We start from the raw sequence: 144,179 nt of genomic DNA, 5'->3' as shown, positions 1-144,179 counted from the left end.
TGGAGGGACCGTCGTCCATCCAGGTATGTCCCCAGGGTCAGCTTCATTTTGATGCCAGTTTACCCAAGCCCTGTTTTCATGGCTGGGATTGTTAGCACACCTCCTTGATAGGTGTTTGTGCTGGGCAGCGCTGGGTCGAGCGCTAGACAGGTAAACAAGGGCTGCTGCCCGATGTAACATGGGAGCCCATATCCTGCAGAGGAATATTAGCTGGAGGGGAAAGGTGGGGGGTCAGAAGCCACAGAAATTCCCTTCAGGTCTGCTAACAAAGCCAGACTCAGTATTGGGTTTTTTTTCTTTCTGTAATTGTGAGATGCAACTGCTTGGCTCAGTGGACAGCCAGAAGAGGAATGCCATCCTACCGAAACTTTTGTGCCATGGGGAACAGAACTATTTTACATAAACTCATAGCTGTTGACACGAGGATGCTTCTGGGATGGAGCGACACAATCGTGCACTTGCATGCAGCCGGAACTCACCCAGCTGAGCGATCCCCTTATCCAAGCATTGTCTCCACAGTTAAACAGAAAACAAGATTTCCCGAAAGTATGAGATCAGCTTGTTTACAAGAGAGGAATGAAAGCTCAGGCTACACGGCTTTGTCCAGGTTCACAGGCAAACACATAGCAGATGAGTGAGCTGAGCCCGTATCGCACAAGGTCAACAGCAGCAGCCCAAACCATGGGTGACATTTCTCTTCTGAAAGCCAGTCTAGCTTGGGGCTGGAATGGTTCAGCCCTTTCACAGACTCTCACCAAACCTGTGAAACCTCCTGGCCTGGACATGATATCCTATCCAAGTGTCAAAACAGAGACTGTCATGTAAATGTATTCATCTTGGATCTGGCCAGAAGGCAAAATCAGTGAGCTCTCCACATTTGCTCATCAGACATTAAATGGCTAACTATGGATAATAATAGTCTTTCTTTAATACTTCATCAGAAAGAGTATTTCTCCTATCCTGGAGAAAACGGACACATTATTTCTTCAGAAAGCATGGATAGACAACTCACATCAGAGTCACGGAGTCATTATGCATTGCTATTCACAGCCTGTGTAAGGGGCAGGATGGCCAAATTCTCAGGAGTCCCAAGCTGCATTATTGCTCCCTTTCTACAAGTGCGGCAAGCGGTTAAAGATACCAGAATTGAATTTCCTGCTGTTTGCTAACCTCTGCTGAAGATACAAAGGTGGCTGGCAAAGGAGACCAGACCAAAGCCCAGAGGAGTTTGTGCTTCTAAGGGCAGTGGACAGGCTCTTCCCTGCCAGCTCCTACACACCCTGCTTCCTGTACAGGTTCTCCAGAAGCAATCAAAGAGAGGTGGTGTGTGGAGACTACAAGCACAGCACACGGATTACAGTTGTCTTTAGTAATCAGCAGTGTAGTTCTACCAGGCAATGTTTCTGCTTTCTAAATGCTTTGAAACACACCAAAAAAATGTTGTGTTTATAAGTTATTTAAAAAAAAACCCAACAACAAATAACGATCTGCAGGAGTTCCCCAGGAATTAAAAATTGCTCACAATTTGTAGCATACGCAGGATCTTACCGCAAATCCCATCAAAGCCCCAGTTCTGAGCAGCTCATAAAAACGGCCTGTTTATTTTCTCAAACGATCTGCATAAAAAGATTAAGCTTATTTATTGTAAAAATTAACGTCTTGCTGAAGCAGTAATGACTATATCATCGAGGAATGTTCTTCCCCTGAATGCCTCCCTCGGCGGTGCTGTGCAAGGAGACCCGCGTTTATCGCCGCCTAGAATAAAGTTAATGCTCGCAAGACTCTGCTCTTGTACGCCTACAGCTAAATCATGGTACCTAGCAGATGGTGTGTGTGTGTTTCCTAATGCAGTGTCTTGTATGTGTGTAGTTGTCATAATTAAATAATAACTCCCTACGCCGTCTCATGGAGCAGGAGAGCCGCAGCCGTATTTCCCATCAGAGGGAAGCCGGCAGACCCGGCCTGCGTGCGGATGGAGCGGGCTGTAAGGAGACGAGTACACAAAGCGCCCTGTCACCTCTTCCTGAGTTCCTCTGTGTGTGGATGGTCCTTTATTAAAAAAAAAAAAGTAAATAAAGCCATCTCTGCCCCAAACCCGTCGGATACGAGGGCCCCGACACATTTAAGTAATCTATTCTTGTGGGAAAGGAGTCTGGCCTTATATGTTTGGGATTTTCCCCACTCTTCATGGTCATCGTCGCGACAGAGGAATTATGGACATCTGCAGGAGAAGTGCCTGTGAGACAAGGCAATTTACAGCTATCATCTTCTTAAGATAAATGCAACAGCTGCTTTTTATATTCCTTTATGGATGGAAGACAGAATGATAGGTCTCTGCAGATATTCATTCTTTCCTTGGCTTAGGGAGAGAATTAAGTTGTTGATTACGCCCAGCAAGAAACATCTCTGTTCAAACTGAGGACAAATGTAACTTATTTTAAGGGATACGAGTTTTACGAGTTTAACAATTCCAGTATTATCCTTCACTCTGCTGTAAAAAATTCCTTTTGCTAAGGATACTATAAATGCCTCAAACAGATGAAAGGCATTTAGCCTTTATTTCATACTAAAAATTAGAATGTGAAATCAAGAAAAGCATCTTTCAAACCTGAGTGCGCAAGTTGAGCAGAAGGCAGTGGGAGCTATTTACCTCTTTTGTGTGGAAAAAATGCAGGGAGAAGCTTTGGCTCCCCATCTCCTTTGGCCAGTGATCTTCTCTGCCCACGGATCAGCCTCCTCCCTCTTCCAGCCCCAGCGGGCTGCACCCCCTCAGTTGGCTGGGTACTTCGGAGTGGGCAAGCAGTAAGTCACACCTCCCCGTGACTTTCTCTTCAAAAAGGTGGCACAGCAGTAGCCAACCATCTTCCCCCCCAACACACACACACTCTTCTTCAGCTTTGGAGAACTAAAAAATAAAATCAGGAGTCAGTTCTAAACTTTACAAAGAATCTCAACCTCTTAGTGAGCAAATCGCCCCTCCTCTATCTTCAGGACACTAATATCCTTTTTTTGACTTGAAAAATGGAAGATGTAATTGTCTGGAGCATATTAATGACCAACTCAATATTCTTATATCGTACCATGACCATTTTGCTTCACACTTGTGAGAAAAGGAGAAAAATTCCACCTTTACATTCCACATCACACACTCATCTCAAAAGTCAAGGCAAGCCGTTACCACAGGAAGCTCATAAAGAAAACAAACTCACTTTTAATCCCCCCCAAAGTTTACATTAGAATAAATATTCATGCCACAGTCCCATCACAACGTAACTGCTGGAGAACACACTGTAATCTGTTTAAGAAGAACATGAATCAGACTGATAAAAATAATTGGTTGAATTTTTCTTTTAAATTTTTTTAATGTTTTAAATAAAGCTGTCAAAGGTTCCTGTGGTAATGAAGAGCTTTGTTGTTATGACAACTGCTTATTCCTTTTCCTTTGAAGAAGTCTGCAATTTGATAGGCAAAAACATCAGGAATAATTAAAACAAATGGTAAGGGAAGAAAAACATCTGCTAGCAAAAATCCCCTCCCGAAATCTTAACAGTCATCTCATTTGTGAAGTGACAAACTTCAGATGGAGTGTCTTCACGTCAGCACAGGGGTGTTAAGCAGCTGCTAGGGGTTCGGGTAACCCCATGTCAGAAAACCCGTCTCTTCCTAAGGGGCGCATATATTTTTTTCATGCAGCTCTTTCTCTTCTCCAAAGTATATTGTTATCAACAAAGAGTCTTTTCAGAAGCTAATCCTACTGCTTCTAATAATTTGCTCTGCTCCTCCATTTGAAAAGAAGGCCTCTAAGCACTGGGCAAACCATGCTGGTGTCTCCTGGGACATGCCTCTTGCTGCGTGATGATGACTCATCCCAATGAAACTGGGGATGGCGACATCTTGACAAACTGGTAGGAAGCAATATATGTTGGCAGGAAGCAGAGTTTCCATTTAGAAGCAGAAGTGGAGGTTCCAGAAGAGTCCTTGAGTGAAGATGGAGCAATCATCAGAGCACCGGCCAGGGATGTACCGAGGGTCTTCATGCCTTTGATAAACCATCGTATAAGCAGCTAGGTCTGTCCACAGCTATGAGTGTAAGCGGACAGATTTGGTCTTGACAACCACATACAGATTCACAGAATTTTAGGAGCTGGAAGAGACCTCCAGAGATCATTGAGTCCAACCCCCTGCCAAAGCAGGTTCCCTAGGGCAGATCGCACAGGTAGGTGTCCAGACAGGTCTTGAATATCTCCAGAGAAGGAGACTCCACCATCTCCCTGGGCAGCCTGTCCCAGGGCTCTGTCACCCTCACTGTGAAGGGTTTTTTTGCATATTGGTGCAGAATTTCCTGTGCTCCAACTTGCAGCCATTGCCCATTGTCCTGTCCCCACAGACCACTGAAAAGGGCCTGGCCATTTCCCTCTGTGCCCCACACTTCAGATATTTATAAACATTGATCAGATTGTCTCTCAGTCTTTTCTCAAGGCTGAACAGCTCCAGTTCACTCAGCCTTTCCTCGTAGGGGAGAAAATTTGTCTTGAGTTGCATCGATCAAAAGTATTGCAGCTATCCGGGACTAACATTAGATGTGAGGGGGAAGCACACCATTGACAACTACCAAAAATTTGGGTAAATTTTTCCAAAAGCAGTATTTTCCTCCTCATTGTTATCTCATGGTCTGTCCTTCCCAGGAGACACATGACTGTCAGATTCTAGCTATTTCTCATGTATGATAATTAGTGTGCTCCACTGTACAGACTGCGAGACTTAACCCCGTAGATGTAATACGACAGAAGGGATACAAGTGCACGTCCCTGGCTCTATGAGGCTAATAGACTCGGCATTTGGCAATAAGCAGTGATGACACACTGGGAGACTGGAGTCAGGAGTGCCAACATTCCTGCTGTGCATCCGACTTCATGAGAAATAGGACACTTTGCGATGGCTTCTGTAGCCCTACACGCCTGCTTGCGCTGCCAGGCTCACCATGGTCTCATTCTTTGCAGCACGATCTGCTCCATCCACTTGGAATTAGTCCAACACTGTTAAGCAGCAGAATTTTAACCACTGTCTCTTGCCTTGCCACTGACATTTAAGAACTTGCATTTTTTATGAAATCTCCTCTTGGTACCTCAGTGCTCCTCTTTCATTCAGCCAACGTACTCCAAATGAAAGTGAGGATTCCAGCACCCCTGTAGAGAAAGTCCAGTCCCTGCTTGTTACCCTTTTCTATGCAGAGAGATTTCAGGCATACGCGAGAAGGCAACCTTGCTTAGAAGATGACAAGATTTGGAAATAAACCCAGCATTTCAGGTGTCACAACTCCAGATTTTTCTGGAGGTGCTCTAGTTTAAGAGAACAGAGTCTATGGTAGTTTAAGAAACCCAAACCTGAATTTTATTTTCCTCCGGCCCCACTGTATTCCTGTGCTAACAACGTCTGAATTGCCAGGTTGGGCACTAGATGGTGCTAGGACAGTGGTTTGTCAGGGAATTCAGTAGGAAAATTCTGGGTGGAAGAGCACAGGAGGTTGTAAATGGTTACTTGCCAGTAAAGCATTTGCTCTGGTACAGCTAATCCATTACTATCTGTCTTTGTTAGGCTCACCCACATGACTGGACACCATTAGCTGGCAGCAGGAACATTTAGCGCTGCCTTTTGCCAACCTTGTTTCCCCATACATCCATAAGCTGTCAGAGGTATAATGCTCCTCTTGCCAATCTGTCACTCTTCGCCTTCCCCTCCTGGGTGGACACCAGCCTGGCTGCCCTCTGAATGCAGAAAGGTGCCTGGGAAGTTTTCCTGAGCTAGCCTGGCTGCTCAGGTGGGAGGGAGGCAAGGGAGGAGAGAATGCTGTGCAGTCACTCCTTACTGCCTGCCTCACCGTGCCGTGCCTGGAACAGCTGCCTGCACGGTTGTGCCACTGGCCAGGTTAGGGAGTTGGTTTGGTTTTAAAATTACCATTTCCCACCACATCCCAAGGTTGTTTGATTTTGGGTTGGTTTTTTTTCAACTGGATCGGTCCCTCACCCACTGCATCACTGCCCAGAGACACTCACCCCCCCGACTGCCTCAGCGCTCCTGCTGACTGGGAGCCTGTGGCCTGGGTCAACACAGCCGGCCCTCCTGGGAACGGAGGTACCAACAAGCAAGCTTGGAGAGACAGCTGTCTGCTGGAAGCAGACCAGAGCTCCTGGCTCAGTTTCCTGCTCTCCTGAGCACCCCCCTCCCTGTCACACATGCTCCCCTGGGAGCAGTGGTTCACTCCTCGCAGACCTGGCGAGTGTCCTTCCGCAACCCGATGGAGGCTGATGGTGCTGCCAAGGTTACGGCAGCCGCCACGCACCACTGTCCGTGACGGTGTGTGAGGAAACGCAAACGGAGCCATATCCAGGCGCGTTGCAGCTTTCCACACTCCCAGGGGTGTGAGTCTGGTGACAGGAGGGATGAGTAACGCTTAGACACCAGTTAGTGGGGAAGGCTTGGTTCCTCTGATCTGGCTTTGACACCCAGTCGAAGTGTTTCTCCTCGCTTATGGGGTGTTACGCAGGCGAGAGCCCACTCATCACACCAACCGCTCACCCCTCTGCCCCCTCCTCCAGGCGAACTGCACCCCCATATTTACAGACAGCAAATTAGACTGATTCCCTGGGGGGCAGTTGGTTAACTGCAAACTGGACACGACTTGTCCTTTTTCACAAATACTTTCAGAGAAACAGAAGAGTTTGAAAGAACAAACCGCGTAGCCTCATGATGTGCCACACATAACAGATTGGCCAATTCATTCCTCATAGGTGCATTTACTTCCCAGCCACAACTATTAGGTTGTGTCTGCTTCGGCCTAGATCCTTTTACTGAAAACATTAGGAATAGCAAAGCAAACGGACGCCGGAGATCCTGTACTTGGCGCTTTCTATTGTCAGAGAAAATCAGGACCAGTTTAAGGCAGATAATTAAAAAAACCAACCCCAATCAATGAGCAAACAAACAAAACCTTAAAGGATAAAACACAATTTCAGAATAGGTAGCAGCACACAGCAAGTAAATAAGCATTCCCGCAAGAGGTGCGCTGAACCTGGAGATGATACCTGGCTTAACTGCATATGAGGCCTGTTCTCAGAAACAAGAAATTCATTACAATACACAACACACATTGCAAGGAACTGGTTCTTCTCTTTTTATATTTTTCTTTTATTCAGTAGTGACAAAGCACTGCTTCGTGGCAACCAGAAAAGTTTGTATAAGAATGCTCCAATTCCTACATTTATCTGGAATCATATACCTAGTCTGGGTCAGCCAAAGAGAGATTTGAAACTGCACTTCTAGGTAAGAGTCCAACAGGTCTAAACACAGGACCGTATACATCCGGACACATATCTGTGTCCCAGCTTTTCCTCAAAATGTTTTCTCAGTCGCTGGCAGATGTCTTGGCAGAGAGTGGAAAGAGGTCTGAAAGCTCAGAATTGCAGAGAAGAATAAGCATGCTCTCACTTAGGAAAGGCAGACAGTAAATTTAGCGTTTTGACCTTTTGGTGCTCATGTTATGCACGAGATGACACCCATCACATCCTCGTTCATCGGTTACCTGTGGCAAGACAAACATCCTTCAGCAGATAGGGCAGGAACCGGGACTTAACAGCAGACTGCATCCATCTATCCATCCATCCACCCTTTCACAGTTAACCAGTAACTAGAAGTGAAGCCTGGGAAGTTTTGAGGAACACACTGACGATTCACCTAGCAAAAAAAAATAAAAGTAAAAAGTAAAAAAGTTGGCTCTCCTTGCCCAGTCACACAGTGTCCTCTGCTCAGGCACTTGCATTTCCTCGTTGCCTAGATTAAACTAAGTAGGGAACTATTCTGAGTAGCAAAGATGACTATTTGCACATGGGAAAATCCGAGCTAGCTATCGTGATTTATATCTGTGTCTTCAGCAGTCAAATTAGCTTTTATGGGTAGATGACAAGCCTGTGATGGAGCCAGGGATAGTATCACATCAAATAGTTTTAAAAAGTCATTATTTACTAAAGGTCAGAACAATATCACATGAATTTTAAATTGTCCTTTAGTGGAATATCCTGTTTTCTCTACTACACCCTGACTGTGAGCAGCTTTCTACAGATTTCTTGCCTTTCCCTGCTCCACTCCTGCTACACATTTAGGGATCTTTCAAGACACGTAAAAAAAAAAAAGAATTAAAAAAAAAAGCCAATAGTAACTTATTTTATTATCTAAATGAGTAGTCTCAGATGACCATCTCATTAAAGCACACTATAAAATATATTGTCCCTGCTTAACGGATGTAAAACAAACACAGAGATTTGTGGCTTCTGGCAGTTGCTGCTTACTCAGTAACACTCATGCATCTTGTCACAAATATTAAATGTAGATTTTTATTTTTTTTTACTGTAGAAATATTTCCAGCTTGGCAAAGTGATTAAAGACAGAGTATATCCATCTTCAACTATGCAAAGGTATAAAAATGAACAGGGAAAATATTAGCAATAATTCACAAGAGGATGGGTTGGAAGACCCAGATGTGATTATGTGACTAAAGGGTAACTTTGACAAAAAAATGTGGCTAGCCTAACAAGCACTGGTCACCTGAGACTTTAGGAACATGTAGTAAGGACCCTGTCCTCTCTGGGCTGTGATCCCTGCCTCGCAGTTAAAGGACACAAAGACAGCCGTGACCCATGGAGCAGGCCTCTGCCGACCCCATCACGCAGCCCGGTTCTGAGGAGGTCCATCCCACCATCCCACAAAACAGTGCTTGCAAGACCACAGCTTGCATGTAGACACAGCCCGAGACAGCTCCCGGTACCCTCCGTGACGCTGTGTTGCAAAACATACGGAGCCACCGGTGCCTGATGGAGGAGGGCGGGCAAGCTACGCGCTCTGGGGAGAAATGGAACATGCAGCCAGGAGCTGGGTGCTGCTTCAGTGCTCCTGCGAGGCACATACTGCCATATACACCCCTCACAGCAGTGGTAGAGAGAGAACAAAGCATTAATAGAGTTCAGAAGTCCTTTATGGACTTTTTTGACCAGTGACATCATTGCAACCACAGCTGATACGAGCATCAGTGCAGAGCTGCTAAGCAGAACTTCAGGTGAGGATCCCCAAGCACAAAATGAGGCACTGAAAACTGATGCACTGACAACACCAAACCTGCCTTCTGCCTGTGCCTGCTGCAGGAGACCCTGGCATTGGCGGGGTGAGGTGGGCACGGAACAGTACCTACGACCATCTCCTTGTAGAATTGCCCTCAAACGCCTGGGATCCTCACTTGCTCTACTGCTGCCCTTTCAGTGGACACGTATAACCATGGTGTCATTCCAGGGGGATATTTATTAGGTATTAGTTAGACACCAGCCAGCAAAACACCTTCGTTACTGCAACCAAATGCAAAGTATGGACGGATGCAAGGATCTTTCAAGTTTGCTGGCAGTGCTTCCAGAGTAAGAGGAATGAAGCACGAATTAAGTTTTGTTCTGTGCCTGCTGTCATCCCTCAACATCCAAGAGCTTCGACTTGCTGCAGCCGGACTGTCGAGGACCCCCGCGGATTAACACGAAGCCAGGAGATGGTAAGGGATGATCAGACGGCAATCACAGAAGCAGACACTTAAAGGATCTTTTCATTTCACCGGGTGACAGACCCGGTATGCAAATGGAAACAACATCGGTGCCTGCTCGCGCTATTTCAAACCACTGCAGCTCTGGTTTTGACAGAGGCACGATAAAAATAAAGTCCTCTTCAAAAGAGTAGCGGTGACCTCATTCAGACACATTCGTTTTCATGAAAGGTAAGTATGGCAGACAAAGTAGCAATGTTAGCAGCTTGTTCTTGGGAAATAAGGGGGCTGAGGGAAAAAAAGCCCAAACCCATCACATAGTTTGTCTTTCCATGAGGCTGCTTTCCTTTAGCAGCCTGAACATGGAATTGGCTACTAGCCAGCTGCGGTGAATTTGTCCCGTGTTTGCAAGATCAGTCAGCGAGCAAAGCTGTTTTCAGTTAATAAATATTTGATTTACAAGGTACAGTAAGTAATAAAAAGGGAAGGGAGTTTAGCTGCTGGGAGATTTGTTTAGCACTTTAGTGGGGATAACTAACAACCAGCTTTGGTTGTTTTTCCTCCTTCGCGTGGCCAGTGGGCAACCAGCTTTATGAGTCTTGCTGCATTACACCTTGTAGTGAGCAGAACTAACACACTGAGCGAAACAGAGGTGGACTGGGACGTATGCTGTGCCTTGACAGAAACACAGCTGAAGGGAACACTCTTAGATTCTCCTTTCTTCTTCTCTGTAAGTAACCTGTGATAAATATTGCATTTCTCAGTATCATTGGGAAAAATCAAAACTGTTTGATCCTTTCCATATGATATAGGTAGCTATATATGGGGGGGGGGGGTGGGGGGGTGGAAGGTATAAAGTAGCAGGTACAGAACAGCCAGCAGCGTTTTATCAAAGGAGAAAAGACCCCAGAAGACACTAATCAGCCGACTACAGAGTCCTGGGTATTTTGGATAGAACTGGAAAACAAAGTGGGCACAGAAAAAAAAAAATAAAGTAAAGGCCTGTGTTTAAAAAAATAGAAGAAAGAAGTAACCCCAAACCAGCTATGATGGAAAAGGTAGCATTTTATTACATTTTAATTTCTTCCTAGAGTTCTGAGCCCCTAGGTGGGGATGTGGTGATGTGGGCAAGGCAGGGAGCAGAGCATCGGGAAACCTGAGAAGTGCAAGGCTACGCACAGGCGAGCACTCTCTGCACGCTGCAGGAGATGACACTCTCGTTCTCCATCTCCGGTGTGCAACAGCCCTTCCTCATGTGAGCATGGACACATCACCTAGTCTGTCAGATCTCCTGTTCCCTTGCTTGCAAAACCCCCCCCAAACCTCCGAGTAGCCTACCTGTGGCTCAGGCACATCAGGCAGTTTCATTCCAGCAGTGTGAAGGAGTTTTGAGTTGTGCAGCAGGTACTAAAAAAGACACAGAGTATTATTGTCAGAGCTGTGGCCATTCCCTGCTGGTCAGGGGCTCCAGCAGAAGAGTGATAGCCACTCTCTAGAGGCTTGGAACATCCATAAGGAAAGATGCCCATACAGCTTCACGTACGTGGTAGTACTGATTTCTAGGATGCTGTTGGTAGTTGCTTCCCAGTAACTACCAGTAGGACAGAACAAAGCTTTTTTCGCTGTCAAGTACAAACTAATTCTTTTGAGTCCTCTCTTCTCAACCCATGCACCTGTGCACTGTTTTACACCACTCTACGTCTGTCCCCCAAGTGCTCCCAGGCATTTGCATAGTGAGAGTACACCAAAATCCCTGGACAGCATGCAGGTGAGAACAGCTCATGGGACTTACAAAGCAGACTCTGGAAAACTCGTCCCTTCCCCACTCCCTGCCACACAGAGAGGTCACAGCCCACAGGAGCTGGGGAGGACAGAAAACCCCAATGTCCTGGTTCTGCCCAGGCGAGAGTCAACCTCCCCAAGCAGCCAGCGCAGCTGAGCTGAGTCAGACTCGGCTGTTCCCACACCGCCTGACATCACTCCCCCATAAAAGGGGCTGGTCGGGGAGGGGCACTCCTGGTGCCTACAGGGCAGCCTGAATGTGGCTGGGACATCAGGTTGGTCTTTGCATTATACAGCTCTCTGTGATGGTTGTGTGGGTAAGGTTCTCTGTGTTATCACTGAGTGTGAGTGTAATTGGCTGTTATTCTACTATCATGGTGCTTCTGTCAGTAACCTGTCCTTATCCCAACCTATTGAGGTTCTATATCTTTCTCCTCCAGGAGAAAGCCACTGGCTGGGATGAACCACCACGCCCAACCCTGGACAACATCATACACACAACAAGCCTTTTCTGGGCTGGCCCAGAGCTCCCCTCTGAAGGGCCACACCAGGGCTGGCTGGTCTCCTTGCTGGAGCAAGCAGCAAGCACTCATGAGAGCGGCCCTTGTGCAGCTCTGCTGTGAGGCACTAGCCTTCTTCAGAATTGCTGGGCACAATGTCATGGCAGTCCCAGAGGAGATAAATGGTCCAGAGGGGTGACCCAGGTGCCCTGCACAGCGACAGAGGAAGGTCTGTGTTCACTTTTCTACCAGCGCAGAAACCCTGTCTTTAAATTCTGTTCCAGACTTCAGGAAAACTTCATGCCAGGAGTTTCATCAAAGCATATGCTCCTGCAAAACAGCTTTAATGAATCAATGTTTCCTGACAAAAAATAGGTTTTGCCAGAAATCCTGTCCAGCTCCCCTATGCAGTTATCTATCTCTGAAGACCACAGCCTTCCATATGCAGAGCAAGGATAAAGAATTTTACCTTTCTTTTATGAAGCACGTTAAGATCTATGGGTGAACAGCTCACAATATAAAGATCTATTAAAACCTGGCAATTTCACGAATGGATCTGACAGCTGTCGGGCTAATATTAGACAATAGTTTTCAAATGGGCCAGACATAATAGTAATTTTGGCATGAACGATCCAGCATTACATTAGATTAAGATATCCAGTCATTCCCCTGGAATCAGAGTCCAGCAGTGATGCCAGACTCTTCGGGGAAAGGAGGGAGCAGGAGGAAGGTGCGTTCCTTTCATATGTGTTTTACTTTTTATTAGCTCTTGGGCTATCTGTTAAACTAAACTGCAATAGTCGGACCACAAATGTTTATTGTAATAACAGCAACATTCTAAAACTGATAAGCCCCATCCTTCAGAAACAGGCTCTGCCTCTGTTTGTTTTACTGCCGAGGGGGGATGTGTCCCAGAGGATCTCCCTTTGGGAACCCCTGTCTCGGCGTGAAATGAGTAACGCGATTTATGTAGACACTGCCAGCTTCTTCCCCTTCTCAGACAGAAAATGGCTTTATCTAGTCAGGTAATGTCACAATAAAGTAGTACAGTAGAAATTTCATCACTGAGTGGTCTAAAAGAGACAGATCACCCAATCTATATTTTCACAGGCTTTTTAAATAACGTGCTGTGCTCAAATGGCAGCAAGCAGTGAAAGGGAGGGGGGAGGAAAAAATCCCCCCAAAGAACCACACTACCAAACAACTGAGGCTACACTGCAAATTCTCGAACAAAGTATTTTAATGATGATAGCACTATCCAAGTTGGATAAACAGGGAGGGGACAATGCCATGCACTGATCAGAACTTAATCGACTTGCATTTGGAAAGCTTTTCAAAACACGTTTTCTTGATTCACCACCTCTTTAGCTAGGCAGAGAAGGGGGTCTGACGGGACCGGCACCCCCTGATAACAGTGCTCAGTACGATGCTCGCACCTCCCCAGCACATCTTCACCCATCCCACCTTTCCTTTCCTGTCCTTGCCCCTGCCGCCAGGTCACACTGGGGCCATGTCTGGCTGTGTTTGCACATGCGTGGATGGGGATTATTAATAGCTAAGTTTTAAAGAAAGGAGGAAATGCGGTCAACATTTCCTTCCCTACACTACTTCCGCTTCTTGCTCTAATCACATTTGTCCCAAATCAGATCGTGGTGGTGTGTACAAAGCTCTCTGCCTGGGTAATTTGGTACATTACAGCAGGGCTAGCAACAGTGATGCTTAACTGCACGATTCGCACAGTCAGAACACAGGCAAAAACCTGTAATTTTTATACTTTGTGTTTCTGTTTTCATTAAACCCCCCCAAACAAACCCACAAAGAGGAGAAGGGGTGGCTTAGCAAATGCCACAAGAAGTCTTATAGCAAAATTTAGGATACAAGTGAGGGGGATTCGGAGGGTGGCTTTGTTTTCTAACCTCAAAATTTTCAACAATGTCACTAACAACACTCTCCTGCTGCAGGAGAAAACACTGCCATGGCATTTGGATGTTCTGTTGGTTTTGAATACATGAACAAAATGCCTTAAAAAAACAGCTGCATTAAGTACATAATGCTATGGCCACGTAGGTGTCCAGAAGCTCCTCTCATGGTTTTGGCGTAGCCAGCTTTTTCAGTCTACAAAAAGCCTTGCTAAGTGTTGCTTTGTTGTAAGGAAAAATAATACTATGTGCACCACAGTTGGTTTGAGCCACTTTTGCTCTGTCAAGGAAAGACCAATTAGTGTCTCAGAAAGTAAGTTCCTTCAAAAAAAAAAAAAAAAAAAAAAAATCAGCAGCTCACATTGGTAACTGTACCACATCAGTGCCAAAGAGGGATGGGAACACAGGAATCGGTGATGGGATGTAGTAAACGAGCAGAAAGGAGGTGTGTTACCACCTACAGAGATTTTTAGTTATTTTCAAAGGTGTGCATTTTTACAAGCTCACTTCCCTCAAACGTAAAAGCAGATCTGAAACAAAACCATGTAAGTCACTACTGTCTCAACTGATTTAGGCAGCCGTTGTTGCGGATGGTATCCTTGCTTCTCGACATTCATGAATAAATTCCTTCATCTTAAACCTTATAAACATATAAGTTCATGAAAGAACCCACATGAATCCTTTTATTTTTTAGGAGAGAGAATAAAATATTAATATCCCTCCGTGTCCCAAATATCAATTACTTCCTTCACCAAAAAAGTGCATGTGCAACGTGATTAAAAATTTACCCTGTTATAAAACAATATACAATTAACTCACACATTTCCAACTGTCCTTGTCAGACATATACGGTACACAACCACATCTATCCCCTTTAAACCATGAACACCATCAATACAGCCTTTCAAATTTGACAGCTAAGTAAAAAATATAGCTATTATCAGACAACACATCCACATGGTCTCCTGACAGCAACAAGCACATACAGCCGTTACCACTGGAAGAAGTCAGCATTTACTAATGTGTTGGATACTGGTCTGATTTTCCCCAGTTATAAGATTCCTAAAGTACTTTGGCTTCAGATTTAAATTTAGACAAATTTAGACAAACAACCATTTTGATAATTTTCAGAATAATTTACAAAGATCTATTTTAATCTTAATTTTTTAAAAAATTCTATACAATTGCATTAGCATCTATTTTCTTCTTCCTCATGCCAGCTTCCTCCTCCTGAAAAAGAATATCCAGCAAAACCTCTTAAAACTTTATTCCAGTAAAGCTTTCAATTCCTCTCCCCCCCCCCCCCTTTTTTTTTTTTTGGAATAGAGAACATGAAATTCAAATAGCAACCTTTGCTTTCATCACTGTGTTTTACATAGAAGAGACAAGGAACTAAAACATTTTACTTTGAATTAAGTAAATTCTTTACATGCTCAGCAAAATACATCCTCCTGAATAGTCTCACAATAAAACAACCATGACAATCAGTGGAATTAAAACAATTGCATGGTAGCTTTTTAACCTAGTTAAAAAATAATTAAACAAAAGAACCAAAATCAACAAATCCAACCAGGAAATTAATGCTCATAAAGCAGAATCAGGAACTCAAAGCTGTGTGGCATTTTTTTAACCCCACATCATCCTCAAAATATTTCCTTTTATAAAATCTCATGAATCTCTCTAAAAATAAACTTTAGTCATATGATAATATTCGGACCACCGGAGCAGAGAAAGACTGAGAAAATAACGTGAAATACGTAGCAAAATGCTGTTCATGAATACCAGATCCTACAGCAAAATACAGGAGATAACCAGAATTTGTTTTCTGGTATGGAAACTTAGGGGGTGCTTTTAAATAATTTTTTTAAAATTAAATAACCATGATACAATCAAATATCACCTGGTCACACTTAAATCAGTATACTCTAGTGTAGACTCTGCACTTCTACAAACCACACCCCTCAAACTGTGGGTTGATTTCTCAGTTGTGGATGTGAAGCGGCCATCATTTCCAGGATGAGGAGGAGGCAATCGCCTTCTCTACTGTTCTCTACTACCTCCTATGATGGAAGAAATAAGCTTTAAAAAGTTTTGCAGATGAGGGATGAAGTTCACAATAGTCTGACTATACAGATACCTGATCTCTTACTGAAGTTAGGCAGAAATAAGACTCCTTTCTCAAGTGCTCATGTGAAGATGATCACAAGCTTCATATTCAATTTTGGGAGATTGCATGGTTTGTCTCCACTTCCCTATTTCTGGCTTTCTACAGCTTCTGCTACTATAAAATAGTAGGACTTCCCATCTGGATGGGTCTTCTGACAAGCAATAACAACATATGACTATTATTTCCTGCAGGAGTACAGAAGAATGCACAGTGGAAAAATGTATTGTCAAATTCATAATTTTTGAACTTATTTTCATTCTCATTCTATGAAAAATTCATTTGTGCTATTAAAAACTGTTGTGGCGGAAACCCAAAAATCCAAGCCAATTTCATAATGGAAGGCAATTAAGTTGATTGCTGAATGATAAACACCACATCTTTCTTCAATGGGGATACTGCTCTTGAGTAAGCAAACTGTTTTTCTGTTCATGAATATAAAAGAATGCATCATAAATCTCTCAAGAGTTCAATGGAAAGCAAACATTCATTACCGAGTTCTTGACAGTCTCAGCCATTTAAAAAGCTTATATGATAGTAACTGGGGCAGGGGAAAAAAAGGGTGAACTGACTCCTATGCAGAAATATTGATCTCTGTTAGTATTAGAAAAAAACCCCTCTACAAATCCTGACCTATATTTTTACTTTCCAACTGTCAATTCATTTCCAGGAATGAATTTCTTCCCCTGGAATCTGCAGGTTGACTGAAGACTTGATTGGGAGACTTGCTATGAAAGAAACAGTTACCACCTTGAATGTTGTTAATTTATTTCATGAGTTTATTCCTCAAGGAGGACAAGAAAAAATATGCAACAGAGGCCAACTGATTTATTCCCTTGGTCCAGGTTAAGACTGGTGCCTTACTCTGAAAGCCAGACCAAACCAAAACCACCCCATCAAGAATCGATGGTACCAAACATGTAAAGAGCTTGAGAGCTACGCAAGCCTCATGAAGGCTTAAAGTAGGAGAAAAATACATAGTTAAATCTGTAATGGAGATCAGTTTTAAAAGCAGTCAGGCAAGAGTCTGGGTCTATAATTGTAATTTGCAGACTCCTGGATTCAGTGTGTTTCTGCAGCAGTGAAACCACGAATGGCAAAATACCACACCTTGCTACGACCTGATCATTAAAATCTAAATGTATCTCTTACCTTTCTGATAACCACAGACATTACAGATACTACATAGGAAGTCTAGAAAATTTCACAACCCTGAAACCAAAAACCAAAACAACCCAACAATAGCAACAACAAATAAAACCCTTATGGCAATTTTAGGACTTAATGATTGAAAAGTCACATAGGTCATGCCACACACTTATGCAAATCATACTGGTCACCCTCAGACCCTCACTAAAGACTTTAAGTCAAGCCAGGCAGAAAAACAAAAGCAGGTATTGAACACCAAAGATAAGCCTCTTGAAGCCGTGGTTCTCATGACCTAGAACCGATATAATTCACCTACAACAGCTGAGATGAAATTCCAGACACATGATGTTATTAGAAGACATTAGCCGAAGTAAAATATTAATTGCTTGGAATAAGTGATATTTCACTCTTGCTTCCCAGCATTCTTTACTTTATTGTTTCAAAAGGCACCAACAAGTCCCTGGGGTTAGAGGCACTCCATCTGTTGTATTTGAACAACACACAGAGAATTGGACCCCAAATGTAATCAGAATCTTTGGATGCACTAAGGAAATTAACAGCAACACTAAAATGAGTTAATATTCTCAACAAGCTTCTCCTCCCTTCAAGTCTCTTCTGTACAGGTTAGACAAAGATTTGCCTGGAATTAATATAGCATTAAAGAAAAAAAATATATTTACAGTGGGAAATTCTGATGGTTTTGATGCTTCTGAGTCTCAAGAGGCAGGAGAAATTCTTTGAATTGTATCTTTGGAAAAACATTACATAACTGTGTAAAACATCAGTGTGGAATGGTTACGTGGAAAGTAGTGAACAGTGCAAGGTACAAGTAGCCTCTGTCAGAAAGGCTACACAGTATGCAGAAATACTGGATAACCAGGCACAGCAGAGTTTTAGGGAAGTATTCTGTACTCAGAAGCTCCAAAGCCAACGTGTTGCTATGATCTTTCCTCACGAAAAAGAATTTAAAAATGTTTTGCTGGAAATCCTGTCTGGCTTACAGGTTGCTGACAAATGGGATCTGGGTGCTCAATATAGTATTTCATCCAAACTCTATTTTCACAGGGTCTCATGACTTGTAGATAGCACTCTTTAAGGGCAGCTGAAATGGACATTTTAACTGAAGAGTAATGATGGAGTCACAGAAGTGACCCTAGACCTGTCCTCCTTTTTTCTTCTTTAGTCAACTGGCTACAGTGAGTTTCAGGAAGATCAGCTCCTCAACAACTCACGAGATTTTGCACTCAAACACACGTGTCAATTGTATTTTTATAACCAAATACAATCCTCTGTAAGCTGCAGTTCCCTCACCAGGTCTCTATTTGAGCGGACATTAGGTTAAGCAATTTGGGAAGCTCTTAAGATATGTACCATGAGATGATGATGATGATGATGATGATGATGACAATGATAATAATGATAATAATGTGTCTTCCTGGCATGACTCAGCAGTCAAATATTTTCATTCAGAGATATTTAGCATTACAGACTCAGATGCCATCAGCTATTTACAAGGGAAGGAATCTCAATTAAGTATTCTTGATTTGTTAACAATTCAAGCTACAACGGAGCTTTTATTTCCTCTTAATTGTAAGCAAACAATATTATTAGTACTCAAGGCAGACAAAACAGCAGTATTATCATTATTCATTTACCATTATTACTAAAAAGTACAAGAAAAAGCAACAAAAATCCCCAACCTCAATCTCTTCCTCCACCTCTCAAGATATCCTTTCTAATCCTATAAAAGCATCTGTCTTTGATTTCAAGTGGAGTACCTGCTGTGCAGGATGCAATGCCAATCCAATTTGCGTGCAACAAAACCAAATGTGTTGAAATGAACTCTGCATTTTAAAGATGTTTTTGTTTAATCATTACCGTCACTCCTCTTTAATGAATGCATTAATCAAGCAAAACTTCAAGCAAAAACGGAAAGGCTCATCTCAAGAAATGAAAAAACAAACAAACCCCCCCCACGCCATCCTCACAATATCCGCTACTGTCAAACGCAGTTACACTTTTCCTTTGGCAGGACTTCAAATGCATATTACTGTAGGTTGTTTGGAGACATTAAGTAGAAGCAGAAGATCCCTCTAGAAAGAAGTGGAGGAGGAAACAGGTGAGCTGCCGTGCGGTCTCAGCTCTGCTACTGAACTGATTAATGACCTGCTACACAGGATGTATAGCCCTGAGCTCTCCTGATGGACCCCCTCAAGTGTCCTAGAATCCTGTTTTATTTTAAGGAAATAACAAGAACAGTCAATCCTGCACTGCTAGAAACATGTAAAGTGTATGTACATAACATCTACTTGTCCCTGTGAAATAAGTTTGTTTCAAAGCTTGGTATGAGTAAGAACAATTAAATACACAAAAGATTTCCACAAGATAATAAAATGCACAGGGATGGCCTGAACATAAACTTGGTTTTAGAAATTAAGGTATGCAAATGCTCACTTCTCTCGTAAATTCAGTCATGCTCATTATTCACCTTATGATGTTTATCCAAGGTTTTGATGCAGGGTTGAAGATGAATACCAAGAAATAAGAACAGAAAATGAGAAGATGCCACAGCTTTTTCAGTGTGGCATTACCACCTTCTCCATCACCCATGCAAAATTAAGGATATGTTGAAATTTAACCATCAGGATACGCTCGAACAAGGCCTCTATCATTTCACAAATAAAGTGGGGATTTTTTGATATAACTTTGTTAAGATGACAGATGCATATTATATAAATGGTTTGCCTTTATAAGCATATCCTTGCGGTAATCATCATACCCTTGCATCAAGGTAATGTTTGAAGTCCATTACCTCCCTCTTGCTTCAGTTGTGCACCATGTTTTGTTCCATCTCTACTGGTTACTGCTACCAAGGTGCCACATGCAAACCTGGGGGAAAGAGATGATAAGAGCTGTACCAAAGTTGCAATGTTCCTTCAGACAGGTTTATTACAGAGGTAGATCCTATCCAGGAGGAACTACCCAACAGTGCTCCATTAAAGGATCATAAAATTTTAAAAGACATTTTATGATTAGGCCAATAACCTCTACTAAAATTTCTCCCATGGCTTCCACAAATTTTATCTCAATGTGGAAACAAAGAACAGCAGAGGAACAATCATATTGTTTAAATTAATTCATAGTTGGAGTACAACAACAATCTCCCACCGTTTCTAGCATCAGGTGGACTAAGAGGAATATAGTAATATTACATAAAATGGTAATTGTTTTTCCTAAAGGAAAAAAAGAGAAGCTAAGGTAGATTTTTACATGCTCTCTCAGTCCCTGGAGGTCCATATTCTTTTCCATGTTTCTGAACAAAATTAGGGACAAAGTTGGCTGTACTGATGCACAGCAGATAGACATTTTGCTGTCCTGATGTTACTAACTAGAAGATCACCTGGTGCCATACCAAGTGGACAAAGAACAGTGGACTACTCTGCTCAATCATACAACAAGCACTCATCAGACAGGGTGAGAAACACACTGAAGCAAAGGTCTGGAATTAACTAGTTAGTCTATGTTAGTCTGTCCGCTATGTTAATCTACATTGTATCAACCACAGAACAGGTCTTTATTTATTTGTTCATTTAAAAACCTATCCTATTGAGAATTACTCCAGAAAAGTCCACTCAGACAGAAAAAAAGGGGGAGACTGCTTCCCCCATGAGCGGTGACTGATTCTGGCTGCTGTCAGATTCAGAAAAGCGGAAGGAACTGGCTCCTCTCAGTCTCACTACAGGCTCCAGACAAAGCAAGGCGAGCCTGAATTATGGGTGAGGTAATTTGAAAATGTTGTATGTAAAGTTTAAGTTGCGATTATTTGTCACCATTAAAAAAAAAAACCCAACCCAAAACCCCACAACAAAGATCCCTGTCATGCCTAGCAATAACGGTTATATACCAGTCAATTCAGTGTTATGCACTCAAGATGACAGCTAGTTTTTTCTTACTCTTTCTTCTAAATTCTCCATCTGAAAAGCCATTCAAAGATATCCCCAAGTTTCTTCTGAGACACCTGATATCCTGGTTTCGGTTGTTGATAGATATGCAATAACATCACGTATCAGGGCAGGGGGGGGGGGGAAGATACTGATGAGAGAAAGGAGTCATCCCAAGCCTCTGTTGGGCCCTTTACAGCACAATGAGCTATGGTGGAAAACGAGCCAAACGCTGAAGAAAAGCAGCAAGCTGGGAGATTGGATCGCATTGCCGGGATCCGGAGTCATTAATTATAACCCATGTGACCACTGGATGTCCCCACTGTTCCTCAAATGCGGCACAGGCACCGGCGACGTGGCCCGTACAAAACCAGCCGATCTGACAAAGAGCGGGGAGTGAGCGCGCGAGGATGAGGGTAGTGATGATGGCATCCCCAGAGCATCCCCAGACTCACGCGTGTCCTGACATGTGCGGCAGCGAGCCAGGGAGCAGGGGAAGAGCAGATCACACACACTGAGAGAAAGGGAAAAACAACCCCACACCACTCTTCGAACAGAGTTTCCACCAAGTTTGCTTGGCGTCTACTCGATGCTTAATAATGCAGCACGGAGTGAGGCTGGGTGATAGATCCTGAGAGGGAGCTGGGAAAGCAGAATTGCTTCTGAGGAGATGTGCAGGAAGCCTGGCCCACGGTGAGGCAAATGGAAGAGACCCTCTTGCCATCACAGGCAAGGGGAAAGGTGAGAAGGAGCAGGGATGCCAGTGAAAGACTACTGAGCAGCTGCCAGTCAAACACGTCCAAAAAGAACAGAAATAACAAGAGAACATCTGTAATGTCACAAGGTGCTATTCATATCAAAGCTTTGAGGGCACTGGCAGGATGAAAGCTGGAGGAGGTAAAGGAAAGAAACCAAACCAAAACCCAAACCCCAAAATACACCAAGAAGAGACTTTCTACATAGCTTTACTTTGAGGCCAGGTCATATGAGAGGTTTAAGTTCACGTGAAGGTGAATTTAAAGGAAGCCAAGGTAACTTCAACTCATTTTTGTTTATTTTGTCACGTGATAAAAAGCCAGACCCAGTTCTGCAGTCAAGGTGGGAACAAGTGCCTTGCTTACTATGATAAAAAGAAAGAGATTATCCTGTATGCTAATGGAAGGAATTTCCTACTAACAGATTCAAATGCAAATTTAAAATCAACCGTGTGTCTATTTTGCAGACTTGGAAAGCTGAAGCTCTGATAGCCCATGACTTATTTCACACTTATAATAAGAAGTCACACCACATAAAGCAGCAGATCCTTCCTCTGTCCCCACCTCCTTGTAGTAGCACAACTCACTGATGCTATGTGTTGAACCACAAATCTATGGGAAAAGAAGTTGTTCATACAAAATAACATTTGAAGGGTTTGCACTCTGTGAATGTGATTGGCAAGTTTACTCTCTCTTCCCCATCCCTTCACCCCTTCCTACCACTTGTAGAAGCCTGACCAGTGAAGGGTCTGGGTCACGGCTGACTTCACATTAGATGTCAAAGAGCAAGGCATAAAAAAACCCCTGCAAGAGCACAAGCATTAGTAGAGAGACACTGAAAACAAATATAAACTGAAAACAAGTACCTAAATCACAGATTTCACTGGGGCATGCTAAACCAGCCATTAGAATTACATTATTATTAGTATTCTGATCAGTTCCATAAGCTATTGGGATGAGCAGAAACATAGAACTAAGGATGACTCCTTCAGCCTGGAAGGGCTTACCAGAAGGGTTTCATGCTCTGTATTTTTCCCCTCGCACACTGTTAGAAGGATTGCTGGTCTGACACGCTACAGGCTTTCTTTTGTTCGGATTTCAGATGTTCACAAAACAGTGCTTCGCTGAAAAGGCCGGGTTTTATTTTAGGGGGAGAGCCCTGGAGGAGGGAAGTGCATGAATATATTTGAATAATAAATTGAGAATTTCATGGTTTGCAATTAAATTAATTAGGTACTCTGAATTACTGGCCAGTGACTCTTCAAGCTTGTTCTACTCGGTTTGAAGTGATGTATACACACAAATGTGCCAGAAAACCTAGGCAGCTTTTGTTCCCTCCTCTGGATCTCATCTACACTTTCAGATCAGCAACTGACCATAATGCATATGCTCTGTATAAAGAATAAAATGGATAAAGTGATTTGCTAAGATTTCACAATAATAATAAAAAATTGTTACCTGTTAGGCTGACTTCTCGTAGTCAACACTCTCTTTCGCAGCTTGTTGCCTGACAGAGAGAATTCATTGTGTATGTTTCAGCCTTCCAAAAATACGAGTTACTATCATGACTCTTCATCCAAAGATCTGAGATTGCTTAAAAATGTCAGGGATGCTTTATGACAGCTGTTCAAATTCTGAGCAGTTTCTTTATAGCTTTTGGCTCTAAAGGAGGATAAGTAACATATCTAATCCTGAGACCTGATTACTTTCCCAGGTTTAAAATGGAGACTGTGCACTCTAATTCTCAGACCCGTTGGAAAGCTAGTTCTCTGGCACCTCCTCCACTCTCAAGACATTACATCTCCACTTGACTCCAAGCTGAAGTTAAGAGTGCTCTGCACTCTCCAGCACTCAGCATTTTGCATCTTAATCAGGTACTACAATTAGAATTAGAATTTACCCATCATTAAGGCCTATATAAATTTAGGGGGAAAAATAGAAAAAAAATATCAAAAACCTGTTAAAATCCACTCACTCCACTTTGGGCCCCCCAAAAAGTTGCAGATTCCATCCACTCTCTTTGTGTTTGAGCTCAGAGAATGAAGAGTTTAGCCTCTAGTCTTATGGCTGTGATAGTAAGACAGACCCATCAAAATTTTCCCAATTCCTTAAATTTTAATATTGTAATTGTAATTCCCGCCATGGAGTAATTAAAATTAAATCTTTACCCATTAGAGATTCAATTTAGGCCCCGTTAGTGTTTGCAAAAGAATTATCTGACTCACAGGAGATATATTTTAGGTATACAAAACAGAACCAGTCAAGCCATGGCCAAGGTTGTCCCCAGTACCCTCACAAATTCTTCCTCTGCTGGGAGGCAATTGAATGGAGAAATATTTAAAGGAATGGCTCAGACCAAGTTTGCTCATACCTTTCTTCTACGATATTTATTCCTTATCAACTGTTAATTTGACGGAGCAGAATTTGGCCCAGTTGCTTCATTTATCTCTGATCGAGTTTTAGCTTTTCTTATGTGACAGAAAATGCACACATGAAATCACTGCATAGCCCAACCCAAAACCCTCATAAAGCCTTGATAGAGCCCTTTAAGCATGATAAACTACAACAAGACTACGCAGTAAATCCCGTCTTGCACTAAGGAGTCTCGCAAATTCAGGTTTGATTTTTATAAACAGATTGCTTCTTGGGTTGTTATTATTAGTGTGAGCTGGACAGCTTGAATTAGAGAATAATTTATTCCCTGTGCATTTCTAATTACAGAAAAGAGGTTCACTCACTGACACACTTGTCCGTCTTGTTCTTTCCTGTCTTTCAGGCATGGCTGATTGCAGTTAAATAGACAGACCAGCACAAACTGCATAAGAAACACAACTCTGTCAAAAAAGGACTGAAGTGTTACCATTAATTATTCTGGACCATGTGCTCATTTACAACAGATCTAACATGAGAAATATTCTCAGAGGTGTCAAACAGCCTCAGTTTCATAGGTGCATGGGGGTAGCACTGACTAAATGTTTGAGTGACTGGTAGGATGTGACCTGCCAGAGACCCTTGAAGCTTGGGGATTTCATGTGCAATTTGTGTTTCACCATTCAATAGATAATTTAAATTGGGCCACTCTCTCTGAGCATTTCTGAAGGATCTACATGCCTGAGCCTGTGTCGGAACTGCACGAGTATTTAAAAAAAAAGGCATTTATGAGCATCTGCGCAAGTGATTATTTGGAACTCACTGCATCTTAAAAAGGCTTGAAGAAAGTGAAAATGTTGTTTTCTAAAGAATGTCAAAAGGTAGGCGTAACAATCACGGCATGCATAGGAAGATAGCTTGAAAATGCTAACTGGGGGAAAAGAACCACAAGAAAAATCGCCATGATGTAGTTAACCCTTGTGGTAACAGCTCCTGTGATTTTAAATAACCGAGCAGAGAGTAGTCTACTTTAGCCATTAAACAGATGATCAAACTTTGCAAAGGGAAGAACCAAGTGACTGGGAATTCACACTGGAACTGGGGAGAAAAAGAAAAAGAAAAAAAAGATAAAAAAAGCAGCATTGGGTTTACCAAGTTATAGCCTGCAACTACCTCAGCCAGCACTAGAGCAGTACCCACTCTGTTCAGCTTCTAAAATAAGAGAAATACACACTTTAGGTGTGCCCTCACCGACACTATACTTCATGTTTATAACACCTATGCAAACTCATGGATAAGGCCTCCACCCATTCTCACATAGTCTTGTATAAGTAAGAATCTCCTGCCCTCGAGAAAGGAGCAGCAATCGAAAGCTCCTCCATAATGAAGCAACAGCATTTTGAAATCAGCAATAATCACCTTCCTTCCCTGTTGGTACAGTTTGCTGCTCACTCTGTTGTTGAAACTAGTTAGTTATTTCTGCAAGACCTGCATAATTTGTGTATTTGTATCTCTGCAATGAAATTTCTCCCTTAAACTCACAGACACTCCTGAGCTCTTTTTCACAGCATACCCGACGCAGAACATTTTGCTGCTTAAGTTTTTTCCACAATATTCTCCCCATTAAAGTTTAGTTTACAAATAGCTTAAGCGTTAAGAGCGTTTCCACTAAATGACAGCTCTTTACAAACAGCGACAAAGCTCGTTGAGGGGGTTATCATCTGGCAGCACGATATTAAAATCTCTCAGGTTTTTACCTGAATATTTTTAAAAGGAACAATTTCAAGACAATAGGAAAACTCTGCGAGGCAAAGCAAAGATACTCAGAATTGCATGTAGTGCTGGCTTTGCTTTCAAGCAGCATCCTCTTGCAACCTTTGGTTTACTGTTCAACAATTGTTTTGAATTTATGATTTTGCTTGGTATCAAAGACTGTCTTTTTCTGCCAGCTAAATAGACAGTATCTTCATACCGTATTCATTGACCATTTGAGAAACAAAGCTGAGATAACTTGTTGTGCTGCTATACTAAGCGCTGCTATAACTACTATCCCCAACCAGATCTTGCTTCAGAAGTCCCCATGATGTGACAATGAAAGCATTCAGGCTCCGTTTTCAAAAGATGCTTTTTTCCAGGCTACAAAGCAGGTAGGAGAAACGTTGACTGCTTCAGGTGGGTTGTGGGTTTTTTTTTTTTTAGCTGGACAGCCCCCCTGCCCCAGTGATTGGGGCTTTTCCTTGTTTGTTCACTATTTCATTTAAGTATTTTGAATAATTTCTTCTGATCTGAAAGGAAAAAGAATATATATTTATTTTTTTTTAAAAAGGGAGTATCCAGAAGACATGTACACTGACACTCAGTCCCCATCCAGTCAGCACACTCTACTGGGTATACAAGACTCAGTTTCGAAGCCCCTGTTCCAGATGCAAGGGACCAGGCACTCAAACAGGAGCTGCCCACATTAGCAGCAAAGAAGCTAACCCACAAAATGTAAAGTCAGTATCTGTGGCATTTTCTAGGCATGTGCTTTTTCTCAGACATATGTCAGATAATGGGAATAAGGGTCTTTTGGTGCTACACAAAATTCTGGTGTTTGGAAAGGTGGTGGACTACCCCCCAGCCAAACTGTAAATAGACCCACTCCAAGTTTTTTATTTAACTTGGGGGGGTCAAAACCCAACCCAAAACAAATACACATACCTCCACCACCAAAACAAATCCCCACCAACCAAAAAAAAAAGAATCCTAAAGTAGGAAAAGACGTTGGTCATAGGATATTTAAAAAAAAAAAACAACTTTATGCTAATTTTCTTTGAAAGCATGCATCCCTCAACAAAATGTGTATACTGTATCTACGACTTGGTAGTCTTAGGGTGCACTATCCAGTACTCTGAAGAGACAACGTATCTTCAAAACACTGCAAAATCATTGTCAGAGCAGTTCCTTTCAGTCTTACTTCCACTGAGTATTAGAAAGGGATTTAGTAAGGAAAAGGTCATTGTCATTCTACTCTGAACAAAGGCTTGAGGAGGACACATGAATTTTTGATTTTTTTTTTTGAAAGATTAAATAAAAGTAGACTTTCAAACCATCCTCTGGAAGGCAGCTGGTTTTGCCCTTCACCAAGGCATGCGATAGGAAACAGACACCAAGACGAAGCCCAAAATCTTTGGTTCTGCTCTGTGGCTCTGTTCTTGGTCCACAAGGAAGGAGTTCTCCTACCTCATTTTTTCAGCACAGAGATCCCACGGAAGCTGGGAAAATACCATTTTTTGTGGCCACACAGCTTTTTCTTTAGTCACTAGCATAAAGCAGTTGATTCTAGAAAATTTACAAGAGCTTTCAAGATGCAGAATAGTAGCTCCAACTAAACGAAAGAAAAAGAAATCCAGCACAGACAGCTCAGTTTAATTCTGTTAAATTAACTCCAAGGTATTTTAATCAGATGCACTCAGGGTTCTCTACCAAAAAAAGACTTCTGAATGTCAATCTTCCTTTTATACCTAGGGAACCTGACTGAAACAGATTAAATAACTTGCACAAGGACACTCAAAGCCTATGTAATGTCTGATCTGGGTTCTACATTTTGACTACTACTGCTGAGTCTTAACAACTCCCTCTTTCCTCTGCAAAGCTGCAGGCTTCAGCAAACAAAGCATTCCTTATAGCTAATTGGTATTACATGGAAACTCAACTGCTCTTATTTACAAAACTACAGATTTATGTCAAGCAAAGCCAATTATGCTTAATGTTTAAACTATTGCAGGTGCTCAATGACATTGTTGCTAGGCAGTAGAAGTGAAATTGCTCTTTTAATGCATCTTGTTCCAACTGGGAGCATGTGTTTTATCATCAGTGCAAACTTAACAGATGGAGATCTTAATCCTCTCCAGTGAGCTTTCTTCACCCTCCCTCACTCAAAATGGTGTCCCATGCATTTAGACTTAACTGAGGTGCTCAATGGGACAGAACTTGTATTTTCTGTATGTGCATACATGAATACAGTATTAAACATGCATTTAAACCTCAAAAAAAAATTTCCCCAAACTGTACCTGCAGTAATCAGCAATACATGTGGCTATTCAAGTTTAGTAATGACCTCCGCTGAGCACAGTGCCTACTCAAATAGTTATAAGGAGAAGCATAAAAGCAGCTTCTTTCAAAATCAAGACTGAATCTACAGAGTCCTTAATACTTGTACTTGTGTGCTGGGACAAGTTTTAGAAAATTTAGGCAGTACTCAAAACTGACTTAAGAACTGTTCCCGGTCACTCCTAACCTCACTTAGGAGACAACTTTTTCCACAACAATTTTCAAAGCTATAATCTTTTATGCTGAGGATTAAAACATGCATCTCTTACGTTTACTCTGTGCACAGAGACATCAACATGTGTCCTCAAACATGGGCAATTGGATTTGAATGCTCTGTTAGCTCCCATGAAAACTGCCACAGATCAACAAAATGCTCAACCAAAGAAGGCTAACATTTTCCAGCTGCTTATTGCAGTTTTTCATATCCACACATCTCCTTCTATTTTTCTATCCCCTCACTTTTGCTAACATATCAAAACAGATGTGAAAAGCAGCTTTTTTCAAAGTCAAGACCCAACCTACAGAGTCCTTTATACTAATCTCACTGTGTGCTGGTACAAAATTAGGTAGTGCTCTGAAAAAACATAGGATTCCATCAGCTTTGTGTGGAGTCCCAGATGCTGCGGTTCAAGAAGCATCTCTATCTGTTGGGTATAACTGCTAAATGGCTCTGTCCTATCAGTGAGAATGACTGATGGACTTCTGCATATACCTTCCTCTACACCACTGGCTGATGCCAGTTAAAGTCCAGTGGTCAGTACCCCTTCCCCTTTGCCATCCATCCAACAGCCCAAATTCTTAACTAAATCTGATAGAAAAACAACCTCTCTCTGGTCCATGTGAAGCAGAGGGCTTTCAGTTGTCAAGTATTCAACATAAAGCCTGTTCTAACCCATATCTTCCCGAGTACCTCTTTATGAAGGCTGCCCAACTAGCTCCTTCTGCGTTGCTGAAAGCTTTTCTTTCATGATTGCAAGACAGAGAGGTCCTATCCAGGGAGTTAACGAATACTCCTTTTCTTCATCAAACAATTCAACTGCAATAGCTGTATTCTGTTCTCTGCTGTCATCTATTCTCTGGGGGTCCCTGGAAGTTTGAGGTCATTCAGCCCGAGTGTGCACCAGAGGAAATTTTCTTAAAAGCAAGTTAGATTTCTTGTTCCCCTGTTCTTGATGCAAATGGTTCCAACCTGCTGTAATTTTTTGACATTTAAAAATATGTACATATATAAAATTATCATTAGGTGTTAAAAGCATCTCCAACCCAGTTATACTCACTGGCTCAAATCTTAGATTTTTACCCTTTCATTACACAGTTCTTCTCCTTTTATGTATAGCTCTCAAATGCATTGACAGCAACCACAGACCTCTTGTCAGCAGCCTCCAGCCAGCAGCTTTGCAGCTCTTCTGTGCCAAGACAAAGGTCAAGTCAAGTATTCAGGAATTTCTCACTTTTTCTTTATGGAAAGAAGCTAGGAGTTTCCATGGCTTAAAGTTGGATTTATTGTGCTACAAATATAATTCAGAAAAATTTCACCTTAGAAGCAAATAACTGCCAGGTTAGATAGATTTACTCAGACACCACAAAATTAGTCTGCTTGCTGGACTCTGGTATCTTTGGTGACTAGGTCCTTCAGACTTTTGCTGCCTCTCTCTCTGAGGCAGAGAAAGAGGCTGTCTCTGGATGGCAGAACAAAGCAAGCAGCCTTTCTCTCGCACCGCTTCTTACAGGCCAAACAGCAAGTTGCAGTCTCAGCACCCTGTGATAGTCAGAAAGAACATTTCTGACACAGATGACCATTTCAGATGAACTTCTATGAAGATGTACTTACTTCTTCCATCTCTACCGGTGTATCTTAGGATCACATTCTCTTTTACCACAGAGGAAGTAATTAAACAAGTTACACAACAAAAAATAGCTTCCAGATGGGTACCCCCCTTTCTACAATATCTGTTGCCATCTGGGCTTTAACAGGTCCCTCAGCCACCTTGTAGCTCTTCTACTGACCCTGATCTCCATCTTCACTAGTTATTTCCCTTGGGACATATGTCAAATGCTTTACTGAAAGCAAGGCAGATCATCTCTACTAAGTTTTGTTTAGAAAATTAAGGTAGTCTGACAAATCTACTTTTGATACATCCATGCTGCATTTTGTTCATTTTTCCTTTTATCTCATAAGTATTTGGGTTGTTTCGTGTTGGGTTTTTTTTGTAAAACCTTAAATACTTGTGAGATCAAATTAACAGCTTCTGCCTGCCTTCCTTCCTACTTAGACTTAGTTACCAAGTTTTGCTCCCCTCTCCTCCAAAGTCCAATCCAAAGCTGCAGCAATAAATTTGGTTGATGGTGGAGAGGTCTTTCATAGTTTTAGCTCACAAACTACCCTTTGTGTCACTTCAGTGCCTGATGTATCTTTGACGTAGTTTCTCCTGCATTAGAGCATTCCTCATATCTATTAAGCATTCTGACCTGACTACCACTTCCAAAACAATCATCTTGATATCAAGTGCTTCTTTAGTTTTGGGGTTTAATATGTTTAGGTTTGGGATTGAGTATGTTTCTTTATTACACGAAGGCCCCTTTCTATTCTCACACTTTTTACATAGTATGACTTAAAAAACCCAAACCAACAAAAAATAAAAAAACAACCACAAACATTAAGTGCTAGATTAGCATGCCTCACAATACCCAAGTCAGCCAATTTTGGAAGTGTTTAACCTTGTTTTGATCCTTGAAGTGTAATGCATTTTGCTAATCATTTTCCTCTCCACATCCAACTGCATTTGTACCCCTTCCCAACCTTCTTTTCCTAATGCCCTCACTTCATTTGTTTGGACTACAATTAGTAACATTGACATCAATAAATTCTAGTCTCCAGTTCTTTTACTACCTATTTTCTGTACATCTTCCTTTAGGAATGACAAAGTCTGTCACTGCAAAACAAGAGACTAAATGCCTCAATATCAATGTTTTATGACAGATTTCGTGAACTTATTACTGGTATATAGTTTGTAGCATATTTTTGGTATACTTCAAAGAAATTACCAAAGAAGGTTAGTATGGCTGTATCCATTTTACAGAAGAGTGGTAACTTTCTGAAGGCTGAGTAGCAGAGCCAAGAATCTCACATAAGTTTCCCCAGCTTCCCGAGTATCAATCAACCACTACCAGACTCCAGAATTATTTGCAAATGATACCATCACAAAGTAATTTGCTAAACAAATGTGTACATGAGTTTATTAATTTTCAACCATTACTAAGTACAAATACATGTGGATACCTATCTGTTTGCCTATAGAGATTAAAAGTCTCTCTCCATCAACCACGCCAAGCAGTGAGCTCTCATTGTCTTCAATGTGCGTTAGGACAGTGCAGCATCCTACAAGGCCAAATCCTAAGAAAACCACTATGTTGTAAACTTATAAATAACATTATTATTCCTGTGATAATTCATAAATATTTCAGCAGTTCCGCTGAAGCACCCTAGCTAATTTATCATTAGAAAGCTGGTTGGTAACATATCAAAATTTAATCACATAAGAGTGAAATTTTATCAGGTTTTCTCCGTAGGAGACAAAATTGGAGAACTTTCCAGGACACTATCATAACACTTGATGGATTTTTGATGTTTCAGAAGTTTTTCTTCAGGAAGACTTCCTCTGAATTCATTGGTGTATTCCCGATCCAGATTGTTGTATCTGTGAGGAAGAATAGGAAAGGAAAATACTAAAATAATAATATTTTCTGGGATTAGCTTTAGCCACTGTTTATTAGCTAATAGTTTGCAAGATACAGAGCTTTTCTAAGCAGCCTCAAAAAATAGGAGACTGATATGCACTTTCTTAGAACCTTTCAAAATTTCAGAGTGAGAAGTGCCAAACCGGATGCAGGGGGTAATAATAGCTGCATTGTGTCACTTCAACCATTTTAAAACCAAACCAAACCAAACCAAAACCAAAACCATAACCATGCTTCCCCCCACAGATAAATTTTAGTATTTTTTTTTCTCTTTCAGAATCTTAAAGCCTGATTTTCAGCCACCCTTTAATCAGTATTATCTGAATGCTCCTCACTCTTTTTTTTTCTCCCCTCTGGGAGAATTCTTATTCAGCACAAAATGAAACGATTACATCTGACTTCAAAAAATGTATTTTATGTAGGTTTTGGTTGTCTTACTGAAAAGTGAGGTACCTTGACTTTGAAGTGAAATATCAATTTGAAACAATTTTTTTAAGAGTGGAGATCAACAAATTTCCTCATAAAAATATGTTAACAAATATGTTAATTTGTGGCAAAGTAATTTCTTAACTTCAAACCAATTTTATGGCAATTTTTTGACAACCAAAACATTTTAGATTTCAGTAGTAAATGTCACAAATGAAAATTTCACTCTACAGAAGAATAAAATAACTTTTATAAAAAGGAAGACAAAGTACATGCAGGAAAAACATTTCTAGTCATGATTCAGGTCACATTTAAAAGAGAATCAAGAACTAGCCACCGGAATAAATAGACACTTGTGTCTCAGGTTATATTGAAATGATTGACAAGACGCTATGGTAATCTTTGGTGCTGCAAAGTTAGCGCTCTACATAATAGAAAAAGCAGTATTTTTCTCAAGAGTTCTAGAAGTACACTGCCCTTGGAAATTTTCTATTATTGTCATTATCAAATCACTACTTCATCAAGGTTTCTGAAGGATTTCCATACAGCCGCAGCCCAGTGTCTAAGACAGAATGCCACTCGCCCACAACCCTTCCCACACATGGTGACACAGGTTGCTTCCCTCCCTGTTCTTGACTAGGAGTGTAACGACAATAACATTGACAACAGGATGTTAACTGTGACTAAATGTTCTGGAATTCAGGAGGCAGGCCAACTCTCAAGACACCCTAGATGTATAAAGGGATTGCAGCAGTGAGTTCCTTGTATTTTACAGGCAACGTATAGGCATGAAACCTAGGCTCTATAGGTAGCATAAAATTGCTTTGGGGGTGGGGGGGCTAATTGAGCCATCCCATTGTCTCCAGCAGAATGTTGCTTCTATCCTCTTGCCGGGTAGAGTATCAGACAATAGTTCAGTGTTATTCTGTTGAAAATGCTGCATATAGCATTAACTAGTAGCTGTCTGCTGTTTTCTTGCAGTCCCTTTGCCTACTGTCCTATGTTAAATATGTACGCTTGTTGAGAAGCCACCATGGTCTTCTGTGTGTTGGTACAAAGCCAAGTGCAATGGAGGTCAGTTCCATGACTAAGATATCTTGGTGTTGTGACCTAAACTCCATACCAACATATTTACATCCTTCTATAAAGGATAGGATGCTCTTCTTTCTTCAAGGCATTTTTGTATTAATAAAAACCCTTAAATATTTAAGGCTAGTTACATCAGTCTTTTTTTTTTTTCTCCTAACCTTAAGACATGATTTTACTGTGAAATCTCTCTCCTCAAGACAGATGAAAAATACTGAAGTCTGATCCTGAACGGTAACATGCTATCTATGACTACCAATTCTTTATTACACAGTAGCTTACAGGTTTTGCAAGGATTTCTACCCATATTTACAAATGAAACCCCATGTTTTTGTTTTCTCACACATACCTGTGCGCAATGGTCCAGAACCCCAGGGTGTTCACCATCATTAAGGAAGCCAAGAAGAAGAAGAATCTCTCCAATTTACCTTCATGCAGCAAGTGTGGAAACCAGCTACCTGGCAAAGCAGACATTTAAAGCAGAATTAGTTTACCTTGCAGGATGAGACATGGCTCATGTGAAAAACAAGAAGATAACTGTGTACAGCACAGTCACAGCAAGTGCTTTAAAACACACACACCCCAACACCCCAGCTATTTATGCAGACTTCATTCTCACAGCATCTATAGATGGTTTTTTGAGTTGACAGTGTACTTTGCTCCTGCTTTTCAGACAGGCTATTGGGATCTAGAGAAACTGAAGAACTTTCCTAACAAGTCTGAAGGATACTGGAAAACTGAACTCTGCACAGCTACTACTGATATGGCTGGGCCATCTTCCCTTTTATGTGCACATACCTTAACGAATGTCAACTAAGAAAATTTTAGGAATAGCTAGAATTAAGGTGGTCTGTAGAAAGCCTTATTCACATCCCTCATGGTCTCAATAGGCCCTTCAAGAAAACGGAAAAAAAAATGGCATAAAAAGCTTTTGTTCAGTGCCTTGGGTGGTGCTCCATTACCAAGATTCTGACATTTTACCTTTCTTTTTAGCTGCTTTGCACTGTGAGTCTGCAACCTGTCCTTGTCTTGCACACAGCATTTATTTGCATAAATTAGACCTTTATTTTTTTCTATCAAGGCTTGTGCCAATAATGTCTGGGACATTTTGGCAGCTTAAATTCCATTCAGCAGAGGACAGTGCCACCTTTACACACCCAGCATCTTCCCTGCCTGTATTCTTGTGTACTTCAGTTTTTAACTGTGTTGTTTTTGGTGTTGCCCATTGCAACCAGTCTGGATTGTAAGTCTGGGTTGTTTACCACAAGCTCAGATGGTAAATGATAACTATGGAAATCACGGTGATTAAAAAGAAAGCCAGCCCCAGTCCCTCTGCATGTGAGGACAATCAATACCTGAAATATCCTAATTAACTACAGCTAAAAAATAAAACTAAGGCGAAAAAGAAGTTATAGTAGATGCAGAAAATCAGAGCACTCTACAGTGCTATAATTGTTGTTTGGAAATACAGGATGTTTATTGGCTGTCTTCATTAACAAGTAGCAAAGTGCAGTAAGAGCAGATACAGAGCATGAAACAGCTAGTGCTGAGATCACAATGTCCACGCTTCACACAGCTCAGGGGGGTTCACATAAGCCCAAGTCCCAATAACAGCTGGGACACATCAGGCACAACTGCTTTGTTTTTTGCTTTAGTTCCATCTGAAAGGAATGTGCTCCAGGATCACCTTGTGGTACAAGTCAGAGATGATCATGCGATTTGGATCGAAGACCCACTGCTGATCTAAACCAAAACACCAGCATCAACACGTCCAAAGACACCTTTCCTTGCTCCTTCAAGGTCTGGTATCAAATCCCACCCATCTAAGTTGAGTGGCTATTCACCGCTTGAACGAGCTGAAAGGGAGAGAAGGACAAACAGCCACCTTTGCCATAGCTACGCTGCACAAATGTGAGCTCCTTAACCGATCTTTTGGCCATGAAAGCCACTGTTAGCCATCCCATGCCATTCCTAGTCTGTCAAAGGATTACACCCCACCTCCTCACATACATATATTTCCACTGTTTTCCTCTTTCCTCCACATCTTACACTTGTAAAGACATTTCTTTTCAAAGCAGCTGCCTTTAGCTCTCCTCGGATTAAGAGGGAACAACTGCCATCAGCGCAGCAGCTTTCCCTGACTCCTCGGCCGTCTGCCCCGTGCCGCGTTACGGCTCTGCCGGCCGCGGCGCAGCACCACCTCACCCCTCTGCGCCCGCCGTTCCTTTTGCAGCGTTATCTCAGAGCGAGTTTTAAAACGTGTCATTTAACACTGTCAGTTGACTGAGCTCCTAGGTGCCGTAACTTGATTTTAGTAGCTTATAAACTTTTACTGTCATAATTCACAATCAGGTAGTTTTTCATTTCACATCCCCCAGTGGCCAATAGAAGTCATGGGGAGAGCATGTGTATCTGATGAAAGAGAAAGCACGCATGGGGTTCGGTTGTCAAAGTAGAGTTCACACTGTCTGCTAGGTTATTTACATCGGCTGGGCTTACTATATGAGCAGCAGGAGCTTCCTAATGGAACAGCATTTACAATGGAACCTGAACACAAAATACGTACTTAAAAATAGCACCGAGTGATTAAAAAAAAAGGAAGAACGTAGGAACGTAGCAGCTTCTAAGAGAACAGAGCAAAACAGACCTTTGAAACTGCCTTAACACCAGAAAAGGCAGGAGGCTGAAGCGTTGAAAGTGGGAATGGTTAGTTTTAGCAGGTAGGGAGGGCAGCATGGCTGGCATATATGGGTTCTATCACCAATTCAGCACTGGTCTCCTCCTCAGTCTGGGTGAAAGATCATCGCTCTGTCTCCACTCTGCTTCTGAATGAAGCCAGTGCTTAAACAGCAGGGACACACTAAGGAACACAAAGTCTTTGGGAAACCCTATGGCACAAAGAAGCAACAGCATAGGCAATAGAAAATATCTGACCTGGGCCGGGCTTAGATTTGGCATAGGAGCCCAGCTCCCATAGCTCGCTCTCTCAAGTTTACTGCTCAAAGGGGCAATGAGATTTGGCAGGAGTGCCTTTTTCTACATGGAAACAAGGGTGATGGCAGTCTTGAAGATTTCCAGACCCTTATCATACTATCAATACACATTTTCACCAGTGCATACATCCAAGATTAATTTAACTATTTGCCATTTCCAGCCTTCCCCCAAATTTACTTATTGTTTTTTTCCCCTACCTTTTCTTTTAAAAAGGAAGTTGATTTTCCATGAAAGAAGATAGAACTGGACTACATTTTCTTCTACTTAGCTTTAGGAGAACAGCCCTTCATGTTAAAATGTCAACAATGTGTTTCAGGCAGTGAAGCTCCCTTTAGACACTTTCATCCCTTGCACCACTAACACCTTCCACAAGCTGTGTGCAGACTCCAGCACACTCCACTCACTGGCTTTGGGGTTCATATTTTCAGGATCTTACTCTCAGCCATGAATGCCAGGAAATTACTGAGCCAGTTAGTTTGGTTTTGATGGAGTAAGAAGCCCTGGGCACTACCAAGTTGGAAAAGTTCACCACACTCTCATTCCTGAATCGGCATGCAATATGCTAGCAATTCACTCTTCCCCCAAAAGACACTGCCTTTGGGTTCTGTCAATCCTTTACTTTCCTATGGAGATTGCCAACAGAAGTGGCAATTACAGGGTTGGTTTGTCACATAGATAATTGCTCACTGGGAATTAACTTTGTACAACAAGCTTCTGATTTCCATTTTCATTCCAACAATGGAAATACTTTGTAGCATGAATCACCACAGAGAATCAGAAGTTTCCTTTAGCTATGTGTATTTTGAAGAGCCTTTTCTTATTGGATAGAGTTGAATCGTTTATGTATTTCATGGCAAATTTAGAACAAATTAGAGGATTAAGTCTAGGCAGAGTCAGGTCCTCAAGCCTGCTATTCAAATAAAAGAAGTGCCTTGTACACTTTCACTGACATTTTGTAGTCCTATCGATTTTGCATCAAAAACGCTCAGGTAGTACAAGGAGGAGGAATATTATACACCACCAAGAGAAAGCACCTGATCCTACTAACACAGGCTGAAGAGTAGGTAAAGCAGGAATTAGGACATGGACAAAGCCACTTTCCTGTGCTGCTTTTGATGGAAAACAAGAGTGACGAATTGCTGGCAACACTAGCCTTGAAAAGATGTGGAGAGGGTTGTAAGCCAACCCTTGACATATACTATTGCACACAAGTTACCTGTCACTAGGATGGCACCCTTCTAGTTCTCAAGGGAAGGCATTCAGTTTCTTTACTGAATAATACCGTCATATTGTAATACTGAAAAAAGAGAAGACAAAGGAAAACAGTTGCATGCCAGAAATTAGCCTATTCTGTATGATTCACATTTGTACAGCTATCCTGCAACCTAGACTATGATTACAGAAAAATTTACTTCATAGCTTAGAAAAGGATTGGATCACCTTCTATTGCTTCATCAAGTTAGTGGGCATGTATTTAGTGTTTAATCATATCCAAGTTAAAAGTCTCAGTCTGCTTTTAATCCTTATTAGCTAAGTAGGCACCAGTGGACAACACCATCTGGACTGCAAGAAATATCCTTTAACTTTATCATCTCTGGTATTTAGAATCACACAAGGCTCCAAACTGTGGGGGAAAAATAAAAAACCCACATAAAACCTCCGGTTCTCTGAATACAAGCAGGAAAACTGTGTCTGGGGCAGTTTTCCTCCCTCTGACCTTTTTTTTCTTCCCCCCCCTTACACATTTACATTAATATTTTTAGAGAAATGTATTCTGAAATGATTGGCATGGGAGGACAGGTTTTGTCTTGCATCTTCTCCGTTAAAATGTTAGGAGAGGTAAGAGATCCAAAAGAAAGCAGTTTCCCAGCTTGTACTGAAAATATCACTGTCACCCGTCATCTGTTTGCACTCGTCAGATTTTTTAAAAAAAGTCTTATTTTATCATATTCACACCATCCTCCATAGATGCGTTAAAAATGATTAATGCAGCTTTGACTGTGACTGATATCTGATCAACTTTGCCAATAAAAACCCAAATAAAATTCTAAACTAGTGACAAGAAAGAGGATATAAAAATGTTTAAATTTTGTCAACACCCTCTGTGCTTCAGCACTTCAAAATACACACTGGAGGATCTACTTCACTGTACCCTGAATTGCTTCACAGCAAACATGGTCTCATTGCTTAGAGATGGGAGAACCAGAAATAGTCTTGGCTCAGGTTTTAGTGAAACAAGAATCAGGGGACAAGACAGAAGCACCCATAGCCGAAGAGTCACACAATATGCCTTCTTAAATCTTACAAAACCATTGCATAAGCACTATTATCTTCTTTCAGCAAGAAAGATAATTATTTTTGTCTTCCAATCTAAGTTATTTCAGCTTTTTTTGTGGAAAAAAGAAGTTCCACTTGTTTTCCTTTACCCCCACTTCCATAAATTGTCCAGATACTGAACGTTTTACAAGCTTTTTAAACAGAGATTAAAAAACCCCACAAAATGAGGCATGAGAGCTTAATTTCTGTCGTTTGACTTTAATTTAACCTAAGAGAGGTCACATTTTTATTCTCTGAAGTGATGTTATTTTACTGGTCTTAAGCTTCTCATCACAAGTATCAAAGCCTTACCATAAGCAGCACAATGGAAGAGTTTGGAAAAAGTACAGGTGAAGCAAGAGAACTTTATGTATAACACTTTCTATTAAATCAACAGAACAACAAACCTAAGCCTAAATCACAGAATCACAGAATTGTAGGGGTTGGAAGGGCCCTCGAGAGAGCATCAGGTCCAACCCCCCTGCCAAAGCAGCTCCCTAGCACATACTGTACAGATAGGCTTCCAGACGGGTCTTGAATATCTCCAGAGAAGGAGACTCCACCACCTCCCTGGGCAGCCTATTCCAGTTTTGTTGTACTCTACATCCAGCTCCAGAAGCCTGATCTGAAGCCTACTTTGATTTGTGAGTCAGCAGGACAAAAGCCTAGCTATGATGTGTAGCAGAATACTCTAAGTTGTCAGTTTGTAGGGTTACAACACAAAATAATATAAAGGAATATCTCCATTATTTTCAAGTGGTGCATCGCATGAATTATGGCAAATTGGAATGGTTTAATCTCATTCAAGAAGGCAACACTGGGAAAGAGATACCCAGTGAGGTTCCACTTATTTTTAGAAATAAAATGTGAGAGTCCAATAATATGTTGTTTACATACTAATAGGGAAAGTAATCTCTAATGTTTCTAACTAGAGCAACAGAGCAAAGAGTACACTTTTTTTTCTCTCCACTATATTTTTCCTAAAGCTTTTTGGTTTTGCAAAGGACTACCCCTATATAAGGGCTTATTCAGTCCCATTACAGCACCTTAATCTGAATAGACTGTCAGTGAATTCCTTGGATATTTAAGGGTGACTTTTGCTCAGGATAATGGTGTGAACAATCACATGCACTGGGACCACAGGTCTGACAAAGTTAAAGACAGCTTCTTTTGTCCAAAGATAAGCTTGGTATCCAACTTCATTAAAGTAAGGAATACTTTATGCAAGAAAATTTTACAGTTTGCTCAAAAAACTTGTGCAAAAAGAATTAGAACAGCAGTCTGTGGAAAGCTAGGAGAGTTCAGACATTTAGGTCCCAGTCAGGATAAGAATTTGAAAAGCTCTGACAAAACAGTAGTTCTGTCAAAAGCAAATATTTTCTTTTTTTAATAATTTTTTTTCATACAGACTTACAGGAAAAAATGTCACCTTGGTACAACATTGTCACCTGTGTATACCATTAGACAAAAATCTACTGAACTGCAAACCAAATGTAAATATTTATTCCCTCTATATAAAAATATTCTATAAAAGAATAAATTGCATATATAGTGGTACAACATAGTCAAAATGTTTTGATGCCAACTATGCTTAATTATTTTATAAATATGTAATTATATCCAAAGTCAAATTGCAGCAAAATGTGCCAGTTTTACCAAAACAAAATATTTCAATCTTAACAAAATTAATAATTTCCATACTTGTTGGGGAAAGGAAGAGAAAAGGCAACAACAACATAGCCTTTCTTGAACTGTTAGCTTCATTGAAACCATATTTCTCAATGAAAAAACCCCATCTATTCCACAGGGGTGGGAATTTGGGGAGCTCTGCACTGGATGTCTTGATACTTAGTAGTTCTTTGCCTGATTCATTTGGATAAGCATTCTGGGTTTTTACCCATCTCTAGGTGATGGTTTTATACCTAGCAATAAAAGTTTTATTGAATTGTTAAATTAGAAACAGTGCTGCACATCAAAGGGCCATTCATTTGTTCAGATCTTGCAAGTAGGAATCAAAATTCCTTGTCATACTTGAAAAAACAACCAAACAAAACTTCCCTTTCTTTTTAGCGTATGAAATTCTTAATGTAGGAAAGAGAGCACCCCAAAACTTAACCATGAGCAATTAAAACATTCTGCAGCCATGGTAATTTCAAGGGTATTGTGCATTAGGGTCATCAGATGTGCTCAAAGAGAACAGTTCTGTGTAGCACAGTAACAAAGCTTATCAGTGGAAACTGTCTTTAGAAGTACTGCTTCAGCAAGTAGAACTATTTCAGATACATGAACAAAGGGATCCCTGTCCTTCAGCTCAAGAACTTAAGTGGCTTACTTTTTTACTTATGAAACAAGTCTTCTCTGTATTGAAAAATTTTATCAGCAAAAAAAGAGTTTAAGAAACTCTTGGACTACCTTGAAAGTCAGCAACCCAGAAAAATCTCCATTTTGGGGCTTATACTAAACATTCTGCAACAGTCTGAATCCAAAATAACTCCTTTTGAAACAGTAAGTTCTCTGGGAATCATGGTATTGGAAAAGGGTAAAACCAGTGGGACCATATTGTCACAGAATCTGGTTCTTCTGGTAGCTGGGCAAAGGGAGAGGCAGCAAAAAGACAAGAGAGAAGTAGTGGGTCTAGGGGATCAAATTCCCTATAGGGCTTTGAAACACTCAACCCAACCTCCTTTCCCTACAACACTTATGGCCCTTATGCCCTTAGGCTTGCACATAAGCATGGCTAACATGAACGTACTTCTTCATGAACATAAAAAGGTGCTGCCTAGACAATTTACTTGCTTGTCTTCTCGAACAGAAATAGAGACAGGAGGTGAGGGCTTCCTGCAAGATGCCATCCTCTAATTACTCCACCTATCAAAACTAAGATGACTCATTAAAATTGGATGAGTACAGCTATAAGGCTATTTCCTATCTTAATTCCATCTTAATTGTGAGAACAAATCAATAAACTTTGGCATCCCCCTTAATTCTGCTGCTTAATTCTCCAAATCAATAGTATTAGAAAACTGCTCAGGAGCACCGGTCATGAGCATACTCTTACCTTGAGAGCCTGCATGGGCTGTCTGAACAAAGAAAGCTCCCATAAAGCAGCCAGCTCCATTAAAGAGAGTTAGAAAATGCATAGAAATCCCTCTGATTCTTTCTGGCACAAGACGGAATGAAAGCAAGGAACCTTAGAAAGGAAGCAGAGACATTTACAGGTTAAAAAATATAATTGATGGGAGAAACTAGATAAGGCAGAAAAAAAGAATCTAAAACATCTCTAATAGTAATTTTCCATAAAGCACACAGGAATGTACTTGCTGTGGAAGGGCAATCGGATGTTTTAGTATGTACCCTATTAACAAAAGATTATCTAAACTGTTTAAATGAATCTCTAACAAACTATCCCATAAACAACTATTGATATTCCACAAATGTGTAAAGATCTTTCATCCAGATAGTTGCTTTCACCTTTTAAAACCTCTGGCAAAGCAAAACAACAGAAGCAGCACCACAGTCAGCAAGTATGAAGAGAGAAAGTGTGATATTTAACTGCAGGACAGCGGGACCTCCTATGCCAGACCAAATGCAGCATAGACACCCGTAGATACTTCTAAAATCCAGAGGTCTTCCTTAACTTGGACAGTGACCTTGCTCTAACTTAAGGCTGGACAATGCTCCTCCTCCCCAGAGACCAACCTTTAGAGTCACTGGCTAATTTTTAAAACATTGTCCTTCACTTTCTTGCCAGAAGATTAACCAGAAGCAATAGCTTTGGTGGTGAGGGTGAGCTGCAGCATGTCATCGTAACATGGATGACTATAAATCAACCCACCAGTTATATGTTATCCAACCTAGATTACAGTAACTGTAGGTATTTATGATAGCTGTTCTTTTTAGGTAACTTTCCATGATTATCAAAAACCTCTGTTTCCTAATTTCATACCTTGACCCCTCGTACACACTTGCTCTCCAAGCCCTACCATCTCCCAACCTGCTTTATGAGCTGAGTTTGAATGACCTCCAGCTTGAGAAACTTATCAGCAGAGGATCCTATTTTGATGCTGAGTTGCCTGAAGCATCTCTGAATACAAATGAAACTTTTGCAATCACCATCTTCCACCCTTTTTTAATTTGGATGTCCAAATGAGAGCTTTGGAAACATATTAAAGAAAAAAAAAAAGCCATGAACAGTGTTTTCTCTTCATTCACAATAGGAATCAAAAGCCTGAGGGCAAGAGAAAGTAGGTGAGCCTGGGACACCATCTGTAGATGCAACAGTACAGGCTGAAACATTGTACAGTCAGTGTCCTAGCTAATTTGAATCACTGAGAGCTTAAAAAGTTTTTGTTATTCCTCCCTTCTAAAAGCAGGGGTGCAAAACATGCATCTTGGCCAAATTCAGCTTGGGTAATTGCATCCTACTTACCTAAATTACCCCTGCTGTTTCAATTGCATGCTCCGCTCCTCACTTCTCCCATGGTGCTGCTGTGAACCATTAAACAGCTGCTGCATGTCACCCCGGAGACTATCGCGTTTCATCGGTGGGTGAAGCGATCCCCGATATATTCTTTAACTAACAGAGCTGTTGGCCACGTGGCATCCCATTTCTAAGCGCTTTGAGACATGTTCCTGGCAGATGATGCTCTTGCAGCAACTCACTGCAAATCTGCTAACCCTTTGTAGGGCAAAGCAGTTACCCTGCACCAGACAGCTTGGACACTGGCTGTGTAACACAGCTGCTGTGGCCACCAGGCTGGCTTCCCATCACCAGCCATCTCAGCTACTGGTGGGGGCCAATGCCTACTAATATGGTCCCACAGGATGAAGAGATTTTGGGTTTGGGTGGATTTGTTTTGTGGGTTGGGGTTTTTTTTGTTTGTTTTTTTTGTGGTAGCATTGGATTTTTGCTTGAGCTTTTTTTTTGGGGGGGGGGGAGGGGTATTTTTTGTTTTAAATTGTTGAGCTTTAAGAAAGTAATTTCCTACTTTAAAACAAGCTGGGGTTGCAAATTCAAGCTGTTAGTAGCCTGTGAGATCTTAGATTCTAACATCATCGAGGATAGCAATTATTTTACCTTGGTTTTATTTTTTAAAGACTACCTCAATACTAGGGAAACATTAAACATTGATATTATTTATTCTAAGAGTTGCTTATGTCACCTCAAACAAATGATTTATATAGAACTCCTATCAACAAGGTGACGAAATATATTATACAAACAGAATTGTAAGTATCAGGGCTTAAATGTAGATGAAGAGTTCAATATGCCAAATCTAGCTCCTCAAACTAAGCACTTCAGAAACCAGATATCTCCTCTCTTCCCTCTGATTACAAGTGTGAACATTTCTGTCTTCAACTTGGATCATGTACTTTCAGGTCAAGTAAATTATTATGATAATTGAATTTGACCTTCTGCATAACAAAGGCAGTAAAATGTCAGGAAAGGTGAAACAACTATTTAAGTGTCTAGGTTGTCATTACCATCCATGGAGATCCACTGAATGGTTCCTGAACAGCAATTAAGTTCAAACTGAATTAGAAACCTAGAGCTCAGTTCAGTCACGTGAATACAGATGCCCAGTGCTCACTGAAAAGCTCTAGTTCACCCTAAACACCTTCATGGGGCTGTCCGATAAGGTGCAGGACCTATGGAAAAACCATACTCTTCTCCAGCAGCAGATGGAGGCCACGCAGGTACTGTGAAGAGCCTCCACACCCTGCATTCCTAGCTTAGAAACTCCTTCACGGACGGTGCCAGGCACCCAAGTGTGGGCAGGTGAATGGAGACCCGCATCCCTATTGACTGCAGTAGTAATCTACTCTAATTTCAGGTATTACCTTTAGTTTTGTACATGGAAGACTCGCTGCCAGACTAAATTCCTTCTACTTGGGTTATTGAATTGTACCTGTAACTGCAGCTTCTGGCAAGATGCTTAATCTATTTCTTTTTTTTTTTAAAAAAAACAGGGAAGACAACTTTTCTTCCTAAGACATGGTAATGACAATATTTAAAAAAAAAAAAAAAAAAGAAAAAAATAAAGGGGAGAAAAGCAAAAAAGAAATACCCCAAGACCGAGCTTAATTTCTTTTTCTAAAGGCGAACATCATCTTCTAGCCATTGGACATCTGTTGTGTCGCAATGGGCTAAAGAGCCTTATTCTACCATACTGGTAGAATAATGATTTTAAAGCTTCTGCATGAGAAGACTGTAAGCAAGCCACCTCCTAAACTTTTTTTTTGTTAAGCTAAACAGAGAAGGTCACAGTTTTCAGTTACACTTAGCCTGTAACCTAGAAACCACATTACCTGCCTAGAAACCTGTCTCAGTTAAGTACTTGAGAGCTATCGGATGAAGAGGCACTATGAAAGTGCTAAGTAATTAAAACTAGGGAAAATTAACTTTTTAGTGACAGACCATGACCCACATCTCTTAGTAGTCTTAGAATGTAAGAATGAAGCTGAGGCACTCGAGTTATTTCCTGCTCTTAAATAAAAATCTGAACATTTCTGGGGTTGTACTGAAACAATAAACACTCAACCTGTAGAATTAAATGCCTGCAGAGATCAACTAGTCAAACACTTTTCCTCTGTCTCTTTAAATTAATGTTGATTAGATTATTTTTGTAATAGTAACATATTTTTTTTTAAGCTCTGAGATCTAAAACACTGGTAAGTACTCTGTGTGCTCCTCAGAAGAAAATAAGCCTCGGGAATATCAGGAAAGGTAAGTTATGGAAAGGAGGGAAGGTTCAGACTCCCAGTCAGGAGCGTATCTACATAATTTATGGATGGCAGGCATGAGCTACGCTCTGCCTGTGCTCTTTGGAACAGGAGTGTTTATCCCTGGCTCCATGCCACAAGCTAAGGCACGATGCTCTGTGCAGGCATGTTCGCATGACTCCTGATTGGAGCACAAACAAAACTCTTGCATCTGCCTACAATATTCTCCAGGTTAGCCTGTCAGTTGACTTGTGTTACCCGCCTGCATATGCTCGGTGTCGGTGAAAAACATGTAGTAATTCTATTAGCTGGATCTACAAATTGAAAAGGTTAAACAAAATTGCTTCACCTTGCTCCGGCCGTGGCCTAAAAAGTGCTCATAGACCATAACCACAGCTCAGCTGTCATACGCATAGAGGTTCCGTCTCAAGAAAATCATCCTAGAAGAGTTCAGGTCAGAAGGGACATCAGGACCTCATCTGGTCCAGCCCCCTCCTGAAACACATTCAGCTTCAAGGCCAGTCACACATCCAAACCCAGAGTCCCATTACTCTGTTCACCCCCCCACCATGTCCCTGGGGTGCATAATCCATCATGCACCCCAGGGACATGACCAGGCTGTGTCACCTTTCTGTTAGTCTGGAACGTCCTTGCTCACATGGAGTTGCAGCCAGCAAGACAAATTACACTTCTGTGAAGCAAGTAAAGCACAGCTCTGCTCCCTAAGCCCACTGAACAGAGCCAGGGATAAAATATCAGATGACAGTAATTATTTTTAGGAAGTTGATATCATTCTCTGCAAATCAGGACACTCTTGCTTTAGTCTCTTAGATTTTACTTACATGAAGGAGTTACCAAGGCTTCAGCCACTCCAAGTAGGATGTATTGAGGAGCTAAGTGGAAGCAAGGCATGGAGGAGACTAGGAGAACCTCCTCAGAAAGCGTCTGCTGCACTGGAGGGAAATGCTTTCGGTGTATTTCAGAGAAGCCAGCAACCATCACGGAAAGTGCAGCAGATAACTGACCTACGACTGGGTAAAGAGCACAGAGAGCATTCACCAAATCTGTAGTTACAGTATCATCATGTATTTAGAATGAAGCAAAGTCCTAGGAGATGCTAAAGAAGCTTCCCCCCTTCCAATCCTGCCCCCCATTACATCCTCTCTGGAGACATAGATATGAATAAAGAGTAATTCCTGCAGCAGAAGCCTAACTCTAAATATATGGCAAAGGGATGCTGGACAGCACAGAAAGAACTTAGGGATGCAGAGTAAATAAGAGGAAAAACTTTGTGACTTTCTTTTCAGAAGGAACAACTTTTGTTGTTTTTTGGGGGGGGGGGGTTTGTAGATAGGGAATGTAAGAAAGGAATAAAGAAAAGGCAGCAGCCCTTCCAGATATCACAAGAGCCTGGGTAGGAATAAGACTACCCACCAAAGGGAAACTCTCCTATTTAAGCAGCAATAAGATACTGAAATATACAAATGCACCATATGCTTTATCTGCTCATTTTCTATACGAGTAGTGGCAGCACAGGCAGTTGAAGTACCAGATTTCTAAGGCTGCAAGCTACGGTAGATGGGAAAGAAAAGATCAGCAGTGCACATCACACCTCAGGAGATCGTCATTCTACATTTTCCCCTTTCCCTCCACTGCAGAGTGCCTTGAACTGCTTTTGAAAGTGTGTTGGATAGTGCATTTGCAGGACTGTTTTAACATTTTAGGATGAGATGAGCTGCATTACTGGAAGAGAATCTCGAGCTTTCTAAGGGTTTGGACATAATCTGGTGGACTACAAGTTGCCTCCTGCCTTCTTCAGTTGTCCTGAAGAAGTATCATCACATGATCTGTAGTACACTGGATCCATAATGCATTTCAATACATCACAGCACATGTAACACGTGGAGTCTTACTGCCTGCATCAGTGGTAAGGCACGAGTACTGCACAAGGACACAGGGCAGGGGAAAAAAAACCCAAAGCAAAATGTTTAGCCTCATAATCATAGATGTGAGAAAAGCTTCTAATAAACTCACATGCACTTTAAATACACTTCACCACACATAGTACATTTACATGCTGTTCTGTGCAATTTTATATTTCTTGATGTTGACAATATGAAATTGTTGTAGCCTCTCAGAGAAAACTGCATTCCTGTGTTTTAAATAAGTCTCCTGAATTTGAAACATCTATACCTCTGAGCTCCCATTGATTTTGACTGTGTAATTCCTCAGCATTTCTAAGCTATAATGTAAATCCAGGTGTGAGAAGTTGGTGTCTTTTGACAGCTTTGGTTCAAATACTTCAACTATGCCTTCTTTTTCCACTTCTCTTACAATGGTTCATCTCATTTAATGCCTGGAAATCTTTACACTTACTAGATTTTATGTCAACAGTCCAAGGCTTTTGTTTCATATTTTATTTATAAATTTTTTCTCTATGGGTGTCAGGGCAGAAGAGGCAGAAAGCCCACACAACTAAGTAGCCTTAGCCTCATGAAAGTTTTTGCACACATCTACATTTCCTCTACCAGCAGCAAGCTCTCACACCCTTCCACCAGCAGTTTGCCTACATTTTCAGAACACTAAATACCCACCACTCTGCCTAACTTGATTCCTGGATCAGGTACAGCAGACATGTGAAAGAAGGATGAGATAACCTTTCAGTGGAGGCCTCTCTCTTACAATATTGCTCTAACTCTGCCTCAGCCTGCAGGGAATCTGTCACCCTTAGAAAAACCAAAGAAACTGGGAAGTGGCTTTGCTTGTGTTCCAAAGAAGATTCATTGCTAAACTTCAATGCCAAACAATTTCAAGTGAATGTCAAGGCAGATACACCAGCCATAATCCAACAGAAAATTTCTTGGCTAAAAATGTTCTTTAACAGAGTAGCAGCAGTTTTTCCACAGCCTGAGACCACTCACCTGTGGTAAAAGAAACAAACCAGCCTGTGCCTGTTCTGTCAAACATGCTACTGGAAAACACATCAGCTACCTTCATGATCCTGTGCTAGTATCTGGCCACTGTCTAACAGCAGTAATACCTTGTTCAGCCTAGTTAAAGGCATGTGTACACATACTAATAAGAGCATACTTTATATTACCATTGAAAGAAAATATCTAACTATAAAATCAGACGTCCGTTTCCAGTGTTCCCAGTAAGTCCTGTCCAGAATGTTAACGCTCTGACCATTAGAAATCCACAAGTCAAATATATTTAAGTGGACAGTGTATGCCCACTATTCTGGTGCAGGCATCAGTCTTAAGTTCACAGAAACATAAAGAACATAAAGATTGGAAAAGGCCTTCATGATCATTCAGTCCAACCATCCTCCTACCACCTGTATTACTTACTAAACCATGTCCCTAAGTACTTCATCCAACCTTTCTTTGAGCACCCCAAGGGATAGTGACTCATTCCAATGTCTAACCAAGTTAAAACACTTATTTTGCTTTCCTGTATATATCCCCAAAATGTATTTGTAAGAAGCAACAGCAACCTTTCTAAACCTCAGCTGGTACTTGATATAGGCCAAGTTTTCCCTCATAACATAAGTTTCTTTGTGAGTGGGTCTGAGCTCTTCTGGCCATGGCCAATGACGTATGTTCCCAAGCTCCCAGAGAGAAATTTGCCCATTTCTCTGGCATGATCACAGAATCACAGAATGGTTGGTGTTGCAAGAAACCCCTGGAGATCATCTAGTCAAACCCTCCAACACTGATGCTTTTCTTTTGCAGCTGGAAATAACTCACTTAATACACGTGCTCTCAAATCACATTTACCTTTTTCCTTGCCAGTCCAAGTAATTGCTAATAGATATATCCTGCAGATGGTTTAGATCAGCAGGTTTCTCTCCTTTTCTGTCATTCCCAGATGATGGAACCAACAGTTTCCATAGCAGAAGTACAGTGTCTCACTTGGTACAAATACATCTCTCCCCACTCTTACTCCCCCGTTTTCTAACAAAATCTGTCCAGCTTCATAGTCAGTCAGCTATTTGTGCTTGTTATTAAGTTCACCTTCCTCACAGTCTGAAATGAATCACTCATTTTGCTGATGATTTCAATAATAACTATCTATTCACCTAAGTCTCCATGCCATCACATAAGCACCAGTGCTGGTAGAAGGGAAAGGATGAAGTGCCTTGCTGTAGAAAGAGCAAAGTAGCAGAAGCCCAGACTTCAGTGGTCATGAGCTGCCAAGCAGTTTTTCACCAAATAGTTCACCAAATGCTCATGTTTCTCATAAGAAATTCCAGATGCTCAACATATTTGGGAAACAATCTAAATTAACTTTAAGCTTTTCATATTCTTTACATCATATATAGTTTACAAATAAACCAAAAATTATAGAGAAAATAAAACTGATTACAGTTTTTATGTACATCCTTATTACACAGCAATCAGATCTTTCAGTTCAGTGTTGCCTATACGACTCCTCCTTGAAAACTGTTACCTTGAAATTTTCCAGAAAACGATTTAAAATTTCTTTCTCTAACTATATTTTAATTCAAATCTTGTAAGAGGCTGGCTTAACACCAACAGCCTATTTATACATTCAATTTTGTTCCAGAAAATAATTGTGAACCTAATTAACTGTTGGCAAAAATATTGGCACTTAGAGGTCTACCATATTTGCAGGTGCAGTCGTATACTTGGATATCTAAAGCCATCACCTGTACCCACAGGTATTTTTATGCCTCAGGTAATTTATCACCCCTAACAGGAGGCTATTTTAATAAATGAAGCTATTAAGAATAAACCACTGCATATATTCTACTGCTGTTCAACATAACAGGATAGAACATTAATACTAGATTTCCATGGTTTTAAGGAAAATTATTATCTGAATGTGCTTTTTGTGTTTTAATGCTGATGTTATTTTAAAAACTAGGGTAATTGCAACCTGCTGCGTTATATGCATCTGGTTTGTATAAAACTTAATAACACTCTTAATTAGGCTAATTTAGTCAGATTAATACCTCTGTGTGTGTCAGTACTCACTGTGCTGCTTGCCATGGGGCACTGAATTAATAGCAGCACACTGAGAAAATAGTAATTTATAAATATTTTTGTCTGGGGTTTGTAATGCAGGCTGGAAGATTAAAAAAAAAAGTAGGAAGTGTAATGATAGTATCTACAACAGGGAAATAGCTTTAAGTGAGTACAGAATACAAGCTGCTTTTCTGGTGGTACTAAATGTAGCTGATCTCAGAAGAGGGATTGCAGAGGATCCCTCCAGATCCAAGAACATAGGAGATCTGGGGTAGGAGGTAATTAATAGCAAACCAAAACACTAAACCAAACCAAACCGCACCACAAATAGAAGTAGGCCTAACCCCTGCTAAAGCCATCATTACTTCTAGCCTATGAATTTCTTTAAAATGAGTGCCAAACCCTAAGCCTGAGTACACAAAGCTCATTGTTGAGTGTGTTGGGACACACAACAAAGACTTCTCTGTATCACTTCTATGAGAAAGGGACAATACTTTACCTTCATAGATCCCACTTCACTTTAACACAGGATATTATAAGGTATGTTTCATTTAGGATTTTAATAAATGCCAGGGCTAAACCACCAGATTTTCCAAAAGTTAATACATAAATAAATAAACAGAAGAGAACCAAGTGAGAGTAAGTCTCAAGCCTAAACCGTTTGTACCATTTCTCTCACCATTTTCAGGATGACTCCTAGCTATTTGATAACGTGTCTCAAAATATTTTATTTGTCAGAAGATCCTCGATCGCTGCCCTAAACAGAAGGTATCCATTTTTTCTTTATATCTAATATGTCTTTTCAGGACTGTCTTCTCAGCAATTCCTTTGAAATATATTCACCTCAGAATCATCTCAAAAAAAGTCCATCAATATCTCTAGTCAAGGATTATTGTATAGGATCATCCATCACCTACTGCAGTTTCTCTTTCAAAAGCAGAATACATATCAAAGCTGTATAAACACGTGTGCTTTATACCTACCAATGTAAATTGTGGGAGAATGTCCGTTGCCCTTGGAACTGAAGAGATACGAGTTAAGGCATTCCAGAATAGGAACAAGAATCAGTAGTGGCACGATGCTTATCACATTCATTGCTGCAACTGGTAAGACAAATCCACTGAAGTGCAAGTTGGAATTCATGGTTTGGAGATAGTATCCTGAAGGAATCTATATTGAAGAATAAAACCCCACTCCATTAGTGTAACAGCTACCTTTCACGGATAAGACTTTTAGTGTATTTGGAAGCTTTTCCAAGTCTTTTCCTTTTGAATTCACAGTAAACCAAATATTCGCTTGCCAAAAGGAGCTCGTGATGAAAACTTTTCAGATAGCAACATTCTCATTCTCTGCCAGAATATTTTCCTTCCATTTCCTTTGCTCTGAAGTTTAACAAATGTCAGAAGCAGGCTACAAGTTTATTTGATCATTCCTAGTTAAAGCTATTGGCTAATATATGAAATGGTTCTGCTTAGTATTTTAAACACTATGAGAAAGTGACCAACAGAACAGAATTTTAGCATAGCAAAACACAGCTATTTTGAACTTCTGATTGCATGCTCAAGGTGGGAAAAATTTAAGACACCCTTGCCAGCACATGGCTTTAAAAGCTACAGGGAATCAAGATTTGGCCACAGTCTTAGAACCAGTTTAATGTAACTGACACCCATAGCAGCTATATATAAAAGGCTTCCCTTTACTTCTGGGAATTGTAAACAGAAGAAAACAAATAATCAGATGAGGAACCCACCAAAGGCAGTCATCAGGGTATGAAATTAAGTAGATTTGTAAGACTGCCTCTTACTTCAAGAACAAACAATTCCTCCTGCTTGTGTGAAGCTCTACAGAAGATCTGTCAAGTTTATTTAAAAAATAAGTAAGTGTAAAAACCCCAAAAATCACAGTGGCTTCTACCAACAGATTTTCCAGTTTGGTTTTTTTGAGGAAGCTTGATTAACTAAGCATTGCAATTTCATGTGCAGCAGGGAGTTATAATCCACTCTATTTTACAGACTGATGGGAAAAAGAAAGAGTGGTAATGAGCAATTCACAGTGTACAGTCATAACAGAGCTAGATGCAGAACAGGTTTCTTTCCGATTTTTAGAGAGTTCTCAATTCCTGCAGCATTCTGCATGGATCTTCAGCATGACTGGCACTGCCAAATCTGGGTAGAATATTATTGCTTTATAGCCCTCTGAAAATTAACGTATAGTTAGTAACTGAGCTCATGAAGGCTCTCTCATGAATGGTTACAGTCAACCCTCCTCACTGGGAGTCTGTTCAGTGCTAAAACATTGCTCAAATGCTAGGTATTAATAAAAATCCTTTTCACCTACGTTCCACCTCCAAAACTGTAAATTGTAAAAGGATGAACAAATGGCAACAGAATTATGAAAGACCAGAATTGAGCCAGATTTTGTTGGCTGCTTCTTTCTGCTGCCTATTGCAAGTCAGCATTGACTTCTTAATATGAATTAAAATATCATCAACATGAATCACAGACTCTGAAAGCTGTTAACAATATGGAGAAAATACTATTAATCTTTACAAAAAGATACTGATCTATCACCTAGTCTAAGAAACAGCCTTAAATTTATTGGAAATTCTACCAAAGGAATGAGTTGTCTCTTTAAGCAGTGCAACTACTTTAATCTTTTCTGGATATATACCTGATTATTACCACTACAATTAATGGTACTCGGTTCATTTCCATCTGGTCATTAATGCACAGCCTCGGCCATATGTTTGTGCATGTTGGTTTGAGGTCTGGTTCATTTTGTTTGCATGGGGATTTTTATACTTCTGGGAGAGGAGAGAAGAAAGAATTGGCAGATGGATGGGAATTCAGGATGATGGCAAGAGGGAGTGTCAACAAAGCAACATACACTACATATTTGTAAGAATTTCCTTAAGCAGCATTTTAACACCAGTAAGTAAAAATGAATTTCTAAGCCAGTTCATAAGTTTGCTACGCCAGGTCCCAAAGGGTAAGCTACCTGAAACTCCTGCTTAGCCAGGATCATCCAGACAGAAACAAATCTGAAGGCATCATGTCAGCTTAGGTAGCTTTGTGACACGACATTTACATAATATACCTGCACTCAGAAGCAGAAAGAACCACGTAGCCTGACAGAGAGGCTGTGAGTGGACTGTTTCTTTCCACAAGTGGAAATTCACTCCCTTCTCGTGTAGGTACATCAGTCACATAATCTCGCCAGAACTGTAGGAGAAATATGCAACCAAACCAGCAAACAAAGATTTTTCTACCACTCCCAAAGACTGAGTAAATATTTAAGAAATTAGAAAATTACATCTTTTCAAAGGAATGCTGAGCCTGACTCTGATAACTGTAGCATGGCAGCATGAGGAGTCACACAAGCGCCTTCATGACTCTTGATCAAGTTGATTTTACTTATTTGAAGAGTTGGGAGGATATAACAAGATATATTCTCATACAATAAAAACTACTGTGCAAGGTAGCTCTGCTGGTAAAGCAACAGTAAAAAAAGCCAACACAGAAACATAGTAGTAAACACACATCATGGTATTTGTCAAGATTTTTGTTTAAAAGCTGCATACCTACCTGCATAACACACATTCTGTACAGAATTTGGAAAGCAAACAAGGGGAAGAGCCTGGCAAGTGACTTTGTGCTTTCCACCTGTGTCTCACTGTACTGACCACCATAGTTTTCCTTGGCATGATCTAGCCAGTTTGCAATGCCTCCACTAAAGTAACGATATCGCACGCAGCATGCTTTCAGTGCACTAGCAATTACCCCAAAAGTCGTCAGCAGGGAATTGTCTGCAAACAATCAGAGACATTAGTCATTGTTATGTTTTTACTTGCTGCCAAAATAAACAAGACAAGACAAATCACTTTGGGAGGGAAAGTACAATCTGATCTATTCACCTTTATGTCCTACGAGGGAGGGGGAATGCAACAACAGTCTGGATTTGTTCCAGACCATTATTTTTTGGAAGCCAGTTGGTTCTCAACCTAATTGTTACAAAAGCAATTCATCCCAGCATCCACAGAGAAAAGTGCCTTTTGCTACCAGTTATTTAATACACCACAACAATCTGTTGCTGTGCTTGAGCAGGTAGAGTATTACTTTCCTTTGCTTTTGCTTTCTATCGATTGAACAAGGTTAGTTTTCAATTCAAGACAGTACTGAAACACGAAATATCTGTTGAAGTCCAGTAAGGAGAGGATAGTACTGAAATGAGAAGGAAAAGGAGCTCAGAAGAGGGCTGATGGTACACAAGAATTTTCAGAGGTGCAGTTCAAAGGCAGAAATATTATCTCAGGGGTTTCTGGTAACATCCTGTGGGAGGGAAGTTTCCAGTCTAGTATTTAGCATATTAAAACCTGCCCACTGGTCACCAGGTTCAGAAATTGCTAACTTTTTTCTCGGACTCAGAGGAAATTGACGTAAACCAAGGACAAAACCATTAGCTTTAGACTTGAGAATGCAGATTCATTTACCTTTGGTAAGCTGCCAATCCACACAAATAGGATCTCTTCTTTTTGAGAGTGTTGAAGCACTACAATAAGCAGGGTACCTAATAAATAAGTACTTTCCAAAGACTAAAGTGAACTAAAAAGACTGCAGAGGGAAATTTCTCCCTACTATGAAAATCATTTTCTAGAAATATCCACTGATACCTGTTGGAAGCACCAGAGAAAACTATCAGATCAGCTCATTGGCAGACCTAGTGATTACATGTTTTAGGTCAGAGAAGTGATAATCTTTTGCTGTGCCATACACTAGAGGTTGGACATCCACAAAGTAGGAATGAAAAGCAGTAAAGCGGTGTTATTAGTGCTCTGCAAGGGCTTGAACTCAGTCAATGCTGATTTCAGAAATTGCACAGACTGCCTCATGGCAAGACCAGCAGGCAGCTCAAGTGAAGTGACAACATGGTTGTGTCTTGGGTTATCTGACCTAGTCTCAAAGACAGCCACAGCCACCTCCTTTCCTTTAGGATGACAGATGTTTGGCAAACTCTTCTTACTTTCTCCCATTGAGGGGACGGGGGAGAAGACTCAAACAGATAAATCCTGATATTTCACTGCCCTTCCTAGTGGATTGGATGAGGCCCTCTAATACAATTCCTGTCAACTGCCTAGGAAAAAATGTTTTGTATGAGTACCCAGTAAACCTAGATTAAGCTGCTTGAAGATGTAGCTCAAAAAGGCAACTTCAATTATACGTAACTAATTGATATCAAGAGGATTTTGCTAATGTTATATTTAGAATAAGTATCTCACTCCTTCTTTAAGAAAAGAAGTCCATATGAAACAGTACAGCTCAGGAGTGGATACTAAAGAATCTTTTTACCTTCTCATGTTGTAAAATCTGTAGTGAGGCCCATTAAGAGACAGCCACCGTTCTGTCTATAAGAAGCTAGATAATTTGAGGCTAGACCTCAGTTACGTATTATTATGATGTTTTGGGGTATTATGGAAGGGATGAGTTTCTTTGGCTCTATTTGTTTTGAATAAATGCCTCAAGTGACATCCTCGCTATGATATTCCCAGGCATTTGATCTATGCATTCATTCCCTCACTGCTAATATATTTTTTTCTTAGATTATACTTAAACCAAAAGAGACTGAAATAACTTGCTTTCGGTTTCTGGGTTCTATTGGAAAAAGAATGGCAAGGTTTGGGCACTTAATAGCTTTATTCAAGTAACCTACGATCCACTAACATTTGGTGTTAGTCAATGGAGATGGGTAGTGGCCATCAAAAGTTTTTGAAGAGCTCAGATACTGATCAGTGAGACTGCAGAAGTGGAAGAAATGATTTTGTTTTAAAATATCACCACAGTATGTACAGTAAATGTTTCAGTATTTCTAGTTACTTTCAAATGCGTAAAAACACTTGATGTTGTATAGGAAAGCATGTTGAAGTAACATTAAGCAGGCATTCTGCATTAAAGAACAACCTTGCATATTATACCTCTTCCTGCGCAGTCAAACGCTTTGACATGTCTTAACATGACAAAACATACATAAGGTTACTAGAGACTGCCTTCCATTTTTGCAGCCTATCCAGCATCTCCAGTTCTATCTTTACAGAGGATGGATTTTACCTCTCATACACAGATCTCTTAGAATTCAAACCCAAGTACCGCCAACCAAACAGGGCACTACTGTGGGAAAAAATCCTTGTTTAGATATGCATGTTGATCTCTTCTGCAAAATAGTCTCCAAAGATATTTCCTAAGATAGAATTGCCTCTTACCTGATTTGGGTTTGTAGATCATGTCACCACGCACCATGTGAAGTGTGATCATAGCCATAAGCATGGACACAAACGGAATAAGAAAACCGAGGTTCCTGGCCACTGACTGCTGGATATAAGAAATGATGACAAAGACAACTGCTGAATTTAAGTTGATCAGCCAATAAAACCTAGTACACACAGACAAGAGAGAAAAGAGTAGAGAGGCTGAATAACATAAGGCAGTTACTGAAGACTGAAACATTACATTAAAGGCATGGTAAGTAGAGTAAGCATAGAGAGCATCAGTACCATGTACACATTGCTACAGCAATTAACACCAAATTTCTCTTGGATGTCTCAGTTTCAGTAATTGTACTAAGGCAGTAGAGATGAACAAATTATCAGTCTAGTACTAGAAATGTTTTTGTGGCTCAGACTGATTAAATACATCAACATTTACCATTTACAGTTTTAGTATCTGGTAAGCTTTGTATATGCAATATCATCAAATCACATACTTCAAGATAAAGAGAGAAATTTCTTAATGCCACCACCCTTTGTTGTCATGGTTTACCACCAGCTGGCAACTAATCTGAGAACTATTAGAACCTAATTTATCAGAAGGGATGGCTTTTCCATTAGTTGGAAGGTTCTGCTTGAATTTTTGTTAGGAAATATCTTGGTAAGTAGATTCCCCAAAATAATTTGCCTTTGGCACTAGAAGGACTTCCCAAATAAGTGCTGAGCACCCTCTACACACACAAGATATTAAAAAGAAAATCATATACTCTTGGAAACAGATGGCATATCACTAGTGATAGGCTTACTACAGTTTGGAAGCCCTGACAATAGCACCATGGATATTCTTTAAAGAATTATAAGGCTAGCAAAAAGCAGCCCTCCCAAAATACTAAAACAATCCTTATGCTTCCTATCAGGGAAATGCATAACTACTAGCAAATGAGTTTATATCTGCAGTTAGGAATATATTCTCATCACACTTTTTTCCTTGGATTCTGACTCCTATATAGCACATCACATCACAAGTTCTAAAATTCGTCTTTTTCAAGTGTATGGTTATTTATTAAAGTGAAACAAAATGTACTGCTTATTCTTCTACTGCATAGCCCTCTTCTTGCATAACTCACACAAAATAGGAGTTTGAGATTACAGAGCAGTCTCATTGCCCTCAACACAAAAAGGACATGGACCTGTTTGAGTGCATCCAGAGGAGGGCCACAAAAATGGTCAAAGGGCTGGAGCACCTCTCCTATGAAGACAGGCTAAAAGAGTTAGGCTTGTAGAGAAGGCTCCAGTCTGACTTTATAGCAGCCTTCCAGTATCTGAAAGGTGCCTACAAGAAAGCTGGGGAAGAACTTCTCATGAGGGCATGTAGCACTAGGATGAGGGGTAACGGTTTTAAACTTCAAAAGGGGAGATTTAGATTGGATTTTAGGAAAAAATTATTCAATATGAGGGTGGTAGATCACTGGAACAGGTTGTCCAGAGACTTATTGGGGGCCCAGTCTCTGGAGATATTCAAGGTCAGGCTTGATGGGGCTCGGAGTAACCTGATCTAGTGAAGATGTCCCAGCTTACTGAAAAGGGATTGGACTAGATCACCTCTAAAGATCCCTTCCAACCTTACACGTTCTATGATTCTAAAAGGGGATCAATAATGAAGTAGTACTACCTCAGTATATCACAGATTACATTTTGTAAGCAACTACAAGAGATTACTTCACCTTTGCTGGAACTTTAATAAAATGGTTTCACTTGAAGGTGAAATATACATCAATACAGAATCATACAGTTTAATACAAACTGCTTGAAGAAGCAAAACTCGCTTTCTTGTCTGATGCCACGTCTGCTTCATATATGCTATTTGGTATTGAGTATTTGTATCTCCTAATTAATTTATAATTAGTAAATTTGTAACAAGTTGCAGAAGACCAGCTACCCCTCAACAATGCAACTTCATCTTGATCCTTCCTCAACTGCAAACAAGTGGGTGGGCAGGAGCAAGGTATCAGCCTACCATTGCATCTCCCTTTATCAGCAATCACAGCAAAGTATTTTGAGCTGATGTGGTGGTTTTACCCCGGCTGGGAGGCGAGATCCACGCAGCTGCCTGCTCCTTAAAGGAAAAGAGCAGGGGAAGAGGGAAGGGGGGAGTGAGAGGCAAGGGAAGGGAAAAGAAGGGGGCAAATAACCCCAAAACCAAGAAACTAAAAGACCTGTGGGTTGAGACAAGGATAGTTTACTAAGATAACAGAAAGATAAAATATAACAATGCCAACAGGACTTTAGAGCAAAAATATATGAAGCTGTTGATACACAATGCAGTTTCTCACCAAACCCACAACTCAGGCTGTGCCACCCAGAGCCGTCCCGGAACCCGACCGTCCCCCCAAGAACCGCGCGTCCCGGAGCCGCCCCTGCTCTTCCTCCCAACAGCCCCCCGATATCCTGGGCAGGACGTAATTGGCATGGAATACTCTCCTTGGCCAGTTTGGGCACCTGTCCTGGCTTTACCCCTCCTTTCTCATGAATAGAGAAATACGAAGAGCTGAGAAAGTCCTTGACTGTCTGACAGCAACTAAAAACATCAGGGTGTTATCAGCACTGCTCCCATTTTAACTCTCAAACTCAGCATTCCATCCACTGCTACAAATGAAGTTAACTCCATCCTGACCAAAACCAGGACAGCTGAAAATCCTAGGAAGGGGATTGCAGGTCTCTTTTGACACCTAGAAGACTTCCCCAACCCTATTTCATTAATTTAAAATGATTTCTAGGTGGTCTGATGTAATTGCCCAAACAAACCATGTCACCTTGCAAGTTATGGTACTAAAGTACCTGCTGTAAGTTCTTCTGCTTGTCCTGACATTGTCCATTACATCACAGCTAGCTAGTGACAAGCAAAACTACTATCATACTAGAAGTATGGATCTTCGTAATGCTGCTCAGGTCTGTTCAGCTACGAAGACAACACACTCTCACCCTGCTGATGGATGGGAGATGACTACAGGGCTGTGCAGCAGTAGGCACGGGAACACGCTGCTGCCTCACAAGACTCCGGGCAAGTGGCAGGAGAAAAATGACGTACCCCACAAGTGTTAACTCAGTGCTTCCAAGAGACACACAGCAGCACATCTGGAACCATCAGGACCATGTACAGCTGCAAGCAATCCTGTGCCACATGTTCCTCTGAAGTCACACCAAAACACGTCTGAAGTTCCACACCAAATGCTGTTTCATTCTAGTAATTTACATTTTTAGGAGATGTTACTTATCAGAATTATGGACTTTTCCCCACTGCTGAAAACAGTCTCTAGGCACTTTGGAGTTATGTTATTCTGTGATTATGGTGCAGTTGGAGACATTTTGAATATACACACGCTGATACACATTCAAATAAAGTTTTTAAGAAAAATAGTTACACAACTGGGTCAGGTAAAACTTTTGTAGGAGTTTTGAAACAATTCTTAAACTGACAATTTTTAAGTTAGAAGTTTCAGTAGCTGTCTTCCAAACTTTCCAGAGAAACGTGCCCAAGCTACCTGAAATCCTGCCACTCTTCATGACTTTATGACTGTTTTACTGGAAGAAGAAACCTCCAAAGAAAACCCTTCAGTACAGGAGAGTGCTTTTGTTTTTCAGGACCACATAACAAAGTACTGCAAGACAGAAATGTAAAGTTCCTGTCCTCTCACAGAAATGAGAAGACAAAAACACCCCAACATGTTTTAGCAATCCTTATGGACCAAACACGAAAGATAAACTAACATGATGCACACGTCAGAATGTGCTGTGTGACAGCAGCAGATGAGAACCTACACAAAGAATACCACATTTTGCCAGCTCTCGTTTACCACAGCTATGTAATATTGCAATATTTGGACTTGTATTACGTGAAGTGTCTCAGAGATCCCAGCAGGGCACAGCTGAATTAAATGCAAACTGAGTATCACATTCAACTTCACAGGGAACAGCTCCTTCCTGGAGTTTCAGCACTCTAAGGTCACCTCAGAACCAGATCCAAATGCCAACTTGAGAGGTTCATTTCAAGAATGCCACCCACATACAAACCTAAATGCTATTGTGAACACACCTACAGAACTTAATACTTATTATAACATTTTACAGAAAAGTATTCATTGAGATAACATCAAAGTAGTAACACCTGTGTGACTTACTGAAAAATCTTGTTTATGTTTATGAAGAATTCAAGAAGTTTTTACTCAATGTAACAATTGAAATGAATGAAGCAAATTGAGGTCAAGGAAAATATATCAAAATATTATAAATTGACCTTTTATCACTCTTTGCTTTCATTTTGAAGACTCAGTAGATTACCTGTCACTTGAAATATTATTAGCTTTTATTTTTAAGCATGCTTAGCTTTCAGAATTTAAGTTTTGATGTATCCAACCTCACACCCAGACACTCCATGTATGGAGCAGCATCTAAGCTATATATTTTTCTGTATTACAGCATTGTAGGAACTAGTAATTTTTATTTTTTTTTTCAGAATTGCTAGGGAGTTCTCTGCAAAGGCAGGGTGAAGGGGTGGGAAATACCCAAGGGTGTAGAAAAACATTTTTAGAAGTGAAAGTAAAGAGTGTCCAGGATGATAGCAGAAACTGCTCTGCAGTATATGGAAAGAAAAACTATTGAGAAGTGAAGGGGAAATACTACTGTTCCCATCTTCTTTCCCTTTCTTTTTTTTAAATTTATTTTCAGCAGATCAGTAAGACAAGACACAACACTGCTAATTCCCATCTCTAGTCTGGATAGTACACTTCGCTCTCATTCTCTGCTCCCACACAAAGAATTCACTACTCCTGCTGAAAAAATAGTTCCAGTCCACAACCTTAAGCATAGAAAAGCAGGTGTCCCTAGGAAAACTTTATCTGGCAAAATCCATGTTCCTTCCTCACTTAGCATTGGTATATTCATTTGTTTGTTTAAAAGGTCAGACTCAGGTCATACTAGAGGTTACAACCAGGCCCTAGACATGAAAGAAAAATATCTTCTTCAGAGATTGAATTAGACAACAGGTAATTACAGGGTGTTTTAACTCAGTAATTCTGATTGTTTAAACAGAACTTAAAGTACACAAACTCTAACTCATCAAGAATATGCAACCATCTCATTTTAGATTATTTTAAAATTCAACCCTGTGAAAGCACCTGCCAACCAAATAGCCCCTTTACAGATGCCACTGTGAAAAATATTTTTTAAAATTGCAAATATGGGTTTCTTGATATTTCCAAAGTCCCAAGAACTGATCCATTTGGATTCCCCCAAGGAACTTTTTATTCGTATTATGTCTCCTTTGTAATCAACACTGAGAAATGTCACTTTGATTAAACACAATTCTGAATGGCTAAGACCACAGTACAAAAAATTCTCCAGAGCTATCTTTCAGAACAACTGATTTCTCTCCAGTTTTAATCCCACAGAGTCTTATTTAATCAAAATGATGTTGCTAATTAAGGATTAAAACTCAGAATACAGTAAAAAGGGCGGGCTTCCCCCCCCCCCTTCTCTCCTATAGGCAGGTCAAGGAAGTACTATCTGCTCTAAGGGACTAAAGAGTCTCATCCACCTTTGCTAAAGCTGCCTTATTCACTGAAGTTTGAATTTAATTCAAAACTCTCTGATGTTAACATAATTGGAAGAAAAAAGAATGGCCAGGAAACCCATTCCCAAAGGAAGAGAGAGCTGATTCACTAAGATCTTCATTGATTCTTCAACATTGCATTGTCAGTATGCAAATGTGCTCAGTTTTGATTTTAATAGCTGTGCATGTACAGGGAAAGAAAAGAAGAGGAGCAGTTTAGAACAGGGATCTGGAGGTTTTCACTGTGACATCTTTGATTCTTACTCCACAGTTAAACCAGAAGCTACAGGTGAACTTACACAGCTTTTATAGGTGAACTTTGTACAGTGCTACAGAAGTGGTAAAGGCAGGCAAACATATCATAAAAAATAACTTGACATATTGAGAGAGAAAAATGGTTAATATGAAAGACTATGGAATTTTAAGAAACATTTTAGGAGCATTTTCTCCTTGAAGTTTTCTTAAAATCTTTAAATATAGTATGGTTTTACCCAATGCCAAAACTTCACAGCGACAGAGCTGAAACAACATAGCAGATCCTTACCAATGGGCCTTGCAGTTGGAGACTGCAGACCCTAGCGCTGTCATTGCTAAAGATTTACTGTCATGTAAATTCTAATATATTATTAAATTTCCCACCGTTAACTAGGGAGGAACAACAAATTATCCTAAAGGCATAGTCTTGCTAAAGGTAGAAAAATCAATGGAACAGGTTGTTCTAACAGCTGCTAGGCTACCAAGGCTGTGAGCATTCAGGCAATTCAGTTCGTGTTAACTCTAATTGAAGATTTCTGTAGGAGGTCAAAATAGATTATGACATACTGGTCCTAGCAAAAGGAAAGATTTTGGAAATTTTTTTTTAACCGGAATTCTTTGAAACTCTTCCAAAAATCTATGCTTTGCAGTTGACAACAAAACACTAAAGCCACCATCTGTAGAATCAGTCTTGTCAGTCAATACTGAATTTCAAGGCAATACCCTTATCATCCCCAAGACATATTTAGCTGACATTAAGTTACCAACCAGTTGAAAAACGAAAGAAGTTCCTTTGGTCCACAGTCCTCAAGGTTGTATGCGCTTAATGGACAAACTATAGCTCTTATGCCTCCTATTCCCAGACTAGCTGTGAGTAGTGCAAAGTAGAATACAATTTTCTGCTCCCTTTTGGTTAGTGCGTGAAGAATGTGTCGTCTGTCAATATAAATATCTTCAAAGGGGAATGCCACAACAGGTAATAGGGCTGTGCCTGGATTTGGAAAGAAAATTGTCATTTGAAGGGGATTACAATCAGACTGGTGAATAAGACATATATTTTAAAGCAGTTATGTTGAAAAGACAGATACACAATCAAGAAGTGCAAAGAGGAAGTCTTAATTCTGTAGAGAGGCAGAATGTTTTTGGATGCCACTATATATAGTAAGGCAATACCACTAAGGGCTTGCAAGAAAGTAATTTCCCTCTGAAATGCTTGTAAGGATTCAGGTTCTTCAATCCACAGAAGAGCTCATTCTGGAAACATGGCTCCTCATTGCATGGCTCCTCATTGCATAGAAAGCAATTGCATCCTGAAGCAGCATTTCTTTAAGCCCCAGAATCATAATTTAACAAATAAATTTTCAAAACTTTTGTGTATATTTTTTTTTTAATTCTTGCTGCAACTTCCTGGAAAACATGTGATTTTCCAAAATTTTACCTAAAGAAGCACTGCCATGAATTCCATTACCACCTTCAGTTGGCAAAACAAGTCATTTGGATTAAATCAACTACAAATTCTCAAACATTGGAATTGGAGGCTAAACTCAGAATACACGGACGTGTCCCAACACCAACATTAGCCGTGACTGAGAGCGTGATTGTGCATTAAACCCTAATAGGTCAGGAATGTTTAATGAGCTGTCTCAAAAAACAGTTCTTTTTCATACCCAAACACATCAAATTCCATTTGTGTCACCAGTCTTTTACTTTAAGAAACCCATGGGAGAAACAGTGGAACATAATAGCAATAATTTTCCTGGGCTGTTTGCACAATGTTTTTGCAATCAGCTCAAGAATATTTCAGGAATTATTCTGATTTTTTTTCCTTTGTTGCACATCTGAATACCATGACTAGCTGTTGCAGAAACCAGACTTGCTTATGCTCAAACAGCGGTCCAAGTACAACGTATTTCTATCAGTTTGGTTAAAGTTGACTGAATAGCCATCAGCTGTGAGATGTACTTAATGCTACAGAATAATGATACATGGTTTTGAAAAGTACTTTTACGTAAAATATCTTGATAGTAAGATGTTAGGAAGATTCAGAATGTGCTAACAGAAAACAGGCTCTCCATACAGGTATTATGATACAGCCTCTCTACTTAAGATGAAGTTTGTTTATATCAGTGTATGCTTAAAAATATTTTTTTCTCTTGTCCAAATACAACAGTCATACACCTTTAAATACAATAAAAATCTCACTACCTACAGCTGGGAGTTTTCAAACTCTCTCTCAAACCACCTCTCCAACTAAAGCCTTGCATTTGGCCCAAACACTAATAAGCTTAGTTGCTGGTTAGAGGGAAAAGTTTTAGGAGTCAAACATCTGCGTTCTGAATAGTTAAGCCACTTCAGAGGACTTGAGTTTGTGCACGAACTAGCCACAGGATGCACGTGCAAACATTCCTCAGTCTTGTTCAAACCACCACCTCACAGAAGTACATAAGCAAAAATACCGCTGCATGTTTTTACAGAGGAGAAGCTTAAGTAAGGAGCTGGTAGAGAAGGTGGACACGAGATTGGAAAAAAATGGTTAGATTTCAAATACTATAATGCATTTCTGCAACAGAATTGCTAAAAGATTAGCCACCAGGGGTATCACCTACCTAGGAAGTGTAGAAACATGCAGATGCACACAAGCTTGATCCTCCCCACGAGGCATTCAGCAAGCCAGCCGACCAGCACGGGTGTCAGCATGGAGGTGCCCACAAAGCACATGTTGACAATAGCTGCCTGGTAGTTGCGATAGCCAAGTTTGACAGTGCAGAAGAGGATCATGTTGCAGACGATGCCAAAGAAGGTGAATCGCTCGCACAGCTCCACCAGCAGCACACAAATAGCCTCTTGGAGTTTCTTCTCCGGTCGAGACAGGTTTCCAGCATGGTTGCTTCTCCTGGATGACAGCCTTTGCTCCTTGCCAGCTGCGTTGTTCAAAAGTAGCTTCTCTACTGAAGGCATGCTTGTCTTTTTTTGAGTGTGACTGAGAAGAGCAGCTTAAGTTACAGGTATACTTCTGCCCTCCTCCACTGTAATTAGCAAACTGGTAAGACTCTCACTTTGAATTCCACACTTCACCACTACAATTTCTTAGGGCACCTGTCACTCCTGTGACATTACATATAGGATCAAAGAGTGAAAAAAAATTTAAAAAAAATCAAGGCATTATAGCAACATTTCAGGAACTCAATCAGTTTAATTAACTAACTCATTTTGGGGTTGAACAAGACTTTTCCCCAAAATTATATTACCTGTTAAACTATGTGAATCCAATACTGTATGTGAAACTTGATCTGTATGTTAAAGATAAAGGCTTAAATACACATGAAGCCAACATTTTCAGCAAAATTCAAATAACAGATCAAGAAAATAATTTGGATAAAATAATCTGATACTTTAATTGGGTAACAAGTGAAAAAATGCATGCAAAGATAAAGAGAAGGTGTTGGGATTTTTTTAAAGTTAACAATTTCTTACCATTATTATATTTTTTGTTATTTTTGTTTGAAATTCAGATAATTATAAAAATAAGCAATGTTACTACAGTTAACTTAGAAAAGCAAATTTTAAAAGAAATAATTTGAATGTATTAGCAAACAAAATAAAAGGCAATCTAAAAGCAACCTAAACCAGAACTGTTTCACTAGCAACATTACACTATAGGGGCAGGGGCACAGATGATGTGTTCTCTCATATCAACCTAAAGCAATTACAAGGTTTAATGGAAATTAGGAAGAGCTGAACTTATAGTGCTCTATAATGCTCCCAGTCCCACATCCACAGATGGGTCGGCTGATTTCCCAGTCCAGTTTCTCTATTTTGTGGATCTCGTTAAGATCACCAACACCTGATCAAAATACACCCAACTAAGAATGAGAAGCATTTGGCACCTATTTTGCACAAATGTAAATGCATACACATGTTACAAGGCAGGGGTACATCAGGTCTGCTTCCCTAGAAAGAGCTCTCAATGCCTCTGATGCCATTTTTGAGATGTAGGCTCTGGTTTTTGTTTCCATCTGTCCATACAAGTACTCAAATTTTCCCTCTTCAGGTCTACTCAGTATATGTGAGCTCCTACATCCCAAAACAGATGCACAATAGTATACAACCAGTATGGACAGATTCCAAGATAACTTTAAAAAAGAAAAGAAAAAAAAAGTAACTGTGATAAACAAAGCCTAGAAGCTCTGAAGCTTAAATCTGAGTAGCCATATATTGGTCCCTAAAATAATTCTGAAATATATATATTTTTAATCTAGTACAAGCCTAAAGCAAGAACTCAGCAAAGAGCTTGTAGTTTTCAGAGACATCCAGTTAGGGATGAAAATGTCTGTGAGTTGTAGCATGCCAAGATCTATTTCTGTCTTCTGATCTACGATGGCTAAAATGATCTTCAGTTGGATGAACCCATAAGAGAAAACTAGAAATTACTTAGAACACCACTTAGCTTCTCCATCAAAACTTAATGAAGTCAATTCCAAATCAAAACAGGACAAACAATAGTATTTTAATTAAAAGGCACATATATCTTCTGTCGCAGGAAACTACTCTTATTTAACGGTTCATGAAAACTTCTTTTAAGGAAATACAACTGTATTTTAGATTCAGATAGAAAACATCAGAAGAAACACACTATTGCTCACATAGACATTTCACTGTAAACCAGTCTGCTTTCCTACAAACTATCATTCCTTAAAGAGTGCAAAGTTTACCTGTTCTCATAGGTACTAGCAATTCAAAGCAAACCATATCATGGAAACCAGTAGAGACAGCAAGGTTACTAGCTGGGATGGCTGTATCTTAGTTCTCATGTGCTCTCATTTACCCTAATCTTGGGTGCCAAGCTAGGAAAAAGAAATGATTGGCTGAGCCTTCTAAATGCCCTAGAAAGGAGGAGGTGGGTGATTTTCATTGTTACTTTTGAATTGCCTTTGTAGTGACTAATGTGGGTGTGGTGGTTATGATAGTCACAGATCAAAATCAATATATGAGTTAACATGCTCATGTTAAGAGAATCTACAACTTCATATAACAATATGATTTTTTTTTTTTAATCCCTTCTGCAGCAGTTATAGTTGTTCCTTCTAATGACTTGATATGGGTTTAGTTGAATTCTGATTGAATCACCTGGCATTCATTTAACTTGCATTAGCATTTACACGAGGTAGTAGGATGCATGATGTAATGCATGATGAAAAACTCTGTTATTTTATTTACAAATGTGGAGCTTGACATATACTGAAGCAGCTAGAAACTACCTGCACCAAATGACTGCTACAGCAAAATCCAGCCCCTCTGGCAGTAACTCTGTCTGCCAGTAAGGGGGTTTGTATATTTTTTAAACAAATTTTCTTTAAAGAGTAGCTCTCAAAATGGGACAATCAGATCTTGGAGAGATGTGGCAGTGTCAGCTCACCAGAGGTCTGGCCGTTTATTAAAGTGTTGCTATTTGGTGGCCTATCACCCAAGGCAGAAGGCTAATTCTACTTATGCTGGAACCTACAAATTAGCATCAGGCAAGTCAATTAAATTGGACAGGTTGGAACTGAAATTTTCTCCTAACTTTCTCTGACAAGTGACAGTTGTCAGCTTTTTCATTATGAGGATAGTTTACTGAAATTGAAGAGGCAGAACTTCAAAGTCCAGCACAATAGTTCCCCTGGCTAAAAGGTAGTAGTGGCTCTAGACCTCTGTTTATGTTCTAGAAGAGTCAGTCTTGCTAATGTCCTAGCTAATTTAACTCTGCTTTACTCTTTTTTTAAAGAACATGTGAGAGGTGTTACCCTTCATCATAGCAGCAGCTGTGGTTCCTGCTAAATATCTGGGGTGGAAACATAATTGATGTGGACAAGACTGACAATGTAACACAACAATCTTGATGCTGTAAATAAAAAGTGACATGGGTCAAATCTTTATAGTTAGCACCAGGATTCCCATTCATTTCCATGGGTGGAGAAGCTGGCTCCATGACCACCACTGACCTGAAGGACTACAATTTCAAAGTCAGAAACAAGGCAGAGCAAAGGCTGTGGATAAGAGTGTTGCCAAACAGGGGCAAACATGCCTGGGGTTTGCTGACGGTGCAAACACATGTCCAAGGTGGTAGGTTGAGCAGATCAGCCACAGTAAAGAAACGCTGCTCAAAGCTGGATGGCAGAGAGGGAGAAAGCAGGAAAATGCTGCAAAGAAAAGTTTGGAGGAATGCTTCTGGCACTGAGTGTCTTGCTCCTAGTGACTAATTAGAAGAGTTACAAGGTTAGTGACAGAAAAAAAAAAAGATATGCGTAAAAAAACCAGGCAAAGACTAGACTTCATGCTTTTCAAAATCACCGCTTTAATTTACTTCTCTTGTGCAAATGAGAAATGCTTAATTTAACATATAATAGCAGTTTACCAGCTCAGGTTTGATCCCTGCAGGATGCCCTTCAGCAAGGGCAGTTAACCACCACCTTTCTGCAGGTACTCCTCATGCCTGCTTTCATCTAAGCTAATATGTAGCCTTAGAGAAAGGGTCAGGCACTCTGATATTAGGCATATCCTTCACTCATTTTTTTTTATTCCCTGCAGCTACATCTACAGTACTTGGGAAATCAACAAATGCAAATTGCCAGTCTTGAGGCATAAAAAAATAAGTACTAGAACCTGTGGTCTTGCACAGGTTGGAGATGACCTGCCACTTGTGAATGTGCTTCACTGGACTTCAAAATAGCTGTAAGGACAGAGATTAACTGCAAAATGTGCAAAGGTTCATATTTAAAAAAACCCAAAAACCAACCAGATTTAACTTCCAGTATTAACTTTGTCTTTTTATGTCAACTTTTTTTGTTCTTTTCTTTATGCCCCCCTCTTTTTTTTTTCTCCATCTTTAGATGTCACTTTAGACAATGTCTTATTTCATATGCCCTATATCCTATTTCACCGATGAATAATGAAACTTCTTCCATTTAAAACATTACCTCGGACAACCACTTCAGTGATTTCTGCACTGCCTGTCACTGCAGTCTGGGAGTGCTCTGGCTGCTGTGCAGACAGCCTTGAATCAGAACTAGGACAGAATATGATGGTGCTTCTTTTGGAGATCACAGCATTTGAAACCTGTATCTGACGCTTCTGAAGAACTTCATCAGCATCAGTAAAATTACTGTCTAATATTTGTCCGACTACATGCAAGAAAAACAAACACACACAAACCCCAAGTGTTCTGTGAATCATGTAAAAGGCGAATTAAGAAACTGGAATGTTGTCATTGGGAGGTTGAGAAAGCTTATTTGTGAAATCAGTTAGGTTAGCAAATCTACTCAAAATTGGTTTGTATTTTAGAAAGATCTATTAAATATTATAAAAGTACACTTTAAAGACTGAAATATAGCATCTATGAAATAACCAGTTGTTAACATTGCTGATTGTGTCGGAAATTCTCTAACAAGTTATGGGACTATGGCACCACATCGTATTTGAATAATTTTATTCTCCCTTACGTAAGGTTTCTTGCAAAACCTTCCACACTTCAGCTAGATGTAACCGGGAACCTCAGTCCAGTTCTGCCTTGCTGCAGGGTAGAAATAATGCTTTCCATCACAGCTTTTGTCTGTGAAAGTGCAAGACCAAGATAGACTTGTAATTTAGGGAAAAGCCTTATTTTAAGAAGGATGCTTGTTTATTTTTCCTTGTGTGGTCATAATTAAAAAATATGCGTGAAACACATTGTCTTCTTCATTCTGCCAAAAGATAACATACCAGGAAAGAAAATCAAATCCCTCTCTCAAAAATGTCCAAAAGGTCCTTGTGGAGCGTGCAGACAGGAGCTCTTCCACAAAAAGATTTATTTTCCCTGCTTGTCCAATGAAAACTGATGTAGCCTGAGTCTTACATTTTCCTCAGTGTTATTTTATTTCCTCTCTTTCCCTTTCTTCTATTCAAGCAGGGAGTGTGGTTAGTAGGCAGAACTGAAAGGAGGCAAAACTTCTATAGCTTTTTCCACAGTACCTAAGGGAGTGTAAATACAAGAAATACAAGACGTACATATTTGAGCAAGTCCACTGAAGTGCCATGAAGATGATGAGGGGACAGAAGCATCTCACATATGAACAGAGGCTGAGAGATCTGGGACTGTTCAGCCTGGAGAAGAGATGGCTCAGAGGGATATTATTAATATATATAAATGCTTATAAGGAGAGTGCGAACAGGACAGAGCCAGGCTCTTATCAGTGGTGCCCAGCGACCGGGCAAGAGGAAATGAGTGCAAACTGAAACATGGGGAATTCAACTTAAACAAAAGTTAAAACTTCTGGGGTTGTCAAACACTGGAAGAAGTTGCCCAGTGAGGTTGTGGAGTCTCCATCTTTGGAGATACTCAAAACTCAATCGGACACAGGAGTGAGCAACCTGCTGTAGGTGACTCTGCTTTGAGTAGGTAGGGTAGGATAGACAATTGTCAGAGGCACCTTCCAACCTCAACCATTCTGTCACTCTGAGCAGCACCGTTAAACACTTTGCCAAAGCAGAATCCAAGCAAGAGGATTATAGAGGGGAAAAAAGGTATTTATTGCCCAGTTGCTGGGTTTGCCCTCTATGAATGAGAAAGGTTTGCTAATTTACTTTTGTATTTTTTTCAGAGAGATGGTTTTAAAACTGCTGATCCTCAAACCTTTGCTATAAACGAGAATTATTTTGGCATGATTACCCTGTTCGTTCAAACCACAAGTTTTATTTTGGGGATTTTGTTCAAACATATGTAATTATCTATGCTAAGCAGTTTTTCATATGTTCTAAGGCTTTTGTCTTATTGCACCTAGCTGACAGTTTTATAATTCAGGAGTAATTGAATTGCAATTATTTTTCATGATGCATGGTATGGTTTTACATCATGTTGTTGGCAGATATTCTTTATGATGTCGTTTGGCCTAATGGGAAAATTAGAAGTAGCTCTATCATATAGAAAGATGGCTTTTTTGTGTCATGTTATAGTTTGTAGATGGCACTCAGGATATTTTCTTTTGACATATAGATTTTTAGGTAGAGACTGAAATGAGATTCTAAACCAGGGTTCACAGTTGAGACAATATTATCTGTACATCCAAGATGATTTCAACTGTTCTCCCGTAGTGACAGTTCATTTATATTCAAGTCCATTTAGAAGACTGTGGTTAGTATTCTAAAATACATATATAAGTACTATGTGATGGCAGAGTTTCTGCTCTAAATTCATCCCTGATCCGATGTAACTGGTTTTAGAGAAGCCAGGAAAAGATGTCAGCATCTTTTTTAGAAGCAAATATTCATCAGAACAGGGGATTGACAGTAGATCTCCTACCTCGCTGAAGAGCTTTCCAACCACTGCAGTTCCCAGATAGTCTCTTAATCTCTCCTGCTGGAGCTGTAACACATTGTGTAAAGCTTTATTTGCTGTAGTGAAGCCGACTTTGTAACCTAGAGATTAGGGCTACTCTCTTGGAAATTGGGGAGAGGTTAATTCAAGGCTCTGTGTCAATGAATAGTTAATTATGTCTACAAAATAAATTGTCCTCAACAGATAGGAGTGCGAATATGCTGTCTAAGAAAAGCAGTTTTGCGCACTGAATGTAGGAGAATGGTAGAAAATGAGAGCTAGAGCCAGCAGAGCATCCTTCTACAAAGGGAAAAGAAATATCTTAAAGCCTTCAGGTTTGTCCACAAAATATTTTGGATCTCATAGATTTTCAGGGAATGCGTCAATGACCATATGAAACCCAGATCATCTATTCAAAAAAGATGCTTATAAACAGATGATCACACAGAAGTTGATAGCAGAAAGTTTCAGATAGGTGTCTTGAAAACTTTCTTCCCCTCATCTGTTCATTGCTGCCTTGTAAGCTGGTACAGAAAAGTCTGTAACATAGCTTTATTTATTCAGCCGCAAACTTCAATGTCCAGAAGTTGAAAACTGTGATTAGTACAGACTCTGTCCACAGTACCTTGTGTAGCTTGATTGGGGGAGAAACTGGCAGAATAGAAAATGCTTCTCCATGTAATGGCCAGCATTTTCTCATTAAAATTTATTTTTAATGGATGTTTCAGTCTTTATGAAAGGTGTCAGCATTGCCAGTAGGTCAAGGGAAGTGATCCTTCTACTCTGCTCAGCACTGATGAGATGTCTGGATATATTGAGATACTGGGTACAATGTTCTCTGTTGTAAGCAGTTTGCCTAAAATGAGTTAAACTGAAGTTACACTGCTTATGTGGTGGTATGTGCAGTCGCACTTTTCCAAAATTAGCTCTTATTCTTGCATTAAAGACAGACCAGGTGAAATTTTTTTACCAAGCATGATCCCAAGAGATTATTTTTTCCCCTTAGAGTTTCAGCACATATATTCTAGATTTGGATCTGAACTGAAACCGTGAATCTGAACAGGCCTGGGCAAGTTTGGATCCTGATGTGATCTCCCAAGTGCAGGCACATCTTTAAGCTTTCTCTTACATTTGATATTTATTGTGGAAGCCACATGCTTCTTCTAAAGGTAGAAGCCACAAGTTGCTTCTTCTCTAGGGCCACGAAGATGACTAGAGTGCTGGAGCTCCTCCCCTACGAAGAGAGGCTGAGGGAGCTGGGCTTGTTCAACCTGGAGAAAAGGCAGCTGTGGGGGGACCTCATTGCAGCCTTCCAGTACCTGAAGGGAGCATACAAACAGGAGGGGATTCAACTTTTTAAAAGAGTAGACAGCGGCAGGACAAGGAGAATGGATTACAGCTAAAGGAGGGAAGGTTTAGATTAGATATTAGGGGAAAGTTCTTTAGAGAGAGAGTGGTAGGGTGCTGGAACAGGTTGCCCAGAGAGGTAGTGAATGCCCCGTCCCGGGAGGTGTTCAAGGCCGGGTTGGATGGGGCCCTGGGCAACCTTGTGTAAATTCAGCCCTGGAGGTGGGTGGCTCTGCCTGTGGCAGGGGGGTTGGAACTCTGTGATCCTTGGGGTCCCTTCCAACCCAGACTATTCTATGATTCTATGATCCTTATCTCTGGCCCACAAGTAGGTTATGGCCTCTATGTCACTTGCATTTAACTATTGTAATGACCTTTGACTGTGTCACAGCATGCTGAATTAGTAAGCTATGAGTAATACAAAATGTTACTGCTAGGACCTAATCCAGCCTGAGGAAGGGTACATATGTAGCTGCAGCTGTACTTTTAATTACGGAAATAAGAAACCAAAGGTCTCTTTGCTTGCTGCAGACAATACAATCCAAGTTGAGCTCTTACTTTGTTTTCTCCAGTCTTTTGAAACCTTTGTGAAGAAAAATGAGCCTGAATAAGAATTCTAGGTCTAAACCCCCAAGGGAATGAGGCTCATCACTTATTTGAATTTGGCAGGTCATTAGGAGTTTCCCTGCCTGCTGAGCATTGTATCATGTTGCTTCCATGCATTCAGATATGGATGTAGATGGATCCTAATAATTGCCCTTCTTTGTGCTTGTCTTTTCTCTGAATGGCATAGTGAGACCATAAAAGTGTATAAAGGCCATCCAGATCATATGGCTATTTGAAGCATACTGGCCTGCAGACATACATGTATACATTTTGTTACAATCAGCTCTCCTGACTTCTGATTTTCAAATGCAAATGACAAACAGTGAATCTTTTAGTAATAATTCTGAGGAATTCCATGTATGCCTCATGTTGTTCCTTGTTGTTCTCTTTCCCAGTACTGTTGTACCAGAGTGTGAGAAAGGGTCTGCACAGAGGCTTAGCTCTCACCATATTTGCCTCTATGACTTTTAGAGCCTCCAAATGTTAGTCCAGTAGTACATAGAAACCTTAGTAAAGGGCAGAATTCTTGGTCCAAAGATGAGTCTCGGTGTAAGAATAGCTTTGCCTTGTCAGAAGTGCTCAGCACCTCCAGTCTTCGCATCAATCCACCAAAGCAATGGCTACCTGGTGCCTAGGGAAAGGCACAGGATGTACTCAAGTACCAATCTTCTTCACAACCACACCTCCAGATTTCAACACAACCCAACTCCTTGGATTACTGCTTGCAGGTTTCACTAAGGCATACTAAAATGCTGTCACTCGATTCTTCCTGATTTATCACTGGAGACAAGACAGACTAGTATCTGTTGCATGTTACAAGTGTAGTGGCTATCATTTCAAACAAAGTATGCTTTTTTATTAAAAGCAGTCCAGTTCCTTGTTTAAAGATTGTCAATACACAGAAAGAGGAGAGGGACACCAGATACCAACTTAGTAAAGACTCAAATCAGTACGTTGCTAAATAATTTTTTTGAGGAACCATCATTGCAGAACCATGATTTTAAAGGCCCACTGACACTCTCAGTAGAGGGTGCTCAGCTCTGTCAGAAAGGCGCTTCTGAAAATCAATAGACATTTTGAGACTCAGAGGACGTTCAGTGGTTTGCACCGATGACATGGGAGAGTAAGGAAATATATTTGGTTAACTTGCAAGCACATGTGGTATCTATATTGAATTCCTCTGAATGTCTTTGCCATTGCACGTGGCAGGTGAAAAAAACCCTTGGTAATTAACTACAACTTAAACATAGAGGATTAACTTTTTTCAACTTCAGTTACTATTTAACCTGACTGATTTTGACTGAAACAGATTAAAGGTGGCTCACATAATCCTTTCCACTGATGGAACTGGTGGGTGCTGTGATGTCTATCCCAGGGTAGTGATGTCTTCAGCTGCAAAGGTTTTTGAAGGGAACGGCTGCCTGTGCTTCAAATGCTGAGATCAATACATCGTGTAACTTTATAGCCAGCTGTACTTCTGGGCTGCTGCTATTTGATGACTTGAATACACCTTTTTCTACTTATGGCAGTTTAAAGACATCACTGAATTTCAAAAAGTATAGTTACTCCCACCTAAATTCCAGTCTATGAGATCTGTATTTGTATTTGGAAATATTGTTTTCAATTCCTGCTTAAAAAATACACTGCAACCATCAGCTGTTATACCTGCAGAATGCTTGTCATGTTCAATACAAGAACCGCCTGCGATATCTGTCTGTGCAGTCTTCAAAGCATGGAAGCAATTTAAGAGATTGAAAACCAGAATAATTATTATTAACTTTGTTTGTATTTGATACATCTTTAAGATTAGGAGTTATTGGTTTTTAAACACTGGGCTTTAAATTTCACTCTTAATTGCTGGTGTGTGAATTTCAGGATAGAAATACAATTACTTACATGGATCACACAGTATTTAAAAATAATCCTCCCCATTTTGAGACTTGCAATATACTACATTTTGAAAAATTCATTTTTCAGAGAGGTGCACTTGAATGTGCAATTCCAAAACAATATAATCAGAGCAAATAGCTTTATCAAAGATAGCAATTCAAAGCTTTTAGTGGAAATGCATCGCAAATGCTTACACTTAGAAATTCTCTTTGTAAGATTATGTTTACAGACTCTGCCACAATAGGTAAAAGAACAAAAATATCTTTGATGATTTAGCAGAGAAAAGGGTAGTACTGAAAAAAGATGAGAAAGAATGGGATTGCAACACAATACTGAAAAATAATTGATACTGTTACAGGAAGAAAGGCTATACTCAAAAAGAAAGACAGAGAGGGAATAACAATGGAATAAGTTTGGTATTAGGTATTCACACTTTACAATTAGATACATAAGCGTTTGTATATCACTAAAGTTTTGTCACATTCCTACTACACATTGACCTAAAACTGCATTTGAGTTTTTCAGATTTCCTCCCTATTGCTTTCTCCTTGACAGACTTTTTGAAGATCTGAGATAGGAAATCTCTTAGAGAGTCGTACATCAAGTAATTATAACTGTGGCAGAAGAGATGAATGTAGAGGAATGCAAACCAGGTTTTGGTTATCATACCGGGATTTGACAAGAAAAGCAAAGCAAAGGGACCCTCTAATTTCCTCACCCAGTTCCTCTGGCCAAGCTGGAATGGTGAAGGAGAAACCTGCATGCCAAGTGATGACAAGGGGACTATAGGGGCTACGCTGTCTAACAATGGTACAGCACTATCACCAAAATGCTTGCCTTTCTCTATGTATAAGTGGCCACGAATTTTGGAGGGAAGACCTCAGGTTGTAACAGAAAAAAGTCTGAAGTGGCCCAAGAAACGAGTCTGCGCACATGTAAAAGGAACAAATGGTTTGGTTCTGCTACCATGGTATCCCTCCATTTGCTATGCACAAACCCCTTCAGTCCCTTTCCTCAAACAATACACCACAAACATACTTGAGAGAACAGTAAAACTTTCAAACACTTTAAAAATCGGATGATCTGTGTAAATCTGTTCAGTCTTTTTTTCCTGGATTGTGAATAACCTCTAATTAAAAGAAATATATATTGTTAACAATCTCAAAGCCCAAGATGGATTTACTCTGGGGATAATTGCTGTGAAATGAGAGTTTCTGTAAAACTCAGCTTCCCTTTTTGCAGTGTGGAAAGTGAGAAGCAGTTGAAGTAGAGGGGTAGGGCTACAGGCTGAGGAAACCAGGTTGGCTTGAACCTTTTCCTTCCAGTCTCCGCCTTTTTTCTTTTGCCACAATTTCCTCCCCATCCTCTCCACTCGTCTGCCATGCTATTATTTTTACTTACCTCTAATTTAACCTGGCCTTTATTTACTTTTTTTTCTATCCCTGCACACTCTTATTATTTTTTTATAGAGAGAAGAGGGAACTGAGCTTTTTCTGTCATTATTCTTCTTTGGTCTGTCCCCAAGCTCCTTTTTGTTATCACTGCCTTTTCCTTCATTCTCCCTTTCTACACTCTTGCTGCCCTTTCTTTGAGTGGAATGGAAAGTTAAAGAAAGATGTAAAAATACAGAAGCTGGTAAGAATTTATTTTTCTTAGGATTTGCCAGCTCCTTTAAAATGGAGCAGTTACACTACATGGGTCCAGCTTACCCAAAATTCTGCAGGTTCATGCTTGTCAGGCCAGACTTGTGCTGGACTTCGCTGCCCTGCTCTCTGCCACTCCTGTGGCAGCCTGCTGGCTGGACTGCCTTCGAGTCAGAAGATGCTCCAGAGCCTACATCTCTTTAATCATCTAGGATCCTCAGGCCACCAGCTGGACTTTGGAACAGCTGGAACACACCAGCATGGGTGTTTCCATTGATGAGAACTCTAAAATGTTGGGGTCTTCTTACAAAGATGCCACAAACACCATTTTGAAATGCCGACTAACTCTATGAAGATTAATTATTTTAATTCTTTTTAACCCGCTCCATGCTGCAGGCTGGGACAGTTGGGAAATGGACTTTGACTCCTCCTTGTTTCAGTGCTCAGAGCCCCAGCAGCTTCTCATGGCCAGAAGCACTAAAACCAGAAAAAATGTGTGTAGCTGCTGTCTGTAGTTTGCTGCACACTTAGGAGCAAGGAGGGGATGGAGTACGGTCTATATAGAGAATATTCTGAAGATTGAAAGCCACAAATTCAACAATCCTTCCAGACAATATAAAACTGAGATGTCAGAGGAATAGTTACTAAACACAGCCACATTTTTAGCGTGTTTGGCAAGCATTTCAGGGGATGAGTAAGACCCTTTGATTCCAGTGCTTTTCCATAATTTCAAGTTCACATTCCATAGAAAACTTGCAATGACTTTATGTCTCCCATATTGCCACACCTCACTACATCAAAATAAATACTGAATTCAAATGAGTTCTTACATTTACTTATACTTGATAGAGCATATAACTTGTTCTGGCTCCTTCCAAGGGAAAATAGTTGTGCTTCCTGATAACAAAAAACAGCAGGGAGATGTTTAGTACGATTGCAACTAACTGTTAATGTTTGTGCAGATGATGGAAGAAAAAAAATAGCACAGCGCTCTGGTCCCACTGCAGAGATGTTACATTTGTAAGATGATCTTCAGCACAGTGCTTGCAGCTCATGTTTGTTCACATACTTCAGAGGAATGTTTCCTAATCATCCAAAGAAGTTTACGGTGTTGTGCTGAGTTGACACCAGTTGCAATCAGGTCAGCAAGCAAGAGATCCATCATGGAACAGCTGTATAGCACTTGTGTGTGCTGTGCAAGCGGCTGCTGCTTCCAGTTTGGTGGTGAAATCATAATGCATACTTTTTGCAGTGCAAGATTTTGGCAGTCACACAAGCAGGCTTTCAGAGAGTCATAATATGAGTTAATCTTTTTTTAAACTTCTTTCTTCTCACATTCCATACTGTGTTCCACCTCTGGATTTTGCGGGTAACCCTCACTTGGTCTGGTGGAGTTGGCTCTTCTCAGTGAGAGAAAATGGAATATATCAACCAAGAATGGGTAGGATTTTGAGACTTTGGCACCAAATAAGGGAAAGACACTTCAGACGATGTGTATGAAAGTAGCCATTAATAAATTTGCTTTGACATACAGTACTGTGTTTAAAATGGATCTTATCAGAGCACCAACTGTTTTTAAAATAACTTATTTGTGAATTTTTAGGTGTGAATGCATATCCAGAGGCTCAACCTGATAGTCTTCAAGAGCCTCAGGTTTCACAGGATGTCTCTGACTAGTCACTTTTGAAAACATTGCCTGCTGCTAATTAAGTCTGGCATGTTTCTGTCAGATAGGCAGGGAATGTTGTTTGCCTCACTAGAGATGGGTCAATTATGATACAGAAAATTCATGGCTTCCTCGCAAATCAACAGCAAGGCCAAGTGTCGACATGAAGGATCCTAAATAAGATCAGAGGAAAAACTAAAATCCTAAATAATGACTCTACTTACATAAGAATTAAATCAAAGCCTTTCCAAATTTAACAGGGAAGGGGGAAAACAAAAAGAAGCCTTTTCAAAGTGTCCAACAATGTGACAATGAGATCATGGGCTTGATGTGTGGGGCACACTGTTTAAAGCCTTTCTGTCACTATTACTGAGTGTTAGAACTGTCTTGTTGGGAAAACGACTTCTGCCCTGAACCCACAGAGTTCTTCCAGGCAGACATTTTCTAAATTACTCTGCCTTGTATAAAAACAATCAATTTAAGTGAATCTGATTTTTCCCAAATCAAGCATTAAGATAAGCCTGTATTACAGTCCAGGCATTGCAAGATACATTTTTTCATAACGGCACAGACCTATTCAGTTCTCAGGAGTGGCTTTGTAACATGGTGTCACTGGGACTTCTGATAGCAAACTTAAAAGGATCTTACTCTGCACAAGCGCTGTATCCTGACAAATTCTTCTGTGCTCAGTGGTAAGGCTGCTGATGCCACTGCCAGAAACCTTCTCCTTTCCTGCCTCAGTGAAATGTTTTTGCCACACTCTTGTCACTGTCAAGGATACTCAATACAGCTCATAATGTGCTACTATTATCTACTATAAAACAGTTTGTACCTGAAGCTGCTCACAGTCTGTCCGATTTGGGCCTTACCTACACTCAGGACCTTCCCTAGCACAACATTTTGGTTGCCTTTTTTTCTTTTAGCTGCTACTGTAACACCGATAAAAACTTCAGTTTGCAGTGCAATTCAAACCTGCCACAGACATGCTCCCCTCCTTATACAGGGATGACTACATGACTGAATGCTGTTTTACAGGGCTGTAACAACAACCAATGGGTTGTATTACTTTAACTACAGTAGTATATTTAAAGTGGCACAATTTTGGAGCACATGCAAAGCCTTATTTACCATCTGAGGTATAACAGCTGCATAAAAGATTGTATTTCATAGATAAATCATCCCATGATGGTGACAATATACTGTGTTTAGCATCTCTCTGTGCCAGTAAGAGACCCAACAAGGCTTCAGACACCTGCTAATGGGAAACAGAGAAGCTGCTTATTTTTATCATCTTCTTGTTGTTCAACCCGGCAGGTAGCTAAAACAACCTCATAGTTGTTTGCTCACTCTGTTCTCCCAGTGGGATGGGGGGGGGATCAAAATCAAAAGTAAACTTAATGGGTTAAGATATAAACAATTTAATAGGATAGAAAAGAAGGAAGAAGAAGAAGAAGAAGAAGAAAAAGAAGAAAATAATGATAATGATGATGATGATAATAATAAGAATGATTATGATTACAACAACAATAATAATAATAATAATAATAATAATAATAATAATAATAATAATAATAATAATAATAATAATAATAATAATAATAATAATAATAATAATAATATAATGTACAGCTCAACTGCTCACCACCTGCTGACCGATGCTTAAGTTCCAGAGCCACAGCCTTCCCCAGCCAACTCTCCCCAGTTTACATACAAAGTATGATGTCAAATCATAAGGAATATTCCTTTGGCTAGTTTGGGTCAGATGTCCTGGCTGTGCTATTCCAGCTTCTTGTGCACCTCCTGTGGAAGACTCTTGTCTCCTCACCAGCAGCATCTGAGAAGCTAAAAAATCCTTGACTTAATTGCAAATTCTGCTTAGCAACAACTAAAACATCAGTATATCATCAACATTATTTTCAAGAGAAATAACTCCATTCCAGCCAAAGCCAGGACATACCCTCAAGGTTTTTTGATATTAAACTTCATATTTAGAATTACTGATTTTATTTCCCCTGTGGAAATTCAAACTTTGCTGAAAAACAGAGAGAAAGAATTGCCAGTGTTTTCCTGATATTCTCAACAAGCTGCGATACCAAGCTTTTGCATTTCCCAACCCAAATGTGTGATGACCATATCATAAGAGATATTGTTTAAAGAAAAATTGAGCTATGTTGTCCTCACTCAGTGTTCCTTTTGTCACCTGGCTGCTCCTCCCTGAATGTCAGGTAGGTTCCATATGCAGCCAGATTCCCAGTGTAAATACAAAGCTCCTAATGCTGTGGTAGTGTCCAGCATTTGGGAACAGCTGGAGTATGATCAGATCTGTTAATTTTCTTTTTATTAATTTTCTTTTTAAATTCAAAGAGGATGTTGAGTTTCCTGGAGATCCAGCTTTATCCCACCAGTTAGTTACTTAAGCAGATAAGGCTTAAGAAAATACCGCCCAAGTATGCTTTTGGGTTTTTCTGAAAGCAGTTTAAAGTATATTCTGTTTTTCACAAAATAGAAAAGTGAGCTGCAATCATGTGCCACATTGGAAAACATAACTTAGCTCTGCAATTCCCCTTTTTTTAACTCTGTGTGTCTTCAGGCTTATCAGTACCTTTTTGTAAGTGCACAGCTTTTGTGGGAGAAGAACGAATAAGTGGGATCAAATTAATACTGTGGCTGCTTATGGAACTTCAGCGTGACAGGACTCCCTAGCAAGCAAGTGCATGGCAGTGGCACAAATTCCTATGGGTTGTGAACACCTTCTGTACAACTCTCACAAGCTGTACCAAACCAGCAGAAGGGATTTCTTTGATTCCTGATACATTCAATATCGCTTCAAGGTCAGAAGCATTCCAGTGATGTCCCACTAAAAAGTTCCACACTTCCACTGAGCAGGAGTTTGCCATTTGCGTGTTGTCCCCTTCTGTGCCTGATGGAGATGATAGTTGTTGGGCCACTGAGGAAGAGACCACCACAGAATTCTTGAACCCCATGAGACACCACCACACCTTTTCCAATTGTCCAGTACACCCAGAAGCTAGTACAACATGTGAGCTTCCTACTAATACAAGGCTTCAAAGTGAGATACACCTTCAGATAGTGAGGCTAATAAGCAGAATTACTGTGTTTTTACAGCTCTGTTAAAGTTTTATCTCACTACTGTTTCCTACTCAGCTGACTCTTTCTACTTCAGCTGATAGCAAGGATCTAGTGCAACTCCAGCCTTGAGACAGAAAGATACTGACTGGACAGTGAAAAGCTATCAGCCTCAGCGAACCTGCAGGTACTATGGTTCACTGACTATCTAAATTGCATTCATGCAGCTCTCATAGTGAGAAATATGCTGGGTAAGTTCAGGGGCAGGTTAATCTGCCATTGATTTATAAACTTTCTAATTTATTTATTTATTTATTTTGCATGTAACAGTTTCTAGAACAGGGCCTGGTTTTATTTTTAAAGCAGTTTTGAAGCAAGCTAGATATCAAGGAAAGCTGTCAGATACCCATTAATGGGGTTCTTTCTTTTCCCTTTTTGTTTGTGGGGTTTTTTTAAGAGGTTTCTGTTGTTGTTTTTAACAGAAAGGGAAGAAATAAGTTCTCCAATAAATACTCCTTTGGTGTTTTTAAATGCTGGTCAGGACAAGTCTTCTCCAGGAGCTTAAATTCCTGTAGTCCATTCAGCCTTCTGCCTGTTGGCTGCAGCTACCAACAAAGGCTTATTTAATGAGTGCCAATTGTGACAGGACATTTTGCAATGCTGAAGGACCAAAGGGCGCACAACTTGCTCTGAGAAAAATGCCTCATCTCAACTGGGGAGTGTGAAGTAAAAAAAAAATAATGAAAAAAAGCAATAAAAAACCCCAAGCAGTATTGAGGAACTGATAAAGACTGAAATATATTTTAAACCTCATTAGAAAAATAAAGTTTGCCTATTTCTCCTGTTTCATACACTGTGCAGGCAATGAACACATATGCTGTCACATTCATATTTTACGGGCTCTTTTTTTCCCCCAAACCTTCGTACCTCAGATTTGAACTTTAAACTTGTGACAGTGTTATGTTCATTAGAATAAGAATCACTTGCTATTTCCATTGCAAAGCTCCCCCCAAGAGGTTATCTTAGCTGTTTTATAAATCATATCAGGAGGAAAGCTGGCATAAAGGTTGACAGCTCACTCTAGATAATCATTTCCCCTTCTCTTAAGTGACTTTAAGGAGAAAGGAGCGTGTAGCTTGCCAGTTCAGTTTTTAGTGGTCAAGCATCCACATCTAACCACCACCAACACACCGACTAAATTAGCTTTTAATTATTTTACTGAAATGCAGGAAAATCACAATCCTGCTCAGAAGGAGAAAAAAAAATCTCAAAACATGATCAGCTATCAAGCCATATTTTTCTCTGTCCTCCCAGGGCAGAGCTCATTACACAGAACGGCACGAACTCTGAAGCCCTTTGACACAGGCTGGCACTTGAAAGGAGGCTGGGGTTTAGATTAACTGTTGATTTATCAGCTTCTCAACAGTCAGACTGATTAGACTAATAGCTTATATGGGATATGATGCCAGGAGTAAAGTCCTGTACTGGGGGGGCAGAAAAATGAAGAAAGTTAGTTCTTGTAGGAAACAGAAGCTACAACTCAGGGCAACACCCTATTGAGTAGAAACTTAAAGGGAATAACCAGGCACTGAAAAAATCCCGGGTTTAGGAGGAAAGGTCACTTTGCATATTATGCTTTTCCTACATACATTAATAAAACTAAATCCTTGGCAGAGACTGAAGTAGTCTGGAAAGGGTGCCAAATCTTTCCAGGCTGAGTTAGAAGGGTTAAAACAAAGAAGAGTTGTCCCTTTCACTTCACCATGACCTGATCACAGGCTTTTTGCAATCAATAGGAATCTTCCACTGTTTCTATTGGACTTTGGAGCTCACGTGTTTGGAGGAGAAGGGTTCACTGCTGCAGGTAAAGCGAGGGGCCACAGGCAGCAGCCTTTTCTGGAAGTTGGTAGTGATATTAGGAAATATTAAGGAAGAAAAAACCCAGATAATATTAACTTGAAATATAAGTACGATTCATCTGCTAATCACTGTATCTATCCCTGAAAATGTTGTCTCTTATTTAAATGAGGATAATAAGACTGTCCTTTACAAAACAGATAATCCCAAAAGTGTGTACCAGTAACTAAGATACAGGGAGCTTATTTTCTCACTGTGTCATAGTACAGAATCAGAAAACCAATTCAATCCCATTGGGAAGAATAAAATCCAACCCTGAAAAAACAATACCTTTATACTCAGCATGTAATTGGACTTTGAAATTAATTTGTCCTGTAAGCCAAGAACTTGACAAGATAAAAAAAGGGACCCGATATTTATGCAGAAAATGAAGACTATATAGAGAATTATAAACTCTGAGGAACAAACGTTTGGAAAATAAGTTAAATTTTGTCCTTCTGATATTTAGCGACTCTACACTGACCAGCCCAAACTGGCAATGAGCAGTTCAATTTGGTTAGCTGCAATTAGTTAACAGTGATGGTGTGGAAATAAAGGAACTTCTGAAAGTAGAACAGAATCTGAATATTAGGCAATAACTTGAACGAAATGCTGCCAGTTAAAGAGATATTACATAAACCACTACTGACTGCAGATATTACTAATTCTCAGTTTTCTCTTTTATTAAGCTGATCTTAAGCTTGTACAACACCCCCAGGAACCAGATGAACCTTGTATCCAGTACACCCTGGTAGTTTCAGAGCTTGGCAGACTATTTACATTGATGGAACAGATTATATATAAGGATTATACAGTTACTTGCACATGTAATTCTTAGTAATTCTTAAAAAGACACAGGATTACAGGAGATGCCAGCCAGTAAAGCAGGTCAGAGTTGAAGGCACATTTGCAGAGAGGCATGAGGACACCGAACAGCTTCCACTACATGGTGGTGGATCTTTATTTTCCAGGGCTGTCAGGCTTCCTCAACTCCTCATGAAGAAGATGATTTAAAATGCACAATTTCCTATTCTAGTGCAAAAACCACTGAGTAATGTTTACCTGATTTTTTGACATGAGGAGCTTTCATTAGCAGTAGTGGAGCTGGGTGTGAACTTGCTGGAAAGCAGGTATTATGCTTAGCTCTCACCTGTCACTGGGCTAAACGCAGAGAAACAGAACTAGGAGGCAAATACAAAATCAATATTGTGTTTGCTCTAAATGAAGCAAGGAGGTGAGGAAATTCTGAACCAAAGCCTATGCATCATGTCTTCAACCTAACTTGTTTTCAGTGTTGTCACAGGTATTACACCAACTGGCAAACTACATAAAAATGTCACTTCGTGCTCACTGAATGTAAATTCTTGGAAATTAAACATGGGAACTGTTAACAAAAAAAGCAATGAGTGTGGGAAGAAGGACTGTATGTCATTTCCAGTGAAACAACTTTAAGAAGGTAAGTAGCTAGAACTGGCTTGGTTTTTTATGTAGCCATTAACTTCTTTAATGAGAATCTGCTGGAGCAAAGATGCAGCTATTCCAGAGGCTGTCCGAGTGCTGTCATTGCAGTTAAGACCAAGAAGTGTTTTTAACTCTGATGAAACAAAGTAGTTGCATCAGTGGGAGTTCCTGTCAATACTGTCTTAGATTCCCAGAGATGAGCTTGCCTTGGGTAATCTTACAGAAAATAGCGCAATGGGGCTGGGTGCCAAGGTCAGTGACAAGCCTAGGACACAAAATAAGCATCACTTGGGCCCACTGTCCCCAGGAGCACAAGCGACATAAAGCAACTTTCAAAAAGACAGCAGTATTCTTCTCCCACTGGGAAACCAGCTTCTTCCTGTTTTGCTCTTTGTTTTTAGATTTGGTCAGAGATGTGAAAAGTCTAGGGTGGTACTCACTCCTCCCTTGCATCTCCCTGGCAATTCCTAAGCACCTAGCTTTGTGCATGCTCTCCAAGAGACAGAAATCATTCACGGGTCCTTCTAATTGTATGGGACAAGAAATGCCTGGGAAACAGCCACATATGCGAGGGTCTGTTTCAATGAGAATTAAATATCAATGCACCCAGACAGACAGTTACATTTTCTCTTTGATTTGGACACCCTAGATAATCTTATTGTTATAAATATGTGGTTTATACAGAATTGATAACAATGTCTGATACTCCAGCTACATTTCTGCTTTCTAAAAGCATCAGGCTGTGGCATGGGATGAAAATGTTGCCTTGTTTACTCCAGACTCACCTTAACACCCCCCCCCCCCCGATTTTATACAACCTTTTTGCATTTTGCTGTTACAGATGCCAAGCCATTAGTATGCCTACCCTCTTGTACTAACCTGAAATTATTAAATTAAGTGTTTATCATTGTGGCTGTATTTCATTGTTTCTTGAGTGTGGACAGTTCAATACCATTTCTAACCTGCACAAGCTTGCTGCCTGGGGGCTGTGAGTCATGTTTGTTTTAAAAGAGGCAGCACTCACAGACTGTCACTCATCTGGGTTATTAGAAACAGAGCACTTGAAGAATTACTCTGCCACCTCCTCGCCTCTAAATATAGCTAGTGTGCGTGGGTCTTAAGCGATTTAGCTAGTCTGAGAAAAGGTCTCATTCCAAATAATCAATTAAAAATCCATCATTTTAAGAACTATGTGGGCCTCAGGCCAAGTGCATCTTGGATGTAATACCTTTGACTGTTTAATGCTGATATTAATTATATGTATTACAGCTCCAGATCCTAACTCAGAATATGATTTCATTGCACTAGTAAGTAACAAGACCTGTTCCAAAGAGCGAACTATGTAAGTAGGCATGATGGACAAAGAGCAGCAGCAGAAAATCATCGTTCTTCTCTGCTTCACGGATGGGAAACTGAAAGACAGATTCAATGACCTGCCAAGGGTCACATAGGAAAAAGAGTAATTCATAAATCCCAGTGCAAGGTCTTAAGCCATGAGATCTCCTCTCATTCGTTAATCAATAATAAAACACCACAGATGTCTAAGAAACTAATATCTAGAAAATTGCTCCAAGGTCTATAAGCATGATACAATTAATTTCCATTAAGAACAATGTGATGTGAGGGCATTCTGTACTGACCAGAAAAGTAGGCCTTGCAGAATTTGCAGGTTTTTAATAACCTTTTAATAGAGAATTAAAATGAGGGGAAACAGCTGACCTTTGACTCAAACTAAAAACAAAGTAACTGATTCAGAAATTAAAACAAAAAAAAAATCAGGTCTAGGAAAAACAAAGTCTGTAAGTTAAAACATTCATAATGGATTTCCCTTTTTAAATGAGAGTGTTGTTTCTCAGTGTTACGTATTCCGTTGGCTTGACCTTTAGGGCTGTATTTGGCCACACCTTTTTATACTCACTCCTCCCCTATTAGTACAAAGGATTACCAAGAGGCGTTCTCACAGATTCACCCACCTGAAGGATTTGGATTTCAGGAAAAACATCAACTATCAAAGAAGTTGTAACATGATCACAAGAAGCAACAATGCTGAATTGTGTGAGTCAATACCCGCAGGTTGTAAGGAAGAAGTTAGGCACTGTGGGAGTTGTTCAACTCACCCAACCCCCTTAAAACCAGCACAGGAGCTTCCATAAATACCTCAACTCCTTCCACCCAAATAGCTCCGTAGTTTCTCGGGTATTTCCATGAATGTAACAGAAATCATCACTAGCTTATGCAGTATATAATCAGGCCCCAGCATGTATAATCTTGGTATCTCCCTATCATCTTCTATCCTTGCTTGCTAAACTAGTAGTAGTAAAAGAAAAAAATAAAATACTACGACTCCAATGTAAGACTGAATCTTGCAATGAGTTATGGTAATGTCTAAATTTTTGGACATAACACATACACATTCTTGACCTTAATGCAATTGCACAGTTAATCGTATATATCCTCTTTTAAGTGTTGTGACAGATCTGACTTTTATTTTACGCTTTTAAAGCATGTAGCTAAACTAGAACAAGTAGCTACTGCTCCAGTTAAAATATCAAGTAACAGTACTCATGTTATTTTTAATAAAGCATCCTATATTTAGAGCATTAATGCCATAACAAAAGTGGGGAAATTAAACCCTGTTTCATTACAACCTGTCCTAATTCTTCACCATTGCCAATACTTTAATTAAACTGATTTTAACCACCTCTCATTCCACAGAAAGACATTACAATACAATACTATTTTCCTTCCTTCCAGTGGTGTACAATGAACTTTGATTCTCAAAGGAATTTACACAGCAAACCAAACAGTATTTCTTGTTAAAACTATTGCACAAAAGTGCAGAAGTGAAAATTTAAGTTTGCTGCTTTATAAGAGGTGTTGAGATTCCTGGCTGGTATGAATTTACTAGATGGAAACTTTGTCCCATAAGTGTTTATTCTGATAAGCTATCTCAAGCTCTTGTAGGGTAAAGTTTGTCATTGCTATCACTCTCTGTGCTTGTGAGAGTTAAAGTTCAGATAGGTCCTATTCATTCAACACCTACGTTATGAATCTTTTTTATCACCAGGAAAATTTAGGCTTAAAGGAGATGCCACTACTTGTGGCCAGGCTTATTTTTCAAAAGCATAAAACCAATCAAAATCCTTGTGAGCCACTTAAGCAGAGTGTGAGCCATAGCCCACAAGTTAGAAAAAAACATCTGTTGGGTTCAACAGGATTTAGATCAGGACTATTGCAGTGGAAGAAACAAGCCAGCTACTCTTATTTCTGCACGAATGGCAGTCAAAGGACTTGACTTCAAGTGAGTATCAGCCCATTAAGCAACAGTTATATTTTACGTGTTTCTGAACATATCATAAAAGGTCATGAAACTTTCTAGGTGGCTTGTTTACTCAATAAAATTCAGTAAAGGAAGGAAACCTGAACTGATGCTCGTGATTGAATGTAATGTCCATAGAGTTTATCAAGACCTTCTGTGAAAAGCCAGTAGTGGAAAGACAGCACTCAGACAAATCAGGCCACTGCAATGTGCCCTTGACCTCCATATGTAACATTTACCTGCCTTGTCACGGGAAAAGTAGAGGAAATACTGAGTGGAAAGAAGGAGTGGTTAAAGTCCCTGAACTGGCTTCAAAAGTAGAGCGGGCACCATTTCAGAGAGGCTTTTTAGAGCCTAAAAATGAAACACTGCACCTAAAAATTCAGTTTCAAATGACTGAAGTAACTTCATATTAGGTTTAAAGAAAACATGAACTAAGAGTAATGGTGAGCATATGCATAATTTAACTATATGAAGGTAGAAGCTGTGCTTGGGTTACAAGGTTACGTAGGGCTGATAAAGGGATAATTTATGCTGCTGAATAGCTGTTTGCTTTGACTGCTGTAGACTGGGAAGGCAATGAAGTGACTGAGCACATCATGCAGTACACAGCTAACAGCCGAGAAAAATTAAAGGATGGGAAAGGATACACCCCAAACTAGGGAATGTCACTAAGCTCTGTTAGAAGCTAATTATGTAACTTATAAAAGGGCCAAATCCTGCAGTCTTACCGAGGAGGAACAGTTTCAGCACATGGGAACTTGGCTTCAATCCTAGAGTAAGCACAACAACTGAAGGTTCCTCTTCAAATCCATCGATAAAGATGGATTAATTATTGTAACAGATGCTTGTGATAAAAATCACTTTGTGAACACCTGGGTGTGGTACTCAGCAACAGGCTTCAAAAGAGATACAGAGGTGAGACAGTTGTTGGTTTCTAGGTCACCAAAGTCCAGACAACATGGTCCTTCTAGCTCTGACTTTGATACAGTTTTCTGAGAAAGGATATTTAACATTTGCTGAACACAAGGTGTAAAGTACTTGGTCTTTGCATTGGCTTTGGTAGACTTCGGATCGCAATCGAAAAGATCAAAAGCTACTGCACACAGAGACATTTATGAAGCCCACAAGGTAGAAATGGAGCATCAAATCTTCATCCCTGCTATCATAATGTCAGGATGGCTAGTGACCAAAAGTCATCACCTGACAATTAATTGTTCAGTTGGCTGTTGAAACAAGTTCAGGATCTTAATTCTCTTCCCTGCAAATGACAGTATGTGACTGCTGCAGCAGCATTTTTGTCAGGCTTCACAGGAGGATCCAAGAACTGAGTTGTCGTCATTGACTGGTTATTCTCTCACCTCTTCTTGTAGTTCATTCAGGTCATTGTTGAGGTGGGTATAACAAGCTTTTCTATTCCTGTCCTTGGAATAAGAAGAGGGGGAGCAACATACTAAGTATTATCTGCCCTTTTAGGAAGATTGTCATTTGCCGGTCCCACCTCAGATTTAGTTCTCTGATTAATCAGATAACGCTCTACTCAGTACAATGTATTAAAAACTCAACTCGGCCAATATGGACCATATTATTGTTGAATCGACTTTTACTTGTTTGCATCTCATGAAGTACGGCACAACTGGCCTCAGTGTGACTGTGTGTACAGTTCTCCATACTGTGCACAGCTGAGCAAGATCATTATTCTTCATGATCCCCTGCTGAGTATGAACAGTACAGCACAAAACATAAAAATAAACACACACATAAAGTCCCTTAAAAGGGTTAAAGAAGGCTTTGAAAAATGTTTGTTGGAGATCTATTTGCTAGATGTGATCTCTGAGCTCAAATGGGCTATAAAATTTCAGGAAGAGAGTATGTAAAAGTCATGCATGTCACTGCTACTGAGTAACTTTTTGACAACTGTTGTCAGTAAAATAATCTGATGAAACAGAAATTAATTTATTGGACAAGGCAGTAAAATGATTTGGTCTGCACACATAGGACTGTTTCTTGGGTCTTTTTCAGTTTTCAAGCATACTCCCACAAACACTAACGGTGTGAGCACACACCTACATACAGAATCTTGAGGCACTGAAATTAAATACATCACAAAATAAACAACTCTTTAGAAGCAGTGAGGGTGGAATGAAACCCCACCAAAAGAAAGTAATTCAGAAATTGGGATGTGTTAGTACCTGGGTCTCTATTGGATTGCAATGCCCAAAAAGATATCCATCCAAATATGATTTATGTGATAGCAGTCATGCAATCTCACTAGAAGTAGTGAAGCAACATTACTACAAGTTTCCCTTCTCTTAACATACACCCCATTTCTTATCTGACTGCCTTCTAACCCAGGATTTTTGAAAGGCAAATTACATTTAAAGGACACCTCCAAACAGCACTGAGAACATGGGGCTCTATGATCCGTTTCAGAAGCTTCTTGCATTCCACTCTCCCTCACAATACACAGATCCTCAGTTTGTAGCTTCTTGTAGCTTCTTCACTAGAGCTAAATGTTGAGGTCATGAGCTGCATATTTTGGGACACTTTTGCCAAGGGAATATGACATGGACTAGAAAGACTTATGTCATGTACCTTTGCTTTGTTCTGTTCTTAGGATACAGACACATTTCTCCAACTCTCTTCAACATGTAATCCTACCAAAATCCCTTACTCAGCTTCACAAGACAGTATTATTCCTGTACAAAGGCAGTTCATGCTACCATTAGAGGCCAACATTACCCTTTGCAAACATACATCTGTGTGGAAATTAGGATGGGGTGAAGAGCATCAGTAGTTCTGTTCCCAGTACTCTTGGTGTACCTACGAGGCTGGGAAACCAATATTCCATGGAAAGGGATGGAATCCTGATGCCCTCAAAGTGTGAAGCTGAGTGTTTTTCTTTCAGGAACACTTTCTCATCCCCTCTTGCTGCAGAGCTCCTACAGTCATTTGATACATATTGACAATTCACTGTAGCTACTGTCAAGGACATATTTTTTCCTCAGCTTCAATATACCCAAACATATAGTAAAATGCCTTCGCCAATGAGAGGGACTCATTCCTGCTGAAAGAAGGCAAGACTACTGCCTTGCAAGCCTTCCTGTGTAAAGAGGCATATGATTTTTCAAGGCTTAGAAAAGCGGGAGAAAAAAACCTGGTTCCACTCCATGAGGAAGCGACCTGCCGGAGATCTGTACCATCTCACAACGTGATGACTTCTCCCCTGTTCTGAATTCAACACCCCTGGTCAGAGTGTTGGAGATGGGAGGAAGAAAGGGGTGAAGCCAAGGTCTTTCCCTGCCACATGGTAGAAAAAGGCTCTGTTTCTCCTGCTTACCTCTAACCCAGGCAAGGCCTGAGGATACCTCCTCTGCCTCTAGAAGGGCATGAGGGAGTATTTCAGAGCTCCCTTGTGCAGAGCTCGCAGGTAGGAAAACCTTGCCCTAAATGTGAAAAGACAGATCGCAGCCAGGAAAAAACAACAACCCAACGAAAACTCACACAGCTACCAGAACTATGTTATTGAGGATGCTATTTGTCATCTGCTGTATAACAGAGCACGCATTTTGAAACAGGCTGGCAATTCCATTTCATTCACTTTTTCTCTTTCCTATTCCACAAGTGTCATTGAAAGTAAGCAGCAAAGTCACCCTCTTCATGAATTTCTCAAACTGAAATGCTCTCCTGAGGATTGTTATCCTGCTGCTATGTGATCTAGTCTGGAAGCCTGCATGTACCAAATTAAAGAGAACTCCATGAATCAAAGCTGTGAGACTTGATACTGAGGTATATAATGAGCACAGGAGTATGTGAGGCCCAGTCCTGCTCCCACAGAAACGAGCAGCAAGGGTCTGATTCTGATTTTGCTTATCCAGCTATAAATCAAGTGCAACTTCGCTGAAGCACACATCAGTAAAAGGTGAACAAGCAGTCTTTCAGACACTAAATTCCCAACATATCACACACTGTATTTAGTACAAAACATTGTTCCAGCTTGACTTTGCTTGCAGGGTCATCCTGGGAGAAAATCCTGAGGAAATGTTCAGTGCCTTAAGAGAAAAGTGGTTATGATATAGTGGAGGAGTGGTTAGCAGAGCCTACTGAGCCCCCGCCAACTGCCCATCTGCAGAAAAACAGAAGCAGAAATCCTTCCCAGAGACCGAACTATGTGAGAGTACTTCTCTCCCTCTGCTATACTGCCAGATCCTCCAGAGCTGGAGGCAGGATTTGATGACCAGGTAGCTATTACGAGAATCCATAAAATTTTATGCGTTTATGAGCACTCTTTATTCAAGCTAAAGAGACAGTGCAGCTGAAAATCCCTTTGCATGGCAAGACTTAGAGCAACATAGAGGAAAAAGTTAAGGCACAATGTGTCATATTGACCAAAAGATTTTCACCTGGGCTAGGTAGAATTGCAATGGTAGGGAAATTAATTAGTTACACAGGAGTGTAATAGAGGAACACTGGTTATTACAGTTTGAGAAGAAAAAAAACAACCCCAAATGGTGTTTTTGTTAAGGCACAGTACTCATCTGAATGGCAAGGCTAAAGCTATAAGAAAGAAAATCGGCCATTTCTACCCGGGAAAAGTATGATTTTGTGATGTTCTTTGTAAATAGGATTGCACCAAAGAACATCATCGCTACTGGAGAGAATAATTGCACACATATCTTACCACCTCTTTATCTTCTTAATGAGAATTGCCTGACAAAGCATCATACAATGGGTGACAACTCTGCCCAAAGAGGATATGTGTTTGGGTAGTGACTGAATATGGATTTGTAGCCTGTTATTGCTGAACTTTATATGGACCACTAAACTAAAAATGGTGCCTGTCCCAATTAACTTTTAAATCACTTACACAACTCCATTGTTTTTCACAAGCTAAAAGACTCTTGCCTTGGTGCTGTGTGTGGTTTGTTTGTTTTTATTTCTCATCCCAGGGCTTTAGGGAGCGTGTTTCATCTAAGTATTTCTGCAGCTGTTCAAAAGCAATCTTACTGCACAGTACAGTATCTGAATAATTGTCTCAGGTGACTATTAAAGTCTACTGCTGCACCATAAAACCATGAGGAGTAATCTTGCACCACAGCAGAAAATACCCAACAACCGGCCCTGCGGAGTGTCATTCCTGTTAGCAGAGAGCTACTGCAGCCGAGTGAGGATTCAGGAAGACAGAAAGAGCACTGGGAAGGCTCTGGACCTTAAATTGTTCCTTTTCTTGCCAACTAAGCAAAAGTTGCTGATTGTTAAATATTGAATTGTCTGTATTCATCCCTAGCCAACTGAAGTCAATGGACTTACATCGGGGAGGACTTTAACCCATTACGTGTGAAATGTTTGTCTTCTTTCCCTCTCTGCCTCTCCTCGCGGCCTTTTATATACTGCAGTAAAGGAACCCCTTTAAAGCCTAATGTATGGTAATACAGTTTAATTGTGGTTGGATGGCCTGTTGGGGATAAAAAGTGCTGGTTCCAAGTAATTTTGCTGACTCTAAACTTGGCTCCGTACAGAGAGCTGGGGGAGGGGAGGCTGCTAATAAAGCCAGCTGTGCTACCTGGGAAGGCTCTGCATACCGCAAAGGTGCTGCTGGAGAAGGCCCTATAATTGCAGATAATTGATTTTTTTGAAACAATGATGTTTGGCTCACACTGACTACACAGTTTGCCTCTTAACCCTTACATAAGAACAACTCACACACAGATTTAACTCCCAGGCAAGCACACTTTTGGCACTCACTCCTCACGGAGCAGAATGTACTCGTTCTGCATTCATTACGGAACTTCTTTCAAGCTGCGAGTTGGAGGCAGCTGAGTTGCTGAAGGCAGGAATCTCCAGCATTCATTTACCACGGGGCGACAACAAACAGTCAAAAACTGGGGTGCCTGTTTCCTCTACCCACATCCTTTGGTCTACTACTTCTACAGAATCCCACCCACAGTCCTGCCACCAGAACAGCGATAAACGCCAGTTGACAGCACAGATGACTACTACTTATCAGTATCTTGCCTACATGCAACACTTATGTTCTTTCTTCCAGTTGGTTACTCCTCAAAAATAACCACCTGCTCAAGAGTGCACTTCTCCTTGCCTGCCTTCAGCTCTCATAAGCATCTCCAAACCGCCAGGAAGAAGCTGCTCTATTAGCTAAGCATGCCTCACATCCCACCCATGACATATATACACACACACACACACACAATGTGTTAAGAAAACAATTTTAGACAACTAATATGGGTCCATTTTACTAACCCCTACCATTCTGTGATTCTGATTTGGCCTATCGATATTACACTGTGATATGAATCCAAATAAGCTTAACAGTCACCAAAGATTCAGACCATCATAGAGCAGTTTTGCACCATGTTGAAAAAGAAGCTTGCTTCAGTCTGCAAGCATTTTACTTCACTACATAAATACCTACATCTGCACGACTATAAAAACCTGACAATGAGATTCTGGAGTATTTTAGAAGTTAACTTTCCCCATTTGTCTACAGGCACACCAGATCTGTATGTCTCCAGTATCTGTAAAGCTTTTGCTTGTTTACTTCTAGGAATGTCTTGGATGCAGAGGTACCTTGACAACATCTTGCTAGATGCTTTTAATCATCTCTGTCTTCCCAGTAGCTCACTTAAACTGATCTGCAAACCTTCTACATGCATTTGGAATGGCCCTGTAGCAAGAAACCTTCCAGTTTGGTCTTCAGCTTTGCAATTTTCCTGTGCCACTAGAGCAAAGCAGTAGTGTAGCAAGGAAAACTTATCTTTAACAGACTCTTCTATTAATGATTAAAACCTCAATGTCTTAAAACTAATTTTGCTCTCTATACTTTGTCTCCTTTCTATTCAATCTGTGAAGTGAAACTTGGTAACCTTTCTGTTTCTATAATGAATATTTTTCTCCTTCTGCTGCTTCAGTGTTATTTTAAAGGATCAGATTTTGTTCTGCAAGCTGTACCTGATAATGCTTAACAAATAAGTCTTCTCACTGGATTAGTTTAAAAGTAACTCACCATGGTTTTGGAAAAATCTGTTTTATTGGCACATCTGAGCATTACAATGATATGAAACCTCTTATGGCCTTTAATTGTATACAGTATCTTGCTTTCCTAATAAAAACTATTGCACAGATCAAATAAAACCACAAAAGCTGAGGTTAAAGCCCTTCAGTACAGCACAGGACTTTCAATACCTCATTACATACGCAGTACTGTCTGCTGCAAAGCTGGTTCTGTGCCGTAGATGCATTTTCAGAAGCAAGGCTGTTGTTAGAGTACTCACATGCAGTCAAAGAGGAATCAAGGCAAAAAAATAGTCTATGATGCTGCTTTTATACATACAGACCTACTGAAAAGATTTAACTACATGCCCACCGATCCCTTTCTGAGTTGTAACTTAACTGGGATATCAAGCTGTGTAAGGCAACACTCTACAGATGTGTTTCACAAATTGAAGTATTTCTTTATGTCCACATCGTGACTTTTGATGTGTCTTGCATATTCCTCGTAGCAATAGGGCCACTTGATGGAAGTCTGGAAGCAGCTGTGGAGAATAACCTTACCCACCGTCTCTTTAAATACCTAGAAAATGAGCTCTGTGCAATTTGTGAATAATGCATTAACGACATGTAACTGAGTAGACAATCAGCAGATAGGACCATTCTTGTGCTTTGTGGAGATTGCCTCACCTTCTCTCACTGATTGTTCGTCACCACCCACTGTGGTTGGTCACTGAAATGATACACTATTGTTTCCACCTCACAAGTGAGCAACTGGAATTCTTCAAACAACCTGAATTCCACTACTGAGAACTGCTGTCCTCCAAACTGTGGCCTGAATAAAAGAGATGGACACCGCTGTTTTGGAGTTAGAAGCTCAACCAAAAGGCAGCTTATGCCAGAGAAGCCTTCACAGAGCTATACCCAGCAGGAAGCATTCCTAACTGAAGAAAGATCCTTTCTTGCTGTTTTTGAAGCAGTTCCCCAGAGAAACCAGACAGCAGTTTGAGATCCTCTGAAGCAGAAGCCTGTGAATCACAGAGAAATTACATAGGTGTCAACATTTGATATAGCAAAAGTACTTTCTAACCAGAGGATGTAGGTTTTAATGGAGTAGCACAAAAACAGACTCTGGTCCATTATACTAAACATTTTTGTAACACTTTTCTTTTGGCATTTAAACAGTACATCAGAATTTAAGTTAAAACAAGGACTGAATCTTGGTTTTTTTTTTTTCTTTTACTCTGTAAATCCCTGGTTGATTTAATGCAGGAGGCATAATCTGTCAATTTTACATAAGAGCTATTTGATGAAACAACTGATTTATGTTAGCATGTGAACAGAAGATTCAGGTGTGGTGAAAAAGTATTGTTGGTGTCTTCTTTACCCCTCTAATTAAGAATCATAGAATCACAAAATGCTTCTGGTTGGAAGGGACCTCAAAGATCATCTAGTCCTAACCCCCCTGCCATGGGCAGGTACACCCTCCAGTAGACCACGCTGCCCAAAGTCCCATCCAACCTGGCCTTCAATACTTCCAGACAAAGGGCATCCACAGCTTTTCTGGGCAACCTGTTCCAGTGCCTCAGCATTCTCACAGTGAAGAATTTCTTCCTTATATCTAAATTAAATCTACTATCCTCCAGTTTAAGCCATTCCACTTTGTCCTGTCACAACACACCCTTGTAAACAGTCCCTCTCTATCTTTCCTATAGGATCCCCCCAGGTACTGGAAGGCTGCTCTAAGGTCTCCCCAGAGCCTTCTCTTCTCCAGGCTGAACAAGCGCAAATCTCTCGGCCTGTCTTCAGAGGAGAGGTGCTCCAGTCCTCTGATCATCTTCGTGGCCCTCCTCTGGACTTTGCCTAACAGCTCCATGTCCTTCTGATGTTGAGGGCCTCAGACATGAACACAAACACTCCAGATGGGGTCTCATGAGAGCAGAGGGGGAGAATCCCCTCCCTCTACCTTCTGGTCACACTTCTTTTGATTTAGCCCAGGATACAGTCGGCTTTCTGGTCTGCAAGCACACATTGCCGGAACTTAAGCTTTTCATCCACCAATATCCCCCAAGTCCTTCTCCTCAGGGCTGCTCTCAATCCATTCTCCACTCAGCCTGTAGCTGTTCTTGGGATTGCACCAACCCATGTGCAGGACCTTCCACTTGGCCTTGTGGAATTTCACACAGTTTGCATAGGCCCACCTCTCAAGCCTGTGCAAGTCCCTCTGGGTGGCATCCCTTCCCTCCAGCATGTCAACTACAATGCAGAGCTCAGTGTCATCAGCAAGCTTGCTAAGGGTGCACTATCGGTGCACTACCCCACTGTCCATGTAGCTGACTAAAATGTTAAACAGCCCTAGCCCCAATACCAAGCCCTGAGGAACACCACTCATCATTGATCTCCACTTGGACATCGAGCCATTGACCGCATCTCTTTCAGTGCAACCATCCAGCCTTTTCCTTACCCACCAGGTGGTCCACCCACCAAATCCATGTCTCTCTTATTTAGAGGCAAGGATATCATGTGGAACAGTGTCAAAATTAATTAAGGTGAACAAATAGACCCAGAGAAGGAGACAGGATGGAACAAGACTGATCAGTTCATGCCTTTTCCTCACCTTCCCTGCAGCCAAAAGAGAATGATTGCACTTATCTGGTCTTCTTCAGGAGTATCTATTCCTTGCTGGAGTTTAAATGAAAAACTCTTGTAGTCTTACTTTTATGCTGACCCTAAATTTGTGTCCTGATACTACTATCTCTGGCTATATAGGTAGTTCTTCAAGTCAATGGGAAAATTGTCATGAAAAAGGGTTGCTCACATGAATGAGGTTTGCAAGATCAAGCCCTTCATGATCGGTATAACCCTGGGCATTGGGCTGATATGGCATCCCTGATTTACAAGAGTAATCCTATTAGCAGCAAAGGGACAATTCACATGAGTAAGGACTGTGAGAATGGGCCCCTCAGGAGCAACTATCACTACAGTTATGTATCTAACCTCACTTAGATCACAGCAGTTTTCAAATGTTGTACAGGCACTTTATGCTACCACTGAACTTTGAGAAGAAAATAGACCTTGAGCACAAGTTTACTTCTGCTTTACTATGGCCCTGGTTTTGCATTCTACTTAGACTCTTCCCCACTCTAGAGCGGTTCAGGGTCTACAAGAAATACTGGCTTCTCTTCTTGTTTCTTTTAGCCTTTTCTTCTTTCCCCTTTCCTTCTTTGTTTTTTTCCTTTCTCTCCTTCTCCCTTCCTCTCCTCTTTTCTTCTTTTTTCCTCTTTTCTTTTCTCCCTTTTTTCTTAATTTCCTTTTTTTCTTTCTCATATCCATTTCTTCCCCTTTTCTCCTTCTTTGATTTGCCTTTCCTTCTCTTCCTTCTCCTCCCCTAACTCCTTCAGTCTTTCCTTTTCAGTTTTCTCTTCTCTCTTTTATCTTTTCCTTTTAAAAATCTTTTATATTTTCTCTTATTTCCTTTTCTTTTTTCATCTTTTCCCTTATTTTCTTTTTTTCCTCACCCCCTTCCTCTTCTTTTTCATTCTTCTTCTCTTTTTTCAAAATTCAAAGACTGGGAACATATAAGCTTTCCCAATTTCAGAAGCCTTACTTTAAGATCACATAAATCAATCTAAATTTACAGAATCTGTATAACAAGAATGTGAAATCCAAAGGAAAAGGTGATTTTTGTATAGTTTCTAGCTGCATTTCCGCTTGTCTTGATACCCTGCTTACAACTAATGTACATGGCCTTTCCTGACTTTCTGGTATTTCGAGGTCTAGTTCTGTACATAAATCAATTACCAGCTTTTCTTCTCAAGTATAATAAATGTGGCTTTAGTTTAACCCTGATACTGTGATAGGTTTACCTTCTTTTTAAACTGGCTCTGGGTAAGGATTAGAATGCGAAACAACAAAACTGTGGTAATAGAAAATAACTATAGTTCTATTGCAATAGCACTAATTACACTACGTGACTGGGTTATATTATGTTCTAGGTGTTGTGTAAAACTTTCTGAAGACAGAATTCCTGCCTTAAAATTATAAGCAGCAGATATGCTTCAATTTATTTATTTAAATACATCCATTCCTTGGGATGGATCCATGCTTATGTTAGATATTTGGTTGACTTCCGTGGAAATACTATTTGCTGTGTCTTTAGTGAGAACAAAGGTTCTTGAGCCCAACGTCTACCACCATTTCCAACCATGTCTAATACTACAGTGCTTGCTCAAATGAGTTTTGCTTGTTTGATGTTTAGTAAGAAAAGTCACAAGGGTCTGCACGCACAGGTATTTAACATGACATGAAGCACAGAAGTAACACTAGCGAATGTTGAATATATCTACCTAAGCCCTAAGCCTAATTTTTCCATAATGACACAGTTTTAAAAAAATATACCAATTTCTGACTTTGTATACATCCTTAGCATTATTTCAAAAATCTTTACAGGGCATATGGGCAATTTTTCCACCATCATCTTCAGTCTTGATCATGAGCTGCTCCGGTTATGAGGGGGAGATCTGTGGGAATAGCATAGTTTGCTCTGAAGAAGCAGTTGGCCAGCCGTTAAGTTCCTTTATTTTCTGTTAGGCTCTGCAAAGCAACATGATAGATACTCTCCTGGGCGAGCCCGCGCTGACAAACCGGCGGGCTGCCCGCCACAACACCGGGTCCAAGGCCGCAGCCTCCCGCGGGGGACAGCGGCTCAGCAAGGAGCTGCGAGGCCTCCGGGCCTCGCTGAGAGCCGGGCTGGGACCCGCCTCCGCGCCCGAGGGGGCGAGGCGAGGCGAGGCGGGGCCGAGGCGAGCCCCGGGCCGGGCGGAGGCGCAGTGGACAGCCGGGAGCAGCGGGCTTAGGCGTTTGTGTACGAGCTTTCCGAGGGGACGCGGGTGAGATGCGTGGGCGCTGCGCGGTGGCGACTCCCGCTCCCGGGTGGGAGCGGAAGATCCGCCTGTGCCCACCCTCCCTCGCCGCCTTCCGGGCGTGAAACCCTGCACAGGGTGCAGGGAAGGGAACGCCGGGGCGGGGGGGTGGGCGGGCAGGCAGGGCCGCTCTGCAAAACGTGGCGGGGCTTTTCCTCAGGAGGATGGAGCCTGGCGTCCCGCGCAGGCGGCCGCCGAGTGTGCTTGGGCAGGGGGGTTGCGGGGGTTGGTCCAATGCCCGCGGCGGGCGGCAGAGGCGGCTCCCCGGAGCTCTCCCCGGGACCGGGGCCTGCGCCTGGGCCGGGGCTTTTCTTTCTAGGCGGGACCGTTTGCCCGCAGCGGGAAGAACGAAGCGAAAAGCCGCGCGGGCTGCATTGTAAATCGCGAGGGCCGCGCTCTGCCGCGGGACCCGCTTGTTCCCAAGCTGCGATGGGGGCGGGGCGCGGGGCCTCGCCGTGCCGCTCGCAGGGCTGGCGGGGGGGGCTGTTGCCGCCCGCCTTGAAAAGTCGCGTCCCTGCAGCCGCCCGATGCGAGCCCGTCCCCGTGCCCGAGACCGGCCGTTGCAGCCGCGCGGGCCCGCCTCGTGCGAGCGGGAGCGCAGCTGTGCCGCCGCCGCCGAGGGCAGAGCGGCCGGTGCGCCTTTACCCGCCGGCCTTTAGGACCCTTTACGTAAGATGTAGGTTTGTGCGCTTAACCGGGCCTCGGATTCGCGGCCGTACCGCAGAGAGGGGTCTTACTGCCTTTGCAGATGGGGCTGTTCATAAGCTCGCTTGAGCGTGTCTCTCTAAGCCCTGAGCTTTTCTGGCGTGTTAGGTTTGTTGTTGCGTTGCTGCGGGTGTTTAAACGGTGACTGCTTCGGTGCGCTCCCTTGTAGTGAAGACACGGACTTCCCTGACAGGCCTTTGGATGGAGAGGCCAACCGAACAAGTAGGGACAAGGAATAAATAGTTCCAACGGGAGGATGACAGAGGTGTTGGTGAACAGTTTCTCCTGACTTTGCATACCTTTTGGTTGCGTTTTCACCACAGCTTCAAAATCCAGTAAGGAATTTCTCTTGAAGCCGCAGAGTTACTTTCTTTTTGTTGTGTGAGACGGTGCAGGTTTGGCAGAAACTGCTGAGAAAAGTTGTTTGCCAGATCTCTGATACTTGGAAACTGCTGTACTGTCAAGTCAAAGGCAGGAAAGCTGTACTGAATTGCTCGTAATTCCTAGACCCAGTGGTTGGCCTGGTGGCCCAAGTGCTGTTCTGGAAAGGATAAGAGGGGGAGCAAAATCTCATCACCACAGGCAGACACGTCTGGGCAAGGCTAGATTTGCTTTACTGAGCAAATAGTTGCTTACCTCTATCCCACCCACCTCCCCACCAAGGATGGACTTTCAGAGGTACACGTGTCTTCTGCTCTCGGCTCGTCCAGTTTCCCTTCTTTGGCTATAGCTGGCAGTGATTCAGTGCTGAAAGCAAGATGAGAGAATATTAGAGCTGTAATCAAGTTAAATTTAGTAATAACTTTTTTATTAAACGGTTAAAATGGCATAATAAGAAACAGTGAAGTTAACTGTAACAAAGAGTACATTTATTTTGGTCTCAAGTTGAAACTAAGATGGACCAGTTTTGTGGATTCCTGCTCACCAAGGGCATGATTGAAGCACTCAGTGAAGCAAAAATGTTGAATGTGTAATGGGACATGCTTTTTGGTTTAGGTGCATTCAGTTCTCATCACGTTCTTAACTTTATGGCATTGATAAAAGGTACCACATCGTTAGGATTGTGGGTTTGGTATGGTCTCATTGGAAAGATCATTCGTTAACTTAAACCTCCCATGATAAAAGCATAAATAGTTCTCTGCTTTTTGTCATTACAACTTAATCTTTGCCTAATGAATCACACTAAAAGCAATTTTTAAGGTCTCAAAGGAGAAAAAAATGCGTGTTTAACTCAGTTTGATCAAAAGTTACTGCTGGGTGGGAAGATGCTGGTTAGTTTGAAAGCTGAAGTGCAATTAAAATTGTGTCATTTTACCAAAAAGAAATAGGAAAAAAAAGTAAAGCAATACTAATTTTCCTATTTGAACACTGTAATATGTCTAATATGTCATCACACTCTTCCTATCCTGATAACTGCTTAGGGAAATTCACTAGGTCAAATGAAATGGTCTAAAATTGGCCTAACTCCTTGTGTTATTTCAGAAGCGTGAGTACATTTTTGGTTTTGCAATTTTATTAAGAATTTTCTTAATTTTATTCTTTGACATTTTAATATGTGGATATAACAGAAGCAAAACATTAAATGGTAATATGATTTCTCATCTTGAAGTATTCTATTATGCCATTGTGAAAGTAGTTTGAGGAAAAGTAAATTTTCTTGAAAATAAACTTTCCATGGTGGCAAAATTGTGCTGTCATTGCAGTGATGCTAAAAAAAAAAAAGGTTATCCTGACAATCTTCTTGTCAGAACTTTGAATTGCTATGATGTTAGCCTAACTTTAATGTTTTTTAAAGGTCGTCAGTGGGAAGTGGAGAAATGGCTAAATTGGCCCAGTTACTTGACAATGACGTCTTCCGGGCTTATGCTACATATGCAACTATTGTTCTTCTGAAAATGATGCTAATGAGCCTTGTAACAGCATACTTCAGAATCACAAGAAAGGTAAGATATTGGGAATGCTGCCTGGTAGAATAGATTGAAATTTGTAATGAAATACAGAGATATCATAGGCGTTTCTTTTCTTTTCAGCTTTCAAATACTGGTGCTGTTCTTTCTCTTCCTCCTCCCTGCTCTAATGATGTTCTGAGTTTGGCATGCTGGTGCTTTGTTGTTCTCAAATGGATGATGTCTTTAACCTAATTGTGAGATAATTATGAGACTGTATGTTGCAGCTGCATTTGACTTACTCTGCTCTTCTAAAACATTTGTATTTGTTTTAAATAAGAATTTTCATTAACTGTAATTTCCACTCTCTTCTGCAAAAAACTAGTGTCCAGGGTACCAAATTTATAAAGCAAATAAAATGTGCTAATAGAACCATATTACATGAATAACCAACTAGTAGGTCAGAATAGGGATTTTTGTGCATCTGTAACCCTTTCATCTAGTAATTCTAATGTGCTTTACATTTCCTAATTGTTTTAGTCTTTGAATTGCACGTAGCTCATCTTAAAAAAAATAATTCTAGAAAGAGAGGCAAGCACAAAATGTACATGAATTGATGTGTAGGGTAGAGATACACATGAAAAATCCACTGAGGTTATCAAAGAATGAGGAAGTTTCATCTAATTTAGGAGTGCTTGTGGGAAGCATCGTGTTGTATTTGCACTGCTCGTGGTCTTCTCTGCACATCGGCTCACGGCCACTGCTGCAAAGACTTGGTCTTGGGCTGAAAGAGCCCTGAGTTTACCCCATAGGTCTGTTCCTGTGAGATTTCCTTCTGCAGGGCAGTGCATGCTTCGAGGGTTTTGTTGCGGTCCTTTACTTGAAATACTGTGTTTCATTTCTGCTGGATGCACGGGAACGCAGATGAACGGTTCTGCTGGTCGTGAGGTCGTGATAGCGCAGCATTGGAGCGTCTGGTTTCTGATAGCTCTCTAGGCCTTTGGCACAGTTGCAGATTGCATCATAGCAGAGCAGGCAGCCCATCCCATGTCTTCATACATAATAAGACCCAGATGGCTGTGTTGTAACCTTACGTGCTTTTGCTCTTGCAGGAGTATGTCAGCTGTACTGGTCTTATATGTAGATCCAGTGGAGTCCTGTATTAATGCCCATACCGTGTTATGATCCATATGTATGCAGGTTACAATAGGGCCTTCATTAATTTGAAGTACTTGGTCTTCTTATGACAGACAGTAATATTACAAACAGACAAATTACTTAAGTAACTTTTGTTTTCCATTTAATATAAAAAAGTCTTTAAAATGTTAATAAAAATACAAAAATGCAGTTAGTGAAGTGATAGAAAGTAAAGTTTCTGATACTGTTAATGTGTCTCCAGAACACAGAGGCCAAAGTTATTTCACAGAAGAGGATCAAGGCTGCCTCAGAAAGCAATCATGGAACTTTCCTGAAGTCAAAAGATTTTCTTGACTTAAGGCTGCATAGCTTAAACAGTCCACAGAAGGCATGTGTTGCCACATGTCAGCAAGGAGAGATCTTCTGCAGCCTGTGCTAACCGAATTAGATGATGTTTTCAAAAAGTGTCTTACAGCATTTGGAGGTAGTAACTGGTCATAGAAGTACTTCAGAGGCAAGGGAGACTTGGTCATAAATGAGGATGAGATGAGTCTCTCAGATGCTATTGCTGTGTAGATGTCTGCAGAAGGAAGGGATCCAAAAGGGCTTTCAGATAATTTGTCAAGAAGAGTGAAAAAGATACTTATGCAGTGCAGACCATAGTTCTGCCTTCCAGGTCCTTATGTTACTTCAGCCCACTGGCATTAGTTCAGGCTGAGTATCAGTTATCTGTCGTGCTTGTCCATCTTACAAGAAGGCTTCATCTACATGCATAAATTACATTACATTGATTTGTTAGCACACAAGCTACATACAGGCTAAGCTCAGGCAAGCAGCAGCACAGTGAACAATGTATTATTCCCCTTGCATTTAACTTCAGGTAAGTTATGTGAGGTTGTAGAGGCATTAGTAAAAGGAGTGACCTTTATAGCAAGCTGCCTTGACTAGAAAATAATATTCTGGCTTCTAATGTCTCCTGTGTGTTTATGTTTGGAATAGGCATTTGTCAACCCAGAAGATACAGCATCGTTTGGCAAAGGCGAGAGTGCTAAGAAATACCTGCGGACTGATCCCGATGTTGAACGTGTACGCAGGTAATGCAAAGGAGTCTTTAAAAAGCATATTTTAAATAGCAGAATAATACTAAATCAAGGAATTCGTTTCACCTCATTCTCTTTGACCAAGCCTGTGCGTGCTTTGCTTTATGTCATAATCAAATACATTAATTTGTCTGAATGAACAAACCATTCTGCAGGCATACTAAAAATAATAAGTCATTGTCTGGTTGCAATAGCTATCTCTTTGATAATATCCTGTGTGCAAGGGGAAAGTGGTGAGAAGTCTGTAAAATAGGACCACAAGTTGATTTAGTATGAAGCAGTGTGCATTGAGTGTAAATCAGCTTTCTGTACAATTTCAGCCCCAGTTCCAATAGTTGCATCTTTTCCTAATGTGTAAAGGAAATAATGGGGAAGAGGAGTAAAACTCTCTTAAAGTCATGGAACTCCAGAGCTGCTATCAGGGCATTAATCTGGCAAATCCCTCTGAGTGGGAATCAAAGCCTGTGCTCTTTTTGCTTGGCTGAATTGAGGTTCTCACTGATGTGTGAATTGTTCAGGAAAGTTGACCAGGCTTCTAGAAGAATGTGCAGTGTGCAACCTGAGCTGCATGTACTTTGTTTTCCAAGATTCATGGCAGAATGTAAGCTGTATTTCAGTGGGGCAAATATTGCAGCTTATTTAATTTCATTTAGCTGATGGCAAAGCTTCCAGTTACCAAAATCATAACTTTAGAGATGTTGCTTGATACACCTGTGCTAACAAGGAAAGCTTTAATGGAATGCTTTCCATACCATTGTTCCTTAATGAACCTAATAGTTTATTTGCTATATATATTTGTATATCGAAAACTTGAATATGAATGAACTGTTCTCATTTAAACCACCTTGGGGAAGATCTGGAGAGTATCAGCTCTGATTTCAGAGCATTTGCATCCATGCTAATGTGCTAGTGTATCTCTGTATGTCTCTGTTGAATTAAAATCTCAGAAAGATGCTCTGAATTTTCTTTTCTTCCACCTGAGCAGTTCAGGGAGTTGTTAGGTGTTAAATTTTCTGGTTGTTATGTAAAAATGGTTGCTTTCTTGTGAACAGTAATTCCTTTCTATTTGTAAATTCTAAGAGGACAACTAAGTTGATACTGACTTTACGACCAGATGCCCTTTTAACTCGGATTGTTATGTTAGAGAAATGACAAGCATCTCACAGAGCCAGTTCCACAGATTACATTTTTAAAACACTGTATTATCAGATCTTGTGTTGTTGTTTTGCAGTTACTCAGACTCCTCAGACCTATTAAGTAGGCTTGGTTCTAATTACTCTATTGGTGTTGCAGTATCCATATTTTTACTCCCAACAATGGTACTTAGTGGAAATTTACTATATTTTCTTCTGAAATCTTTATGGCAACAGATAATGCCACATAGGTATAGCATGGCTTCTATTCTATATAGATGACTGGAATTTGCTCTTTTTATGTGTATAGAAACGACATTATTTCCTTTGGTGTACTTTCTGAGTGGTTAGAAAAAGCTGGAGACTTATCTTTCCTTGTAATGATAAATGAGTTCAGAGAGCAGGTGCGAAACAGCACCATGTTCTGATTCTAGTTGCCTGTGAAATTTGATATAATTAGTAAGGCTTAGAGGTTGTTTCAATCAGTAAATTTGGCTGGAAGTATAATTTATCTAAAGAGGTAAAGGGAGCAGGGAGGGTTTAGGAAGAGGTGTGAAAGAATACTTCAAGATCTGGAGTTCAGTCTCAACACAGTTTTTAGTAAATTATATTATGGTTTCAAAATTTCAAACATTTTTCAGCTATTTTAGTGCTTAGTAGTGAAGAAAATGAACCAAAAGCGTAACTGTCACACCTGTTAGATGCTCAAAAATAACATTCTTCAAGATGATTGAACTTCATGAAGATTTGATAGATAGGATATTTCATATTTTCTTTATCAAGACTGCAGACTGAGTTTATGGGATTGGAATAAGCCATCTGGGCCATGAAGTCTAGTAGTTGCAGTCACAGTCATCCAGTTAATTGATGTGCAGTTGAGAGAGGCTACAAGAAAATTCCAGCTATCTGTCTTCCTCCCTGCCTTTCCCTGCGTTCTTGCACACTCAGATGCACTCATATACCTCTTGTAAGTCTTCAATATGACCAAGATCGTGAGGAAATAACCAAGATCCTGAGGAAAAAATGGGTTTTACACAGAAAATCAGAAGCTTAAAAATGTGGGGGTGTGGCTAGAGACACCAGAGTCATTTGAGCGTGCCAAAATCATTTCCATCCCCACTGCAAGGGAGACCAGAAGTAGTGTTAGGGCCTTAACAGCAGCATGATCTGAAGACGATGAAAAATAATGGTGCTTTAAGTGGTTTATTCAACAAAATGTAATGCTATAAACCAACTTTGCTTCTTTCTGCAGAGGCCACCTGAATGACCTTGAGAACATTGTCCCGTTTCTTGGCATTGGACTGCTGTATGCTTTCAGTGGCCCTGAGCTGTCCACAGCCTTGCTGCATTTCAGGATCTTCACTGGGGCTCGGATCCTTCACACTTTCGCGTACTTGATCCCTCTTCCCCAGCCAGGCAGAGGTTTGTCTTGGGCAGTGGGATATGCAGTGACCATCTCCATGGCGTACAAAGTGCTGAAGACAGGCTTGTTCCTGTAGCAAGAGCCGTAGCTTTTGTGTAGTGTTCAACATTCCATGCAGAGTTTCCAGCAGAGTATGTTGATGCCTTGAATGAGCCAGCGTGAGTTTTCCCTGGTGACTGGAATTAATTTTTTTAACAGAGGCTTTTCATTCCTGTTCACAAGTATTTCTTTTTGGAAGGAGAGAGAAATCCTTCGCCCTGTATTGTCTATACATGGGCTGCATTGCCAAAATGTTGGGTTGAATGTTCCCTTTGTGATTTGTCAAGTGCTTATGATTCTAAACATGCGATGATGCTGTATTGATAGCATGTGTGGTAATTTTCTACAGATGCACTATTTTTGCTGTAGCTCTGAAGTCTAAATCAATAAAGACAAGAGGGGAAAAAAAAGCGTGTTTGTATTTTTGTTTTCATTTTAACTCTTCTCACTGCAGCCAGCAAATAGCATGTCACTATGTATCAGGAAGAGATTCCAATCATACAGTACTTTGAAGAATGCTTACCTTAATAATAAGATATAACCAATAATGCTAGACTTGTTGTAAAAAAATCTTTGATGAAATTGTTGTTCGTATAATCCTTTTGGGATTAAAAAACCCAAATCATTGCAGCTCCATTTCTCTCAGATGAATAGATTGGAAAAGAAAAAAAGTATTTGGGCTAAACTCTTGTTTAGTGACACTGGTGAAAATTTGAAGCAATTCTATTTGTTGAAGTTACACCACAAACATAGGTTTTGTGACTGAATGAAGTGTGAAAGCTTTGTAGAAGATTTTTTTTCATTTTTTAATAAATTGAGCATAAAATGAGTGACAGTTGCAAATGTAATATCAAGTAATTCAGATATGACTATATAATTAGTTTGGTTGTCATACTGTCATAAATATGTTGCTGATAGAAAATTTTGCTTTTTGCTTGCAACTTTCTATGATGTGTTAGACTGAAATATTTTCTTTGAAGATTCTGGCTGGTCTTTTTTGGTTGGTTTGTTCATTGTTCTAGCAGTGGCTTGAATAACAGAGCAAGATTTTAAGAGAAAGAAGTGACCCAGAAAAGTCTTTATATCCAGCTGGTTGTTGTAAACAGCAGAAGTCACAGTGCAATGGTTGGTTTGCTTTCCTACCCCGGAAGCTGTGCCACTAAGGGATTGCCCAGAGAGGAGCTGGAGACTTCTGTCTGCTGCCTCTGTATGCCAAAGGGTGTGCTTCTTCTCCCTCACCCTCTCCCTCTCCCCCTCCATTTCCTCTCCCTTTCCTCACCCAAGTGGACATAGAACTACATGACCTGTCACAGGAGGCCCTACCTGTCTACATTCATGAGATGAACCAGGCAGTGTTACCTTAACCTGTACGTGAGCAGGGTAGCAGGAGGAGTTATAAGGGTAGGTACAGGCAGGCTGTTTTGATCCAGAAAGGGGAGATTTTTATTGCAGTTCGAGGATAGTGTTTAAGTTTTGTGTGCTAAACAAGGGAAGGGTGGGACTTGAAATCAAGAAGTTAACATTGATTTACCAGAAATAAAACCAATGAGTGAAATAATGAAGAGCTAGATCCATCTAGAAGGAAGATGCTTAATAGGGAATGATTAGAAGTAGAACATTGTGGAGCTTCAGTTCCTGACATGGCAGAGTAAGCTCACATCTACACCCTGGAGTTACCAAGGACGCCAACAGAAAACATGGACACTCACATTTCTTCTCTATGCATCTTTCTCCACCACTTCCTACCTATCCTGTTTTCTCCCTATTCCTTATTTTTCTGTTAGCTTTTCATGGGATCTTAAGACCAACTACCATGTACAGTGGTGTTGCAACAAGGTCATCAGGACTTCCTAGTTTGCGAAGGGCCGGTGATGGAGGCAGAAGGGGTGAGACTGTGGGCTGGAGCTGGGGTCCAAACCAGTCATCGTCACAGTCAACCCACCAACTCCGATTGTTCAGTCTGTGGCTACTCTTCCCTCCTCACATGCTACCAGCATCTAAAGCGCTATTTGCCTTACTTCTCTGTGGCTTGTCTCTACAGCTGTGTGTCTTTCTATCCATTTCAAACAATATGAGGGGTCACCATGCAGAGGGACCCATTTCAAATTCAGCAGCAAAGTGTGTCCTTTAGCACTGAAAAGGCTCTTCTGACAAGCCTAGTTGTCGTTGCCAGACATAGGCAGGAACAGCGTTTTGAACTCCTTTAGCATCAAACTTCTGTACAGGAATCTCATTGTGAAGAGAAATACCCAGATCTTGTCTTTATTTTTATGATCTTCCATTTGAAACAAAACTAGTTTTAAAATACTTCTCGCGTGCTTAGTGGTTCCGGTGCCCTGGACTCAGGCTCACTATGTGCTGAGAAGTAGGAAATATAAACGGAAACACTGAGAAATACCTAGAGTGATTCAATATTATTCTGTGTTTCTCTTGCATTTATTTTAAACCTGTATTTTATTTTCCTTTGCTCCCACAAATACCATCTGTGCATCTGGGTGGGGTGCGTGCTCAATCTGGGAAGTATGCCTTACCAGCTTCAGTTAAACTCCTGACTGCCAGCTCCATGGAAGTATGTTGGAGCGGTCCTTGTCAAACAGCTCTTGCATTTCTCCAGGCCCTACCATGGAGAAGTATGCTGTACCTGTTGTACAGCTATAAACCTTATTTTCAGGAGAACTAGTGGATGAAAAAGTGTATTGGTTGAGTGTATTACTGAGCTAAACTGAATTTTCACCTTTTAAAACATGCACAGGTGGATTTTGGACTGAAATGATCAGGTTCTATTACAACATCATTAACCGAAATAATCTATATCTCTGATGAAATGTTATCAGCACATGTGCTGCTTTTGACCTTGTGAAAGTACAGAGAAGGCTAGTTCATGGGAGACGTATAAAAAGAGGTCAAACCAACATCTTGAAGGCTTAATTTCTGTTCTTTATGCCTGTTATTCTCACCACTGATCTTTGGCAGCTGGAGAAACTGAGTTTTCTTTCTGCAAATTATTCCTGGCATTTTATATTCTTCCTTCTCCAAAATAACTTCATGTATTTTTGAAGTGGCTCTAACAGTTGACCATGAGGTACTTAAAAATTCTAGCTGACATAGAATCACAGAATCGTAGGGGTTGGAAGGGACCTCGAGAGATCATCAGGTCCACCCCCCCTGCCAAAGCAGCTTTCTAGCTCATATTGCACAGAGAGGCGTCCAGACTGGTCTTGAGTATCTCCAGAGATGGAGACTCCACCACCTCCCTGGGCAGCCTGTCCCAGGGCTCTGTCACCCTCACTGTGAAAAAGTTCTTTTGCATGTTGGTGTGGAACTTCCTGTGTTCCAACTTGCAGCCATTGCCCCTTGTCCTGTCTCCACAGACCACTGAAAAGGGGCTGGCCATTCCCCCCTGCATCCCGTACTTAAGATATTTATAAACATTAATTAGGTCCCCCCTTAGTCTTTTCTCAAGGCTGAACAGTCCCAGCTCACTCAACCTTTCCTCATAGGGGAGATGCTTCAGGCCCTTAATCATCTTCGTAGCCCTTCTCTGGACTCAAGGAAGTCCCTGTCTTTTTTATACCAGGGAGCCCAGAACTAGTTAGCTGATTTCATCTTCCAGTGAATTTCATAGGCTGCTTCTTTCTTAGAAGTGTGAACAAGTGAGCAAGTCCTCATTTTAGCTTTTGACTCCGTGTGTAAATGCTTATGTTACTTTGGACAAAGCTATTTTGTCCTGGTTTTCATGGGTGCAGACAGATAGACTGAAAGCAGCGAGTTACTGAGAGGGCTGGTCATGGGCAAAGAGCATTGAGCTAGGACTTGCCATTTGATCATGTCCTGTCACAATAAAGTGGGTATTTATAAATGGTACCTTAAACATTTCCTGGCATTTTCAGAAGCAAGCATGTTTCAGAACTTCACTGCCTTCAAGGTAAACATTTCAAGAAGCTGGGTCAATGTTTCTGAAAGTGATCAAAGTCATCAAAATACAGGAACAGAAAGGCTGCAAATGTTGAAAAATATTCTAATAATGTTTTAAAGGGTGAAAATTTTTCAAAATTTTCTAGTCACCTAAAGCCTATTATGGTCATTACCCCATGGTTAGCCATTTCTCTTCCTAGTTACTTAAAGATAAGTGTCTAGATTTTTGGTGGGAAATGCTTCTAATGTATATCCTTTCTAAAAGAAAAAAATAGCGGGGAAAAAAAGCAAAACTTAAAAATACCCTTTAAAAAATAATTAAAATGTTGCCCATTATTAGTCAAACTAACATGTCTTTCATTTCAAGGCTGAAGTTTAGGGGGAACATTTTTCTGTAGCAGCACAGACCTTGTCCTGCCAACTGTGATGGCACGTCAAGTGCTCTGTGAAAGGTTGTATTGACACACGTGAGGCTACTGTCATGATTTAATACCTCTAGCTGTTGGACACAGCAAAACACATCTTTGTGGTTCACCTTAAGTGAAGCAAAGCAGTATTAATTAAATACTGATTTTCAGACTTCCAAATCTTGATTGGTAACTCGCACTCCTAGATTTTTGAAGGCTAAATATGTTCATTAGCTCCTTCAGCCTGACCTCTAGTGGAAAATATGCCAGGGATTGGCTGCCTTTCTGCTGAAGTTAGTTCAATCACAGCATGACTTCCAGAAGGGTGAGTGATCTTCATTCAGAGACTTTGGAAGATGGGCTTTGATTCACTCTTTTCTGTGACAATGTTTCTCTCTGGAATATATGTACACTAAACTTAGTCTTTAAAACCAACACGTATTCTTTCTGTTGGCTTTTTTTGTTGGGTTTTGGTTGGGTTTTTTGTTTGTTTGTTTTTCTTTTTTAATTGGGGCAGTTATAAAATTATTGCAGTGCAAGGAGCAATGCTAAACATTTCAAACAGGTGTTTTGCCCCTACAGAGCACCCTGCTCTTCACTCCTGTAGGGTGGTCGGATAAATAAAAACCATGCAAACAGAAGTTTGAGCCCCTTTCTGCATGTAAAAAAATACACTACTCTGTCTTAAAAACAGGCATGGGAAGTGTGAGGTGTAATGCCTGGCTTTTTCCCTCTATAATATTGCTAATTTAGAGTTCTTAAGAATATATGTTATGGCAAATGTGCACACACGAGACTGTATTCTGCACAAATTCTTCCAATGTGTGAAGTTATAACCATGATCCTATGTCATAAATTCTATCAGTAATGCTACAGTGATGTAGGGCATCCCTTGCTAGCCTGGAGTGAAGCATCTTGAAGTGGATGCTTATAAAAGAGTGAAAAATGACATCTCTAGCACACTTTCTTCAAAGCCTACTGAGTTGTAATATGGCAAGGGAATGGTGGCTGCCTTCTATTAACTAGTCAGCCTCCATTCCTTGACACAGCGTTTCCAAATACTGACCTGCATGCCAGGTGGCTGCTTTTGCCATGGAAACACATTTAAGAGTAATTTATTTTTATGCATTAAAGGATATTATTTTAGCAGTGTCCATATAATCTCCAGAATTGAATGCTTTTATATCTACTTTACTGGTGGATCCCAGTGTGCATCACCGCTGACAGCATCTTTCTTTTATTCTATATCTTATCTGTGCTGCTTGAATGTTGAGAGTGTAAGAAGAGGAAGTTCCAAGAAACCTGTCTTTAAAAAAAATAAAAAAATAAAAAAAAAAAGAGAAAGAAAACAGAAGAGTGTTTGTCTCATGGGTACTGCTTGTCCGGTCAGGGGGGAATGAATTCAGAAGGTAGTGTCAGTCCTGCAGAAACAGTAAGGAGGAGAAAGAGAAAGGGAAGGCTGAAAGGAGTGAAGTACTTTCATGATAGCTTAGCACAGCATCAAGCAGCAAACTGGATGAAGACTAGTAGATGAAGTGTTATAAGAGAGGCAGGTAGCTTTTGGCCTCTGTGGTATTTATTTTGTAAAACCTCTGTACTATCTCTGTTTAAACTAAGTTCATTTTTAAAAATGTTTTTCCTTGTGCATCCAGTCATTGTGTATGTGCAAAGAGGGTTACAGATAAATCAGAGTGGAAATGACCCATGGGAAGGGGCAACTTGGTAGCTAACTGTCGAATCAGCTGCTTCTTAAAGTACCTGTGGCATGGCTGAGGGAGGTAGGAGTTGGCATGAAGAATAGTCTATGAAACAGCCCCCAAAACGATGTCACACCTACAGCATTGGAGAGGGTGGTAGGCTTTTTGTTTTGTTTTGGATGGAAACTCATGATGCTGGGTTGCAAATTTATGGAAAAGCATCCTTTTTCGCTGCAGTATGTTCATGCAAATCAGAGAGGACCTTCAGAGCTCCAATGAGTTTGGGAGCTGGACAGTAAGGGCCTTGTAGGTTATCCCACCTTCTTCAGAATGATTTTTGAGCTTTGTCTCTTTAGCCCTCGCTTTAGAGAGGAGCTGTAGGGATCGGGAGCTGCCACAGAAGTGCTCAAGGTAGGCTAAGCTAAAATTCTTAATCTGTAGCTGCACAAGAGACCTCTGTATAGTTGCTATAAAACTAGAACTTCATCTGTGTCCTCTTTTTGATAGTGACACTAGCAGCTCAGTTTTCACTCATGAGGCTGCAGTTACATTCTAGGGTGCGTGACTGCCTCCATTGTTTGATCCAACATAAAGCTATTTACTGTGGGTTTTTCCCCATACTAAATACCTGTGAGCAGGTATGGTCTGTCTTACAGGCTGCATTTTTCAGAGGGCAGGGCTCGCAATGTAGGTCCTCTTCATGTGAGTGTTGCTTCCATGCTCTTAAAGTGGTGTTTTCATAAGACTCTGTTAGAAATACAGATACTCTTTGGTACTAAAGTTAACTTGTGCTCCTCAGCTCTTCTGTTGTCTCACCAGCAATTCAAAGTTTGCTGTCAATCTCTCTGTGTCTTCAGCTGAGAGAAGGGTCCAGTGCTACTCATCTGCCTTGTTAGCTGACAGATGGCTTATTCCATTAATATTTCCTCAGCACTTCATGATGATTATGATGAGATGCTTACTGATGAGTGATAAGCAAAGAATCTTACCGTTTGCTCACTGGGTGAGTTTTTGCAAATTTTGTCAAGCTGCAATTCCTTTTGTGTTGACACTCAGCCCTTGGTTGGGGTTTGATATACCTGTGTACTTTCAAGGTAAATGAAATGACTTCTGTGGGTCCTCTTGCTTTTCCTCAGGACTGTTCTGCAAGTGAAAACCAGGGTATAGCTTCCTTCTTTGTGCCTGGAGTTCTGCAGCAGCAGCAGTTTTTATGTCTCTCTCATTTAGACACAGAACATTTTGAGAGGTAAGACTTTTATTCAGGCAAATCGAGTTTTGTTTAAGGAATGACTGCTAGCTCTCCTTGTGTTTTGTTTCGTCTTTCTGCTTTGCCCAAATGGAGTTTTGTGTTAAATACATCGCCGGTGTAAGGGACTGTGTGTTGAGAAAACAATAAAATGGACAGAATTTTTCCTTTTTACTTAGTGTTTGGTCTTCCCTTCAGCCTTTACTTGTTCCCGATGAGGAACAAGTGATTCTTTCTGATCCATAGGCATGGCAGTCGGTTTTAACTCCCTCCTCTCATCCTTAATTTTGTGCATGGTACCACTAGATGTCCCTCTTTGGCTTTTTTATTATTTTTATTATTCTTTCAGGACTGGGCCTGTGGCGAAGAAAGTAGCTGTGCTCTGCATCTCTGGTAGATTGAATTGTAGGGGGACAATGCTTTGCTAGCTTTAAAGAAGAAATTGATAATGGATATTAAAACAAAATAGTGTCCCTCTACAGTAAACTTGTACTAAAATAACTTTATGGAAAAAGTGACCTTTGTGAAAACAGAATATTTAACCTGTGGCTGAAGGATTTGAGTGGGGTTTTTTTGTTTAGCTTTTTAAAATTAATAAGGCACCAGGTAACTGCAACATCTGAATTCTTCTACTCATGTTCCTGGAGAACTATGTGTTTCCTATTTTAGTCATCTGCTATTTTTTAAGAAGCAAGCATAATTTATGATTTGTATTTAGCAGTAAGGTAATCTGAAACTTGAAGTGAGTAAAGAAGTGGAAGTAAATCTCAGAAGCTGTGTCTGTCTGCCACAGTATCCAGAGGAGAGCGTCAGCACAAATAGTTTGCTTGAAAGTATCTCGATAGTAACAGAATTCAACTTGGGAATTTAAAGGTGCTGTACAAAAATGTCTCTTGTATTTATATAAAACTGGGATGCCCTATAAAGCAATGTGTGCACAGCAGATTTACTTGTCACACAAAATGCCAGGAAAGTGGTGGGGGGCATCTTTGAGTGATCCACTTGGCACAGAGGTGGAGTACAGTGTCAGCATAATGAACAGGACCTTGCTTGGTGGATGGAAAATATTTTAAATTGAGTTTTTATTTAATGGATTTGAACTTTTCATGCCCAATTACCTTTTTGCTGAAAGAGAACAATAATAATAATAATAATAAAGTGCAAAAGTTCAGTTTCATTCTAGAAATGGGGAAATGTTCTTGGAGAGCTGTCAAAAGGCACAGTCAGATCTCAGGAACATGGAGCAAGGTAGCTAATGCTCTGGAGCAGATGTCCATCAACTTCTTTTGTGGCTTTATATGTCCTTGTCAATGGTAATGTGACAGAATGGGATGAGTCGTGTACAGGGATGGATGGCAAGAAAGAATTGGTTAAGGTCAGAGAAAGTATGTCCTTGCAAGGGGGCTTATATGATTTCCTTAATTTGTCCAGTTGAGTCTTATAGGTGCACGAATTTTGGAAAATCCCACACTGCAAAACAGGATTTAGGGTAACTGTTCCAGGGTATATAGAAGTAAATCCTTCCCACAGAATGATTAATCCATCCTATAGCAGGCATGTAAGAAGGATAAAGCCTAGTTAAATTCTATGAGTCTTTTTCTTCTGAAATAATGACCTGTTCTCCATGAACTTCCATTGTAGGAATTTTTAACTCCAAGCACTTGTACAGCTATGAAGAGAAGCTCAGCCTAGATGTGTTGAACTGTAATAAATAAATTATACCTTTAATGGTCTATGTAATGAGAGAGGACACATTTGTATCTTATTTATTTAGTTGTCATCACTGTGATATGGAGACTGATGAACTGAACGGACAAATTCCCACTGACTCTTCACAGGCCTTGTACCTAGACAAGTAGTCTCGATCAAATTCCACTCATTCAATTAAGTATATGCAAAATACGGTCTGCCCTAAAATATTTACTGCAAGCAACAGTGTCCAGATAAAATGTTATGTTTTGTAATATTTCAGAGAAAAAAAAGTGTCGGGTAGGTGCCACCCTACTTCAGATTTAACTCTGCTATAGCTACCACGAGAAGTGGCTGGTCCATTGTTTACATATTCTTGATCACAGCAAGAGCTTTATTGATGGCTGGCCTTTGACTTGGCGTTAGTGATGGCTCATATGGTGCAGTCCTCAGCAGGGGACATAAGAGAGCACCACTTTAAAACGGATCCTGCTGGCCATGTGGTGCTGTTTTGTTCTCTACGCTGCTAAAAGGGCCACTGTCAACTTGAAACCTAGTCAATTAAAAACAAACAGGCTAATAGGAGCTTCATGTCCCCAAGTCCTTTTGCCAGTTTCTGTGGGATTGCAATCAAGAGGATCCTATTTTTAACCATGTTTTTCTCATTCTTTTTGGTGGTTTTTGTGTGTGTGTGTGTGTTAAAGTATAAACTGTGCTAAAGTAAGTACTGGCTTCTTCTCTGACATGCAAATGGAAGAGTCATTTTGACTGAAACTAAGCACACAAAGTAAATAATCCACAATTGTATTTCACCAAGTAAGAATAAAATATATTTTTCCTTTAACTCTTTCAGTTACTCAGAATTTACATGGAATGATCTTAGCAGTAGAGTAGATAGCATGAGTGGGTTTTATGGCAATCTGTAAAAATAGTAATTTTAAAAATTGAATAAAGTTTGTTAGATCTGAATAAATCTTTTTAAAGTACTTTTTGAAACAAACTGGGGGAATGAAAGTCATTAAAACTGCTTTGATTGGAGAAATCAAAATATTTTGTGAAAAACTACAACTAATTGTTTTTACAATGGACACGATTAATTTACTATGCACTTACCTACAGATAACATTTAACTGTGCTTATACAAGCTTCTCTTTTATCTAGAACCACCATCTCAGAATTAATAGTTCTAACAGTGCTTAAAATTGGAGTCTGGAGCTGCTCAAGAAGTTCTGTGTTTGGTCACACTGTGGGGAATGCCACAGTGACTCATCACTAGAAGACTGATTCCGGGGGCATTGACGATTACTTTTTTCTGTGTAGTGCAAGGCAAATTAGTGGCATTCAGCACCTGAGTTAGTGTGTACAGGTTCAGGTCAGAACTATGGACTTGGGACACGGAAAGACTCTTGCAATGATTTTTGTTCAGAGCACTAGGTAGCTTCTAAAGGTCTGCCCCAGCACCAGTGATGAAAGCAGTGCAACTTGTGGACAACATGTATCGCATCCACAGAAGACCAGGGTCTGACCGTTGAGATACCAATGAAGAAGATACTGATCTCAGTTATATATTGAGAGGCCCATCACACAACCAAAATTGGTTTTCAGCTGCTAATTTATGTGCTGTTTCTCTTTTGGTTTGATTATGAATTTTCTCCTTCCTCTGTTTTGAAGCATGAAAATGAGACGAGCAAATGTATCGGAGGGTGATCTGAGATCCTTGTATTCTCCAAGGTCTCTGTGCTGTCACTGCACTTGGTCTTGGCAATAGAAAGTCCACTGCAGCCCTGGCAGAGCCAATTGATGGAGTGGTTAATGATGCAACACTTTTTTTAGTAATGTGTCTCATTTAGACACCACAGCACATCCTGTTTGTATTTCATCTCCTTTCCCCGGTACTTTATCTATGTCCACTACTCTTGCGTATTGGCCCAAGGGACTTTTATTTTAATCATTTGCTCTTCCTACGTGAACTTTCTTGTACATACTTAATATTACTTTACTTGGGACTTGAACATATGGAACAGATATTTTTAATTCTCATGGTTAACGCTTGATTGCTTAAAAGATATATTTTTCTGCTTTCAAAGGAAGCATTTAAAATCTCCTATGTTCTCACTTGCTACCCAGAAAGATGTTTAGTGCTGACCAGGAATGCATACAAAGTGAAACTCTCTTCATTTATATTTTTTTTCCCCTAGCAGGATGGTAACTGACTTTAGACAATTAAGAAGCATTATCCAGTGGGGACTTGATGTTTCTTTGCAGGCATGTGGGCTCATTTGGGCCACTCGTGGACCTGTTTAAGGTACTCATATTAGGGACTGGCAGATAGGTTTTGTTAGCAGGGCCTTGATACTGTGAGAATCTGGTTACACATTGCTCTGTAAGTTGCTTGCAACTGTAGGTTGCAGTTGCTTGCTTCTGCTCATAAAAGCTAAGAGTTTTATAACTGGAGCACCAGAAGGCCTATATTCTATCCCAATCTTATTTTTCACCAAGTCAGGTAACATCTCTGTACTTCAGTTTCTAGTCTCCAAACTTCTATTAATAAAAGAATCAAACCTAAGCAAATACTAACTACTGAAATTGCCTGTGTACAAGTTGGCTGATTTGTAGATCACACAGGCGCTCTCAGGCATAAATATTCAACAGTAAGGTAAGAGAAGAAGAGACACAGAGACAAAAGGCAAAATGCCAAACAAAAAAGTAAAGTGATGTGGTACCTTGGACTTGGAATTAAGAAGCCTCTTCTACTGTTGACATGTGACATGAGCTGGGCCACCTCTTTTTGCTTTGATTTTGTTTCTGTCACCTTTATTTTTGTCACTTTGAGCTAGGAACTGTATCTTATTACTAGTGAGATTCATACAGAACCTAGTGTAGCAGGATCATTTTTCTGATGGAAGCTGCAATTTTAATTTGTTGCTATAGGTGGTACTGTAATATTAATACATAATATTAAAGAAAGAATGGGAATAAGAAAAAGGTGAGAGCAATCAATAAAAAGAATGGTAGCAAACAAATGCCCATCCTTCATACTGTCTAAGGAGAGGTCCAGCTGAGGTGACTTTTAAGCTTGAAGAGGATATGGTGACTTTCATGTGGTGGCCTTTGAACAGACTAGTGCAAGTCTGTTAGATACTTACTGTGTTTGCAGCTCTCTTCCACCAAAGCTCACAGAGCCACTGTTCCTTTCTCCTCACCTGATAATTGTGATAAAAACCTGACCACTTCACAAAAAGGTTGTTCCGAGGTCACCAGGAAGTCTTGAGATAAGACACGAAAAGTTAGAAGATTATTTTCAAAATGAAGAAGGTTCTTGATACAGGCAGCCAAGAAAAGTATGGAGTCTCATCTGTAAGACAAGTCTTAATCTCCACAGTCTTCTGCAGCCTCACCTTGAACAGTTTTCCCTGTCACTTAGCTTTTTTAGACTATGTTTTTTCACTTGCAGAAAAGTACTACTTCTTTTCTTTCATTTCATAGTATTGCCAGTTTAAAGTCTGTGTAGTGGTTAGATAGTCCGGAGAGGAACTGAAACAAAATAAGACTTGTGCAGATGTCCCTTCTGAGAGAGTTCTCTAGATCTCCCACTTCAAATTATTCTTCTTGATACTCATTACTTTGGTCAAAAGTGTGAATGTCAGTATCAAGCTCTCCAGCTTTTCCTCGGTTACTAAATTTGGGAATGCAGTAACATAAATCAGTATTCAAGGCAGCTGGATTTTCTCAAAGCTGCTATTCTGACAGGATAATGCTTACTGATCTTCTATAGCAGCATCCATAATAACACATTCTCAAAGAACAGTTACTGTACAATAAAGGTGATTCTTTAGGCTGTTGAGGTCAGCATGGGTCTTCTGGCTTGTCCTACAACCTCAATGTTTAGAATTCTCACATACTGTACGGGCTTTGAGTTCCAAAAGTACAAAGGATAAATGCATGTCTCTCTCTTTTGGACTTTAGAAAGACTTAGAAGGGGTACAGGATGTTAGCAGCAGACACGCTTTGTAGAAATATCTACCTCATTTTTACAGTAGTACTCTCTACCTTGAAGGACATGTGGACTGTTTTATCTAAGATAAGAAATGTTGGGTGGAGGTTTGAAAGAAATTAATTTTTTAGTATGTCGAGGAACACATCTGAAGTAAAAATACATAACATAGAATCGTGAAGTAATTTGGGATGGAAGGGACCTCTGGAGATCATCCCATCCAAACCCCTGCTCAAAGCCGGTCCAATTAGGTCAGATAGCTCAGGGCCTTGTCCAGCTGAGTCTTGAATGTCTCCAAGGGTGGAGATTCCACAACTTTCCTTGGCAACCAGAAAGGTTTAGTTACTGAAGTCTTAGTATCAGAAGTTAGTTCCCAAAGTTGTTAAAAAATAGTATAACCTTGCGCTAATACTTGTAGTGGGGATGATCAAAATGTACAACTGCCTCTGTGTGTGCATAAAGGAGGGGGCAGAAGGTGGCAGCAGGAGGCCCAGTGAAGTTCTTGAGGCTTAAGGCTGTATCTTTAACGCTTGAGACGTGTTGCTGTGCAGTGGAGAGCTACATTCATTCATTGCAGTGCCTCTTGGGTCCCATACCATGGAGGAACAGGAGTGCTGGCAGAGGTGGCTAGTAAATAGAGTGTCCGAAGGAACAGAATTAATTTCTGGTGAGTTTGTGCTAAGCTGTGCATAGAGAAGACAAGGATGTAGGTTCAGGTCCCAGCTGAACCACAGCCTTCTGTTCCCATAGACCAGTAATCTGGGACCTGATCCAGAAGCTATCAGCTACTTGGAGATTCACTACTTAAGCCTTTACTCTCCCCTGCACTCATTCCTGTTTGATAAAACACCTGTTTTCCTTGCCTATATCACCGGATCTTTGGGACAGTCACTGTTGCTAATTACACAGCAGTTCCCCTGCACGCTACCACAACGTTAATAATACTGGTAACCGTCTTTTAGTCTCTGAATACACATTTCAGTGTAGACAAGATGTTATAGAGAAGGTATTCCACAGTGTAAAATGTTTATTGTGTAATCTGAAAGGTCTTTCTTTGTGTGGCGCGTGCGGTTTTTCAGATACGGTTATGTTTACTCAGTACTGCCTGTAAAATGTATTTTAACCTTCCCCCTCAAAATACATTCCGCTGCATCACTATAATATCCTCGTGAAACAAACATTTGGATTTTTTTAACAACCAAAACCATCATTTCACGAGGCTTTATACAAATGGGAAGCGTAGTTAAGATTTATTTATTATGTAAAATGGCAGGGATTATTATGTTTATTACTTTTAAATTGCACAATGCTTTTACATTAGGATCAATTTTAGAACACAGGATTAGCTACTATAACTACTGGCAGTTTTGGTGCCTTATTACCTTCTATTATATTCTGAAGTAATTTTCATTTATTTAATTTGAACTTCTGTCATTCTGCTTTTTCAAGCCTTAATGTCTCAGTTTCTAAAAATCCAGTTGGTGTTTTCTATCTCTGCTGCTAAAGAAGTGCTGTTATTAAGTGATTCGATGACTTGTTTAGTCCCTTGACTATTCCAAGGCTCACTTTGCTTAATTTAACTAGTGTACTCGCCTGCTCCCTCTCTCCTCCCCCCCGCCCCTTTTTTGTTCTTAATTGTTTTCAGAGTACTCAACTTCCTGTGGGGAATCAGTCAGCATGCCAGACTTCAAAGCACTTGTTACAGTAGACCAATTTGGCAATATGCTAATTTAGGCCTATTTTTATATCTTTCTACGTTGTTTCTATGCAAACAAAGACCATTTTGGACATTAGCGAAAGAGCGAGGTCTTTGGAGGCTTTTTATTACCTCAGATCTTATTTGGGGGAAAAAAGAGAGCGACTTCGAGCCCTTGGAAATAGAAAATACCTGTAGGGTCTCATTTGATCTATCCTTCTCTTAATTACTTACTCCATTTTATTTGCTTTGCCCAGTCCAGTCCTGGTCCTTCATCTCTGGGAATCCACATGCATTGGATGTGGATGCACTTTAAATCAGGGTAACTGGGGTCCGGCTCTTACTGTGTGACTGTGAGATGTGGGGCTGAAACGGCCTCAGCTGCGCGAATCATTATGGGCTCACAGGATGAAGGCATGCAAAAACCAAGGAATGTTTAATTAGACAGTTTGGACCTCTGAAATTTCCAAGAACAGCAAAACAAGTTGAATCTGTGAAGTTTTTATGTGTGCTGGGTGAAAATACTGTGTCTGTAATTGCATGTGGATTTACTGACGCTGTGCAGTTTAAGCTATCATGCACCTGACAGGTGAATCTAGGAGGCACGTATGAAAATTAAGGACGAATTTATCCACGCACACAGTGGCATGAATGAGCTGCTTAGAAGGATCATTGATTCATGTTCCTTCATGGATGAAGTTACAGAATAGTTTGGGCATAATCCAAGTAGGATATTATGTGTTTAACATCACGCATCATCTCAGCAAAGTCAATGAGGTCATAGTTCCGGCTTCATCCATACTGGCTGTGTGCATCTTTGAGTTGGCTGTGTTTGAAGATTTGGTCTGGATCCATCACAGAGCTATGATTAGCGTTATTTCTGTTAAAATAATGAGACCCCCCCCAATTTGCTGCCAGCTTTAGTGCTTCATGCTGGTTGCATGGTAGAGGGTAGAATATAAATATATATATTTATAGATAATATATTATATTCTGTAAAATTTCTGAGGAAAATAACCTGTCAGGTAGGTCCCACCCTACTTCAGCTTCAACTGCGCTGTAACTACCGGTAGAAATGGCTGGTCCATAATGGTGATGTGGCGAGATGATTTTTGAATTAATCTGAATTGGCAAGGCATGTTTGTTTTGGGTCTGGAGAGCACAGAGTTTTTGTGATGCTTTCGGGGGACCAGTGTTTTGTAGAACAATGACCTTGGATTTATTACCTGCTTATAGTTAGAGATGTTTACCTTTACAGCGGGATTATTTCATGATAGAGAGAGAAATCCTGGCCAGATTCTGTAAATCTTCAGTGGCATCAGGACCTTGTTCAAGGCTGTTATTAGCTTTGCATTTAGTAATCGATGCCTTTGCAGTTCTTGATTATGGTAATTTCATTAGTGATACTGTTCCAAAATGGCATGGATTGATTTTTGCAAGGAGAGTCTTGTATACAAGGCAACGAGAGGAATTCTTTTATTCTCATATTCATTTTTCATCATCAAACTGAGGAATGCGTTTTCAAAATGCTCTCTCCATTTAAGAAGGCACTTCTGTGCTGGAGGACTTCAGACATGAATGAAGAGGCTATTGTGTCAGCAGAGGCTGACAGCAGAGGCTGCGTGCTTATAAAGGGCGGCACAGGCAGGTCATGTTATGAAGAGTTATCAGGAATCTCTTACAAGTAACATATAATTTTTTTTTGAGAAGGTGGTGAGCATGAACTCAGCGTAGAGTGCTGGCACAAGGACCCTTATGCAAAGGCTACAGAGCGGATTCCTGCATCACCTTCTTTCTGCAGAGGGAGCAATGTGCAAATCTGCAAAAAGCCCACGTGAAGACTACGTCTGAAGATTGTCCTGCTACTGGATGAATAATTATTTTGATCTTGTGACCTGAGATCGTATTAAGTTCTCCGGGTCTTCCATAAACTAAATCTGAGGTCAGGCCTTTTGGAGGGTCTGATCTATTCCTGTGATTAGTGATGTTGCTTTTTTTGGGTGGGTGTGATCTAAAGGTGATCTTTTGGTTCGCAATCTTGGTTGAAAAATGGAAATGAATGGTGGTTAATTACAAAAGGAAAAAATTAAAGAGACATGTAACCTGCTTGTTTGGGGTTTTTTAATGGGATCTAACTTTTTTAGGTCTTACAAGAAATAATAAATGTTGCTAAATGTTACTAGATTTTTTTAAGTGAAAAGATATTTTTTAAACAGTAAGTTGAAAACAATTTTAAAATAATTAACTATTCCAGATTATTTTTTAGATTTCTTTTCTTATAGCCAAAACTGCTGTGCATCTGGTAAAGTTTTTCTCTGTGATGATATGTATGTACTCCAGTACAGTGTTTCTTTAAGAAATGGTCTTTCATACATTTAACCACATCTATAAGGTGGAGTGATGCCTGCATATGCAAAAGATCAAACTATAATAATGTCTTTGGAAATGGAAGATAGCAGACTCTCCAGTAGCCCTCATTAGTGGAATTACATAGTTATAGCTAAGAAAATTATTATCTGAAAACTACAGATGGTTCAATGGCTTCTTAGTGCAGGGACAGAGTGAAAAAAAATTGTAAGCAAAACATGCTGGGAATGACTAAATGGAAAATGAGGAAATTTTTTTCTGACTCCTAGTAGAAACAGCTCCAAGTCAAAATGTCAGATTCAGATAGCTGCAGACCTTGAGGCTAATGAGATCTGGATCTGTATTTTGTAGCTTGCATCTATAGTTTAAAGTGAATTTGAGATCTAAATTTATATGTGTGATGCAGTTTAATATCATTTGAGGTTCTGCTTCCAAAAAGCTCTCAGGCAGTGATCTGAGGTGCTTCTGAAGAAGGCAATGGAGTGTATGCCTCATGTTTTGTCCGAGTGTTTAAAATCAGAAAGGTATTATATCCTTCATAAACATGAGTGGACAAAAGAAGTCTCTGTATTATACAAGTGTAAGAAAGTAAAACAACTTCTATCATAGTAAAAGTTTAGGTCTTGTCCAGTAGATGTTTGTTGTTATTTATTGAATTTTGCTGTATTGATTTCTGTAACTCTGACTATTTATCTTTCTACTGCAACACACATTTCAGCAAAAACTCTTTTGGGGGCAAAAGGCCAGAATGAAGTCTTTGCATGGCTTATCTCTAAAGTAGGAAGTGAGAGACTCAGAAGTTGCACCTACAAAAACCAGTGGGGACTCTTTGATGTCTCTCTTAATGTGCTGGGTTTAGATTACTTTGTGAGTACAAAAAGGGTGAAAGGTTTGAGGTTACTTTTAACTAACTCTTAGGATCCTGATTTGTCCATGGGGTAGTTTTTAATACAGCAGATACAAGGGGATGGGCTATCAGATGCAGTGTCTTGAGGCTGAAATCCAGCCTCTGTCCACAAAAATTTCACATGTCCCAAGGATTTGTGATATTTTCAATGTCATACTTCTTTAAAGGGAAGAAGGGAAAAAAAAAAGCCACAGCATGGGATATTTTTTCCCTCCAGTTTTTCATCTCTTTCAAGTTATTTTCTATAACTAAGAGCACAAGATCCTCCCTTTGAATTTTTTGCTATTTATGCAGATGACTCCAAGATGTCTTAGCGTAGAATGCGAAGTGCCACAGACTGCAAGACAATGTCATGGGTGTAGGCTGCATGATGCAGGGAATTTAACAGGTACCACTCAGTCCTGTCATACTGAAGTTAATTTAGAAATGTTTCTCTTCTAGGGCCATCCGTTGGTAGTTCTTCATTCACCACGTTATGTATTATCTGTAAGTTTCTGCTGAAATAAAGAGCTTTGTGAATTTTAAGGCTAAACTCTTCAGTCCTGCTCTCATATTCTTAAAGAGTTACTGTTTTCAGTGGACCCTGCTAGATATATTTTGGAGCAAATTTGTCCTATAATCAAATGTAAAGTAGTGTGACATTGTTAAAATTTCAGTCAGGGAATTTTAAGATAAATAATACTTCTCTGAGCTTTGCACAGGTCAAGAGCATGCAAATTGATAGCTGTTTTGGGTCAGCTCATTCATGCTAACACCAATAACAAGATTCAGGGTTTAGCCTTACAGTAGGGGCAAAACTCTGTTTGTTGGTTCATCTATTGCTTTCCTTCCATCCCACCTGTATGGGACAACAGAATATGGTGTCAATATTAGGCACATATTCTTCTGACCTCCTAATTGAAATAGCAAGAGTTTCTAATAAGCTTCCAATCCTATTTATTATCGATGTTTAGTTTTTGCAACAGTGCCAAACCCACAACTTGTGTCTTTCACCATTAGATATTCCCTAACACAATAAATCACATTTTTATACTGTTGTAATGACTGCCCATTTAGCTTGCTGGATTAAGACCTGGTTTAAGTACACTGTCTTTAATTATGATCTAAGACTTTCAACTCATAGGTAATTACTTCAAGAATTCTTGTCAAATTCCTGACAAGTGTAAAAAGCACAATGAAGCATGCAAATAAAAAAAATCATGAAAACTGATCCTTTTAGACCCAATGTTGATAGGAAGACTAAATCTCTCATCAATTTTTTTTTTTTACACAAAATCTAAAGTAATAAAATCGCGCTACCCCAGACAGATAGCTACGCAACTTGGATCAGAACCTAGCCTTGAATCTTCCACTTGTTTCTCCACTTCACTCACATAGCAAATTGATAATTTCTGCTATTCTTTTTCAAATAGAAATGTTACATTTTCACTTTATGGATAAATGGATTAAGGATTTGTCAGGCCAATTTTGCAGCTTTCTTTCAAGAAATTCACAAACCTTTAAAATGTCATATTGCTTTTATACTTTAAAATGTCTTAAAGACCTACCTAGGGAAAGGATGGATATTATTTATGACTTTCCTATATATCCTGACTTCAAATATTTAAATTTACTAATTACTGGAAGAAAAAGACAGCTGTGATTTCTGAAGGACTTAAAGAATCAAAGAAAATGTACAGGTTAGGAATTTGTTGGTGTGGTGACAATGAGCCCCAGATAATTAGAGACTAATTTATGAGCTAATTATACAGGCTGAAAATTCTGCCTCTTAGATCCATTTTGGACAGACCTGTCTATATATGAATTGTATTACCTACTCACATCTCTCTTGTTTGTTACTGTGCTCTTCCCCATGTTAAGAGAAGTAGGGGAGAAAGGACTTTCTCCTCTCAACAGGACTGCAGAGACAGCACTTGCCACATAGGAACAAATAGAGCAATGCTGACCCAACTCTCTCTCTTCCACAGAAGGGTAAACCTACCTCTCCCAGCAGAGGAGCTGGAGAGGATGTGGGCATCTTCCTGATGTGAAAGTATTTATGTGAGGGACGCAGGATGGATTTCAGTCCTTACATTGGCAATGTCATTGGATTGTGGGGGTTTTCCCCTCTAAATGCAGTGCTGTCATTATCTTTAAATTTCCAGAATTATCATGTAGTGGCCACCATATTCAACAGGCAATTTAAATATGGATTGTTCCATAATTGAAGCTAAGCTAGGACACTAATTAATCCCTTTTCTACAGTTCTGTAATGAGTTGGCTAGCTTACAAGTACCACTGACCTCTAATGGATGGAATCAGAACTGTTCAGTCATTTGTCATGTCTCATAGGGCACAACTCATGGTGAATCTGCTTTAAGTTAAACAGTAAGGACTTGTGCTTTTGGGTCAGGAGAATCTAATTTCAAGCTCAGTTGCTGCCAGGAATTTCTGAGTGGTTGTGGTCTCCAGCTCAAGAGTAGGGTGTCATTAGCAAGCTCAAATGAGTGAGCAGTTACTCACAGGAATGAGTTAATGCTTTGCTCACCACTGTAGGAAAGTTTGCAGTCTGTCCACAGTAACAAATGTGAAGCTGTAGGTGGTGAGAAATTTGTTATACTATATAAACAGTAGATTTCAGAGCTATTATAAAATTTGAGACTTTTGGTGAACAAAGCTCTTTGTTATGTCTTTGTTCGTTGTGGGCTAGCTAACAGTGATTCATGGAATATTACTGTACATCCAGTATTAGTTGTTACTCATTAAATCATGTTAACATATTTCAGTAAGCAATCAATTGCGGGTTTGGTATGCTGCTTTAATTCAGGTTTCATTCCTTGCCTAGCATTTATTTTTGGAGGTGCGTTGTCCATCTTCGTCTGAGATCGTGCTGCCCTCTTTGCAGTAGCCATTTTAGGATAAAATGCTTAATAAGATTTGCATTTAAAAAATGAACTAAAAGAACTGGACCCCCTCCAGCAAGAAACAAGTAATTATATCATTTGTATTGCAAAACAGGAGCGGCTATAAAACATCAGTATACTTTTTAAGAAGATTGATATTCTTAAGAAGCATTACATTACATAAAAAATGACAAGCCAGGCAGAGGGGAGAAGCCCTCTCCAGTGTGAGTAACCCACAGACTCATAGGCAGAGGCATTGGGTTTATTCTGGATTCTGCTTAATCAAGAGCTCTGAATTTGCCACTTCTCGGGTTTGCCTTTTCCTTTCAAGGTACTATGATCATGGAAGCTAGTGAGGGATGTTATTAAACTTTGTCTATGATCAGAAGAATTTTTTGGTAGCTTTGTCCCAGAAAACCACCCAAGTGTTGCCTAACACATTCAGAAGTCTTTTGTCTGAGCAATTTATCTTACATTTCTTCCCTCCACCCTTGCCGAAATGTGCACCACTGATTTTTTCTCTCTATACCTGGAAAAAAGCTGGCATAACTAAGGTGTATTTTTGTGCTGTTGGTTAATATGGAAGAGATATTTCATATAGGTTAGATGCTCATGGCCTTAAGACCTCTTGTTCTAAGTAAAAATACCGGAATTGTTATTCCTCTCTGGTTGGTTGACTAAACCAGTTTAAACAGTCTTAGGCAAAGCACTGTTTGTGCTAAAACCCATGTAACATTTTGTGAATCTCAAATAGAAATGCTCCTCAGTTCTTCAAATACCTGTGAAAACTATGTAATATCATGAACTGCAATCATGTCTTTGGCATTTTATTAATGAAGATATTCCCAAATCAGTGTCTGTTAACTCATATAAATATTCAGCAACTTCTACCTTGATACAGACCACTTCCAAAAGCTGTTAGGTGAGCATTAATAAATAAATATGTTAATTGAATCTGTGTACAGACTTCATTGCTGTTTGCTTTGCATCTTTTTTTTTTAAATACAGGTTTTTGAGCTTTTGTTTTTGTGGGTAGCAAACTTTACCTTAGAGTTGGTCAATCTATTCTCATATTGGCAGAAGGGGATTTTCATTGATCGTTTTCTCTGTATTTGCCTTTTTTCCACCTTCTCTAAACCCTAGTGCTGTAATGCAGAAGATTTATTGTCAATGATTTATTAAAATGTAATTCTAAGGTGACTCCTTATCGTGAAAGTAATCTGCAGGCTATCTTTGTTTAAACTTGCAACCCGCTTTGTCAAAGAAAACAGCCTATGAAATTTTCATTATAATAGACAGGTTTTTATAATGAACTGGGAAAAAGCTATTATGACCAAAAAACAAATTGTTAGGAAACTTATGCATTGAAACAATATGCCCATTAATTGTAATTTTTTTGGGAGGGCGAACAATTCCGTTTAATGGTTACATTTTTCAGTCTTATAAATTAATTTGAATTACCCAATATCACTTAATTTTTCTCTAGGAAAGCTTCTGCTTGCCCGAGCAATATTATAACTGCTAATTCAATTACACCGAAATTGTTTAATAGAAAATATAATTGCTTATTCATACAGAATACCCATTAAAGAAGTGCAAAGGCCTATACCCTAGGGTTACTATATATTAGTACTTTGGGAATTCAGATGGGAATGCTGGGTAGGGAGGTGCTGACTGATCTTTAATTGTTCATCACCTGCCTCCAAAATAATATGAATGGACCCAAACTAAATGACCACTCATTACAAGTTTCAATTTAGGAGCTTGGCTGGGGTCAGCAGATTGCTTATGCTGATCGCAATGATTTGAAGTTGTGATTACCATAAGCAATTTAAATTTTATTGATCTACCCTTCTGAAAGTTGTAATTGAGCATAGATGTTGGACCCGTAGCTCTCCAAACTAAATTGTACTCTGAAGCCCTTGCTGGATTACTGCAAGAATCAATAAGCAGTCAGTCACATTAACAATGAAATAGCTCCATTAACATACAGTGCTACTGGTGAAACTTTATTTAGGAGGGGTGTTAGTTCACTTCATTGTTTTATCAATGAATTTCAGTTGTACAGGGAAAAGTATAGCTTGTGTACACCTAATGAGCTTGCATAATGATAATCTTATATGCTTTAACTGTGAGTCTTTTTATGAGAAAGAAAGATTATTCTTTTCAGTGACAGATTTGCTTTATTACGAGCAGAGGAACTCTGTAACTGGAATTACAATTTGTTAACTGTGATGCACTGAAATAACTTGGGCACCACAGAGTTTTCTGCTGTGACATATGTTCACTATTAGTGAGTTTCAGACAAAAGGTCATGTCTCAAACAAGAACACAGGCACATAGTCAGTTTGTTATTTATATATATATGGAACTTCCCAGTGTAGTTTAGTGGTCAACCTCCTACACACCCTTTCCCCCTCCGAATTTCCTGGACCTCTGTGACGCTGCTGAAGAGACTTCAACAGTGACCAGAGAAAGGCTGGTTGTTCTTACATAAAATAGACAGTAGGAAAAGCACAGAAGGGCTCAGTAAGATGGAAAATAGACCTGTCTGGATTGTGTGAAACTTTTTTTCTTCCTATGGCTCAATATTTTGGAAAGATGGTTCACAAACTGGACCATCTGAAGTGTAGCATAGCTGGAAACACACAAATATCTTTGACTAAATCTCTCATGTATCCTCCTCTGCTTTATCTCTGCATTCACTATATCGGTTATCTTAATTTGTCATGACCTTAACTCGTTGCAATCTTCTTTACCGTTGTACCTCGAAGCCCTAGCTACAGTGCAGCCTGTCTCTTTTCCTTCCATACTAGATGTCATATGAGCAATGAACCAATATTGGTTGATTTGATTATCAGTAGTATTGTGCTGATTGAGTAGTTTTAGTAGAGTAAACTTGGATTTGGGAAAGTGCCATCTTTTATTCATCAAAAAGAGAGTAGAACAGATAGCAGGGTCATAATGGCTACATTTTATGTTCATAAATTATTTACATTTATACCTCTTTACTACCTAAGGAGCTGTTGATTTCATACTATCTCAGACAATCCTTCTGGCCACAGATTCATGAAGAAATAAAAACCACTAGCCATATACTGGGCCTAGTTTAGACAATGCTGAAAACCATTGCTGTTAGATAAAATTAAAACTTTACAGGAGCAAAAGATTTCTCTCCTGGTGAAAGGAGTCACATGCCTTTGAAGAGGTGTAATGCCTTCAACTCTGGCCATGGCATTTTGCAGCAGCATTGAGAGCAACAACGCTGAATTACCAACTTCCCTTGCAGACTCCTTGGCTTGAATACCCCTTGCTGAACACAAGCTATATCTTCAGCACCTCAGGACTACAGAATTTGTGGTCTTATAAACAATCCGCAGTCAAAACGCCTAACATATATCTGTGCAGAACTGTCACAACTACATTTGCAATAAAGGTTTGTTCCTTAAAGTTTAGCAGTAGATCAGCTTTTGTAGACTAGGACATATACTTCAGAGCAGTGACATCAAGCATCCAAAAGGGTGCAGGCACCCTACAATGAAGAGCACACATAGCCCTTTCCTAGAAATACACTCCAGAATTTTGCTATGAGCAGTTTTTTAGCATAGGACAGTTCAACCAGTTCACTGCACCTATAACAATACAAAGTGTTTTGTCTTGTCCAACAGGTGTAAAAGTACTTTGTGATATTTTTGCTGCCTTCTCAGGAATTTATTTTCCCCAGGTTTCTGCCACTACATGCCACGTCTTCACTGGGATGGTAAACTGTTTTTCTTGTCTTCTCAAGGATTCAGTTTAATTCATGTGTACCGTGATCTAGCTCTCAGAATTCCTCTCTCATTCAGCAGTTCAATTGGTATGGTTTATATAAGGTTCTTACTCGGGCCCACATCTGCTTTACACAGAAGATGAATAAAAGGACCTAAACCCTTTTGCATTGCTTCAGCTGAGGCAATGTTGTTATCCTGAAGAATTCATGTGGAACAAGATTACATGCTACTTACATATAATTTCTACACCAGCTTCTGACACAGAGCAGACACAGACCAATGTAAGATATGGGATTGATTCATAAAAGGCTCTGTGTGAATGGTCACTTTCAAGTATAGCAACATGTTTAGAAATGTAAGACACCCTAAGAAGAAACATAGCTGATCTTCAGATAGGAAACAACGGCAAGAAAAATGTTCAGTGAAAGCTGTCTTGTGGAAATCACAGTTCTTCAGATAAGAAATTACACTAATTAGAAAAGAACTTAAGTATTTTATAAACTATAAGATCACTTCTAAAACTGATGATCAGATACATACACAGTTTTCAAAAGAGGTTTTTGAATAGGGTGTTCTCCTGTTAATATATTTCTTGCAGAAAATCTGAGAAAAACATGTCTGATTGATCTATATCCTATATAAAATGTCATGCATCAAGAAAATTCCACATGTACCATCTAAGTGTTATATTGAAGGGATGAAGAGTTCTCTGTCATGATAGCCCGATTATGAGATATTATATATCAAATTACATTGAGGAAAGAAGATTCTCTTTTAATGCTTCAGATTCTGATCTCTCTATCATCTCTTTTATGTTAAAGAGCTTTGGGTTTTCAGGTCATTTCTGATAGGATCTCTAACCAAAAAAATGAAATAAAATTCCCTTTAATTGAGAGCCCTTTACACTAAAAAACAATTAAGTTTTGAGATCCATTTAATTTTTACTTGTTTTAAGCACCATCATAAACATCTGCCACCTGGCACAGAAATTGCTTCGTATGGCAGGTGGGGAGATGAGATTTATTTAAAAGTTCTTTGTCTTTGATACTTTTCCCTGCTGTATTTTCCAGTGGAGTAATTTGAAACTGATGGCGTTTAAATAACCATTTATTTCCATAATGGAAGAATACAGTTAAAAATACATGGAGTAATTGCTGTCATTCCAAGATAAGAATACAGCAGTAAGCATAATGGAGCAAAGCATCTTCAGCCTAGTTTGGCCTCCGGCCATTACTTTGGCCAACACTTTGATCATTCAGGAGAAAATAAAATGCCTTCCGTCTATTTTCTGTGCATATATGTAATGCAATTGATTGATTTGTTAACCTGGGGGGGAAAGAAAAAAAACAGTTTTCTTTTTTCCTTTTTAGCTAGTGTTGGAAACCTTGGATCTAGGAGCTGGCTGTATTCAATCTTTAACTCATCCACAAAATGAAAATGGGTTTTCTGTCATTTTCTGAAAAGCACAATGTACACATGGAAGGAACCTCCTTCCGTGAGCTGCAATCCACCCTGTTCCATATGGTCCCTCCCTTACAGGCTTCTTGTGTATTTTTTTAATGCCATTGGAATTCCAAAGCAATTTATAAAAAAAGATGATGCCTTTCCATTGAGAAACTGCAGTAGTGTTATATAGAAAGCATAAGAGGTAGAGGGAGAAATTAAAAGGACGAGAAGTTCTTCTGCTTATCTTTTCCCTGCCTTGGCTTCCTCCATATTATTCCATACTTTTTGCCTGGTATTTTAGGGACAAAGAAGGAAAGGCATTTCCTATTGTCCTTCTCATGAGACTTTTGACCTCTGTAATGGAATCATCTCATAAGATCATTTGTTCTTGCAAAATTTGAAACATCTTGAGCAGATGACCTCATCTGAACAGTTCAACCCGCAAAATTCTTGCCAACTCTATTAGGTCCATATGAGCTTAATACAGAACTAAGACCATACAAATAGTTCTAATAGTACAAATAGAGTCAAGAAAATTTACAAAAAAGCCCTGAGTGCACTATTAGCAACTAGAAAATCATCAAACATTACTTTAAATGCAGCCATAACACTTGATTCTTGTGCCAGTAATTTTCAACAGCTGAGTATGACTGCAAAACAGTACTTTATATCTGATTCATTTTGATTGCTCTTACATTCCGAGTGGTCCTAAAAGTCCTTCCGAGTATTGAGGGGAGGAGGAAGAGTGAAGAGGCTGATTTACACACTGGAATCCTTTGAATTTTGGGTACCTTACTCATGCTTCTCCACATTTTTAACTTCACTTTGTGCAAATGGATATCCTGGATATAACTGCATTCATTTGCTGATCAGAAATCTCATGGATACAGCAAATCATAGGTATGTAATAGAAAATATTCTTGAACAGGAAATCATAAAGTTGGTGATGTGAATATTTTTAGCAAAAATCTGTTCTCTGTGTCCTCTGACTTCCCAGTTTGAGTGTGCATAACATACTCCTTGTGACTAATCTAGAGATCAACTTTGCCAGAATTATTGGGAAAATCATTTTGAGGAAGAAATATGTTTGAGGAAAAGACAAATGAAGTTTAAATGGAGGATTTGTTTTATGTTCAGCTAACATAGTTTGTTCTATTTTATTCTTTTTTTCCAACCCTTTAACTGACATAACCAAAACTGAACATAAGCCATTGTCTTATATTGTCATTAGATTTTCTTGATTGGTCTTTCTTCTAACTTTATTTTTAACTGCTGAGGCAGATACACTCATTATGGCATTCAAATCAATTCTCCAGTGTCTTTCTCAGAGGTTTCAACAATATCTGTTGTCCGAGGACCACATTCATGGACCATCAGTGTGTGAACATAGATCTGTTATGGCCAGCAACCGTCCGCTTGCCAAGCTTCATCTCCTCTTTACATTCCTTTCAGAGTCAGAACTGAAATTTCCCACAACTACCAATCATTTTAAATTGAACTATTGTCAAATTTAACTACTTTCATCAATTTTTCATTTGAGTCATTAGTAAATAGCAAAGGAAAACCAGGCAAAAGCCAAGTTTTTTGTGGCATAACAATCTTGTGCATGTATAAAAATAACTCAATAACCTTACCTAAACACACCTAATTATTATTAGATAAATTATTAATAATTTATAAGACATTAGAACATTTATATGTCTCAAATTCTGAACATGAAACTCTGAGTCTATTCTGAAAAAAAACCCAATTGAAATCTGTCAGCTGGTGTAAATTGTCACATATGGTTTTATTTCTGAGTAACTTATTTCTATGGCTCAAGATCTACGTTTTGGTGCTCTCTCTTCAGTAGCAGGCTGGGGAGCCCAGGAAAAGCATTTGGAAGGTGTTATGAGGTTGGTGCTGTGAGGACGAATGCCCACCTATGTAGGAACCCCCCAGTACCGCACTCAGCAACCACTCAGGCTTCCCTATATACATTTGCCTTGACCTAAAACCTCTGAGTTTAAGAAACTATACGGGCTACGTCATCTGAAGGTGAAATTGCTAGTGTTAGCAGGGGATTTTATGTCATTTCCTCCTATCTTTTAGTCACAATAATGTACCATAAGGTAGACCTCAGGGCTGGAAGAAAGATTGGGAGTATGGAAACCAAATGAGCCAATCAAACTTTGGAGAGCAGTTGATTGGAGAGGACATGACATCTAAAAGAGGAAGAGGATGATGAAGTAGGATGAAACTACAATTTCTTCCCTAGTGCAGATCATATCTTAGTAGAGACATTAGTTATGATTTTCCACTGACCTGAAAGGTTTTAACTGGTGTACACACTGTGATGGATTTTGTATGGAATTGTGATGATTTCTGCCTTTTGGTGATAGAGAACATAATTTTGGGTGCCCATGTAATGAGCCTAATATCCCATTTGCTGTCCCTTTGCACAATAGCAGTCCTCTGAAGAGGAAAATTTGTGACTCTTGTCTTTACTGCTTTTGAGAATCTCTTTTCTGATGAAGCTCCTCAACAACTTTTGAAACAGCTGGAATTAACCAGGAAAAGGTAAATGCTTTATCCAAGTTCTCTCTGAAGCAGCCCTTTGGCAATGTTTGCCAGAACACTGTAGTGATTAACACAACCACAGAACTGCTGTTTTTATGGACTCTGTTAACTCTCCTAGGCACAGGGCTGCCCTTCTATGACACATTTTTCTCAGTCTTCCTTCATTAGTTTAGCCCTTTACATTTCACAGAACGTAAAAATCCACAGCCCTAAAATAGCTGTTCTGTAGCTGTCTCCCACTTGCTGAGTACTTGCTCTGTTTTTTCTTATATGTAAAAAATACTTTTTCACAACATTATTTTAGATGGTAAGATACACAGTTTTTGATGAAGCTAGTTGGAGTAAGTTGGCAATCTGAAATACAACTTGGTGACTTACGTAATTAGACAGCTGTAAACCAAGGATAATTCATTATTTTATTACTCCAACAACCTGCTATCCCAGAGCACAAGAAAAGACACCCCTGGAAAGCTCAGATTTAAAATAATATGTAAGTTTGAGAACTTACTCGATTATGAGTTTCTAAATTAAAATTAAAATTTTCTCCTAGGGACTCAGGAGAGTGAAACACAACCTTCCTCTAGATAATAAAAATGTTGTTTTCCTTGTGTCAGGGGAATTTCTGAGAAATTAATATTATTATTTTTTTTCTAGACTACCCTCTAAGATGCAAATTTGTATGAAGAGGTACCTTCCCTTGGTTGTCTTCTGTGATGCTTAAGTATCTTTGTGATTCCTGTGTCTTGTAACATAGAACAAGTTTTGTTCCTCTGGCTTCCAGCTGCACCCTTGAGGACCATGCCACCTATGGAAGGCCTGCTAAAGCACTTTCTTATGAAAACAGATGGTGCCAATTGTTCCTGTAAGACAAAAGATTAAAAGAAAACGTCTGTGTGAGTTAGATTACATTCCAGAGATCTGACCCGACTGTACATAGGCAATCTCTGCAACAGCGATGTCAGAATGACTGTGACCCAAAATCATGTTATACTTCAGTAGCAGGATTCGCGAAGAGATACCTTTTAAAATGGAGCATTGTGTTTGACCAGATGGTTGGCCTGAATTTCCATTGTTCCTCCTGGCTCTCTAGTGATATGCAGATTTCTATATTGCTTTATATTTTCTCGCAGCTCTGCCTAGTATTTACATTCAGATAACTCTGATGAATAAAATTAAAAAGCCCAGCATAAAGAAGCCATGGCACACGTTTGTCTCTGAAGTGTGTGCATGTGCACACGCATTAAAGGTGGCGTTAAAGGTGTACTAAATAGATATTAATCTTGTTTTCTTTTTCTTTTTCTTTTACATGAAAGCTGCCACGAGTGGGATAAGAGTGAAATGAACATAAGTATGATAAATGATAAAGTGCTCCTGGGAGTAAATACACCACTCAGAAAGAGCATTGCTAATCAAGCAGTGCAGCCAGCTAATGCACTCTGAGAGCAAGCACCTCAAAAAGATTTTGCGTTTGAAACACTAACGACTGGCATTTAGCTCGGTTTAAGATGGAACTGCTGCACCCAGGGATCGTAGTAGCAAAATGAAGCCTTGGAAGGGATGGAGGCTTGTTGTCTCTCTTGTATTAAACGACCAAGATCAAGGCAGGGAGGGGGGAAGAGAAGTAAAAGCTGAATTTGCTACCTGGTTTGTATCGACTGACAGTTTGGGCAGTAAATAGGATTAGGGAAAGGCAAGGATAAAATCTGGTCCTCTTATGTTCATTAACAGTTTATCTCTTGGTGCTTTGTTACAGCTGTATCTTTGAAGGGCATTCGTGAACGCCTTCATGAAGTTTGGTATCCTGGGTGCCAAAAGGACTCTGGCCTGGCACACTGAAGCAGGCAGCATGCATCGCTTTTAGAGAAAGCAGCATATGTTCTGCTTGTGAATTTCATCTGCCACCCACTCTTCAGGAGTGTAACACTGCCCACACGTCTTGCCTGAATGACTTGGAAAATATATTTTTATTTCCAACTGTTACTCAAAGTTGGAACTATCTAAGCTATGATGGGTCAGGAAAATCATGCAGAAGGACTTCTCTGATTTTAAAGGGAGCGTGAAAAGTACTGGCATGAGTAAATTGTACTTAACTCTAGAATGTGCTTTGGGTAAGTATTAAGGAAGTATTTGTCAGTGTTTATCTAAAAACCTTTGAAGTTACTATATGTGTTTGTCAATGTTTACAAAATTGCCTGTAAGGAGTTGCAAATGTGACTGTGAATCCATCTAACTTTTTAAGAAAACATTTTCATTTCACCTGATATCTTCAACCCGCTGGATCTTGCGACTTGGCTGTTTCATAACTCCAGGAATGATGGATGTCCTTCTGTGTGTCTATCTGATCTTACTTTGTGACATGGAAGGAAACATGGAGTAATCAAATGTGATTGCACTGTGTCTAGATTATGATGTTTTCCATTTTAATCTGTGTTCCTTTCTCAGTCATTCCTGATGTTCAATTTGTGTTTTTGACAAGCATTGATCGCTAAAATGACATTACTGAGCAAACACAATAACTTCAAGACCTCCTGTAATGGTAGTAGCTAGTGTAGAACTTATCAATGTTACCACAATTATTACTTTGCGCATTATTTTGTCTTTATCAACTTTTAATTTCTTCTACTATTTATTGCGCAGTCATTGAGCACTATGAGATATTCCTACAGTCAGTTTTAATTTTGACAGTTTCAGAGATTCAAAAAGCATAAATCGAGCCTCAGAAAATAATTAGATTGCCTTTAAAATTATTAATTTGGATGGTCTTTACTGTATTCTGGTTCAAGCAAAATTTAAGCTTTTCTCTGAAGCAGATTTTTTTAAATAAAAATTATATTCTCTAATAATATTTTGATTCGGGGATCTGAAGAAACATGTTAAGTGTTCCAATTTTTCATAAAAAGAATGTGAGTATTGGCAACAGTGTTCACATTGTCACTTCATGCCTCCATAAGGTTCATTTGGCTGATTAGCAACAGAGAAGACAGCTATATATGATGACATTACAGTGGCATTGCAAGTTACCGTGTCACAGCTGAACTGCTGTAATTGGGCATGTACTCTTTGGAAGTCTTCTGTTGACGTATAAGCATGTTAGGGAGACAATTTATTTCCAAACTGGATCCAGAAATTAATCTCATATGGATTGGGACACATTCACAGCTGCCATCCCAGATGTGTTTTCCAGCATGTCTTCAGAGGGATACTTGGAGCTCAGTGACTGTAGAGGATGATTTCACTCTTTACATGTTTTTATACTTGTGGATTTTACTTATTGGAAAGTGATTTCTAACGATTAATCAGTAGAAGATGGGTAACCAAATTGTTTTAGATTTTAATGGCTGGTTTACAAATATCTTCTCATCTACCTGCCCATATGTATGGGACAAAAATGTCTTTGTTCCCTCCCTGGGGATGAGGAGTGTTGCCCTGCTCATTACATTGTAAAGGGAAGTATTTGCTTATTACTGTATTTTGTAGTGTCTTCTAAGGTCATCCTAGTGCATTATAGCTCCAAGGATCGTGGGGGTGCAGTACGTTTTGGTAATCTGTACTGCCAGACCCTCTTCCTTCCCTCCACTTGGACTTACCTTGCTCCACAGCTTGTCATGAGGTAGAAGATCCCTTAGTTGCATGGATGGGGCAGCTTTAAGGCTTCTTTATACATTTCTGAATGACTAGTGGAAGCATCTAGCCAGCATCCTTTGTAGATGGAGTCATGGTCCAATCTGTATAGACTTTTTTACTAAATCCACTTTCCTTAGAATGAGATTTAAAGAGGGAATTGTATACTAAAAACTCGGTTACTATGTAACAGTGTTACTGGTTATATTTTGGACACTTAAAAGTGGAGAAAAACTAGAGAAATCTTAGTCATAAATTACTGTTAACCTTTTTCTATGTATTGTAGTGAACAATAGGAGTAGTTTATTCTTAATTTCAGTATCTGTCTTTGCGGTTTTCCTAAAGGAGACAAGACTAAACTGCTGTATTATATGAGCTGTAGGTCTAGGCGCACTTAACAAAAAGATTGTTCCTTCTGAACCCTTTGTCACTAAAATCTTTTCAAGTATTTGGATCAATGTGAAGATTTGTTAAGTTAGAGCGCTGACATTTTCCCAGATTGTCCCTTGCTCGAGTAGAGTTGAGAAAGTTGCTGCATGCTCGATTACTTCACATAGGATAGGCTGTTAGTAAGCAGGACCAAGATCTGGCAGCTTGTAGCTCTGTATTAGCTTAGTTTGTGTTATAGCCAATTGCTGTCTGACCTCTCCGCACTGTGGAGGAAATGCAATGCCATCTGTATATCTCTTAGTCACATTAAATTATGTCATTTATATTACATTGGAATGCAGAGTTTACTTTATGCTTTGCAGCAAAATTAGCAGAAGTAATATGATATAAGCAGAAGCACAAAGGTGAAAATTTGTGGGGCCCGTTTCTCCCCAGCTTGCTTTGATACTGCCAGGTGTTGAATTTAGGGAGTGAGGGAGGTTGTTTAAATCTGTGGAGGTGCTAGCATGTGTAAATGTTTATAGGTCTTAAACACCCGCTGATCTCAGGCAAGACTTCCATGTGGTTGGTCATACAGGATCAAGCCCTCACTCTTACTACATTAGACCCTTAGAAATATGAGCAGGAGAAGACGGGGTGGGGGAGAGAGTGGGAAGCACATCGCAATTAGAAAATCGATATAAAATCAATAAAAATATACAAGGTATTAAACAAGAACTTTTCTACATTAAAAAGCAACTTCAAGTTAATACTACTGGATAATCAGTTAAGTATACATCACTCTATTTTAGCATGACTGTGTCATGCTTACACTATGTGAGTACCAAATTGGAGGGTTTTTGCTAAAAGAAAGCCAAAAGGAATCAGAATCTCTCTCCAGGGGGCCTGTTCCAACTCCTATGGAAGCAGATAGAAAAACTGTTTGGATTTAAGTGGAGCTATGTCCTACATGTAATTTTTCTGTCTTTAATTTCCACAACTACATTTCTCTCGAAATATACACCTATGGATCCGCTATCTGCTGCTCAAATAAAGTATCGCTCTGCCCAGAATATGAGTTACATTCCACATGGAATAGCTTCCAGAAGATACCACTTTTTAACTGTAGTTTTGTGTAAAATGGAAAGGCAATAAGACTGTCAGTTATTTGGTACGGCTCACGCAGGCTGAAACAGGATCCAGCTGCTCTTTGGACATTTATTGCTTCAGTCCTTTCCTGTTAAATGTCCGCTGTCATTTTGGTTTTATGTGAAACCCTTCGTTCAAAAATATGATCACAGACAAGAAGGACTCTTAAAGAAGTTTTCTATGTGCTAGCTGATATAAAACTAGACTGTGGCTGGCTTGATAGGCTTAAAGAAATTTTAAATGTTAATTTATGTCCAAAATATGTCCAAAATATTTATAGATGGTGAAAATTTATATGAATCTTTGACATAACTCATCCTATATTTTGTTTTATAAACATTCAGAAACTATTCACAAGGAAACAGGATGTGCACTGTCTGAGGAGCTTTCTACTCTTTCCATAAAAGGATCTGCTGCTTGCATGTTACACAGAGCTGTTGTATATCACTTTAGTCTTAAAAAAATGTGTATACTTAGAAAGGCCAAGGATGAAATCCTTGAATTCTATAGTAAAACTCTTACTGATTTAACTGGAACAAAGATTTCACCTCAAATCCTCAAATGTTGAAAACTAGCATAACTTTATTGAAGATAATGAACTAAGCTGAAGGATGCTCTAGTTGCATTAAAACTGAGGATCTGGCCCTCAGAATGCATGTATTTCTTAGGATAAGATTGCAGTCAGGAAATATCTCAGAAGACAAGTAAATGATTCAAATTTAGTTTGCAAGTTTAACCCTGGGCTAAAGTACAGAGCAAAGCCTGCGCTGTAGTCCTCTGCTACCCATTTGTACGGGAGTGATTGTCATTTTAAATGAATAAAATTAGGTAAACTTGTGTTCATGTCAGATTTATATCCTCATTTGCAATACATTAACAAATAAAGTGAAAATGTATTTATACACATTATATAAGCTGATCTGAAATCCTGATGTATGAACCCACAGATTTATAAATTATACTTGTAAATCAATGTAAATTGCTTGGTCAGAATGTTCGTGCCTTGCCATCAGAGAAATTAGATACAGAAAAGACTGATTCATTTACCTAGTCCATCTCCCTGCCAGTGAAAACTTATTCCTGTTCATTGTAATAATTTCTAGTGTGTTGTCCAATGTAATTTTGAAAGCCTCAAAGGTTAGATTTTTTTCCTGTTTCCCTATCAGATATAGATTTTTTTTTTCTTACATCTGGTTAATTTAATCCAAGAGAGTTGGAAGCCTTTCAGGCCCTAGTACTTGGTGGTACTGGGACCAAACATCACCAAAGCACCTCTACGATTCAAGAACGGGGAGGAACGATACAATTAGCACATAAAAATACAAAGTGAAAATGTGAGCTATGTAATCAGCATACTTCCCTTCATCCGTGCCTAGAGCACCTCAGTGATGAAAAACCCTTTGCCACTGCTTTCAAAAATTGGCTTATTTCCATTTCAGAATCTGAGAAGCAAGGAGTTTAATAAACAGGTGCTAAAGTAAAGCAAAACCTGTAGTTACGAAATGGAGGTATTATTGTCTTGATTGGGGCTCTTAACATTAAGGGCATACTTGGTTAAGTTTTATCTCTCTTTCATTTGCACAGATTCCATTTCCCAGCTCCGGATGTACAGGAGATTATATATAGAGATCTGACACCCATCTCTATTTGGTTGTTGAATCTTGGCAACTGAGTCCATTAACCCCGTAGCGTCCTGTACTTCTGGAGCCTGCTTGAGAGCTGTGTGATGTTAGAGGCAGCAGAGCTTATAGGTAAATGAGCAAAATGTGAGGCAAACAAGTTCCACAGTCATTACTGGCACTGCCTGAATCGAGGCTTTGTCCAGTCATCTAGTTCTGCACAACAGGAAGTTTTGATTGTTACAGCCAGTGACTAGTACATGTGGGTATCATGAGCTATTCGCAAACTTTTCCCTAACACAAAAGTAAAAGAGGTGATAGCTAACTGGAAAAATGTGTAGCTGGTTTATCCTTTACTGGTTAAATATCCTTGCTGAGAAGGTTTGTTACCCATGTGATAACTGTCCATTAAATTATAAAATGGCCCTATGTAAATCCACGAACTAAAACAAGAATGATAAAACATCTCATGATTAAGATGTGAGACTGATTCAAGGCATCCAGGTCCTCATCCAGGTTCTGATGCAGTTTGTTTGGATCTGATTAATGTTTCCATATGTATATACTGAAGGTCATGGTGCCCAGTTAAGGAACTGTTAGCCAGAGTTTTTAGAAAC

The 144,179-nt window shown here is 40.0% G+C and overlaps 2 protein-coding genes across 4 annotated transcripts; one reads left to right on the top strand and one right to left on the bottom strand.

Annotated features, from left to right (window-relative positions):
- Positions 1–31,796: 31,796 nt before the first annotated feature.
- SLC15A5 (solute carrier family 15 member 5) lies at positions 31,797–65,594 on the bottom strand (the record flags this gene model as incomplete). The annotated part of the gene is made up of 9 exons (XM_084270133.1): positions 31,797–31,941; positions 33,843–33,951; positions 41,862–41,993; positions 46,369–46,557; positions 51,501–51,687; positions 54,102–54,322; positions 56,771–56,940; positions 63,405–63,627; positions 65,243–65,594. The coding sequence occupies 9 exons, from the start codon at positions 65,592–65,594 to the stop codon at positions 31,797–31,799; spliced, it is 1,728 nt and encodes a 575-aa protein (XP_084126259.1).
- A 35,113-nt stretch (positions 65,595–100,707) lies between these two features.
- On the top strand, positions 100,708–109,215 carry MGST1 (microsomal glutathione S-transferase 1). 3 transcript variants are annotated; one of them, XM_084266629.1, is made up of 5 exons: positions 100,716–100,773; positions 102,019–102,189; positions 103,307–103,454; positions 105,534–105,628; positions 108,020–109,215. In XM_084266629.1, exons 2-5 carry the CDS (start codon positions 102,176–102,178, stop codon positions 108,264–108,266), a joined length of 504 nt encoding a protein of 167 aa, XP_084122755.1. In that variant the 5' UTR covers positions 100,716–100,773; positions 102,019–102,175; the 3' UTR covers positions 108,267–109,215. The 3 variants fall into 3 exon arrangements, with proteins under 3 accessions (XP_084122757.1, XP_084122755.1, XP_084122756.1); XM_084266631.1 differs by lacking the exon at positions 102,019–102,189 and having other exon boundaries at positions 100,708–100,773; XM_084266630.1 differs by lacking the exons at positions 100,716–100,773; positions 102,019–102,189 and adding an exon at positions 101,362–101,482.
- The last annotated feature ends 34,964 nt before the right edge of the window (positions 109,216–144,179 follow it).

The sequence above is a fragment of the Gallinula chloropus genome (genome assembly GCF_964237585.1).
Source record: "Gallinula chloropus genome assembly, chromosome: 1".
Taxonomy (NCBI): Eukaryota; Metazoa; Chordata; class Aves; order Gruiformes; family Rallidae; genus Gallinula; species Gallinula chloropus.
Note: the sequence above shows the minus strand (reverse complement) of the source record. Positions and strands in the feature narration are given on the sequence as shown.

Bases quoted from the DNA above. Each gene is read 5' to 3' on its own strand.
- MGST1 (XM_084266629.1), top strand. The intron at 103,455-105,533 runs GTAAGATATTGG...TGTTTGGAATAG, and splicing joins ACTTCAGAATCACAAGAAAG to GCATTTGTCAACCCAGAAGA. The intron at 105,629-108,019 runs GTAATGCAAAGG...TTCTTTCTGCAG, and splicing joins GATGTTGAACGTGTACGCAG to AGGCCACCTGAATGACCTTG.